This window comes from Crinia signifera, chromosome 9 (genome assembly GCF_055691185.1).
Source record: "Crinia signifera chromosome 9, ASM5569118v1, whole genome shotgun sequence".
In the NCBI taxonomy this organism is placed as follows: Eukaryota; Metazoa; Chordata; class Amphibia; order Anura; family Myobatrachidae; genus Crinia; species Crinia signifera.
In genome coordinates this window covers 25,976,811-26,120,989 of record NC_139225.1, presented here as the reverse complement: position 1 = coordinate 26,120,989, position 144,179 = coordinate 25,976,811, and the positions used below count along the sequence as shown (strand labels likewise).

Genomic DNA, 144,179 nt, shown 5'->3' with positions numbered 1-144,179 from the left:
AAATGCAAATTGCAAGCAATATACACATTAAATGACGTTCCCAACACTTATGGGTACGTTGCTGTGGACCATACAGGATAGAGAAAAAAGGGAATAGAGGACAGAAAGTGGTCCTTCCTGTGGTGCCTGGTGTTTCGGAATCATCTCAATTTATACGGCACCAGATATTCCCCATCAGTCTCCCAGTGGGTACTGATCTGGCCAATTACTGTTTAGCTGCTGAGATCGGACGAGATCAGGCGGCCCAGTAATGTATGGTCGTATACTTTATTGGGTGGGGAAGACACAAAGGGCTGACATTTGGGACCAAGTGTCACTTCTGCTTTCCAGAGCCAAAAGGAGGCCACGACCTGTTACGCTAGGTATTGCAGGAAGGGTCCGATCTGACTGCGGATGAGAGAGCAACAATGAGTAGAGTGTAGAGCAGTGAGTTTATTGCAGACGCCAGATCCTTCTACTACCCTCCATCATATTGGTGTATTGGATGGAGGTTGAGAGTAATAACCCGGCGGTGCTCACCCCAATAAGTAGAAAGCCACGGAGGCTGTGGATGGATTCAAAAGATCTTGCTGGAGCAGAGAATGTGCCCCCTATCGGCTTGATCTCACTGGTGATGATGAGGAAGTTGCATAAACACCAGGGTAGATCCGGGGGTTGTGTACAATAATGTGAAGTGTCTTTCACAAAGGGACGGTACTAAATGTTTAGTCCCTGAGTAACAGAAGCAGAGGTCGGAAAAATATATATATGGTAGCTAAGAGACACAGGTTTAAGCAAAGTATGTAACGGTGTCTAGAAAAGGCAAAAAAAGGCAATTCAAGGTATAACCTCCGTACAGTATTAACTAGACATTTGAACAAAGTCAGTTTGACCAAAACGGTATTAACACAACTGTTAATGAAGGTAAAATAGTCCTATCATGCGACATTCAGGATATACTGGATGTGTGCACAGTGACCACAGCGGTCTGCGTGTACTGTTAGGACAAATAACAATTGGAAAGAGTAACAGGTTCAATAAGCAAACGTAATATATTGCATAAGGGTATAACCTATGTTATACATATGCAGCATTGAAATGAAATTTGGAAATAATAGCAACAATGCCCTGGGTTTGTTTGATAACAACCAGGCTGGTCCTATCTGCGGGGAAACGGGGGAATGTGGGGAGGGAGAGAGAATAAAGAATAGGGGGAGAATGAGGGTACAATAGGATGCACGTAGTGAGAGATCCTACACTGTGTGTATAGCGGTACCTGGCGGGTGAGGACCCGCTGGAGAAGGAGGCTCAGCCCCGGGTTTCCGTACGGGGAAGGGTGATCCCTGGGGGAGTCCAGGCAACCGGGTAGCTGCTGCAGCGTGGTGAGCTGTGCAGAGGTTGCCTGGTGAGCCGCTCGTGGTACACAGCGTGTAGGTGAGTTCCGGGTGTAGAATGACGTCAGGGGGGTGGTCACAGGGTGTGCCTTTGACACGTGTTTCGCCTGGAGGCTTGATCACAGTGACACTTGGTCCCAAATGTCAGCCCTTTGTGTCTTCCCCACCCAATAAAGTATACGACCATACATTACTGGGCCGCCTGATCTCGTCCGATCTCAGCAGCTAAACAGTAATTGGCCAGATCAGTACCCACTGGGAGACTGATGGGGAATATCTGGTGCCGTATAAATTGAGGTGATTCCGAAACACCAGGCACCACAGGAAGGACCACTTTCTGTCCTCTATTCCCTTTTTTCTCTATCCTGTATGGTCCACAGCAACGTACCCATAGGTGTTGGGAACGTCATTTAATGTGTATATTGCTTGCAATTTGCATTTGATTGAATTTACGGGGGTGGTCCCCAGGGTGAAAACATTTTCGCCCATTTCACTGTGATTTAACGATAATATTTGTGATTCACTGTGTAATCTTCCTAATATATATTTTGTGTTAATTACTTGTAATTACTTACGCCTTACCCTGACGCACATATATTTTAAGTGTATATTATTAAAAGTTATGTATTAATCAAATCATTACTCACCCTGTTTACTACTTTAAGAGTGCCCCAAAAACCTTTTTGTCCTCTCTTTGGACAACCCCTTCTCAATCATCAGCTATCTTTTGCAGAATCTTGGGGCAGATGTATCAGAGAGAGAAAGATAAAGTACCAACTCACCAGCTTCTAACTGTAATGTTACAGGCCGTGTATGAAAAAAATGGCAGCTGATTTATCAAAGCCAATCTCTCCTTCTATCTGATTACTGCACAGATACTGTCACCATGCTCTGTGTTGGGGTAACGGGCCTTGTGCATCATCCATACACCTATCACCGCTTACTACATAAACCCTACATACCTGATCTTTTTCTCTTGTTAAAACATCACATCAGACCCTGAGCCAGCAGACTTAATAGCATAGCACACAAACAACTGGGATGATTCATTTCACTTATTAAGCCTGCCAGTATGTCTATAGACTGAGAGAGGAAACCAGAGCACCAACCGCAAATACGGGGAGAACATACAAACTCTACACAAAGAACAATGCTAACCACTGTTGGGTTGACTGTGTTGTGCTCATAAATAAGCTAGAACCTGACACAAGACCTAACCCCAATTTACGCCATGTGTAAATCCCCATGGCGTATGCTATACATGTGGACCATGCTATACACGTGGACCCTGTATATGTGCCTCATGTGTATCTGTAGCTCCCAGAGCCAGCCCTAACTTATTCACTTTACAACACACCGTATTGCTACTTATCCACATTACACCACACCGTACTGCTCCTTATCCACATTACACTACACCGTACTGCTCCTTATTCACATTACACTACACCGTACTGCTTCTTATTTACTATTCATATTACACCACAAAGTATTGTCCCTTATTTACATTACACCAGTGTACTAATCCATTTTCACTATTTCCATTACATCACACCGTATTGCTCACTATTCACATTACACCACACTGTATTGCTTGTTATTTACATTACACCACATTGTACTTCCTTATTCATTATTCATATTACACTGCACTGTGTATTTCTTCTTATTCACATTACACCACACTGTACTGCTCCTTTTTAAATAACATCACACCACACTATATGGCTCCTTTATTATTATTCATATTACACTACACTGTACTGCTTCTTCTTCACATTACACCACACTGTATTTCCTCTTATTCACATTACACCACTGTTCTGCTCCTTATTCACATTACACTTCACTGTATTTCTCATTTTTACACATCATAACATACTGCTCCTTATTCTCATTACACGAGGCTGTTCCTATTACACTACACTGCATTTTTTCTTATTCACATTACGCCATACTGTACTGATCCTTATTCACATTACACCACACTGTATTGCTCCTTATTCATATAACACCACACTATACTGATCCTTATTTACTGTTCATATTACACTACAGTGTATTGTTTCTTATTCACATTACACCACACTGTATTGGTCCTTATATAAATTACACCACATCGTATTGCTCCTTATTCACATTACACCACAATGTGCTGCTCATTATTCACATTAGACGACACTGCTCCATATAATACACTACACCGTACTGCTCCTTATTCATAATACACCACACTGTACTGCTCCTTATTCACTAATCATTGTACCACACTGTATTGCACTTTATTTAAATTACACCACACCGTGCTGCTCCTTAATCAAATTATGCCACACTGTACTGCTCCTTATTCACATTACACCACACTGTATTGCTCCTTATTCACATCATAACGTACTGCTCCTTAGTCACATTAAACCACACCATATTGTTTTTTATTTACATCATACCACACTGTACTAATCCTTTTCACTATTGCCATTACAACACTGTATTGCTGCTTATTCACATTACACCACACTGTATTTCCTCTTATTCACATTACACCACACTTCTGCTATTTATTCACTATTCACATTAAAATTCACTGTTTTTCTTCCTATTCACTTTACACCACACTGTACCTGCTCCTTATTCGCTATTTACATGAAACCACACTGATTTTTTTTTTACATCACAAGATACTGCTCCTTATTTACATTCCACCACACCATACTGCTCCTTATTTCAAAGACACCACATCATATTGCACCACACCATATTGCTCCTTATTCACATTACACCACACTGTATTGCTCCTTAGTCACTATTCACATTACACTGTATTTCTGCTTATCCACATTATACCAGACCATACTGCTCCCTATTCACAATACTACACATAGTATTGCTCTTTATTGACATTACACCACACTGTACTAATCATTTTGCACCACACTGTATTGCTCCTTATTAACATTTACCACACTGTATTGCGCCTTATTTACATTACACCACACCATACTACTACTTATTCACATTACACCACTCTGTACTGCTCCTTAGTCACATTATACCAGACTGTACTAATCCTTTAACATTGTACTACTGCATTGATCCTCATTCACATTACACCACACTGTTCTGCTCCTTATTCTTATTAAACCACACTGAACTGATCCTTATTTACTATTCATATTACACTACACTGTATTGTTTCATATTTAAATTACACCACACTGTATTGCTCCTTATTCACATTACACCACACTGTACTGCTCCTTATTCATAATACACCACACCGCACTATGCCTATTGCTGGTTCTATCAGCTCCATTCCTTACTGTATATATAATGCCAGTATAGGGAAGACTATGCTCAGTGTATATGTGCCCCTTGTAAATCTGCGGCTCTCCTCCTCACTGTATATGTAACGCCAGTATAGGAATGACTATGCTCAGTGTATATGTGCCCCTTGTATATCTGCGGCTCTCCTCCTTACTGTATATATAACACCAGTATAGGAATGACTATGCTCAGTGTATATGTGCCCCTTGTATGTCTGCAGCTCTCCTCCTCCCTGTATATATAACACCAGTATAGGAATGACTATGCTCAGTGTATATGTGCCCCTGTATATCTGCACCTCTACTACTCACTGTATATGTAACGCCAGTATAGGGATGACTATGCTCAGTGTATATGTGCCCCTTGTATATCTGCAGCTCTCCTCCTCCCTGTATATATAACACCAGTATAGGAATGACTATGCTCAGTGTATATGTGCCCCTGTATATCTGCACCTCTACTACTCACTGTATATGTAACGCCAGTATAGGGATGACTATGCTCAGTGTATATGTGCCCCCTGTATGTCTGCAGCTCTCCTCCTCACTGTATATATAACACCAGTATAGGAATGACTATGCTCAGTGTATATGTGCCCCTGTATATCTGCACCTCTACTACTCACTGTATATGTAACGCCAGTATAGGGATGACTATGCTCAGTGTATATGTGCCCCCTGTATGTCTGCAGCTCTCCTCCTCACTGTATATATAACACCAATATAGGAATGACTATGCTCAGTGTATATGTGCCCCTTGTATGTCTGCAGCTCTCCTCCTCACTGTATATATAACACCAGTATAGGAATGACTGCTCAGTGTATATGTGCCCCTTGTATATCTGCGGCTCTCCTCCTCACTGTATATATAACACCAGTATAGGAATGACTATGCTCAGTGTATATGTGCCCCTTGTATGTCTGCAGCTCTCCTCCTCCCTGTATATATAACACCAGTATAGGAATGACTATGCTCAGTGTATATGTGCCCCTGTATATCTGCACCTCTACTACTCTCTGTATATGTAACGCCAGTATAGGGATGACTATGCTCAGTGTATATGTGCCCCCTGTATGTCTGCAGCTCTCCTCCTCACTGTATATATAACACCAATATAGGAATGACTATGCTCAGTGTATATGTGCCCCTTGTATGTCTGCAGCTCTCCTCCTCACTGTATATATAACACCAATATAGGAATGACTATGCTCAGTGTATATGTGCCCCCTGTATGTCTGCAGCTCTCCTCCTCACTGTATATATAACACCAGTATAGGAATGACTATGCTCAGTGTATATGTGCCCCTGTATATCTGCACCTCTACTACTCACTGTATATGTAACGCCAGTATAGGGATGACTATGCTCAGTGTATATGTGCCCCTTGTATATCTGCAGCTCTCCTCCTCCCTGTATATATAACACCAGTATAGGAATGACTATGCTCAGTGTATATGTGCCCCTTGTATATCTGCGGCTCTCCTCCTCACTGTATATATAACACCAGTATAGGAATGACTATGCTCAGTGTATATGTGCCCCTTGTATGTCTGCAGCTCTCCTCCTCCCTGTATATATAACACCAGTATAGGAATGACTATGCTCAGTGTATATGTGCCCCCTGTATGTCTGCAGCTCTCCTCCTCACTGTATATATAACACCAATATAGGAATGACTATGCTCAGTGTATATGTGCCCCTGTATATCTGCACCTCTACTACTCTCTGTATATGTAACGCCAGTATAGGGATGACTATGCTCAGTGTATATGTGCCCCCTGTATGTCTGCAGCTCTCCTCCTCACTGTATATATAACACCAATATAGGAATGACTATGCTCAGTGTATATGTGCCCCTTGTATGTCTGCAGCTCTCCTCCTCACTGTATATATAACACCAATATAGGAATGACTATGCTCAGTGTATATGTGCCCCCTGTATGTCTGCAGCTCTCCTCCTCACTGTATATATAACACCAGTATAGGAATGACTATGCTCAGTGTATATGTGCCCCTGTATATCTGCACCTCTACTACTCACTGTATATGTAACGCCAGTATAGGGATGACTATGCTCAGTGTATATGTGCCCCCTGTATGTCTGCAGCTCTCCTCCTCACTGTATATATAACACCAATATAGGAATGACTATGCTCAGTGTATATGTGCCCCTTGTATGTCTGCAGCTCTCCTCCTCACTGTATATATAACACCAATATAGGAATGACTATGCTCAGTGTATATGTGCCCCTTGTATGTCTGCAGCTCTCCTCCTCACTGTATATATAATGCCAGTATAGGGATGACTATGCTCAGTGTATATGTGCCCCTTGTATGTCTGCAGCTCTCCTCCTCACTGTATATATAACGCCAGTATAGGAATGACTATGCTCAGTGTATATGTGCCCTTTGTATGTCTGCAGCTCTCCTCCTCACTGTATATATAACGCCAGTATAGGGATGACTATGCTCAGTGTATATGTGCCCCTTGTATGTCTGCAGCTCTCCTCCTCCCTGTATATATAATGCCAGTATAGGAATGACTATGCTCAGTGTATATGTGCCCCTTGTATGTCTGCAGCTCTCCTCCTCACTGTATATATAATGCCAGTATAGGGATGACTATGCTCAGTGTATATGTGCCCCTTGTATGTCTGCAGCTCTCCTCCTCACTGTATATATAATGCCAGTATAGGAATGACTATGCTCAGTGTATATGTGCCCTTTGTATATCTGCAGCTCTCCTCTTGGACACGATATTGGGTGACACTTGCGGGGTCAACACTTCTATACTTTGGGGCCAAATCCCTCAGAGGCAACGAAAGGAAAAATGTGAGTATGATACAGGTCATGTAGCCTCACAGTAGGATTATCTCTCTGTGGCCCTTATTCTGGTTGGTGCGGTAATATCCGCGTGCGTTCGTGCCGCCGATGTTTTGTGTCTGCGCATGTGCAGAGGCGTCTCTGCGCATGTGCGAGCCGGACGCACGGCAACATTCCGCATGAAATGTGTACACTACGAACTGGGGGTGGAGAGGGGTGTGAAGGGCTGTTTGGGCACATTACCATATGTTTACACCCCGCGTTTCATGGGCGTTCCGCACGTGTAGGGGGCGGACATATGACATTGCCGGATGTCAGCTGCCCGCCCAGATCCCTGCTTTTGCACGGAGAAATGCCCGTGTGGTCTGAGGTTGCGGGAGCTGGCGGACCACTCGGCCCTGCATTCGATGTTCTGCGACCATCGAATGATGGGGGAGGTTCCCTGAGATGGAGGAGGTGTATTCATGAGAAATACACGTGCGGTCCGTTCGGACAGCTTCTTACCACGTACGGACGGAGTTGGCGATCCGTATGGAAGGCGGGGTTTAGGACGCACGGTGCTGGCCGCATATTCAGGTCCGGCCGCACCGATCAGAATAAGGGCCTGTGTGAGGAGATACTCGCGTATGGCATAGTTTAAAAAGCAAGATCAACAGAGTTCTCCCCAAACATCACTTTATAAAGTACTATGCTTACCCCTGGGCTCAGAGTAGGAGATTGATGACCAGTATCAGCCGTTATAGGACCCAGATCAGCAGAGGGCAGCCCGGCATGTCTGCCAAACCCGCCCCGTCTCTTGCACTCCCATTCCTGCAGACTTGCCCCAACCATCACATAGTCAGGTCCATAAATATTGGGACATCAACAAAATTCTCGTATTTTGGGTGCTATACACCACCACAATGGATTTGAAATGAACCAAACAAGATGCGCTTTAACTGCAGACTTTCAGCTTTAATTTGAGGGTATTTACATTCGAATCAGGTGAACGGTTTAGGAAATACAACAATTGCTATATGCACCTCCCACTTTTTAAGGGACCAAAAGTAATGGGACAGTCGACTTGAAAGCTATTTCATGGACAGGTGTGGGCTAGTCCCTCGTTATTTCATCATCAATTAAGTAGGTGACAGGTGTGACATTTGCATTTAGAATCTGTTGCTGTCAACTCTCAATATGAGATCCAAAGAGCTGTCCCTATCAGTGAAGCAAGCCATCATTAGGCTGACAAATCAAAGCAAACCCATCAGAGGGACAGCAAAAACATTAGGGGTGGCCAAATCAACTGTTTGGAACATTCTTACAAAGAACGCACCGGAGAGCTCAGCAACACCAAAAGACCCAGAAGACCACGGAAAACTAATTCCCTGGTGAAGAAAACCCCCTTGACAACAGTTGGCCAGATCAAGAACACTCTCCAGGAGGTAGGTGTATATGTGTCAAAGTCAACAATTAAGAAAAGACTTTACAAGAGTGAATATAGAGGGTTCATCACAAGATGTAAACCATTGGTGAGCCTCAAAAACAGGAAGACCAGATTAGAGTTTGCCAAACATCTAAAAAAGCCTTTACAGTTCTGGAATAATATCCTATGGACAGATGAGACAAAGATCAACTTGTACCAGAGTGATGCGAAGAGAAGAGTATAGAGAAGGAAAGGAACTGCTCATGATCCAAAACATACCACCTCATCAGTGAAGCATGGTGGTGGTAGTGTCATGGTGTGGGCATGTGTGGCTGACAATGGAACTGGTTCCCTTGAATTTATTGATAATGTGACGGCTGACAAAAGCAGTAGGATGAATTCTGAAGTGTTTTGGGTAATATCTGCTCACATTCAGTCAGATGCTTCAGAAATCATTGGGCGGCGCTTCACAGGGCAGATGGACAATTGTGGTGGTGTATAGAGCCTTAAATATGAGAATTGTGTCAATGGCCCTTATTCTAGTTCACTCTTTCTGACAAAATCCTTCTTAGATGGACAAAACCATGTGCACTGCAGGGGGGCAGATGCAACTTGTGCAGAGAGAGTTACATTTGGGTGGGGGTTTTACTTCAAAGTGAGATCTATATTACAGTGTAAAAATAAAGCAGCCAGTATTTACCCTGCACAGAAACAAAATAACTCACCCAAATCTAATTCTCTCTGCACATGTTACATCTGCCCCCCTGCAGTGCACATGGTTTTGTCCATCTAAGAAGGAATTTGTCAGAAAGAGTGAACGAGAATAACCCCCAATGTACCAATATTTATGGACCTGACTGTAGCTTCTCCATGTCCGGTCATGTGGGCATATGTACTGTTCTTCTGACACCCCGCCATCTGTCTAAAGAGCTAGATACACTCTACATAAATGTATCTAGCAAACCGCATTGACAAGAAAAGGATTAGATTTGCAATACAGACCATTTCTGTTAGACATGTAATAATCTCCATATTCCCAGTAATAATATAACTGTCTTTTATCATTTATCTCAGTACAAGTCTACACCCAGTAAGAAAATCTCCATACTGGGCTGGATGGTGGTTTTACCGGATGACCCAGAACAGCCAAATATTTTCCAGCTGAACAACCCTGATAAAGGTAAATAAACAATATAACCTTTCTGTTTTCGACCTCTAACCCCAGCGGCTGCCTGGTGGTATCCGACCTCTAACTCCAGCCCCTTCCGTGTGGTATCTGACCTCTAACCCCAGCAGCTGCCTGGTGGTGTACGACCTTTAACCCCAGCCCCCTCGCTGTGTGAAGTCCAACTTCTAACCCCAGCTGCTGCCTGGTGGTATTTGACCTCTAACCCCAGCCTCTGTGTTTGGTAGATTAGTTATACCAAAATTACATTACTATATACTGCCAGGGTAGGAACCTGACTTGGGGGCATATTCCTTGGTGTCTGAGGCAGTGTCCACCCCATACCCATCACATTGAATCCTCTCCTCCTAGGACTGCAAGTGTGACTGTGGCATCCTAGCTCTCTACCATCCTAACCATCCTAACCATCACATGGAAGTGCAGTGGCTGCCAGCTTCACATGGTGGGCCCATGTGTGGGCATCAGTATAGCTGGATGGCTGGCAATGCCCTATATGGGCCATATCACTAGTGACGGAAGTGACACTTCTTATTCTTCTTCAGGAAATGTTTACAAGTTCCAGACGGGGTCCCGGTTCCACGCTATCCTATGGCACAAACACCTGGACGACGCGTGTAAGAGCAGCAGGCCGCTGGTGAGTGAGACGGAGCAGCGGGTAAGGCGGATTGTTCTACGTCCATTCCTCATATACATGTATGAAAGGGCTGCCACATATATACACATTAGTGTAGAGCAGTCGCCAATAGCCGGCCTATATGTATTAGGAGATTTCAGCTGTGGGGGGGATTTTTCTTCTATGTCTGCCGGCGTCCTTGTTCTAGATAATGACGGACACTGCAGCCTTCCCCTCTCACTGGGGAACAGACCAGACCAGCAATTACAGCATATACCTAGATGTGATAGGTGTGTAACGAAAGCGATCTGCCAATCAGAGCAGAGGTGAGCAACCTGTGGGACACGCCCCATTTTCTGTTATTGCCGGTTCGCTGAAGCGATCTGAACGGACCGAAATGCTGTGTCGCACCGGGACTGAACCATTTCAAAGTCCCGGTGCGACCCGGCATTTGCGATCTGAAAGCGGTATCAGTATTCATTGTATTACTGGTTATGGCGATCTGCAGCAGAGGGCGGTAGTCCCCTACAAGGTGCTGCAGTAGCGGCTGAGAACAGATGTGTGTAAATCCCATGCCGTCACCAGCCTGCCACCACGGCACATTGCCAGCCCTGACAGAGCCGGTGTAATGGGAATCCTATAGTAACTATTACAGGAGCTGGCACAAGTGATCTTCTAGAAGGGGCAGACATTTATTGCCACCAGTATAGCGCTGGTACCGGAAGGAGCGCACATATAGACGGGAGGGGGATTAGGGCATAGTATGGAGGAAACACGCTAAGAAGCCCATCCAGTGGTGGGTAATGGCATTGTGCCATTGTAATGATGTGGATGCATAAGTCACAATCTTAGGGCTACAGTAACAATCCATATAGAGCAATCACTGGTGGGAACCATATAGCAGAGGGGTTAGTATTGCCACGCAGTGCTGTGTGGAGTTTGTGTGTACTCTCCATGCCTGTCTGCATTTCTCCTGGATGCTGCAGTTTCCTCTCACAGACCAAACACATGCTGGTAGAGAAGTGGGTGAATAACCAGGACAATTGCTGACACAGACGCTGGGCTGGACAGGTGCCAGCGATGTCTCAGAGCACAGGAATGCCATAAGGACACTTGACAACGTCTTGGTGCCATGGCTGCGGGTACTTGTCCCTCAGGGATTGGGAAACAGCAAATAGTGCCAGACAGCAGGAGGGGCTGAACATGTGCTGGCTGCGTTCTGTACAGGAGAGGCACCAGAATACATTGCTAGTACACTACAGCCATGCTCTGATTGGCTACAGGCCAGCTTAGCCCCTCCTCCCGCACATGCCATACACTGTACCCCACATACTGTACGTGGAATTTAAAGCTTGTTACAGAATATCTTATGCAGTGAATTATCTCCCGTGGGGCCGTCGTCATCCCTTATGGGCCCGTTACACACCCGGAACACTCGTTTCTGATTGGTGTAAGCGGTGGGATCATCCATTATTAGGAGCTGTATAGTGCTGACCAATAGTCAGATCACTGGGAACACATTACATTTACTGGGGAGTGCCGGACCTTGGACTCTATACACCAGTCAAAGATGAAGTCTGGTTCGTTATGCTCAGCAGGTAGGCAGCATACCAGGATAACAGATTGGCAGTTCTCCAGTTACAGCAGTGGCAGTTCTCACAATAAGGATATTTCCAGAGATTCCCTAACTTGACCTTCAGAAGCCTATTGCCCAGGCACTAACTTTCATTACAAACCCCAACCTTCTGCCCTGAACACACATTTAACAGGAAGCACCAGGTGCTGCTAATCAGCCAGTGATTCCCAATACACCCTAGGTACCCGGGAGTGGTATGGGATTCCGACAGTCGGGATCCTGACTGCCCGTACTCAGACAGCATGGCGAGTGCAAAAAAGCCCCTTGCGGGCTCGCTGCGGGCACGGTGGCTCGCTACGTGAGCCACCTATTCTATTCTCCCTCTATGGGGGTCGTGGCCATCGGGCACCCGGCTTTCGGCGTTTTGACAGTCGGGATCCCGACGTCGGGAACGTGTCCGGCACCCGGTAAACCTGGGTTGGATCTCGCTAGCGCTGCTGCTATTTCAAATCTTCCACATTACCTTCACGTGGAAGTATGCTGTCCCTGCCACACAATGTAAATCTATCTATGGATATCTATATTATAATTTTGGCTAACTGTTTCTCAGTGAATAAAAACATAAAAGGGGCAGGACAAGAGGCCACAGTAATACAAATATATAATCCATGATAATGTTAAGTAACTAAGGGGTAGATTTATTTAAAAAAAAGTGTCTGGTTTTTATCACCGGCCAATCAGCTCCTACCTGTCATGTTTCAAACCAAGCCTGTAACTTCACAGGTAGGAGCTGATTGGCCGTTGATAAAAAAAAAAAAAAAAAAACAGTTTATCACCTCCCTGAGCTTAATAAATCTGCCCCTCATTGTGCTCAGAGTTCAGCAATATGTATATAATGTTTTACGGGATTTATTCAGCGGGAGCCCTTTAAGGAATGGTCACATGGGAAGTGTCCCCTCTACATACACAGATGCCCTGTATTCTCAAAGTGCTCTGACAATAGACCATGATTGCATGCAGTCTGTGGGTGGCAGCACCTCTGTGCTGCTGTGATATATGCACATAGACTTGTAGTATAGCCTTAGCTATGTAGTTAGATGCCATGTGTATGGTCCCTGGCCACAGCATACTATGTGGCGCATAGTCGCTGGCCGAATGCCAGAGTTTGTCTGAGCGGTTCTCGCTGCTCCAAGGGAAACCATGACACATAGGAGCAAACCATGCTGCGCTACAGGGGGGCAGATGTAAGGTGCAGAGAGGGATTTCGGAAAGGGTGTATCCTAGGTCTAAGCTGCTGTGAAGGCCGGCAACAGAAATCTCGGGGCCCGGTACACTGATATTTCTGGGGGCCCCCCTAACCCCGCCCCCTTGAGCAGAATATTTTTAGTATACTGAATATTAAATACTGGAGGAGGGTCTGAGTAATTACCTTTACAGGAATCCTGGCGGATGCCATTCTAGCCATTGCTAGGCACTGCCACAGCTATGCTTACAGCCCCTGAGCCCCTCAGAACATTGGGGAACACTTCAGAGACTTCTGCTGTGCACTTGATCTCTTAAGAGCACAGCAGGAGTAGTGAGTGCCAACGTTTGACGCTGTGCCCCAACATGGTGCTCAGCTATGACCAGCTCCACTCCTGCTTGCACTGGTATTTCTCAGGTCAGAGCAGAACATAGTCATACAAGTAACAACAGTACAGCCTCCACAATCTGTGCTACATATAGCCTGAACTGTACAAGCAATCAACTAGTCTACACCAAGGGCCTGTTAGCAAGGCTGCCATTTTTGCAGGTGGGGCAGATGTAACATGTGCAGAGAGAGTTAGATTTGGCTGGGGTGTGTTCAAAATGAAATCTAAATTGCATTGTAAGAATAAGGCAGCCAGTATTTACCCTGCACAGAAACAATATAACCCTCCCAAATCTAACTCTCTGCACCTGTTACATCTGCCCCACCTGCAGCATGGACACCAATAATTACATCTGTAGAACGTGAGACCTCTGACATGAAACATAACCTCTTGTCTCTTATTGCAGGCACCTACTAATCTCATGTCCTTCGAATGAGCCCGCCAGACAGTTTTGCGGCTTAAAGTGCCAAATCCACGCTCACCAATAAGGATGCGACCGTCGGACGGGACTCGACACAAAGCACTTTTATACAATATCCGGAACAAACTTTGAAGGGAAACTTTAACCAACTCCTAACCCGGCAGGACTGCTGCACACGTTGGGATGGAAGACTCACAATTAGCCTGGTTTACTGAACACCGGAGTCGCCGACTTACACACTGTGGCCCCTGGGAGCCACGGGCAGGCGGCACGGAACAATCCACCTAACATACTTTTTTTTCCCCGCCTACCGGTTTTATAACACTGATTTTTAAACTGTCGAGCTGCTTTGTGTGCCAGGAAATATCTATATTAACCCATGTTGGGTTGTTAACGCTTTCGGAAGGGACTAAAAGTATTCAGTGTTACTTATGGAACTTTGCAAATGACTTTTATAAACTGATTTACTGAAGCATCGTGACGTCTCCTACTTTTGTAAAGAAGTAAAAAAAACAATCATTTTGTAGACATTGTCCGATGATGTTCGATCTGTTCCCTGAACGTGTATTTTGGCACAAAGAAAAATACAACAAAAAAAACCCCACCCCAAAACATTTGTCGATGGTGCAAACTTTTCTATTATTTTTTTTTTTTTTTTCAGATTTGGAATTGGAAAATCTTTTTGAAAAAATCATTTTTCCGCAGCCCGGCGATTATTTAACTTTTTATTTTATTTACTATATTAGTATAACGAAGAGTAGGGACGGATTGTACCCACTGGAAGTAACTATGATTACGTGATTATTATTACCGTATGTGTTTTAAATTATAATGAAACGTTTGGCTCTTTGTGAACCCCCATTAAATTCTTCCCGCCAATATAGCGGATATCACTTAAAAAAAAAAAAAAAAAAGAAAAAAAAAGGGGGAGGTAGAGAGACCATTTTTCTTTATTGATATGCATTCGGGTCTATTTACTAAGTCTTGGCGAGAGATAAAGTGTCAGCCAATCAACTCTTAGCTGCCGTGTTTACCGGTTGGGTTTGAAAAGTGACAGAAGCTGATTGGCTGGCACTTTTTCTCCATCCAAAGCTTAGTACAAAGACCCTAAAATGACAGCAACACTGAACAATACACATGGAGGCATGTACCGGTTATATAAGGAAGGCCACTGTATGATGTGTTTTAGTTTAGCGCTATAATTTATATCTGTGTTTATGGTAGTTTACGGTGAATTTTATGGTGGCGATATGCGGCTTTTATTTGGTGAGTTGTGTTACCAGTCTGTATTATATCAGTGTTCTATCTGCTTCCATATCTGTAACCTGCCGTCTGCAATATAAGCGGGGATGAGGTCACAGTGACATCACGGTATAGAGTATATGGTCAGAAACACTGTACTCCTGTCTCCCATATGACATCACGGTATAGAGTATATGGTCAGAAACACACTACTCCTGGCTCCCATATAATTACCAGACTTCCTCCGACGTGATCTGTTCCTGGATATGAAACAGTAAAACTAATAACGCTAAACTAGGGATGTGAATGAGGACGGTATTTATTAATGTAGATTATTCACAAGGCATTGTATCCCTGGACATCCATACCTGCACATTGCAGAACCACAACCCTCCCAATTGGAACAATTTAAGCTGCCCCCTAATAGTCTCAAACCACATCCCAATGCTACCAAGCCTCGCCGGGTTCAGTTAGTGGGGTACATTCACTAAGCTGACATAGTTTGGCCTCTGGATTTAATGGGTCAATAATATAAAATGCAAGACCAGCCATGCGTAGGATTTAAAAGGATTGACCCTTTAAATTCAGCGCAGACGAAACCGCTGAAGATGCCACGGCTTTCAAAAGTGCCCCCCAAGAAATCCCCCACAAATTCTCCCCCAGGGGGCGAAATCATTTGATGGTCATGACCATTGAATGATTTCTCTACAGCGCTGGTAGATCCAAGACATCTCTCTGGTGTCTTACATCTGCTGCGTCCCTGTGCGGGAATCGGACGGCAGCTGACTGCAGCTGCCCGCCCCCGGCACCCGTCTCACGGGTGCATTTCCATGGGAACACCCATGAAACACTGGGCATTCCCATCGCCCCCCACCTGCACTGCTAGCTGCAAACGGGCTGACGGATAAGCAATTTGCTGCGCCCGCTCGCACACCAAGCAGCTCATGTAAGGCAGCGATGCAATCAGAAATCCCCCTCAGTGTCTGACTCCTACGTCAGTGATGGCTAACCTTCACACTACTGCTGTTGCAGAACTACACATTCCAGCATGCACTGCTACATTTTTGCTATTTGGCCATGCTAAAACTGTTGCAGGGCATGCTGGGATGTGTAGTTCAACCACAGCTGAGTGTCAAGGTTAGCCATCACTGTCCTACACCAATATCACAGCATGCATGAAAACAACTCTCCTACCCAATCAGTCTCCACACAATGTCCCCTCCCTTCCCCTCCCCCTCCCCCTGGAGATGCAGTGGACAGAAAAGCAATGTAACACAAGCTCACATTTCTGATGGTGCCCATCATTCACCCCTATGCCCCTGCTCTCCATGCTCACTGACTGATCGATGTATGATACCAAAATTTCACCACACGTGATTTCGGCAAAGTGTGACACTAGCGTACACTGCACACCCCTGCCAACCCGCACGGTGTCTGATGTATTATTATAACTGGAACCATTTGGCCTGTCCCATTCTGTCCCTCTTCCTACAAAGCCAAATCATTTTCACCTGGTTAAATATCTGTTCAAAATTAATTTCCTAAAACAAAATAACAAAATAACAAAATGTAAGAAAAAAGTGTTCTGACATGCTGGTGTGTGCCACAATCCAGCTTAACCCATTAGTGCCCAGGAGCCAGCAGGATGGTGACGGTCATATGTGGCAGACATTCATTGCTTATCATTGTCATGACTAACCTGGGCAGTTGGCACGGCCTGAATGCTGCGTTTCATTTGTGGTATTGTGTGCTAGCAGTGACGTATCCTGACCCTGGTCACACGCAACATGCTAATCAGTCTTATGACCCCTGGTTCCGCTGTACATCCTTATTGGTCATGCTACACGTTACTTTAATGTTGCAGTCTCACCATCCTTGGCATTTATGTGGTATACACAGGGCTCCGTGGGTACAGAAATTAAGCCAATCTCCATTTCCTGTCAATATTCCCTCACTTTCTAAGACTCAAGTTAATAAAAATTTTACCGAACAACACTGTGGTCTGACGAGTTTTAATTCGATATTAAATTAAATAATACACACACAAACACACTCTTTTGCTGGGGAAAAATTGCTATTGCGGTCTATGGGTTCTTCCAGGACCAGGCAGCACACAACTTTCATGGTTAAAATACTGTTGCAGATGCATGGTGTCCACTCAAGTGGACACGTCCAGCATTTCCAGAAGACTAATAAAACAAAAATGTAAAAAAAAAAAAAAAAAACATTAGATATTCATTATTCATGCATTAAAGGATAAAGAATGTTTCAAGCATGTAGATGGCTGATGAGCCACAGGGCCCTAGCAGGACTGCTGAGGCGCCAGTGGTCCACACCCATGATAGGACCCTCAATTTAAGGTTCACAAACCTGTAGATCCGAGCCATGGTATATAAAATAGATGTTAAATAGACACTTTGCTTGTACAGCATAGAAATGAAAAAGAAAAACATCTGGAGGAGTCTATTGGTCGATGTGGGGGTCCAATCGCATATGGTGGCGACCACATGGTATACACAGGGCATGTGATGGGAACCCAGTGGCATATTAGGGGCAAGTGGTGGGGGCATGATGGCATATTGTGAGTAGTGATGATGATAGAGATATATCTATTTTATATATTTATTTTTCTTTTAAAACTATAAGTTTATTTTACCTTATGATGCACAATCTATATTTTCTCATAGTACAGATATACACAGCAGTGACTACACTATTGCCACTAAAGCCGTCCTGTGGCCCGAGGGCTGGGCAACCCTGGGGGCCAGATACCCATTGTGATGCTGTGGCGGAGCGGGAAATAATCAGCACACAGTGGAGATGATTCAGGTTGGTTTAATGGACAAAACCATGTGCACTGCAGGTGGGGCTGATGTAACAGGTGCAGAGAAAATTAGATTTGGGGGAGTTATTTTGTTTCTGTGCAGGGTAAATACTGACTGCTTAATTTTTACACTGCAATTTAGATTTCAGTTTGAACACACCCCACCCAAATCTAACTCTCTCTGCACATGTTACATCTGCCCCACCTGCAGTGTAGCATGGTTTTGTCAATTAAAGATTTTGCAAACCAACCTGAATCACCCCCGTGTGTATAACCAGTTACTTATATAGCACCAGCACATAACTACTGGGAAAAATCCAGTAACAGACTGAGGGGTAGATTTATTAAGCTCGGTGAAGTGATAAAGTGTCTGGTTTTTATCACCGGCCAATCAGCTCCTAACTGTGAAGTTACAGGCTTGGTCTGAAAAATGACAGGTAGGAGCTGATTGGCCAGTGATAAAAACCAGACACTTTATCACTTTACAGAGCTTAATAAATCTGCCCCCGAGGGAGGTATTCAGTTAATTAATTACCACTGTTATAGTCACTCTGTGTCACAGGGCGGGTTCTGCTTTTTAGCTGTCCTATTGCAACAACATAAAAACGGTTTCTTTCAGCAAGGTCAATAGGTCATCATGAAAAAAGTAGACACCAGCAAAAGTCGATACAAGCAAAAAAGCATTTCAGGGAGATTGTGGAAAAAGTCGACACGAGTTTTCTTATGACATTTTGTAAATTTATCCAAACGTACGCCAAATAAGTGGAAACTTAAACCCTCGCGGGGTCGCTCATTCAGGTACAGCTGTGCTCAGAACAGGATACAATTCCCAATCAGCACTTTTGACCTGACAGTGTCAACACGAGAAACCATATTTAAAGTGCTTGTAGCCATCAGGATCACTGTGCCTAATATACAATACTGGGGAATGCCGCTGATCATCCCATCTGACTGTATAAAGCTCAGGTTTCTTTTTTGCCCAAGAATATCTAACAGCTAGATAATGAGGGAGATCGCTAAACTCATCAGGGGATCAGGGAGATTTCTACTACTACAGGGAGTCTCCCTCACATTAAGGGAGAGTTGGCAGGAATGATTTATGGGGGTATCTATAATGTTTGTAGGCCCTGGGTTAGGGTGTCCCTTATTTGGGGTACATTTTTACATTTGAAGGTATGACATGACACCCTCTACTTTTTCCTTTTGCTATTATGAGAGCCTATGGGAAAAATGAATTTAATCGGACAACTCGAACCCGTGTCACAAGACGCCTAAATACTCAAGAATTGTATTACTTTTGAAAAATACAAATTGTCTGAAGTTTGACGCATTTGGGGTATTAGCCATCCCAAAATGTGTCATCACATAAAGGACAAGCGTTGAAATACATAGACTAGAATGATTAAATATTACATTTGAAAGCGAATATGTTTAAGCCACGATATGGTGAAAAATCGGTAAAATCACTTAAACAAGTCTACTGATGGCGCGTCTTCGTATTTGGTCTTGGAAGTCTATTTCCTTGTTTACATGACCGGTACTTGTGAGTCAGGGCAACACCTCACTCTGCCGAGCTTGGTTGAAGGCCGCAGTCTCATCCCATTTGCTTGGATCGCTGTCCAGAAAGTCCAGTGGCAAATTGTAGCTTTCTCCTGAACTACAATCAGAGCACAGACCTCACCCTGAAGCAGTCACTCACATGTCACAGACTCACGGAGCTCAGGAGGATTTAGAGGAGGAGACAGAGTGAGGTCAGTGAACTTTATACCAGATCAGGCAAGCAGCAATAATAAGTACACAATACAACTAGCAACAGCACACATTAACAAACTGCATTAGTATTACCACCCCACCCAGTCCTAGCTTGAGTATTTATTTATTTTTGCCTGTGGGAAGAACCAAGAGGAAACCCAAAGACATGGAAAGAAAGTACAAACTCCACACCACAATCATCACAATTGGTCACATGTGAGACAGCTTAGCAAACCGTGCACTGAGCCAGTGATAATTGTGAATGGGTACCGAGTCTGAACCTTGGCCCTTATTCATATCTGATCGCAGTACAAATTTGTTCTCAAAAGGGGCAAAACCACGTGCACTGCAGGTGGGGCAGATGTAACATGTGCAGAGAGAGTTACATTTGTGTGGGGTGTGTTAAAACTGAAATCTTTATTGCAGTGTAAAAATAATGCAGCCAGTATTTACCCTGCACAGAAAAAAAATAACTCACACAAATCTAACTCTCTCTATACATGTTACATCTGCCCCACCTGCAGTGCACATGGATTTGCCCATTTTGAGAACAAATTTGTACTGCGATCAGATCTGAATAAGGGCCCTTATGTACCAAGTTCCAAAAAGGGAAGCGTTTTGGAGCTTGGTCCCAAAGCTTAATGGCATCTGCCGCTGATGGTGTTAGTCGCATTGGGCCTTATTCTAGTTCACTGACAAAATCCTTCTTAGATGGACAAAACCATGTGCACTGCAGATGGGGTAGATGTTACCTGTGCAGAGAGAATTAGATTTGGGTGAGGGTTTTACTTCAGTGAGATCTATATTGCAGTGTAAAAATAAAGCAGCCAGTATTTACCCTGCACAGAAACAAAATAACTCACCCAAATCTGCCCCCCCCCCCTGCAGTGCACATGGTTTTGACCATCTAAGAAGGATTTTGTCAGAAAGAGTGAACCAGAATAAGGCCCTTTATGCCTATGGAGGCATTGTCAGAGGTGGAGGCTGTTATGATTTCTCTCCTCCTTGTCCAGCATTGAGGAGATGCACATTGCGCAGTGTCAGTCACTGTGCAGGAGTCTCGCTAAAACATGACAACACCACCAATGTGTCCAGAAGTATTTCACAGGGACAGTCAGGGGCGGATTGGCCCACCGGGAAACCGGGCCGTTTCCCGGTGGGCCGGCACATTTAGATCAGAAGAGGCTGCCCACCCTCCCTATCTGGGCTGGGCCACGGCCGCAGCACTATGCCCTAATTCAAGGTGGCCGCGGCCAGCCTCAGCTGCTCCCAAAGTTAAAATGGCCGGGGCTGGTGCGCATGCGCGAGCGCACACAGCTGCTCCCGCGGCCTGGAGCAAGTATGGCAGCGCTGCCTGCCCACGTGATGCTCCCCAGCCGCAGCAGCGCGCAGGAATGTTTCATGCGCTGGGCTGGGGAGTGGGGACTCAGAGCCGGATCTAACGGGCAGCAGCAGGTAGCAACAGAAAAAGTCTGACTCTGAGGGGTGAGTAGTGTCCGCCCCCCCCTCAAATGACAGTTGGAATGTGCAAGCTATTACAAAGCCCATTCCAAACTGAGCTCTAGAGATGACTGCATACAGGCCAGCCTGAGAAGCTAACTAGCTAACCAATCACATGTACGTGTTAGCTAATGCATCCCCTCCCCTTACTGGCCTGCATGTGATTGCCACTTTCTCTGCTATTTCTTTGCATGGTCAGATAAATTAGTATAATATTACATTGTAGTTCTCTTTGCAAAACAGAATTCATTTGCCATGTAATTGGAACAGGTCTGGATAAGTTAAGACTTTATGATGGTGGCTCAAATCACTAGTTGTCAACACGCTGTCAACATATGCGAATCTAGGGGGTGGTCCGGGGGTGCACAGGACCACCCATTAGCCCATGTTTGTAGCTGAGGGTCAGGGCTTTCCAACGAGCCCAGCCCCGTGTCTCTATAGGATAACCCGCTAATTCCGACCCCCCCCAGTTCAACGGTTGCCAGTTCCCCCTTCGGCATCACTGAAGCTCGGGGTTGATCTAGTCGAACCCAAATCGCTGGGCCTTCAATCTGATACCAGGCTGGATCCATATGGGTTAATTGGTTCCAGGGATATTGAGGTTAAACCGTTTTTTTAATTTCTTAAATGTAATTTCATGAGTGTTTATGTTCTTTAAGGGCATATTTCTCTGGAACCAAACAGCCCAGTTTCACAGGACCAAAATCATTCGAAGCCAACTCAAAAGTTATTCAATATGATACTGGTCTCATGTAAATGGGTCAGTTGGTTCCGAAGATATAGCTGGTTGGTTAAAGGGGGGTAGGGAGAGGGGAGTGGTTGTCTCTCCCCCTCACACCAGAAAATGCATGATCCTGGGACCATATTCCTGGGTAAATCCCTGCATTTTCTGTTGTGAAAGGGGTATTCTTTCAAACAGCCGTGACCTGCAGTGCTCTGAATACAGCCGGGCAGCCCCCTGCTCTCTGCCCAGCTGTCAATGACTATGACCCCTGCAGCTTCTGCTCCAATTCTTCTCCCCGCTTTCACCTCAGCCCGCCCCCCCATTAATCATATGGTGCCGGCGCCCGGCGTGCTCCCCCGACGTCACGCACAACAACAGCGCGCACAATATTTCAAATGTCCCCTCGGCTAGAGGGGACACCAGGAGGGGAGTGGGAGCGTGCTCTGCGCTGCGCTCTGCTCCTCTTCCCATAGAAGCAGCTGCACCGCTCTCCATCTCTCCCTGCAGCAGCAGCGAAGGCTCATATAAAAATTTACTGTAAGTGGCACTTTTGGGGGCATTGCTTAAGGGACGCTACAAGTGGCAGTATGTGGGGGCATTACGCATAATGTGTGGCTTAATGTGTAAGGGGCATTACGGTGTGCAGCATCATGTGTAAGGGGCATTATGTGTACAGCATCATGTGTAAGGGGCATTATGTGTGCAGCATCATGTGTAAGGGACATTATGTGTGCAGCCTCATGTGTAAGGGACATTATGTGTGCAGCCTCATGTGTAAGGGACATTATGTGTGCAGCATCATGTGTAATGGGTACTATGGTGCGCGGCATCATGTGTAATGGGTACTATGGTGCGCGGCATCATGTGAAATGGGTACTATGGTGCGTGGCATCATGTGTAATGGGTACTATGGTGTGCGGCATCATGTGTAATGGGTAGTATGGTGTGCGGCATCCTGTGTAATGGGTACTATGGTGTGCCATCCCCCTAGCAATGAGCACGTAGGTAAGCAGCACTTATGTGGCAAATATGTAATGGGCATTACGGTTTGTTATATAGTATGTAATGGGCATCATGATGTGTGGCACAATGTGTAATGGGCATTATGGTGTGTGGCCTTATGTGTAATTGGCATTACGGCGTGTGGCTTTATGTGTAATGGGTATTATGGAGTTTGCTAATATGTGTAATCGACATTACTGTGTATGGTCTAAAGTGTAATACCACACCCCTTTTGTGATGCCACGCCTCCTTCCCATGAGACCACGCCCCCTTTTTGACGCGCTGCTACGCCACGCAAAGGTACCCCTGCTGTTGTGTCTAGATCTGGGACCACCCATTATCATAATTCTAGATTCGCCTATGGCTGTCAACAAATTGTAGCTCTAATCCCATATATTGGTTCTTTGCCAAGCACCCGTACTGCTAGATGGTTTACGCCCATCTGTGAAGTAAAAAAAAAGTCTGCAGGCTGGACCTTGCTAATTATTGACTGCTAAATATACTGCAGTGTTGACAAGGTAAGCTGTCCATTACGCAAGGATGGGTGTGGTATGCGCCCTTGACAGTCGGTATTCCGACTGTCCTTTCTCCGACATCGGAATCCCGACTGTTGGAGGCAAGTACATCAAACCCGTTTGCAGGATCGCTGCACTCACCATGCTGCGGGCTCGCTGGGTTTGCCACAGGTTCCATTCTATATTAGAGTTGTGGATCCCAACGAAGGAAATTATCCCGGGATCCCGACGGTCAGGCATTTAGCAGTCGGAATTTTGATATCGGAGAAACAATTGTCTGAAATCCCGACTGTCAGAGCATCATTCAGCACCCACAAAGATTACTCCGTGAATTTTTGCCTTAGACTTCCTGGGAGCATCTGGCCGCACACAGGCATCAATAAACTGGATTATAAGTGTCTATTTATACTCCATTCATACCACAAATGTCGGGGTCGCTCCAGGGATTAGGACACAGGTCTATTCCAGGCGCGACCCGGCATTTGCGGCATACAAGTGGGGAATGCTACGGCGCAATGTCGAAGGGTGGGGGAGGAGGCAGCGCTGTCCGCTCCATACTTTGAAAATACCTCCCAACATGACCCTCTCCAGGAGGGACACAATGCTCTGCTCCTGCACTTCCCTCTTAATTTAGGATTCCCATCACCTGTGTTGAAGCACCTTTCTTATCAATTCACCTGTTCAAAACAGGTGATGGCAATCATAAATTAAGAGATAAGTCCAGAAACAGAGCATTGCGTCCCTCCTGGAGAGGGTCATGTTGGGAGGTGTGAAGCTGCATGGGTTCTGCAGTAATATTAATTTAATCTCAGCGATTTTCTAGAAAGCTCAATTATTTTGCCTGCTTCTCGTGTCACTGTAGTATGGGGCTAACATAACTAATCCATCTTTAATTCTTCACCAACCAGCTAGTGCTTTAAATGAAAATAGTGCCATCTATCACGAAGAGGAAAAACTGTAGAGCATGATTAAAAGTTTAGTTGTCTTTTTTAGTTGTGTTGGTTTAAATGTCATTGTTTGCTAGGTACATTTTTGAAATACAGTAGTGTCCATTTGACTGATGTAGGGTATGATGTCACGTAGATTTAGAAATAGATGTCAGTGTGCATTTTGGCTGTCTCACATGAGTTCCTTTTCAAAAAATTCAGAAAGTAAATGCACGCAAAAAGTGCTTCCTTTAAGCTCACCCCGAGGCGTGTTTGTCCCGACGACTTTGTGAGGAATGAAGAATAATGACATGCCCTTCAAAAATGAATGTATGGACAGTAGCAGGTCATTGCAATGACTTAATCCTCTGATAGTTTTGTCAATATTATGGTGTTTTTCATATCACTTAAGAAGCCCATACATGCTCCGTTTTGCGGCTCCGTTATGTACTTTTAAAGTACACTTCGTATCGGATCGCATGCAGTGTGCATGCACTGCGATGCGATACGATGTGTAGCTAGTACAAAAAGTATGTGCAGCACATACTTTTTGTACCGCACTATGTGATGCGCGGGAGCGCGCATCACATAGTACAGAACGGACTCGGTTCTCAAACTGTGGGTCCCGACCTTCTCAGCATGGGGACGCGACTCCATGTTGTGACCGTCAAGCTGATGACTTTTCTAATCTCAGTCAGTGATTCAAGGAGTCTGAAAAATCTGGTCTGTTATTTTAGACTCCTCCCATTCTTTGGTGCCTCCACAATGCTGCAATGTATGTGCTGTCTGCTGACTACACCTGTGATGTGATGGGTTATGGTATATTAGACTCCTCCCATCACTCTGTGCCCCCACAATGCTGCCATGTATGTGCTGTCTGCTGACTACACATGTGATGTGATGGGTTATGGTATATTAGACTCCTCCCATCACTTTGTGCCTCCACAATGCTGCCATGCATGTGCTGTCTGCTGACTACACGTGTGATGTGATGACCTTCTGCAATAACTTGCTGGGGTCCCGTAATTATTTTTATTGTCTGATGGGGTCCCAGAACAAAATAGTTTGAGGACCCCTGTAATAGAGGGTGTCACATCGATTTTTCGAATTTCCGATTTTGAGGGACATCCTACCCTGGGTCCCTGTGGGCCTATCCCATACACACTGTACCTATACTTCCCCCTCTGCCAATGCCACTGAAGACCAGTGCGGTTGTAGTACAGAAATCACCAGTAACATGTTGCCATACCTCCCAACTTTGTAGCTGCAGAAATCCAAAAAGGAGGGGGGGCTTATGCAAATGAGGGGCGCGGCTTATGCAAATGAGCCACGTCCCCGTTTTCGCCCGGGAATAGACGCATCTATTCTGTCAAATTGGGGGGGCTCCCAACTGCCTCCCCCCCCCCCCCCCGCAGCGGGACACCTCCGGCCGCGGGTGGGACAGCGGGACAGGTCCCGGTAATCGGGACTGTCCCGCTGAAATCGTGAGTGTTGGGAGGTATGTGTTGCTATTGCCATTTTCCTGGTTATTACCCAATGGAAATCTAAATCTAAAATTCATATTAATCTACCCCTGCACCAGTTATCCCATTCCGGACTGAATTGCAATTTTCTATTACCACGTTCTCATCACAGAATTATTTCCTTAACGAACGACGCCTGATGGAAAAGTACAAAATACACAGCAATATGATTATCAGCATGATAAGATGCTAGAATGCAGGCGAGCCGGCCACATGTCAGATACACATCAGAGAAACAAAATAAACCCCGTCCTTCTTATACAAAACATTCTCTGCCAAGGAGGGACCCAGAGGGAGGCTGTTGTAAGCCCTATATTGGCACACATCCCCCTGCCAGGGCCTGCTCTACCAGTCTGTCCACATAGCGGGCCTTTATCCTGAGTCTATTTATAATTGCTTTAGACAGAATGTGTTACCCTCTCTTTACCCTCTCCAGTCCCAGAGCTTGCGCAACGTTGAAATAAACTATGATGGAACATATCCTGGCGTTCGGGAAAGCCGCTGTCTGTATTACTCTCTCTCTCTAAGGGGCCCATTTATCAACTAATATTTGTTTTCGGGGGTTAACCGCAATATTAAGTTTCACCTAAATGTATCCTAAATGCGCCGGCCGAATCCCCCATAGGTTTCTATGGGGGATGCGAAGCTGGCCGATGTATCAACATCGGCCAGCCCGGCATCGCAGCTCTGGGCTATCGCCAATCTGGGATGGTGATAGCCTATTGTAGCCTATGGCTACACTTCGCACTGCCCGAGCAGGGCAGTGCGGTAAGAGGGGTCGGCGGGGGTCAGCACATAACCGCGCATGCGCTGACCTCACGGCTTCCGGCTCCAGGCATCGCAGGGACGGGCTCCTTTCTGAGCCCTGTCCCTGCACCTGCCAGATGATACATCCCGGCGGTATTGCAGGGTACCGCAATGCGATGTCGGGCGATGTCACCGCCCTGGCATCGCATTCCAATGATAAATGCGGCCCTCAGGCTGGCCATACACCGGAACAAAGTGCGGTCCCACGTGTTGAGTGGTCAGCCCTCATAGGATTGTATACAGGTCATTCTGACGTATGGCCGGCTTACGCTTCTTTGTCACACGTCCAGGATAATTACCGCCACTGTTCAATGTAAACTCTGCCATCCGTTTCCTTTTTATCGCGGACAAGTAAAGACAATGGGCGGGATTCACTAATAATCCCCGGTGCACATCGCCGGCATTTGCATAGTTAATAATCGCATATGCACTAACATATGCGATTATTAACGCAAAAGCGATGCCCGGCGATGTGCACCGGGCCCCCCCCCCCCCTCCCTGCCGGAACCCTTAGGCCGGTTTCACACACTCCGGCTCCTGCCGGACGGTGAAATCCCGCACGGCCAGGGAACCGTGCCGCACACAATGCTGGGGACCAACTTAGGAGACCCCAAGGATGGAACGGTTGTGCTTACTTTCTCCCACAGGCTGCTGCAAGATTCCTTGGTGAGCTGGGAATAGCATCAGCCTTCTGACTCAATGTCATAGCTGTCTCCCCTCCTGCATTCTGCAGGAGACTCCCTGAAAGAACAGCAATCTCCCTCTCTCCCTGATTAGTCTAGCAATCTCCCTCATTTCACCTTGCCCACATTATGTAGCTGTCACATTTTTGGAGAAAAAAAAGGAATGAGAGATCGATCAATTTACATGGAATTATCAGCATAATTTCCCAGCATTGGTGATAAAACACAATAATCCCTATGGCTACATGCATGTCTTGTGCCCATTTATATGGAACCTCATGTAGAACACAATAGATGAACAATTCCTGACATATATCAGTGACTTTTCTGTACCAAGTATAGTAGCTCTTACTAACTGCTTTGGGGCTCATCTACATTTGGATATAAGTCAGTTTTAAAGATTCCTCTCAGATGTAGCAGTACACACCCACGCTGCTAGGTGCCACGTTCACAATCTCTTTTCACAATCTCTCCATATATGGAACTAGACACGCCCTTCGGGTGGAGCATGACACGCCCCCTCAATGGGGCACTTTGCAGAATTCTATTACCAACTATAATCTCCCTGAAACTAGTTTTCAAAAGTAGGCAAGTATCATCACTGCATGCTTCCCAGATCTTCACACAGGTGAGTTCTATGGAACGTAATTAACATCTCTTACCTGCTCCTTTTGGACTGGCAAGGCTGAAGAAGATACTGTCCAAGCTCCACTGCGGCACACGAGCAAATGCAGGATTTCTAAAGAAGGCAAGGTTCCAAATATTAGACTTGGGAACAAAGTAAAAAAAATTACAAAAGAAGACACTTTTTGTGATGGTATATTGTACCACCTGTATACAAGTGGCATAACTATAAATTTTGCTCCCCCCTGCCAAAAAGTTTGTGGTGCCCCCCCCCCCCCCCCCCCCAACGCATCACAGGCCGCCCTAGCACGCCCATCCTGTACACAGTCGCCAATAGCCAGCTCTGTGTACAGTCAATTGAATCAGTGGCGGAATTTGTCATCGCTGCCATGGCTGCACCCGCGCTGCGGCTGACTCACCAACGGTGCTCAGTCAGTGGGCAGCGGCAGGCAGCAGCATGTCAGTGCATTGAGCAGGTGCCAGCGCCCACACAGACACCACCAAAGCACAGTTACATTGGCAGCCATTAACACAATAATGATTAATATTTACCCTTGTTGGGCTGCAGAAATGAAATCATTCATCAAGGATGTTTGAAAAACAAACATTATTTACTGATGGTACAAGCAATCTAGAACACACGGCCTTATTCGAATTTGGAATGTATCTGCAACAAACCATGTTAAAATGTATATATTTTCGGTACTTGTTTCCTAGCACGGCCACAATCTTATGGATCGTGTACCTTTAAGTTAAGGTACACGATCCACACGATGGACCCGATTTCCTTTGAAATCAGGTCCATTTGGCCGGCTAAGACACAATATCGGGGGCATCGCGTCGGTCGGGACCATTAACATTGGTCCCGACGCGACCGACGCGATGCCCCCGATTTTTCCATAGGCTTCAATGTTAAAAAATATTTTAACATTGAAATCGTGTCGGGAAAGGTAAAATATCGGGGGCATCGCGTCGGTCGGGACCATTAACATTGGTCCCGACGCGATGCCCCCGATTTTTCCATAGGCTTCAATGTTAAAATATTTTTTAACATTGAAATCGTGAGAAAATGTGATAAATGTGAAATGGGCCAATATGACCCATTTCACATTATAGATGTCCCCGTCGTCACCCCACGATAGACGCCAACCCGAAGCGTGGCGAGCGCAGCGAGCCGGCGAGGGGCGGCGGTGCGCGTCCTCCGACCTTTTGATTCCCCTACTATCCACGTCGGCGTGGAGTTGAGAATAGAATAGTGTGGCGAGCGCAGCGAGCCACCGAGCCCGAAGCGTGGCGAGCGCAGCGAGCCCTGCGAGGGGCCGCATATAACTTCACAGGTATACGCGTCCGCTCGCCACACTATGCTATTCTAAACTCCACGCCGACGTGGATAGTAGGGGAATGAAAAGGTCGGAGGACGCGCACCGCCGCCCCTCGCGGGCTCGCTGCGCTCGCCACGCTTCGGGTTGGCGTCTATCGTGGGGTGGGGTTTACGACGTTAAATTTGGGGGGGTTGGGAATATTTTACCTTGAATCCAATGTAAAATCGGGTCCCAGGGACCCGATTTACATTTCATTCAATCAAAAAATCGGGTCGGTTGCGTCGATCGCATCGCATGCGACCAAATCGCATGCGATGCGATCGACCCGATTTTTCCGACACGACCACCCCGATGTAAATCGGTGTGGCCGTGCTAGGAAACAAGTACCATATTTTCTGTGTAGGGTAAATACTGGCTGCTATTGCATGTAGCCCACAAATATTTTTACACTGCAGCAATGTCGATTTGATTTTGGACACATCCGACCCAAATCAAATCTCTGCACCTGTTACATCGGCCCCACCTGCCGGGCAGCACAGTTTTTACTTTACATTTTACTTTACTCTCAACAGTTTGGGCCCACGGGTCCTGTGATGATTTAATAAGATTTTAAAATTGCCAAGGCACACCATGAGATCCCCACAGGCCAATACACACTGGCCCCCACAGGAAAAAAAACAAACCTATTGCCCCCCATTTAAAAAACAATCACACTGGTCCCCACAGGTAACACAAATAAAATACATTGGCCCTTTAAATGAAAAGAAGAGGCCAGTAAATAACATTTGAACTGGTGGTGGCTGTAAACTGGTTTGGGCATCTCTAGATCTGGGGGCACACTTGAGAACAGCTCAAGGCTCACTAGTGTGCCACGTCACAGTGGTTGAAAAACACTGATCTAGAGAGAGTTACAGCATGGATGAAACTAAGGAGGTGATTCTGGTTGGTTCGTTAAGCTGCGAAGATCGCAGCTTACCCAGCACCAGAGACGCCGCCCTCCCAAATGTTCCGCCACCGCTGAATCCCCTCTTTTACATGTGTAACATAGACACATCCACTTGCATGTCTCCGCTGCAGGAGAAATCATTCGATGGCCAGAAACCATCAAACGATTTCTCCTGGCTTCGCGAATAATAAGTCAGTTGGAACCATTGTGCACCCATGGGAACGCCCAGCATTTTCCTGGTGACGCCCATAAAATGCTGGTGTTCCCATTGGCGGCCCCATTCTAGCCGCCATCTGCCCACGTCCTGTCCCGCTCCTTGCAAACGGCTCGGCGACTATACATGTTGCCAAAGGCGTTCGCAGAGGGGAGCTGCATGTGCACATAATATACCATGTGTAGGTTTTTGGAGAGGGATATTTAGTGTTGTATACTGCCATTGGGGACATCTGTGATTCACCGCAAGCCATAAGACTCATCTCCAGCTGTAACCCCTTGCCAGATGTAAGATTGGGCACCACCAGTTATCCCATACACTACAAGGTCTGCTGCCATTCCTTATTACGTTCTCACCATCTCACGATGGCGATTACAACAGATCACTTAAAAAAAAAAAAAATGCTTTATTCTAAAAATAGAACAAGGTTTAAAAGTTTGTTCCCAACTGTTAATTATTTGATGAATTGGTACTTGTTTCCTAGGACGACCACAATCGCAGGCATCGTGTACCTTTAAGTTAAGGTACATGATGCCCGCGATGGACCCGATTTCCTTTGAAATCAGGTCCATTTTGCCGGCAAAGGGAAAATCGCGGGCATCGCGTCGGTCGCGACCAATAAAATTGGCCCCGACGCGATGCCCGCGATTTTGCCATAGGCTTCAATGTTAAAATATTTTTTAACATTGAAATCGGGAGCATCGCGTCGGTCTTGTGCCATTATAACCTGTGAAGTTATACGCGGTGGCTCGCTGCGCTCGCCACACTTTATATACTCAACTCCATGCCGATGTGGATAGTAGGGGAATGAAAAGGTCGGAGGACGCGCACCGCCGCCCCTCGCGGGCTCGCTGCGCTCGCCACGCTTCGGGTTGGCGTCAATCGTGAGGTGGCATGCGATGCGACCGATGCGATTTTTCCGACACGACCACCCCGATGGAAATCGGTGTGGCCGTGCTAGGAAACAAGTACCGATTAATTTATTTTATTCATTATTTTTACATTTAAATTGACTTTTAGTTTAGACAGGTAGAACAAAAAGTAAACGGCCTGAGGACACCTCAGAAGTCTGGTGACCGGTGCATGCGCAGGTTATGTACTGTAAATGCAGGGTCGTTCCCAGTGTCCCCTAAGGTGTTGAGAGCGGAGATGCGGCAGTGCTGTTGGTATTCCAACACAGATATACTGCTTACTCAGATGGCCGATGTTAAGGCAAGGGGTCTGATGTGCTGTCTTTGGATGCAGCAGCGGATCAAAGAAACCAGCAGAAAATGTCTATTTAAATGACACGTCTCCTACGGCAGTAGCATAGATTACTGCTCCTATCTGAATCAGGAAGTGGTTGGCATATGCGGGTTCTTTATTACTAGGTCAGGGTTGCCTACCCTCCCAGAATGGAAGGGAGGGTCCCGGAAATCGGGTCCCCCTTCCGGCCCCAATTGCAAGAAGGGGGCGTGTCTAAAATGATGCGGTCGCTCTGGCCGTGCCCTCAAGCAAGTCGCTCCTCCTGTGGCTCCGTGTAGCAAGCATGTACTAGGTAGAGCTATCTAATGCACAGAACAACCGCATTCTCTAAATAAGTGCGGGATGTACTAAAGGGAAAATGCGGTAAAACCCCCGTTTTACCGCATTTTCCTATGTATCATCACCGGTTCGCCCCGTTTCGCCCCGTTTTCGCCCCCCCCCCTCCCGTCCTCCTTTAACCTCCTCCTCCCCTGGTGTGACAGCCGGGAGGACATCCGGCTTCAGGGGGGAGGAGGAGACGCAGGGGGACGCTGGCAGCCGCCGGGAGGTGACGTAGACCCCCGCAGCCCACATCACAGGTATCGCGGGGGTCTCCGTTACCGCAGCCCGATGCTGGCCGCATATGTTAGTATGTATCTATAGCTAATGGCGCAGACAGGGCAGGGGTGGAGCCACAATGACACAATTGTGCAGCCACGACTCCCTTCAGGCACGGCTGTGACCGGGCTGTGACCGGGCTGTGACCGGGCTGCCCCCCCACCCCCACCCCCACCCCACAGTTCAGGCACGGATTCTGACTTGATATTGAATTGGCCATGCAGACTTTTTTTTTTTTTTACTGCCCTCACACCCGCTTTTGGATTACTATGGGCCTGGAGCTAAAAATTGTTAAGGGCCATGTAGAACCCATAAACTGTTACGCCCAGTGTCACCCTAAATATATAAAAATACAAAATTTGCATTGTGTTGAAAATAGGAATGTAATTTTAATACTTATGATCTATGGCCAACCGTGTGGCCAACTGGTGTCTGTCTGGTGATCATCCTGCTGGCATGGTGATGGTCCTGCCTTTGGAAATAACAGTCAGTCTAAACCAGGCCTGTCCAAACTGTGGCCCTCCAGCTGTTGTGAAACTACACATCCCAGCATGCTTTGCCATTCCCTTATAGCAAAAGTATCTGAAGGCATGATGGGAAGTGTAGTTTCACAACAGCTGGAGGGCCACAGTTTGGACATGCTTTGTCTAAACTGACTTATTTCCTCTGCAGATCGCCAAAGACGGGGTGGGCGCTGAGCAGGCAGGCACATGCCTTGAGCAGGCATCAGCCCGTCTGCATTGACAAGGAAACGCCCAGCTTTTCATGGGGATGACCTAAATCGCTGGCCGTTCCCCTTCACCAGCCCCCTGTCCACCCCTTCCCCTCTGGAGCGAACGGCTCGGGGAGTGGGAATCTCACTAAAGCCATTTGCTCCCAGGGTCTGCACATACGTGAAATCACCACCCGGGATCATTACTAGCAAAATGGCGCCCATTTGGAACGCACTTCCAGCCAGCCATGGAATTCAAGCCGGAAGTAATAATAATAATTTTATTTATATAGCGCTCTTTCTCCAATAGGACTCAACAGATAGAATGAATGTAATACAGTACAGAAAAGCTTTTCATAAACAATACTTAAGGGACTGAAGGAAACGCTTGAGTAAATAGGAAGGTCTTGAGTCTGTTTTTGAAGCATTCTAGAGTGGGGGTCTCTCGAACTGTGCGGGGAAGTGAGTTCCATAAAGTCGGAGCTGCAACGCACCTTGCAGATCTAACTACGGCGATCGCCTATACTAAAACCTCCACACGTTAGGACCCGTTCTAGAGCCACAATAAGGTTGTGATTCCTAAATATGTTCTTATTGGTCCACCGGAGTAGGTCACATGACGCACAAATATATCGCTTGCATTAGATTACGTTAAATAATATACCTAATAGATACCAATTGGAGGATTTTACATACAAGTATAAATATACTATCTGTCCCATACACAGTATATAGGACTTTTTGAGCAATTAAAATAACCCTAATTGCATTAAATAACTACATCCTTACAGGAAGTGATGTCACTCCTTACCCCTATAAATAGTGGTCAGATTTCCCAGGTCTTCATTCTGACCTCTGGCATTATAGGAGAGAGTACAGATAAGGAAGGTAAGACCATCACTGTGCAAATGAGCTACAGGCTAAGTGCCATATTGTCATAAAATCTGTTACCCCTGATGAAGTCTTTCAGACAAAACGCGTTGTTTTTTTTTCTGTATTGTTTGAAGAATATTCCACAGCATACCATGTATTGGCTTACCAAAGATTTATGCAAAATTAAAAAAAGATTGGACTTTCTCCAGACGTGTGCTGGAGAAAGACACGTGTGGATTAATAGTACGACCAAATTAACCCCTTCCCGACATTTGACGTACATTTACGTCATGGTCGGGATGTACTTCCCGACACATGGCATAAATGTACGTCATGCCATTAAACTGTCACCGCGTCTATAGACGTGGTGACAGAGGGCCGATGTCTGCTGTCCCTGACAGCAGACATCTTCCCTCATTGCCCAGGGGGGGCAGCGATGCCCCCACCCATCGGCGATCGCTGTGATTGGCTGTTCAATGTGAACAGCCAATTACAGCGTTTTCTGTGTACCGGCGAATAACGTTCGCCGGTGACACAGGGATCGGTGGTGATTGGTGCTGTTAAGTACAGCACCAATCACCACCGGGTGTAAGGGTGTCACCCCACCTCACCCCACCTGCCCCCAAAGGCTGTGATTGGTCCGTCGGACCGACGGACCAATCACAGCCATTACACCTCAAATGTAATAACGGAGACAGCCCTGCAGCAGCCATTCCGGTCAGGAACAGCGTGCAGAGCGGTCTCCGTGCCCATCTGTGCCTATACTGACCTGATCAGCGTTGGTAGCATCCGTGCTGCCAGCTCCTGCTGTGACTTCCTGGTGCTTGTGCTGCTGGTACTGCTGCTGCAGCAGCGTCATTGTGTCAGAGATTTAAATTGTGTGATATAATTTTGTATCTGCTGCCCCCTGCTGCCCCCCTTTTGTGCTGATCAGTGTAAACTAACTGTTCAGCATTTTTTTGGGGGGTGCAGGGTTTTTTTTTTTATATATACCCTGTCAGGTTGCACCCACAGTTGTGTGCCTGCTGCCCCTCACTGCTAATCAGTGTTGCATCACTGATCAGCAGTTTTTTTTTTTTGAGGGTGCTGTGGGGTTTTTTTTTTAAAAAATTTTTTACACCCACGGTGATTTTTGTGGGTGTCCTGTGGCCGCTGAGCGCTGATCAGTGAAGTACATCACTGATCAGCATTTTTGATCTAATTTTTTTTTTGGGATCAAATTCCTGTCGTCTTTGACTCATCAGAAGTTTTTTTAAATTTTTTTTTTTGGAGGGTGCTGTGGAGTCTTTTTTTAAAAATTTTTTTACACCCACGGTGCTTTTGTGGGTGTCCTGTGCCCGCTGAGCGCTGATCAGTGACGTACATCACTGATCAGCATTTTTTATCTAATTTTTTTTTTGGGATCAAATTCCTGTTGTCTTTGACTCATCAGAAGTTTTTTTTAATTTTTTTTTTTTTGGAGGGTGCTGTGGAGTCTTTTTTTAAAAAAATTTTTACACCCACGGTGCTTTTGTGGGTGTCCTGTGCCCGCTGAGTGCTGATCAGTGACGGACGTTACTGACCAACATCTGTGCTCAATTTTTGGCGCAGGAGCTTTTTTTTTTCTTTTAACTTACACGTGTTAAAGCAATACATACACACTACATACCCCCCGTGTTGAAATAAAGTTTGTACCCCCCCCTACACTATACACGCCTATACAAAAATAATAAAAATGTCCCAATCATCGCAAAGACTGTTTTCAGCGGAGGAGGCATATGCCCTTATTGCCTCTGACACTGACACAGCCAGTGAAAAAAGCGATGAATTTGCATTCGTCTTAAGCTCCTCTTCCTCCTCTAGTGATGAGGAACCCCCTCAAAGACGCCCCCGTAGAGCAGCTGAGACCCCCCCCAATGATTGATCTCGTATGGACCCCACCACCAGACAATTTTGAGCCCCAGGTTCCTGAGTTTTTGGCCAACCCAGGAATCCAATTTGATACTACAGGCCTCAAAGAAATTGACTTTTTCAAAGTCTTTTTCTCTGATGATTTTATAAATTTAATGGTGGACCAAAGTAATTTATATGCCCAGCAGTTTATTGCCCAAAACCCCACGTCATCATTTGCTAGGTGGACCCCTGTAGATGCAGTAGAGATGATGACGTTTTGGGGTCTGGTGTTACATATGGGCATAGTTAAAAAGCCAGAAATTAGGCAATATTGGAGTACAGATGTTCTGTACAGCACCCCACTTCATCGTATGGCCATGACCCGGACTCGTTTTGAGACGATCCTTAAATTTTTGCATTACAACGATAATGCACAGTGCCCACCCAGAGATGATCCCACCTTTGACCGGCTATTCAAAGTCAGGCCGGTCATTGATCATTTCAGCGCCAAATTTGCTGAGATGTACATCCCCCAAAAATTCATTTGTGTAGACGAGTCACTTATACATTTTAAAGGAAGGGTTAAATTCCGCCAGTACCTTCCCAATAAGAGGGCAAGGTATGGCATAAAAATGTATAAGCTGTGCGAAAGTACCTCAGGGTACACCCACAGGTTTAGGGTATATGAAGGGAAGGACACAAGAATTGAACCGCCAGAATGCCCCCCCTCCCTCGTAGGTGTTAGTGGAAAGATTGTCTGGGATTTAGTGCACCCCTTCCTGGATAAGGGTTATCACCTCTATGTGGATAACTTTTACACCAGCATCCCCCTGTTTAAGGCCCTTGGTTCAAGAGGTACAGCAGCTTGCGGTACTGTGCGCAAGAACCAAAGAGGCCTCCCAAAAACGCACGTTGCCCAATTACTGAGAAAGGGTGAAAGCAGGGGAATATGCACAGAAAATATGTTGTTGGTCAAATATAAGGACAAGAGGGATGTCCTTATACTGACAACAATTCACGGAGACAGTACCACCTCCGTCCCTGTACGAGGTACCAGTACCCACACCTCAAAACCTATTTGTATCCTTGATTACAATAAGTACATGGGCGGAGTGGATCTTTCAGATCAGGTACTGAAGCCATACAGTGCCCTGCGGAAAACAAAAATATGGTATAAGAAGCTGGCCGTGTATATCATCCAGATGGCACTGTATAACGCTTACGTACTATTCCGTTCTACCAGCCAGACGGGGACATTTATGCACTTTCAAGAGGAAGTCATAAAGGGCCTAATATTTGGGAACCAGCAGGCAGAGGGCCCCAGTACTTCTAGTACTGGCCCCAGTACTTCTAGTACTGGCCCCAGTACTTCTAGTACTGGCCCCCGTATTGTATCAGGGCAGCATTTTCCTAACAAAATCCCCTCCACTGGAAAAAAGGGCAGGACACAAAAAAGGTGCAAAGTTTGCTATAAAAAGGGAATAAGAAAGCAAACTATTTTCCACTGTGAAACTTGCCCCGACAAACCCGGCCTATGTATGAAGGAGTGTTTTAAAATATACCACACATCTATGGATTATTAGGTTCATCATTTCACCGTGCTTCGGGGGTCTTGCTAATGCGACATAGCACCCACCATTTATTCCACCAGAATGTGTGCTGCAAAATCCAAATATCACTCCTTTCCTTCTGAGTCCTGCCATGCACCCAAATGGTATTTTTTGGTCACATATGAGGCATTGCCGTACTCGGGAGAAATTGGGGCACAGATTTTGGGGTGCTTTGTCTCCTTCATTCCTTGTGAAAATGAAAAATTTTGAGCCAGAACTGCATTTTTGTGTAAAAAATGTAATTTTTCATTTTCACAGCCCAGTTGTACCAAAATTGGTGAAACCCCTGGGGGTTTGAAATGTACACTATACCCCTAGATGAATTCCCTGAGGGGTGTAGTTTGCAAAATGGGGTCACTTGTGGGGGGGTTCCACTGTATTGGTGCTTCGGGGGTCTTGCTAATGCGACATAGCACCCACCATTCATTCCACCAGAATCTGTGCTGCAAAATCAAAATATCACTCCTTCCCTTCTGAGTCCTGCCATTTTTTGGTCACATTTGAGGCATTGCCGTACTCGGGAGAAATTGGGGCACAGATTTTGGGGTGCTTTGTCTCCTTCATTCCTTGTGAAAATTAAAAATTTTGAGCCAGAACTGCATTTTTGTGTAAAAAAATGTAATTTTTCATTTTCACAGCCCAGTTGTACCACAATTGGTGAAACCCCTGGGGGTTTGAAATGTACACTATACCCCTAGATGAATTCCCTGAGGGGTGTAGTTTGCAAAATGGGGTCACTTGTGGGGGGGTTCTACTGTATTGGTGCTTCGGGGGTCTTGCTAATGCGACATAGCACCCACCATTCATTCCACCAGAATCTGTGCTGCAAAATCCAAATATCACTCCTTCCCTTCTGAGTCCTGCCATGCACCCAAATGGTATTTTTTGGTCACATATGAGGCATTGCCGTACTCGGGAGAAATTGGGGCACAGATTTTGGGGTGCTTTGTCTCCTTCATTCCTTGTGAAAATGAAAAATTTTGAGCCAGAACTGCATTTTTGTGTAAAAAAAAAAAATGTAATTTTTCATTTTCACAGCCCAGTTGTACCAAAATTGGTGAAACCCCTGGGGGTTTGAAATGTACACTATACCCCTAGATGAATTCCCTGAGGGGTGTAGTTTGCAAAATGGGGTCACTTGTGGGGGGGGTTCCTAACTTTTAGCATCTTATGGTGCCTAGAAACCTACATGGTGCCTAAAAAATAATCTCATAAAAAGGAGGCTCCAAAATCAAGTAGGTGCTCCTTCTATTATGAAGCCTGTGGTTTGGTCAACGTGCACACTAGGGCCACATATAGGATATTTATGAAAACAAAAGAATTGGGGGAATCAATTTTTAGTCACATTTCTCTAGTAAAATCTACTGTGTTCCTTAGAAAAATGTATTAAAATTGAAAATCTGCTAAAAAAAAATGACATTTTGAAATTTCACCTACACTTTGTTTTAATTCCTGTGAAACACCTAAAGGGTTAACAAACTTCCAAAATGCTGTTTTGAATACTGTGAGGGGTGCAGTTTTTGAAATGGCATCATTTATGGGGGTGTCTCACATACAAGTCCCTCAAAGTCACATCAGAACTGAACTGGTCCCTAAAAAAATCAGTGTTTGAAATTTTCTTGAAAATTTGAGAATTTGCTATTCATATTTTAAGCCTCCTAGTGTCCAAAAAAATTAAAAGGAGGTTGAAATAATGATGGAAACATAAAGTATACATATGGTCTATGTTAGTTATTAACTATTTTGAGTGGTATGATTATTTGTCTCACAAGCAGAAAATTTAACATTTTGCAAATTTTTCAATTTTTTTACGACATTTTGGTATTTTTCACAAAAAAAACACAGACTGTATCGACCAAAATTTACCACTAACTTGAAGTACAATGTGTCACGAGAAAACAATCTCAAAATCACTGGGATAAGTAAAAGCAAAAAAAAGTTATCCCCACTTAAGCGATACATGTCAGATTTGAAAAAAAGGGCTCTGTCAGGAAGGCAAAAACAGGCTGCGTCGGTAAGGGGTTAAGGTCAACATGGCTAAAGGTCCATACACACTAGGAGATTATGCCCAGTATGGATAACGATGATGGGGGAAATCACTGGGCTGAAAAACGTTCAGTACATGCACACTGAGCGGTTTTTGCCCCTTGCCCGCAATTTCCCCAGGGTGGACCACATGGAAAGCCGTCCACTCCCTGGCTCATCTGCTGGTAATACCAGCAGATGAGCGGCGGCCAGTAGTGATGATGCAGGAGCGCGCAGCATCGCTCATCGCTGCCCTGTACACACTGAAAGCCACTCAGAAGAGAAAGGTGATAGGCTTTCACTTGAAAGTCGCCCCGTGTGTACAGGACTTTATGTCAACATGGATTTTTCACGTGGTTTGTCCTGAATGTGGACACAGTCGCCATGAACACCGTCAAAGTGCACCCATGCTACGCTCAGAACGCTACTATATTCTCCTCCACGCCCTAGTCAATGGCATTAAACACTGCCTGTCAGCTCAAACAAAACGTGAAAAACCCACGTTGACATTTTGACTGTCGACCTAATGTTTCTTTCAACCTTTTGACCCTGTCGACGTTAGCCATCTCTACCCTTGTCATGTGTTGACCTAAGGCCTGTTGACATTCAGTGGTCGACCCAATGCATGTCGACCTAACAACCCTACACCTTCGTTCTCAGACCCCTAACTGAACAGCGGCTGCGGGGAGAACCTCATGGCTGTGGGTCCTTTAAATTTCCCAATATTTTTTCCAAATCTGTTTAATCTATGGAGAAATCAGGGGCAGATTTATTAAGCTGGATGAAGTGATAAAGTGTCTGGTTTTTATCACCGGCCAATCAGCTCTTACCTGTCATTCTTCAACCCAAGCCTGTAACTTTACAGGTAGGAGCTGATTGACCAGTGGTAAAAGCCCAGAAACTTTATCACTTCACCGAGCTTAATAAATCTAGCCCTCATTTACTTATTGCAACAGTAAGGTCTGTCCTAGTCCCAGACGGCGTTCGTGGAGGGTTCCCATGTGCATTATTACATACAGCCTGGGGAAGTGTCTGCCCTCCCTCCTCCCAGAGCAACTGTGCTTCCCACTCTCTATGTGCTGGGTGTGGAACCTGCTACTACTGTGCATCACCTAAGTCCCGTCCCACTACTCACTCTCACTCTGATGAGCACCCTCGCCGTGTCTACATGCTGCCAATCAGTGTCTACATGCTGCTGGGAAGACGCTGCAGCCCAATACAACATTATGTACTGTACCTCTACATATAGTATATAGAGGACACAACCACACAGAGAGCTGGAAAGGGGAACTTTAAGCAACAGCTGAGAACTCATGATCTATCCAAGAGAGGAACAGGCAAGGACAGGAGGGAAAAGGTGAGAACATTATATTATTATTATACACACAGTAATACAGTATATAAGCAGTACGGACGGTGTAGTGGTTAGCATTACTGCCTCGCAGCGCTGAGGTCATGGGATCGATTCCCACCGTGACCCTAACGGTGCAGAGTTTGTATATTCTCCCTGTGCTTGCGTGGGTTTCTTCCGGGTACTCCGGTTTCCTCCCAAAATCCAAAAATATACTGATAGGTCAATTGGCTCCCAACAAATTAACCCTAGAATTGTCTGTGTCTGTGTGTGCGTGTACATGTGGTAGGGAATATAGATTGTAAGCTCCCCTGGGGCAGGGACTGATGTGAGTGTTCAAATATTCTCTATGTAAAGCGCTAACGGCTAATAAGTAAATAAATAAATACACAGACGTACACCTGTATATACCTGCGCTCTAGGTGCGAGATCCAGAAACACAGCATTGCAGTATATAGTAAACTTTGATACGGCATGGTGGCAGCTGACAATGATTGCACGGGATTACTAACAGGCAAGACTTTGTGCCTCTACTACTGGGAGATAGCGGGTAGTACCACCTTAGCCATGCTGCCACCACAGCTCTTACCAGGCAACAAGAGGGCAACCAGCAGTGAGTGGGTGCAGAGACTCTGCCAGCCAGACCACAGGGTTCCCAGCTGCTGCTGTCATTGCCTTAAATAACTGCAGCCTGTGAGCATCACTGTAATAGCCTTTCCTGGTGTACATGGGGGGTAGTGTCTGCAGGTGGGGGCTGCCGCAGAGCTGGAGGACTGCAGGTGGGGGCTGCCGCAGAGCTGCGTAACCAGATGTAAGCATCTGCGGGTGAGCCAGAGTCAAACGCAACTCCACTGTTGTTGGAAAGAGTAACGTTTGCACAAATGGCAAAGTATTTCTCAAAGTTTATATAGCGATAAAGTGATCGTATCAAGGAAGTGGGGAGGGGAAATGTTACCTCTGCACAAGTCTCACTGTAATTTTAGAAAATTAGATTTCTTAACGTATTACGTTCCACAGTAACAGAAATAATTGATACTGACGTATCAGTGTTATTTGGTAGTGGAGATGCCTAGAGAGTGATATGATGCAAGTAGAGAAGAAAGATAAGAACTCTCTCTTTTTGGGGGGCACAACTTATAAAATTTATAGTTTTAAAATGTAACTTTTATTTAGATCTTTAATTAAAATATGGAGGAACCAACTGTTAGGACATAAACATTTCTACAAACATCACATTGAACATTCAACAGTTGTCAAAGAAAAAAGGGGTTTCTTTGACAGGACAACAAAATTGGTAAGCTAAAAATGCTTCAAATATGTCTGGGGCAGAGGGGCTCAATCAAAGTGATAGCGTACTAGCGAAAATATCACGTATCGTGTCCTTGGTGCTATAGTATATAGTGTCCTTCATGCTATTTATATAGTGACAAAGTGGTCAGAGATAAGCTATCTCTTCTAACTGCTGCGTAACAGTCCACTCCTAACTGCCATGTAACAAGCCAGGTTACGAATGAAACGGTGTGATAGATGCTCAATCAGATTTTAAAATAAAACAAAACATTATAGTAGGCAATTCAGTTAGGGATATGGTCACTAGAGTCGACTCAAAAGTCGACATACATTGGGTCGAGCATTGAAGATCGACAGGGCTTAGGTCTATACCTTAAATAGGTCAACATTGCTGTGGTTCACAGGGTTGGAAGGTCGACACAAGCTTTAGGTCAACTGTCAAAAAGGCGACATGAGTTTTTCATGTTTTTTTTAGTAGACAGAGAGCCATGCAAGGGGGCGTGGTATACTTAGACAGTATACATTTGGGACCAAAAAATGAAAATGAAAATTTAATGTCGGTCCCATTGTTAACTTAATGCTTGTGTCTACATCCCAAAAAAGAGAAATGTGCCGGCGCTGGCTGAATGACGACAAGACGGTTTTCTTTTAAAAATGACTGTTTAATAATAAAGGTAATAATGTTTTCATATATACCACAGTAACAAGTTATTGGTGTTAATTCAAACATAATAAAATATATATGAATATAAAACCAGAGCTGCATTTGTTAATCACATGTGGTCACACCGTTCAAACTGGGTGAGTGTTAAATGGATAAATATACCATGCATCGGCTGTTGGAGTCTACTGAGGATGGGAAGATGTTAGTGTCCCACACAGTGGTGGTTTTTACCTATGGGCTGCAGTCCCCCCCCAGGTAAATTCCACCACTGTAGTGAAGCCAGATGCAGTCTATTCCCTGTTTCAGAAGGACAATCATTTTTCTTTTTAATATTGTTAATATTGTTGGAGGGCATTTCTGCCTGTGCCAAATAGGCAAGGTATCTACCTGGTCTATGTGAATACCGGTAGTTCTGTTTTGTACGATACGAGATTAATTTTGCATTCTCCTCCTTCAATAAATCCACCCACTCCCCCTGGGCTGCCAACCATTCTTGCCTATGGGAGTCACTTCCACTAGTTAGGTATTTTATTTCCAATGCCTCATTTCTTCTTTCCATTTCCTGAATTTTGTGTCTACCCTCTTTTTTAATCTCCCCAATTCGCTTCTTTAAGGTGCCACTAATAAATGCCTTGAAGGCATCCCAAACTATAGCTGATGTGGTAGATCCCAGGTTTAGTTCCCAAAATTCCTCCCACTGGGTGCTCAATGATCCTTCCTGTCCTATGGTTTGGAGCCAGCCCACATTGAATTTCCAGTACCCCTGGCCTTTATCATTTTATTTCTGAAAATTCCATTACCACCGGGGAATGGTCAGAGATACCCCTTGGTTTATACTCTACTCTCGCAACCTGGGCCGAGAGGTTTCTGGATACGAATATAAGATCTATTCTTGAGAAGGCCTGGTAAGATGATAAATAGCAGGAGAACTGTACAGTCTTAGCGTTGTGGGCCCTCCATATATCAACCCACCCCATGTCCTGTATGAAGTTAGAAAATCCTTGTTGCTCATTTTTAATAGTTTGCAAAAGGGGGGATGTAGTTGGCCTTGTACAATTGGTCTAATGATCCGGGAATTTGAATACCTAAATATTTAATGGATTGTGGCCTCCATAGATAGTCAAAGTTAAGCTCCAAGAGCCTACGCACATCAGGGGAGAGGTGCAATGCCAGGGCCTCCGATTTCATACCGTTGACCTTATGTCCAGAACATCTGCCATAGGCCTGACAAGGTCAGTAGTATGTCATCCGCAAAGAGTGACAACTTACACTGCGTGCCTTGTACCGGAATTCCCTTGATGCCAGGATTATTACTTATTTTGACCGCCAGTGGTTCAATGCTCAGGACATAAAGTAAAGCCGAGAGGGGGCATCCATGCTGGTTACAATTACCCAGGTGAAGCATTGGTGAAAGAAGACCGTAAGTCAATACTGAGGTTGTCAGATCACTATACAAGGCTTGAATTGCCGACAAAAAATCTCCATCCATTCCGTAGGTACGCAGTGTCTGAAACATAAATGGCCATGAAAGGCCTTTAGAGGCTGACTGATGTGAACTGATATCACAGGCAGGCGCTCTACACCGAGCGAGCAGGACTCATTTTTGAGTGTTAAGTTTTCGCTGTCTCAATTGTGTTGTGTTTCCTGCTCTTACCACTGGCAGTGTTTTTTACCCACTCCCATACAAGGAAATGCTTCGAGATACAACACGGAGTTACCTGTACGACCCAATTCAAAGTGTATTTGATCAAATGCCCTTGTCGGCTAGGGTACGTGGGTAAATCCGATTATACCTTAAGGGAACGCATCGCTCTGAATAAATCCGCGATACTTCCAGCCCTGGCTTCAGGTCACAGTGATCAGCTAGTTGCATTTGGTCACAATTTAGCATCCCTTAGTTACATAATAATTGATCACTAACCCTTTAATTCTTCACAGAGGCGATCGATCGGTTTGTCTTCTGCAACGTGAGTCTGGTTGGATTCACAGACTCTGGACCCTCTCTCCAAGGGGGTTAAACGAGTCTGCGGGTCTTTGTTGTTTTTCATAACTACTATAGTTGGTCAGCGCATCTTTGTTGTTACTGCTATTTTTTACTTCCCATCAGCCATATCCTCAATATTTTTGGGGAATTTTTTCGTTATGCTTACAGCAGGTGTTATTGATGATAGTTTGTCTATTAGTACGATCAGCACTAAGGCCCTTATTCTAGTTGAATCGGACAGATGCGTATTTCGGACAGGAACCGAGTGTTCTTAGCCCCGCCTACTGTACGGATCGCTCACACCGCCCAAGTGCGGTAAGACGCCGACCGAACGGACTGCGAGTGGATGTTTCATGTGAACACCTCCTCCATCTTTGGGAACCTCCCCCATCCTCCAATGGTCGCCGACCATCGAATGATGGACTGAGCGGTCAGGCAGCACCGAGTGCTCCAGGCCACTCGGACATTTCTCCGTATGAAAGCAGGGATATGAGCGGGCAGCGGACATCCGGCTAGGTCAGCTGTCCAGATATGCCTCTGCACATGCAAAACACCAAACATCGGCCGTCTGAACGCACATGGAGCCTTCCAACTCAATCAGAATAAGGGCCTATGTAATGTGCATCAGTATATTTCACAGGTTGTCAAACTCAGGACCTCATACAGTGCATGTTTTGCAGGTCTCCTCACAGAATCACAGGTGACATAACTAGCTCCACCTGTGGATCTTTTAAAAAATGTGTCAGGGTGGGATGCACTAAAGCACATTTTGGTATGCGGGAAAACCCACACGCCGGGGTTCCGATGCGAAGTAAACTTTTGATCAGGGTCATTTGGGTAGTTTCTGTTGTCATTAGGATTTAAAAAGAGTAAACACAGTTGTTTGGCTTCACCCAACCACTAACCATGAGTGAAAGAAACGTATGTGAGTTATCATTCATATTCTCTGACAAATGGGCAGAAAATCACAGGTAGGGCATGTAGTTATGATCACAACTGTATTTAATATGAATGCTGAATATTGTGGTTTTAAATTTCTATGTTTTGTTGCAGGGTTTTGTTGTTGTTTTGATTCACCATGGCAACTGGCGGGGGCATGGGCACCGGCTCGGGCATCTGATGGCCGGATCCGAAAGTCACTTTGGTCTCTGCTTGGTCACCTTGACAGCCGACTGGTGCTGATGGGCGGGCGCGCACAGGCCAGGACGAAAGCCGTATCCTGGAGCACGTGGTGTAATACAGCCTTTATAAGGTACAGTATGTGTTTTCATGTTATACTGATGACAAATGAAATTATATATATTCTAGCACCCTACATCTGTTCCAATCTCTACAGTAGGGTGGCCAATCCCGGGATCGGCGGGATCCCGGGATTTGGCCCCTAAAACGCCGGGATTTCAATCCCGGGATTGGAGTTTCCAATCCCGGGATTTTCGGGATTAGACTGCGCATGCGCAGTCTAATGCCGGGCAGCGTCTGAGCGTGTGCTCAGACGCTGCCCGGCTTCTACCTTACCCGGCAGTATGGCTCTGCGCAGCGTGACGAGGCCAGAGGTCACGCTGCGCAGGCCAAGTAGCAGCTGCACACAGACGCGTCCAACATGACACGCCCGCCCGCCCGCCTGACCGGCTCCTGTATCCTGCCTGGCCGGCTCCTGCTGCTCACTCGCCCGCCTCCCGGCTGCTCACCCACCCGCCTCCCGGCATCAATCAGCCGCCCACCCTCCCAGCTTCACCGACCACCCTCCCGGCCGCACCGCACATGTAAGTAAATATGCGGGGCGGCCGGGGCAGGTTTTTTAATCAGGGAAGCCGATCCCGGGAATCCCGGGATTGGGAATTTTTAAATCCCGAATTCCGGGATTGAAAAAATGCTCCGGGATTGGCAACCCTACTCTACAGTTCCTCTGTCCTGCCTGCCAGTTTGAGAAGGTGTGGCAAGGCCTCCTTAATAGTGACAGGCTTCCGCTGCCTCTCTAGCCCGCCCAGCGCACAGCACTGAGCAGCATGGGCTGGTATTGGGAGAGACTTTCTCGCTTCCTCCATTCTGGGAGTGGGGGCAGGACTCGGCCAGCTCCAAAGAATACCTGCCCCCCCACCCCCTCTTGTCGCACACACACACACACACACACACACACACACAAACAAAGAACTGTAAAATATCTACTCACACTTGCTCCATCATTATAGAAGATTTGCTGGAACGCTGTATCTGTAATTAGTTACGCAACATTGCTCGCATCAGGCCCTTTCTCTCACAGAGTGCAACTAAGCTGATCATCCACTCATTGGTCATCTCACGGCTTGACTACTGTAATGCTCTCCTCACCGGCCTCGCTCGATCCCAACTGGCTCCTCTCCAATCTGTCCTCAACTCGGCAGCCAGGCTTATCTTCCTCTCCCGCCGCTCTAATTCTGCCACTCCCCTTCAACAAAATCTGCACTAGCTCCCATTCCCCTACAGAATCCTCTTCAAAAACTCACACTCACATACAGGGCCATCCCTAATTCCATTGCTCCATATATCTCTAACCTCATCTCCATTCATACACCCTCCCGCCCTCTACGGTCGGCTGATGACTGTCATCTCTCCTCCACCCTGATCACTGCTTCCCATGCTAGAGTACAGGACTTTGCCCGTGCTGCACCCCTTCAGTGGAACGCAATTCCTCGCTCCATTAGACTCTCCCCGACCTTGCAAAGCTTCAAACATTCACTGAAAACTCACCTATTCATCAAAGCGTACCCTTCCACTGCATAAACTAGCCGGTTCTCCGACCCCTTGCCTGTTTACATCCTACTATCTAGCCAACACCCACTTGCTTGCACCTCTTGTAATCAGTCTCCCCTTCCTACTAGATTGTAAGCTCCTCCGAGTAGGGCCCTCTTCCCTCCTGTTGTCAAAGCCCTCTTCTCTTCACATTTTACTCACAGCTCTTCTATACTCCAACACGCAGTGACCATCTTCGTCTGCATACTCATCTCCATCATTGGCCTCAAGCCTCTAGTTGTATGTTGATTGAGTCAGGGCCGGTGCTAGGGTGTCTGGCGCCCTCCTGCAAACTGAAATTTTGCGCCCTCCCTTCCATAGTCCATAAAGGGACAACTCGTGCTACAAAATTTTGGTACTTGTTTCCTAGCACGGCCACACCGATTTACATCGGGGTGGTCGTGTCGGAAAAATCGGGTCGATCGCATCGCATGCAATTTGGTCGCATGCGATGCGATCGTCGCGACCGACCGATTTTGGACCCGATTTTTTTTTTTTTATTAAATGTAAATCGGGTCCCTGGGACCCGATTTTACATTGGATTCAATGTAAAATATTCCCAACCCCCCCCCAAATGTCACGGCGTACACCCCACCCCACGATAGACGCCAACCCGAAGCGTGGCGAGCGCAGCGAGCCCGCGAGGGGCGGCGGTGCGCGTCCTCCGACCTTTTCATTCCCCTACTATCCACGTCGGCGTGGAGTTGAGAATAGAATAGTGTGGCGAGCGCAGCGAGCCACCGAGCCCGAAGCGTGGCGAGCGCAGCGAGCCCCGCGAGGGGACGCGGATACCTTCACAGGTAAACGCGTCCCTTCGCGGACTTCACAGGTGTCCGCGTCGCCACGGACACCTGTGAAGCCCGCGAGGGGACGCGTATAACTGTGAAGGTATCCGCGTCCGCTCGCCACGCTTCGGGCTCGGTGGCTCGCTGCGCTCGCCACACTATTCTATTCTCAACTCCACGCCGACGTGGATAGTAGGGGAATGAAAAGGTCGGAGGACGCGCACCGCCGCCGCTCGCCACGCTTCGGGTTGGCGTCTATCGTGGGGTGACGACGGGGACATCTAAAATGTGAAATGGGTCATATTGGCCCATTTCACATTTTTTCAGGATTTCAATGTTAAAAAATCTTTTAACATTGAAGCCTATGTAAAAATCGGGGGCATCGCGTCGGGACCTATGTTAATGGTCCCGACCGACGCGATGCCCCCGATATTTTACCTTTCCCGACACGATTTCAATGTTAAAATGTTTTTTAACATTGAAGCCTATGGGGAAATCGCGGGCATCGCGTCGGTCGCGTCGGGACCATTGTTAACGGTCCCGACCAACGCGATGCCCCCGATATTTTATCCTAGCCGGCCAAATGGACCTGATTTCAAAGGAAATCGGGTCCATCTTATGGATCGTGTACCTTAACTAAAGGTACACGATCCATAAGATATGTGGCCGTGCTAGGAAACAAGTACCAAAATTTTTTTAGGATATATTATAGTTAAGAGAGAGATATATCTTTTGAATTTTTTTTATCTATATATGGCGGATATAAATTGATACATTAGATTGCTTTTAATGGCATTAAAAATATTTTCTTATACATTTATTCATAGTAATTTATTATATTATTATATTATTACTTTATTCTTTTATGTGGGTGTGGTTGTGCAGAGTATTCTTTCCTGTATTTTGGGATATGTGTAGCATACCCCTCGAACTCAGCTGCAACCCATAATCCCATGTGGTTCTAAGCGCAACTTCTTATACCTATATCAGAGACAGATATAGACAGATAGATAGAGAGAGAGAGAGAGAGAGAGAGAGAGAGAGAGAGAGAGAGAGAGAGAGAGAGAGAGAGAGAGAGGAGATAGAAATAGATAGATAGACAGAGATAGATATAGATATAGATAGACAGAGCTAGAGATAGATAGATAGATAGATAGATAGAGGTAAATAGATATATAGACAGAGAGAGATATAGACAGAGTGAGATATAGATATAGACAGAGATACAGATATAGACAGACAGAGATATAGATAAACAGAGCTAGAGATATAGACAGAGAGAGAGAGAGATAGCAGACAGATACACAAAAACAAACTCACGTCAGTCAGTTTCTCTCCAGCGGGGTCCCGGGCTGTCTCTCTCAACTGATAAGGGCAGAGCTCCACAGTGGGATCAGCAGGGAGCATCTAGTGGCTGCTGGAAGTACTGCAGTCAACAGTAACTCCGGAGCCATCCTATGCAGATCTCATCACACATGCAGGACTTCAGCGACGCGGGTAGGTGCCTCATGTTGCCGGCGCCGCTGTCTGTCATGCAGGGTGACAGGCAGCGGCAGCCAGCAGGAGCAGGGTGCAGAGCATGGGAGAGCGCCTCTACTGGCCGGCGCCTCCCTGCTTTGCATCCCTCGCTGAGCGGGTTCCGCCGGCCCTGGATTGAGTCCTCACTACTTACTTTTATGTGTATTGATCTGTGGCGCTCTTTATTTGTACTGTATTTTTGTTATTTATTCAATGTTATGCCAAGTTTTGTCTCCCTGTATTGTTCCTTTGTACGGTGCTGCAAAACACTTGTGGTGCCTTATAAATAAATAAAATAATAATAATAATAAATAATAATTAGGGTTCATTCTAGCACCTGCCTTATTTGAAAGCCCATGCAGTTCCTCTTCCCTGCCTGGAGCGTCGCTGTCTGCTGTAGTGCTTCTAGCACAGTGAGATCTGTATATCAGCACAGATATGCAAGCCAGAGCTTTTCTAGAAACACCACAGCAGACAGAGACACTCCAGGCAGGGAAGAGGAACTGCATGGGTTTTCATAAATGGCAACTGCTAGAATGAACACTATGTAATAGCAATGTCTCTGCCTACTGGACTTACCAAGGCATCATTTTCTGTTTGCAGATATCCGAGGAGATGGTTTCACTCAAATCAAAGTTTCTTTCTTGTCTGCATCCTGGGGATCACATTCACGCTGCTGTGTGCAAATGTGTACATGCAAAGCAAGCCAATATATTCCAAGCGCACTTTGAGAAAATGCCACCACGGAGAGGCCAGCCGCAGCATCATAACACCCCTACCAGGCAACAAGTCCTTCATAATCGCTCCTTACTACGACAACAGGAAAGAAAGAGTGATTCGCATACTAGGAATCGTTCACCACACAGAGGTAAAGAAGCTGCACTGTTATCTCTGCTGTACCGTGGAACCGGGCATGTACGTTTTAGAGGCGAAAATCAACATCCACGAAGATCGCTTCGGCTTTCCGTTTGGCCTGGCCGACATCATTTGCGACGAGCCGCCAAACTGTCGACCGGCGTACGTGTATCTTAACGAGGCTCCCGCTGAAAACATAACAAAGTTGACCAGGTTTGAAATTCAAAACCGCGAGCGCGGGGAGTTTACGGCCAACTTTACGGTGTGCATTTCCACCTTGTACGGCAACTACAGTAACGCCTTACAATTCATTCAAACCATTGAAATGTACAAACTTCTGGGGGCGCAGAGAGTTACCATCTATCTCCATAACTGCAGCCGCCAGGTCAAAGAAATCTTGGAGCACTACAGCAATGAAGGGACCATTGAAGTAATATTGTGGCCTATTCACAGACATATGAAGGCTTCCCAAAAATGGCAGTATGATGGCGACGACAAAGAGCTTGGCTACTATGGACAAACGTCAACGTTGAATGACTGCCTCTACAAGAACATGTACAGGAGTCGGTTCGTGGTACTCAATGATATCGATGAAATCATTCTACCGTTTGAACACCAGACTTGGGACGGTCTAATGGAAAGTCTTCAGCGTCAAAACCCAGGTGTTGGAATATTTTTGTTTGAAGCGTACGCTTTCCCTCAAACTTTAGTCACCAACGGCAACTTTTCCGATATTTCGTCATGGAGGAAAGTGCCGGGATTCGATATATTGCAGCACGTACAAAGGGAGCCAGTGCAACCAAATGTTTTCAATGGACGGAAAATGATTGTGGACCCAAGGAAGGTGGTCCAAACATCCGTACACTCCGTTTTAAATAGTTTCGGGGATTCTATCAATGTCCCGCTGGAGACTGCCATAGTGCACCACTGCAGGTCACCCCAACATCTAATCCCAGACAGATCATTGTATATTGACGATAGGACAATTTGGAGGTATAACGCTTCATTAATTAGGAATGTTAATCAGGTGCTAGATCAATTATCCTTACAATGAATAATATATATTTATTAAAGGGTTTATTTGCTGTATCAAATATATATTTTAAAAAAATGTGACTACACTACAGTGTAAAGAATAATTCATACACATTACAGTTCATCCCTTTTAGTAAAAGGTCTTAAAAGGAACAAGCAGATATTATCGGCCTCAAAGTGCCTTGGAACTGGCTGTTGCAGCTTCTAATTGTATTATGAATATTAGGGGCTCATCCGTATGAATGGAGACCTGTGTTTTATATAGGAAGGATTTCTTACATTTGTAGGGCCCTATTTTTGAATGAGTGTTCAATTGCAGCATCAAATATGATTTTTTTTTTACGCTAATTAAACCAAAAGAAAATGGAAATTAGAGATTGATGGGAACAACGAGTGCAGTAGGGAAGGATGTCGGTACTTGTTTAGTTTCACGGCGGCACTTCCCAGCAGATCGTATGGAAATCGCATGCAATATTTGCAAACAATTCAATCTGCGATGCGATTTAACACACCCCCACTATCCACGTCAGCCCTAAGCGTGGCGAGCGCATGCGGTACGCATGCTCCCGACCTGTTCATACCCCCACTATCCACATTGGTGTGGAGTTGATTTTTTTAGGTGTGGCAAGCGTAGCGAGCCACCGAGCCCGAAGCGTGGTGAGCGTCCACCTAAAACGAGCCCGAAGCATGGCGAGGGTTCAAGTAATCCATGTACGCTCGCCGCAGGCTCGTTTTCCGCTGCGCTTGCCACACACTACAAACTCAACTCAGCGCCGACATGGATAGTGGGGGTATGAACAGGTCGGGAGGACACTTACCCCATCCGCTCGCCACGCTTCGGGCTGACGTGGATAGTGGGGGTGTGCTAAATCGGATCGAATTGTATGCAAATCGCGTGCGATATTTGCATACGATGTGATCTGCTGGGAAGTGAAGCCATGAAACTAAACAAGTACCGATGTCTATACCCGTGCATCAGGATCGTATATTAGGTCTCTTATTATAAAACAGAGTTTGAGTGCGTCTGAGAGAGTAATAAACAATTCTTTTTCCAAGGAGGTATAGGAGATTCTTGGTTAGTTCATAATAGTTGGCAAAGGGTAGATACTGTGTGAGCCATGGAGGAGAGAGAAACTCAAAGGTTCTCAAATAGGGTAAGGTCTCTTTTAGCTAAAGCCATCCTATTTTCTTTGGAGAGAAAAAGTGACGTAATTGTGGAAATTGGGATTGGTGAATGTTCCATTTTTTTTGCGTAGTTCTGAAAATTGTTTTAAAATCCAGATGTGCACAACAGCTGACCAACTCTAAACAGTCATTCAGAAGTAACAAAAAGGAAAGAGAAATATTGGATCTCTGTTGGTGCACTCGTGAAGAAATAGAGTTCATAAAATATACCTTTTTTATTATTGTTCTTAAAATAATTTTTATTATGTGAAATATTCAAACTTCTATTAAATTATATATTTCAAGCTGTGTGCTTCTTGTTTGCTCTTTTGGATTGTTAGGATGGTTTATTCATTCGGTACAAGCATACGCGGGATGCAGTCAAAATCCCGACAAGGACAAAATACACACATTTCAAATACTGACAAGGACAAAATCCCATCATTTAAAATCCCGACAAGGTCAAAATACCGACATATAGAATGTACAGGTGAAACTGTCAACATGACTTTGGGTCGACAGGTTGCGAGGTTGACATGGGATTTTTCACTGTTTTTTGACCCGACATGTGCCGACAGGTGGTATTTCATGCCCTACCATCCACTAGGGCGTGGTGGGAGAATAAAATAGTGTGCTGAGCGCAGCCAGGCACTGGGCTGCGGTTCACCTCCAAATGTGTCCATGTCGACTATGTCGACTGTGTCGACATTCGGGTAAAAAAAACTGTGAAAAAAACCCATGTTGACCTGTCGACCCAAAGTCTTGACAGTTTCACCTGCACATTCTATATGTCAGTATTTTGACCTTGTCGGGATTTTAAATGTCGGGATTTTGTCCATGTCGGGATTTTAAATGTCAGGATTTTGTCCTGGTCGGTATTATGACCCATTCGGGATTTTGACCGTCGGGATTTCATACCGAATCCGCATACGCATATATGAAAAAGATCAAAATATAGGATCATCACCTAAATCCACATTGTGTGTTTTTATATAGAATTCAGCAGAAGCTTTTTTTATTGTCACACACTTGTGGTCTGGGATACTGTTTCTATATTATGTGTTAGAATAAGAGGTTACAGTTATTTTGTAACTGATGCAAAAGAAGATGGATTTTTAGAGCTTCAGGAGTTCGAAAGCTTCTTAACAATACGTATAACTGTATTTGTCGCAGTTTTGTATGGCCCGGTGATAAGAGGTGAGTGCTGCTGCGCGCTCCCGCATCATCGCTGGGAAAACCACTCATCTGCTGCGCTATACAAAGCCATCCGCCCTCCACTGACGGCGCCAGGCAGGGGGAAAGCCACTCATTGTTTATGCACTGAGCAGCATTCCCCCCAGCGATGATAGCGATCATCGCTGTCCATACACACTGGGCATAATCACCCAGTGTGTATGGACCTTTTACAGTTGAAGACAATACAGGACAAGTACAGGGTAAGTACAGGGTAAATGATTGTAAAGCGCAACAGAATATGCTGCGCTATATAAGAAACTGTAAATAATAATAATTGTAAGAATATCAGCCGATTACTGCAACATAAGTATCCAGAAGACAGCGTGCTTTGGTGCAGTCGAAGACTGGTGAAGTAAGAAAGGATAAGCACATGAGGTAAGAGGTCCCTGCTCGTGAATGCTTACATTCTAAAGATACCCGTGTAATCATAAAGCAGCCTTCAGGGGCCGCCCATATTTTAGATTCCCTATTCAGGGGCCGCCCATATTTTAGATTCCCTATTCAGGGGCCGCCCATATTTTAGATTCCCTATTCAGGGGCCGCCCATATTTTAGATTCCCTATTCCTAGTCCACTCAAGAACCCTATTTAGATGGAAAGACCTCCCATATGTATGGGGTGTGAGAGTAAGGCACGTCTAATCCAAAAAGTTTTTTTCCAACCCAAATTATGTGAAAAATCAATGAGTTAATAGAGAGAAACTGGTTTTCAGGTGTTAATATAGGTAGTGCTTGGAAAAAGAATTTTATGGAGTGTATTCATTTTTACCATATTTATTTTCCTCAGCCAGATTGCTGCTTCAAAGACCATCGGTTATATTCTAATTTAATAGAAAAGAGAAAAAAGTTTGTTGGAAATAGAGGAGACCAATTTCTAGTAAGCTTAACCCCCATATAGGTAATACAGAAATGGTGCAAGAGAAAGGGTAAAGACATTTTAAGTCCCATTATAGTAGAAGTAGGAGCAGAGATATTCAAAACTACTGTGGCATGACATGTATAAGGGACCCCACTGTGGTATAATGTGAATATGGGGCTCTACTGTGGTGTTATATGAATAAGAGGCTTTACTATGGCGAAAAGTGTATAAGGGGTTCTACCATTAGCATAAGGGGGTGATTCTGATTTACTCATTTGGCTCCGTTCTGATGTTTGGGGCTCGGCGTATGCACATGGTCTATTATGCGCATGTGCAGATCTCCTTTACAGTACCGTATTGGTGAAGTCTACTGTTCAATGGGTCTGTTCCTATAGTGTCTCCTGATTGACAACTGGTTAATTGTATCCAATAGATCCAGAAAGGCCCACGGTAGGTGTTTTGTGGAGTAGCACTCTCCTGTTTGTAATGTGTAACCTCTGTCCGGTTTAGGGCATGGATAGGTCCTCGATAGAGAGTACCAGCTGATAACCGGTGGTCACAAATAAATTGAGATGTGGAGACTGGTCCGGATCCAATAGTGGAAAGTGGTAAAGTCCAGAACTGGATGGGAGTAACCCTCTTGTACCCAGAAGGAGGCTGACTACCCCCTATACTTTTTAGTGTACCCAGAAGGAGGCTGACTACGCCCTATACACACTGCAGTTACCCACTAACCTTCTAGCCTCTCACCTCCGTGTCTGTTTTTTAATATCCAATCTGGTTTTAGTTTGGTTTTGATTTTTTATTGTAAAACTCTATAGAGCATTCTGGCAGCGTAGAAAAAAACAGTAAAACAACAAAATTCTAAAATGTTTAAAAATAATTTACCAATAAATATATATTTTTAAAAAAATAAACATTTAAATCCTGTTGTCCCAGTTTTCTACTACTTGCCAAAAGTACACAGAACACCCGCCCAGTCGACCAATAGTATCTAGAATCCAATGACTTACATTCATCCTTTCCCAGTATATAGACAAATTTCTACAAACCTACGTAAACAAACACATATCAGAGATACCACAGACATAATCAAAACCCTACAAACAGACTGGCAACACTCTTTTTGGCTATACACAAGTGACATCACTTCACTGTACTCAGTGATCAAGCATAACCAAGGATTCAAGGCAGTAGGACATTATCTGAAACAAGACACATCTTTACCTATTGGCACATAGTTTTATCATTTTCATCATTACCATTTATTGCTTAGCGCAGTGTACCCCCTTGTTTTTTCAGGGAGGTGAGAGGCCCCTGACCACGTGCTTACAATGTATTAATTCTCGACTGCATCAAACACATCTTAGAACACAATTACCTGTGGTTTGGCGATCGGTATTACTGACAGACAACCGGGACCGCTATGGGCACCAGATTCGCCACTAGCTACGCCAATCTCTTTATGAGTTTGTGGGAGGACCATAACATCTAGTCAGATGGCGAGCTAGAGGTGAGTCTGGTGCTGTGGCGCAGGTATATAGATGATATAATTTTCAACTGGAAAGGAACAGAAAATAGCCTCAAAACATTCATCAACTTAAACCATAATAACTTAATTTTCACCACAGAGTACAGTAAAAACTAAAGTTAATTTCCTGGACATAACCATCTTCATCAACAATAATCAAATACGCACAAAGATATACCAAAAACTATGTAGATGTCAATAGCTATATACTCTCAACCAGCAGACACCATCCGAATTTGCTTTAGCATCCCAATCAGCCAATTTCAAAGAGTCAGACATAACTGCACCAACCTCACAGATTAGCACACACAAGCCACTCAATTAAGTGTACAATTCATGTAGAGAAACTCTACTCACATACAACACCAAACCAGCTGGGAATAATGACAAAATTACCAAATATAATACAGACAACAGACTGTTCTACAAAATACTTATTTATTATAAATACTATATTTAGATTTTTTTTTATAATAATAATAATAATAATAATAATAATAATAATAATAATAATAATAATAATAATAATAATCCTTTAGGCAAAGCAGGACCCCAGGCAGTGATGGTCTCCCAGCCGAGCTTTGTGTTGCGCGGTGGGATCTCATTGGCCCAGACCTGCTGGAGCTGTATGAGGAGATGGTGGTGGAGGGCAAAATGCCTCCTTCGCTGAGGGAAGAAATGATCACGATCTTGTATAAGCGGAAGGGGGAGAGATGTGAGCTGAAAAACTGGAGGCCCATCTCTCTCCTGAACGTGGACTACAAGATCCTCGCCAAGGTACTGGCCAACCGGCTGAAGGCTGTCATTGGGCAGACAGTTCATCCAGACCAAACCTGCGGCATTCCTGGCTGCCGAATCCAAGACAGCCTTGCCCTCCTCAGAGACATGGTCCATTACATGAAAGATCGTAATGTGCGCACGGTCCTGATCAGTCTTTATCAGGAAAAGGCCTTTGACCGGGTCTCCCATGAGCTGCTGGGCAAAGTACTGCGTAAATTTGGTCTTGGTGAGCTATTCTGTTCTTATGTTAACCTGATGTACCTTGATGTCCACAGCTCGTGTTGGTGAATGGCTGGAAGACTGACCTCTTTCCGGTATTATCCCGGGTCAGACAAGGCTGCCCTCTTTCACCTCTTCTTTTTGTTTGTTATAGAGCTCTTTGCTGTATCCATCAGACAAAATCCAGAGATCAGAGGGATCACCGCACCGATTCTTTGTGAGAAATCCCTTAGTGGCCCAACGTTTCAGTCATTAAAACTGGACCTTTCAGGATCACTGAAAAAGTCTCTCACAGACATTGGCTCCTCACCGATAAGTACTTCAAAAACTTTATGAAAACACTTTACTTTACTCTTTAGTGAATGCTTCTAGAGAAAGTATTAAGGACTGAAACATTGGGGCACTAAGGGATTTCTCCCAAAGAATACTTGTGGCCATACCATATTTGATGCAGAAGATATATTTTCTCTTTTTGAAAAAGTATTCGTTTTTAAGATACTAGAGAGTACTAGAGAGTGCTCTTTTTCCCCTCACGAGGGACGGATGGACTATTTCTGGCACAGTAAAATGTTTTTTTTTTTTTTATTATTCCCCCCCCCCCCCCAGTTACCCATTGACCAAGTTTATACTGCATTTCCTCTGTGTTTTGACAGTGTAATATTCTCCCGTTGCAGTTTGCGGCCAGTAATGACAAGTGCAAGGGGACCCCTCTGTCTAAAGTGCCCCGGGCCCCCCGAAGGCTTAATCTGGCCCTGCCCACAGGTTGAAACAGGGATACAGGGTACTAATGGGAATGGTGGTATCCATAAATCAAAACTCTCCTCAGAGATAAGTTTAGCATGCTTAACCAATAGTAATGTCCTGGAGTACAATAATACCCCCTTTATCCGCAGGGTGGATGATCAGGGAGTCATTGGCCTGTAGATTCCTCCGAGCATTATGCTCTTGCATGGTCAAATTCAGTGGAGGATTGACCGTCTGGCTAGTGGTGTGTCTCACATTGTTGTCAATAAGTCTTATAAAAGTTTTAATGCTCGCATTGTTAGAAAGAGGGTCACATTTCGATGGAGATTTAAACTGCCGTAGCTTGGGATGTTGGCACAATTTTCAGAGGGTTTGTTGGGGGAAAATTATTTTAATTTTAATTAAGTTGAAGTTGTTGTCTTTCAACATTACGGCACAGTTCATCTACTACTACTACTGAGTCGGAACAAAGGACAAGCCTTTGGAGAGCTAACGTTGGTCACTCTGGCTTAAACCATAGCTAGATAAATGGAAGATTACTTCTGGTGGTTTCTTTCCTTTGCCGCTGGCATTGCCCACCATGCCTATTTGGTTCCCTGTGTGCGGGTAACTACCCCTAAAGGGATATTCAGTTCCTGGCGGCGTGTACTCCTAGTCTTGTTATCATTTGCTGTGCCGATACATTCAGTTGATGTGTCTGTATCAAATATCCCTTTTGAATTTAGTTTCTGTTAATAAATGGTAATAAATGGTAAGTTGGTTCTGTAGTTTATCCAACCAGTCAATTTTTTTGTCTGCTGTGAGTAAGGTTAAATGTTTCTGTTCAAACTGAACAATTTTATCCTTGATGGTTGACATTTCCTTATTGGATTGGTCTATGATCAGGAGCATCAAATCGAGGAGAACATTTATTTAATATGGATACCCACTTGTGGCAGAACACTGGGTCAAACCTACCAATTGTCGGACAATTGCGGACCCGAAAGCCCTTGGGTATATTCTTTGATCTAAAGTAATCACTTAATGGGATTGCAGGGTGATTGAAATCTATTTATTTTTCTTGCATAACAAATCAAATAGATTGCCTCAGTGGAGCGAGCTTCTGCCAAATTAAACAGCTGGTCTTTCTGCAGTATTGATTCAGTGTAAGATTCAAAGTAACTGAACAACTCCTGTAAAGGGATGAGCAAGGGTTAAATTGCTCATCCCTTTGATTTCACCATTGTGTAGTAATTCAAAAAACAATAAAGGACTCAATACTTAATAAATGTAATATAACCTCAGTTGTCAATTAAAGGAGGTCAAACGTTTCCTGTAGTTCCTGACCAGGTTTGCAGACACTGTAGCAGGTATGTTGGCTCACTCTTCCATGCAGATCTTCTCTAGATTTGTTGTGTTTTGGTGCTGTCACCGGGCAACACAGACTTTCAACTGCCTCTGCATATTTTCGATTGGGTTGAGGTCTGAAGACTGGCTAAGCCACTCTAAAACCTTCTTACAGAGCCACTCCTTAGTTGCCGGGGGATACGGTCATTAGGTCTACACCAACTAGGTCGACAAGCATTGGGTTGACACCACTAGGTTGACATGCAGCAAGGTCAACATGGGTCTAAGTCGACATGGGGTTTTTCACTGTTTTTTGAGCCGACATGTGCCATCAGGCGGTATTTCATGCCCTACCATCCACTAGGGCGTGGTGGTAGAATAAAATAGTGTGTCGAGCATAGCGAGGCACCATCCCCGAAGCATCGTGAGCGAAGCGAGGGTATGCGGTGCACTTCAAACTGTGTCCATATCGACATTCGGGTCAAAAACAGTGAAAAACCCCATGCCGACTTTTTGACTGTTGACCTAGCCCATGTCGACCTAATGCCTGTGTCGACCTAGACCAATGTTGACTTAGTGGTGTGGACCCATGCTTGTCGACCTAGTTGTTGTAGACCAAACGATCCACACCCGTTGCTGGGGTGGTGTGTTTGGGGTAATTGTAATGCTGGAAGACCCAGCCACGTTCCATCGTCAATGCTCTTACCGAGGGAAGGAGGTTTTTGAACAAAATCTCACGATATATGGCCTCATTCATCCTCTCGTTAATACGGATCAGTCGTCCTGTCCCCTTTGCAAAAAAGCAGTCCCAAAGCATGATTTTTCCACCCACATGCTTCACAGGGGGTATGGTGTTTTTGGGATGCCACTCATCCAAACACGGTGAGTGGAGTTTATACCAAAAAGTTCTATTTTGCTCTATTTGACCACAAGACATTCGCCCAATCATCCAGATGGTCACTGGCCAACTTTAGATGGGCCTGGACATGTGCTGCTTAAGCAGGGAGACGTAGTCACTAATAGTAGTTACTAATGTTAACCTTTGTGACTGTAGTCGCAGCTCTCTTGAGGTCATTGACCAGGTTTTCCAGTGTAGTTCTGGGCTGATTCATCACCGTTCTCCAGATCATTGATACCCCACAAGGTGAGATCTTGCATAGAGCCTCAGGTCAAGGGAGATTGTCAGTGATCTTGTATTTCTTCCATTTTTGAATAATTGCACCAACAGTTGGTCTCTTCTCACCAAGCTGCTAGAATATTGTTGAGTAGCTCATCCCAGCCTTGTGCAGCTCTACAATTTTGTCCCTGGTGTCTTTAGACAGCTCTCTGGTCTTGGCCATGGTGGAGAGGTTGCAGTCTGTTTGGGGGTGTGGACAGGTGTCTGTTATACAGATAACCAGGTCAAACAGGTGCCATTAATACAGGTAATGAGTGGAGGATAGAAGAGCATCTTAAAGAAGAAGTAACAGGTCTGTGAGAGCCAGAAATCTTGCTGGTTGGTAGGTGTCCAAATATTTATTTTCCGCAAGAATATACAAATAAATTGTTTAAAAACCATACAAATGTGATTTCCTGTTTTTTTTTTTCTACCACAGTCTGTCTCTCACAGTTGAAGAGTACCTATGATGGAAATTACAGACCTCTCATCTTTTTAAGTGGGTCAACTTGCACAATCGGTGGTGTTGTGTGAGAAATTATATATATATATATATATATATATATATATATATATATATATATATATATATATATATATATATATATATATATATATATATATATATATATACATACACACATACACATATACCATACCTCCCAACTGTCACGATTACAGCGGGACAGTCCTGATTTTCGGGTCCTGTCCCGCTGTCCCACCCGCAGCAGGCATTGTCCCGCTGCGGGGGTGGCAGTTGAGAGACCCCCCAATCTAATAGAATAGACGCTGTGCGCACACGCACAGCTTCTATTCTCATATGAAAATGAGGTTGCGGCTAATTAACATAAGCCGTGCCCTCATTTGCATACGCCCCGCCCCCTTTTCGGCGAAGCCGCGCGAGTGTCCCTATTTCTTCATCAGAGAAGTTGGGAGGTATGATATACACACAGAAGTACCAACACACTCACCATTCCTAAGAATAAGGTGCAAACAGCACCCACTTCCCAGGATGGGGTGTATTGGCCTGTGACTACACACTCTAGTAAATACAAACACTGCAGCACTCACTACAACAAACTAACTCACCTTATCATTCAAATAATCAATTAAATAAATAATGGGGTTTTACTGTAGTTCATGAATTGATCAATGCAGTTAAGCTTGCAGCCCATCGCCAAGGGACCCCATTTCACCAGACACCCCTTTGTCAATTGTCACCATCACCTTGAAAAAGGGGCGCTTGTGCCCCGAAACGTCGGGTTTTATGCATTTACAATAAATGCCATTTGTTTTCAACCACTGAAGAGTCCTCTGAGTGCCGCAGTCTGTTTGGGAGCATTGCACATATTTACATCTTCCGGAGGGCACCTCACAAACACTATAGCTCAGCTACTGCAGGGAAACGAAAAAGTTCCCCATCATGTGCCCACATCCCCACAGCCCACACACATTATGCAGTGATGGGGAGGCTCCGTCACAGCAACTACAACTCCCGGCATGCTGTGCGGTAAGGGCGACCTCGGATTGGCCGGATCTCAGCTTGCCTATGGACTATGAATGTGAGAGAGGAAGCTCAGCAGCAGCACTGCCCCCTGGTATGCAGCAGCAGCAGCTAGGAAGAGGGCTGAGCATTATCCCAAGTGATGCTCAATACTGAGCAGTGCAGCCTCCCTCTGCTCTGTGCCTCCTCTTCTGCTGTCTGTAATGTACCCTAGCACTACTGATAGTCCCCCCCCCCCATGATCCCCCAGCTGTATCCCCACTTTCCACCGCCCTCCCCCCAGCAGCATCCTCCGCCATTTCTCGGTTTATCCACAGCTATCCGCCCATGAGAGGGCCTAGAGCCGGCACCTATCATGGGCGGCATGCTGCCTGTGACCATGTCTGAGTGGCCAGAAGCAAGTGACAGTCGACGCTGCTCGCCGCTCGGCCAGAAGTGCATGGAGGGGAAGCAGAGCACAGTGGCGTACAATACATAATAGTGCTTCATACCCCACCTACACCACCCACGGTATCCCCACCATGTCTGATTTCAATTGGAAAGAATACAAAGTTGGATTTTAACTGTTTAAAGTCTGGTGAGTGCGCACGATGGATATCCTTCTATCATACATGTGTATATAGTATAATGGTTACTGCCTCACAGTACTCTGAGCCTCGTGAGTTCAATTCCCACCATGGCCCTAACTGTGCAGAGTTTGTATATTCTCCCCGTACTTGCGTGGGTTTCCTCTGGATTCCTCCCACAATCCAAAAATATACTGGTAGGTTAATTGGCTCCCAACAAATAAACCTTAAATTGAATGTGCGTGCGTATACATGTGGTAAGGAATATGTATTGTAAGCTCCACCTGGAATATGTGTGCGCTATATAAATAACTACTAATAATAATTAATGATATACTTTGCACTGATACCATAAGCCCGGTGTTCATTTTAGCACCATGACTCGTCCAAAAGCTGTGCAGTTCCCCTTCCCTGCTTGGGGTGTCACTCTGTGCCTCTAACACAGTCTGTAGCCTCCAAACTTTCAAGCGTTCCCTGAAAACTCACCTCTTCAGGCAAGCCTATCATATTTAAGTTCGACACACATAACCCTCTGAGGCACTTATGTATTATATAGCTTCCCTTCAGGACCTACAAGCTACGCTATTACTGGTGCCTGTCCTTGTGTTTCCCTCCTATATCCCTATAGATTGTAAGCTTGCAGCAGGGCCCTCCTACCTCCATGTCTGTCTGTTGTTACCCAGTTTGTTTTATCACTGTCTACTATTGTAAAGTGCAACGGAATCTGCTGCGCTATATAAGAAACTGTAAATAAATAAATAAATAAAATTTCAGCACTGATATACACGCCACACTGTGCTAGAGGCATCACAGCAGAGAGCAACACCCCAGGCAGGGAAGAGGAACTGCTTGGGTTTTGGAAGATGCAGGGTGCTAGTATGATTACTATTTGCTTCCCTACCTGAGAGCTGACCAGCTTCCGCGACACCCCCACCCCCCCCCCCCCCCCCCCAGCGAGGGGATCCATGCATCAAATGACACAAATCGTGTAATTTTAGCCTGCCCACCACAGTGCAATCCCTTAAATAAAGGCATTGCACGATGGGGTGTGTGGCTTAAATGATGCAAGCACCACGCCCCCAAGCAACTTGCCCATAGTGTGGCTCCGCCCCAACCCTTTTTCCTCCGCCCCGCCCCCCTAACTCACTGAGCTGGCTGACCTCTCCCAGAGAAAGCATTCAGAAAGTAGGCAAGTATCCTTTGATAAAGCTGCCTGGAGCAGCGAAACCGGTCAGGATTTCTGCCTCACCTAACCCCACCACCTTCATAGGTGAACCACTTTGAGGAAATTATCCTATTCATTGCCCGGAAGGACCACTACCAGCGTCACTGGCCCCCCGTTTACCCCATCCATTGGATTACAAATATCTCTGCAACAATAGTAGAGGTTGAGGACACTACGCCTATAACATCCGGCGACAGGAGTTGGTGATTCGTGCCATCTTGGGCCACTCCTGGCATCCACATCTTTGTGCCCTCCCTCCACACTGCAGCTTGGGGATTGTACCAGTAACATCATTTGGACATTCCGGATTACCCCCACCACCAAGTGGGTGATACCAGTGCACATCCTCTGGACACTTGGGACTCTCCGGGTCTCACCCCCATGTGGTTCGGTCTGGTGAGATGATGATTTTATCATTCCAATTCATTATTGTCTATTGTTTTTAGCCTGTATTTTCTGGCTCTGCATTTTAGAAATTGTATTAAACTGTGATAGATCTAACCAATCTTCCATTTTTATTTTTCTGCTAAGTATTGCACATCAACAGCACTTTAACAGCGCTGCCCAACCCCCCTCTTTTGTCTTTTTTTCTATCAATTTGAACAGGACTAACTACCCTGTCCCAGGGCAGCTGCTTAGGAAAACAACTCAGGTCAGGCGCACCTGACCCCGAATCACCTAGTGTGATCCGGGTTCATTCTCTTTTCCCATGTGCAGAGAGAGTTAGATTTAGGTGGGGCTTTTCACTTCAAACTGCGGTGTAAAAATAATGCAGTCAGTCTTTACCTTGCACAAAAACACAACAACCACCAAATTTAACTCTCACCAAATCAAATCTTCACGTGTTACATGTGCCCCCCCCCCTGCAGTGCACATGGTTTTGTTCATTAGAGAGAAAATTTGCTTTTGCGAGTGAATCAGAATCAGGCCCACAGCGAGGGAGAGCCGATATCCTGTGAGATTATTAATGATCAATGACCAAACGGGGGATATATAAGATAGATAGATAGATAGATAGATAGATAGATAGATCTCTATACAGTATATATATAATTTTCACGAGATGTATATTTCTTTTGTACCAAAATTCTACTATGCGCTCTCCCAAATTATAAATAAATGCGGCAGTCCAATCACTAAATTCCCTGAGGGTTAGGGAGTTAACACACAACTATACAACCCAATAGTGATCTGGCGCCTATGACAATTGGTTTACACCAGGGGTCCTTAAACTAATTTGCTCTGGGCACCCATCAGACAATAAAAATAATGACAGGACCCCAGCAAGTTACTGCAGAAGGTCATAACATCACATCACATGTGTGGTCAGCAGGCAGCACATACATGGCAGCATTGTGGAGGCACAAAATGATGGGAGGAGTCTAAAATAACAGACAACTCAACCGATTTTTCAGACTCCTTGAATCACTGACTGAGATTAGAAAAGTCATCAGCCTGATAGTCAGCAACATGGAGTCGCGACCCCATGCTGAGAAGGTCGGGACCCACTGTGGGCTCAGGACCCACAGTTTGAGAACTACTAGTTTACACCATAAACTTCAAATCGATTGTCCGTAATCTCTAACATGGTAAGAAGAAGCGTTGTTCATCCACAAGTTGTATTTATTAAAAATTCTCAGATGTCAACAATATAAAGAAATACCAACGCGTTTTGTCAACAATGACTTCATCAGGGGAATGTTAACAAATCTATGGACATAAATATTGCAATCAGTATAATATCATGATACATTTGAAAACACTCACGTAGATTAAAAATTGCATTGTAGGAATACCGCCCCAATTATCGGATACCCTGCAAACATAGGAATTAAATCCATCTGTCGACCTTTTCACTGTTGAAATTCTAGATGTTATGTCGACATTCCAATGCCGACATGGTTGTCATTTTATTTAAAGCATTTTTGTGTATCTCATTTGCCCCTTTTAACCCCACTTACAGTACACTCTGAGCCTTGCATTTATTTATTCTGTATTGCATGTTGTGTTTACATTGGTACCTTGCCTACAAGGAAGCCTTGCTAATCGCATCATCAGCGGTTAAGAAATACACCTGGGGGCGTAATTGAAGCAGGATAATGTTGTGACAACATGTCAGGATCTGTTATGCACCACAGTATTATTGCATACTTTCCAACATGACCCTCTCCAGGAGGGACACATTGCTCTGCTCCTTGACTTCCCTCTTAATGTATTATTGGCATCGCCTGTGTTTAAAACACATTTCTTTTCAATGAACCTGTTGTGATGGCAAGCATACATTAAGAGGGAAGTGCAGGAGCAGAGCATTCTGTCCCTCCTGGAGAGGGTCATGTTGGGAGCCATGTTATTGTCATCATTATAAACACACAGGGCAGTATTCAACTGCACGGCAAGCGCGGGGCAGCGTATGCCGTTTTGGTTGCGCCGTGCTTCCGCCATCCTCCCTGCCCAACCGCCAGCCCTCACTCTATTCAACGCATCAGGGGCTCGCTACCCCTGACAGCAAAAATAAATCTGGCGTGCGCCCACTACCCACCCTCCAGCAGCCAGAGGGGATGGCGGCAGGCAGGATGGCGGCCTCACAGCAGTGCATAGGTGCTGGTAGGGAGCGGGAGCACCCAGCGAAGAGGATGGGCCCAGCAGCAGCAGACCTCCGGCTGCTGGTCTCGGCAGCCCCAGCGCTTACATCTACTAGTAATCAACGCCCTCCTGTTTTCCTGTGTCGTGACCTCCGCCAGTGGGGAGCCGCTGACTCAAAAACACCCTACTATACTATTGCACACACACACACCCCAACAACACACACGCACACACACACCCCCCACACACCCACAAATGTCACTGTACCCTCCACACTATCAATGTACATCTTACTCTGTAACCGCTTTTTAATTAAACAAAACAATACACACCCCTTCCAAATCATATACTCTCTATTTAACACATTTTACCTATAACTCAAATTGCAATACAGGCATCTTACATACAATTCTAACCATACAGTATGTCTTACAATACAAACGGTCACAAATTAAGGGGGCGCAGCCTCTTACGCCGGTGTGAAGAGCGCCCGTAGGGCGTGACGAATCACCTAGTGTTGACATATTAGGACAGCTTACAGGGGTAGTATGTGCACATCCCACACATCTACACTCCATCCAAGTGACATATGGGCCCTGTTCACGCCTGCTCACTAGGCTGCCTGTTTCCGCAGAAAATAAAACATACATCATTTGTTTCGGGGAGGAATCAATAATATACTCAAGGGATGAACGTTTACATGCCACACATTTATTAAAACACATACTGTATAATAACATTTAATTTTGATGGTATCATGATCATAGATAATTGATGGCACTGAAATAGAAAAGCATGAAATGCATGGGTGGGGATGAGGACTTGCATTATAGGAATGCACTTAATAATCAGTGGGGAAGTCCCGTACCTATCTTTGGCCTTTCGTTCTTTCTTTTTAACTGTACAGCCATCAATTATCTATGATAATGATACCGTTGAAATGATGTGCGAATGTGCGCGGCCAGGGAAGAATTAAAGTAGCAGGATTTATTCGTTAGCAGGTATCGCTCACCCCCATTGTGGCGGCCCATACGCAGTGTACCAATAATTGGCCGCTATGCGACAGCACAGCAGCAATCAGCTCTGAATCAGGCCCTATGGCCATCACCTAAAAATTTGTTTATGTATTGTATTTAAAAAAAAAAAAAAAGGGTTCCTTACAATTCTAGGTAAAGCAACAGCATCCGCCGCCACTGCGCCTGCTGCAGCACCAGCACCGTTCGCCCAACCCGCTGCGGCACCAGGTCATGATCTTATGTGCAGCCTGTCTGACCTCCTGATACGGGACCATGTCACACACATGCAATTTCGATCCGATTTCACCTGATTTATCGGCCCAAAGTGCCGATGTCGGGTGAAATTGGCGCAAAATCGCATAGTGTATGGGCACCTAATCCGCTAAGGGAAGAAGCACTGTGGTATGGTCATAGTTGCCTATCCTTCCATAGGCAAATGCAGGGGGGTAGTTTTTGGTTGCCCGGAAACCCCCTCCTCTTGGCAAGTGCCTTAAATTATGACAATACCACTGGTATGTAATATGATCAATGGAGTGTAAGGGAGTGTAAGGGACAGAGCAGAGCTGTTCTATCACATTTACTGTATGTGTGGATCTGAGCCCTCAAACATCGCAGTGGACCAAAGAGTAGCTGCCAGGAGGAAGAGACAGGAGCCTTACCATGAAGTGGGAGATTGGAAGTTTAGAAAGTGCAATACTGGTTTTATTTTGCTTGTGTATTTATTATGTTTAAACTTTTCCTGATCACTTATCTTTATTAAATGTTTGAAACAGCCTATACTATAGACCAGTGGTCTCCAACCTTTTTTGGGGTGTGAGCTACTCGAGACCTGAAGAGTCTGAAGAAACCACCTGAAGAGCTACTAAAATAAAAAATAAAAATAAAAAAGAAATCTGCGTAATAATCGAAAAATATGCTGGTACTTGTTTACTAGCAGGGCGCCCAGTACGCTGAAGTGTACAAGGCTATTCTCCATAGCAAAATCGCATTGCATTGCATCTCATGGGCCATTCTATAGCCATGCTATGCGATTTATTTATGTAATTTATTCACTGCTCTGTTGGCCCTAGGGGATTGCATTGCACCTCCCCATAAAATTGCATGAGATTTTATAGGGTGCGATACCATGCCATTAGCTATACACTTGTATGACATACAATGAGGTTTCACTGACCCCCCACTATCCACGCCACCCCCGAAGTGTGGCGAACGGCGGCGGAACGCGTCCTCCCGACCTTTTCATACCCCCACTATCCACGTCGGCGTGGAGTTGATTTCATATAGTGTGGCGAGCACAGCGAGCCACCGTGCCCGAAGCGTGGCGAGCGCTTTCCGCTACGCTTCGGGCTCGCTGCGCTCGCCACACTATATAAAGTCAACTCCACGCCGAAGTGGATAGTGGGGGTATGAAAAGGTCGTAGGACGCGTTCCGCTGTGCTCACCACGCTTCGGGGTGGCGGGGAAATCAGTGAAACCTCTTTGTATATCATAATATCATACAAGTGTAGAGCTAATGGCATGGCATCGCACCCTATAAAATCTCATGCAATTTTTTCGGAAGGTGCAATGCAATGCAATCCCCTAGGGCCAACAGAGCAGTGAATAAATGACATTAAAAAAATCGCATCGCATGGCTCTATAATGGCCCATGAGATGCAATGCGATTTTGCTACGGTAGCGTACGTAAGAAAACTGGGCGCCCTGCTAGAAAACAAGTACCAATATCCTTTACACATTATGCCACACATTGTAATGCCCCAGATACAATATGCCACACAATGCAATGTCCTATATGCCGCATACAGGATGTACCTCGCAACACTGGAGGAAGAGGAGAAAGGACATCTACTACTATCATGGTTCTCCTGTGAGGCCACATCCCCCATTTTTTCCACCATGGGGGCATGGCCAGTGCTCAGAGCTGCTGGCCATGCCCCCAGCCTCTCCGAATAGATGCTGTGCCATACAGTATATACACATGCCACCAGCAGTGGCAGTTACACACTGCCACCAATACCCGCAATAATGCCATAAACACAATGCCCCCCCCAACAATGCCGCCTGATTGTGGTGCCATTGTAAATAAATAGGTGTAGCCACATGCCGTGCGGGGAAAGTGGGGGGGTGATACACATATGCCCCCAATAGTGCAGTGCCAGATATACATATTCTGCCCCCAATTGTGCCAGGTATGCCCCCAATAGTGCCAGGTACACATATGCCTCCAAAATAGTGCCAGGTATGCCCCCAATAGTGCCAGATACACATATGCCCCCAATATAGTGCCAGGTATGACCCCAATAGTGGCAAATATACATATGCCCCCATTACCAGGGAAGTCCAGGAACAGAACATTTTCTCCCTGAAGGAGAGGGTCAGGTAGGCAACCATGGTGTAGTCTACACACGCACGTATATATTACACACACAGCAGTTTTCACAAGGAACATACAATACCCAATCAGCGCTGCAGAGAGAGAAACTGAAAACACGTAACGCTCCCTGCTTTGATAAATGTCCCTCATTGTGAGTTGGAACCAGAATCTCTTCAGCCACAAACACTACTGTGCTCAAACAATATTATCCAGTCTTACTGGGGGGTATTTATCAAGGCATGGATATAGAGTTAACTATCTGAGCTTTGACAAAAATAACCCCCATACACCATAATAAGACGTACATTTATATTTAATAGCATATTATCCGAAATCACAAATCTCTGTCAGGCACGACCGTGAGATCAGCGTATCACAGAGATGACCAACATGCAGAGTATTCAACATATTTAAGAATGTACTTACCAGAACACAGAGCGGGCAGCAGAGCTTACAATCCAATGTGCAGGAGGAGACTTCAGTGTTTTGTTTGCAGGCAGGGTGCCTGAGGGTGTCAGTGGCTACAGGAATAGAATGGGATTGCTACAGGTTACCCCCACTGCAATATTCTGATAGAGCCTGCACACAAGCATCACCCAGGTGCTGGGCCAAGGCTGCCTAATTAGCCAGCCATTAACCCCAGCACTCCTGGGAGAGATAGTCAGAAGGTAGGAAGCTTTCAGTAATCAACTTGCCTGCAATAATATACTGAAGGTGCGCACACACTGGCCGATATATCAACCGTTCGATTAAAAGGCTGATATTTATTGACGGACCATCGGCCAGTGTGTACCATCGATATATCTGCATCGTTCACAGATATATATATATATATATATATTGTGTTGGCTGTGCAACACAGCCGATGCTCGGTATATTTAAAGGTAGTTTGGAGTCCCGTTCTGCGTGTACGGGCGATCCGCCGACCGCCAGTACAGCCGCCGCAGGAGCCGCCGGTGATTGACAGCTCAATGGTTGGTTGCATGTTGCTGATTACAACCAGGTGAAATGCAGGCTAGAATTTAGCCAGCCACAGAACCTGTGTAAATCATGGGTGTTTCGGATGTAACGGATATTGGAGATAATTCAGACATGATCGCACAAGCGATTATCGATAGACTGCACATACGTACAGCCCGTAGTACACATGCACGAGGCTGTCCTCCGATGCAATCCTGCTATTTTTTTAAATTGCTGGCCATACGCAAGTTGATTGACAGGAAGCCGGCGGTTGTGGGTGGTAACCGGGCCTTTTCTGGGAGTTTCAGGGGAACTGCAGGCATGCCTGGGTGTGTGAGGAAGTCATGTGATGTCAGCTCCGGCCCCGATCAGTGTTTCTATCGCAGTCACTGAGGAAGTCCTGGTCTAGAGATGGCCAAAACGGATCATTAAGCTGAGCCGGGATCCAACGGATCTCTCAGTGGAAAGATACGGATCTTTTAGACTACACCTCGGCTCGCTTTGAAGAAAAAGGAGGAATATACATAACCAAGTAAAAACACTGATCGATGGCTCGGTGCAGAATCACCATCGATGGCAACCATCGATGACGTCTGCACCGATGGCCATCCCTGGCAGCAGCAGCAGCTAATCTTTCTATCACTTGTAGTCACAGCACTGTACTCAGTCTACAGAGGTAGTACATTTTAGCTGCCACAGGTGGCAGCACCGAGATCAGGAAAATGCACCGTAAACTGAAACGGATCACCTTTTTGGGATCAGTGGTTCATTCACTCATGAGTGGGATCCGTTCAAAAGATCCGGTTCATACGCGAACGGATCATCTCTATCCTTGTCTAAGTACAGACTGCACAAACTGGGGAATGGTTCCATGCTGAATGGATTTGCGGATCATTTCACAAGCCGTGATAAGCAATTTGCAGGCTTGCATGGTGCAGGATTTTACCTGAGGGTTTCCCTGCTAGGGTTTCAAGGGGAATGATTTGGAACAAACCGTTATAGTTATGGATTTTATATGAAGGCGATCAGTCGCTCGATCTCCTGCGCTATAATCTGCCCATTCCAGAGTTACGGTTGCAGCTGTTCAACACCTTTGTCGCCACGAGGTGTGCAGATCACAGCCCGCGATACGCTTCATGCTCCGTTTGATGGATCTACTGTCTAAGTCGACACCAAAAGGTCGATTTGCAAACTCGCAGCCGTGAGATCGGATCTGAATAACCCCTAAATTCATTGTAATGAAAAACGCCGGTGGCTCCCGGCCGTTGGGAGGGAGGGACACTGTCATCAGCGGTCCCAATCTCCCCCAGCCATCACAGCACCGAGTAAGTCTCAGCTTACATGGCGCTGCACACGCGGGTGCGGTGGGTGGCAATTCATCCGATGGTCAAATTAATTTCTCATTCTTCATATGGCTGCAATCCCATTTGCAGCTGTACACAGGGGGCGGGATTTAACTGGTGCAGGGAGGCGGCTACCTGATCACCAATCGCCAACAATTCACAGCCCAGCGGTCAGATTTGGATTGGGCCCTTTGTAAAAATAAATGTTTGTGTCATTCTCAAAACCTTTTGCCATGTCTGTACACAGGGGAAGGGGGTGGTGTGGGTATTGTGTGTTATATGGGCATAACGTCGGTCAGGGATCATTATCCAATCAATGTAGTGGGAGTTCACATGTTAAATAAAGGGTTAAAAAGTCAATTGTCTTCCCCCACCAACATACAAAGTGGCGAATGGAAGTGGCAGCGGTTGTAAGTGAGCGTAATACTGACATATCCATGTAAGTAGAATAAAACCAATAAAATAGGGTGTACCAGTGTGAGTAGTACAGGTGGGAGTAGGGGTGATGTGAGGGTGTATCAGTGTGAGTAGTACAGGTAGAATTAGGGTAGGTGTGAGGATGTACCATTGTGAGTGGTACAGGTGGGAGTAGGGGAGGTGTGAGGATGTACCAGTGTGAGTGGTACAGGTGGGAGTAGGGGAGGTGTGAGGGTGTACCAGTGTGAGTAGTACAGGTAGGATTAGGGTAGGTGTGAGGATGTACCATTGTGAGTGGTACAGGTGGGAGTAGGGGAGGTGTGAGGATGTACCAGTGTGAGTGGTACAGGTGGGAGTAGGGGAGGTGTGAGGGTGTACCAGTGTGAGTAGTACAGGTAGGAGTAGGGGAGGTGTGAGGGTGTACCAGTGTGAGTAGTACAGGTGGGAGTAGGGGGAGGTGTGAGGGCAGGGCCGGACTGGCCATCTGGCACTTCTGGCAAATGCCAGAAGGGCCGATGACCAGCTGGGCCGATTCTGTCCATACTAATAGCACTCAGCAGCAGTAAACACCGCTTCCTGGGCTTCACTGTCCTGATCGTACGGTGCCTTAATTTGCATATGGCTGCGTCATGACGCTCCCGTACTGAGCCGCCCTCCCTTCCAGTATACTATTAGTAGCTTCAGGCCAACTTGAGTGGGGAGGGGCAGAGGCAGAGCTCAGGGGCGTAACTACAGGCGGTGCCTGCACGGCATCCTGACGGGGTTTTTTTTTTTGTGGCGTCACTGGCATGGGTGCAGGCTGGGGTCTGTGAGGGGAGAATGTTGGGGTCTTGGGGAACATTTTGCGCTACGGGCGACAGCTGCCGGAGACAGCTGCCGGCGCTGTAGATTCAGCGCAGCTCTGACGGCTCTTTGAATGTGCAGCCTATGCTGGGAGCTGGCTGCACGAAGGAGATCAAAGCTTGCTGCCTCCAAACTAGCTAACCTTATCCCGCCTGGACCGGCTCCCCTGATGTGCTGCCAGGAGACCATGCAGCTGCAAGATAAAGGTTACCACCCGAGTGTGAGATGCGGGTTGTGTTGGAGGGTAGTTATGGCATGTCATGTGAATGCTGGGGAAAGTCAATGGGAGTGTAATGGGAGTAGAGGAACATGGAGCAGTATGTGGGACAAAGAGGGGGAATTATGTGTATATGGGAGAATAGGATTTTAGGGAGTGTGTGGTGGGGATAGAGGGTTATGGGGTGTATAATGGGGATGTGTTGGGTGTAGCAGTATATGGGGTATTTGTAGGAAATAGGGGGAGTAGGGTATGTTGGGGTAGTGGGGTATGGTCTGAATGTGGGAGGACATGGGCAATAGGTTATGTAAGGTTAGAGGCATATGGGGTGTATGTGGGTGGACAGGGGGAGTAGTGTGTGCGGTGGGTATAGGGGTATGGAGATAGCTGTTAGGGGTGTATGTTGACTGGCAGTGGTGACAAGGGGATGGAGAAGCGCTGGGCTAACAGCGGGCATAGAAGTGCAGATGTACGGAGAGGTTCATCGCTGATAGAGAGATGCTGGGGCAATGGGGACGGGGACAGAGAAGTACAGTGGGGTGGAGAGGTGCATGGAAGGAGGGAGTGAGATCTGCAGGGGTAACAGATGGAAGAAGAGGTGCAGAGAAGGAGGGACTAACTAAATCGATATCACATTACCTTAGGGCCCCCTGTCTTAAGTACCCCGGGCCCGCCAGAGCCTTAATCCTGCTCTGCAGTGAGCAGAGAGGAGTTGGGAGCAACATGTGCCAGCCAAAGGTATAGGTTAATATAAGGGGGGGAGGGTGTGCAGAAATCAGGACAGGGGGCTGTTAATATAAATAATACTACAGGGAGGGGGCTGTTAATTATAACAAATTGTGTAGCGTTATATGTAATGGACATTACGGTATGTGTCATAATGTGTAATGGGCATAACTGATTTTCATATTCTGTAACGGGCATTACGGTGTGTGGCTTTTGTGTAATAGGTATTACGGAGTTTGCTAAAATGTGTAATGGGCATTATGGTGTGGTATAATGTGTAATATCACGTCCCCTAAAAAATTCTCCCTGCTTGCAAATCTAAGTCAGTCTGGGGAGACTTCAACTTGCAGCGTCCGGTCAAAGAACAGGGCAGGCGGCTGATGTCTTGTGACATCAGCTGCCTACCCCCAGCAGGCCGCTGCCCACCGGCGTCCGCATGGGATGCCCAGCGTTTTCCTGGGTGCACTCAGCGTTTTCCTGGGTACGGCATTCCCATGTGCATGCCTCCCACTCCTGTGCGAACGCCATGCCGAATGCACCCGCACAGGAGGCCATGCCCCCTTTTTTGACGCGCGGCTTCGCCGCGCAAGGGTCCCTCCATCTACAGTGGTTGGATCTGGAACCCCTCATTACCATTTTTCTAGATTCACCAGTGACCCACACTGCCCCATCAGCGTGCCATAATATCATATGTAGGCGGGTTGCTCCTTGTCGGAGCTGGGGGTATGCCTGCACACTAAGAATAATCTTTTTTATATGATCCGAAGATCCATTCCCCACATTTATCAGATCGGTTAGTGGGGGTGCAGATCCCAAACAGTAACGGGTTTACGTATAATATCATGAATGGAGGTTACAATTAGGTGGGCCTGTGTGGCCATAGCAGGTGGGCCTGTGTGCTCAAAATGCCAGGGCCGATTTTTGGTCCCAGTCCGGCCCTGTGTGAGGGTGTACCAGTGTGAGTAGTACAGGTAGGAGTAGGGGAGGTGTGAGGATGTACCAGTGTGAGTAGTACAGGTGGGAGAAGGGGAGGTGTGGGGGTGTACCAGTGTGAGAAGGGGAGATGTAAGGATGCACCAGTGTGAGCAGTAAAGTTGGTGAGTAAGGGAGGTGTGAGGGGAGTAGAGTAGTGTGAAGGTGCACCTGTAGGGGGGAGTACAGTCTGTGTGAGTGTATACCAGTGTGAGCAGTACAGGAGGGGCTAGGGGAGATGTGAGGGTGTACGTGTGTGTGTGTGTGTGTGTGTGCGTGTGTGTGTGTGTGTGTGTGTGTGGGGGGTCTTGCGGTAAAGTAGGTGTGGGGGTGTACCTGTAGGGGGGAGTACAGTAGGTGTGGAGGTGTACCAGTGTGAGCAATACAGTTGGGGCTAGGGGAGATGTGAGGGTATACCAGTTTGGGGGGGGGGGGGGGGTAGAGTAGGTGTGGGGGTGCAGAGCCGGCCTTAGGCATAGGCAAACTAGGCAATTGCCTAGGGCATTTGGAATTCCTAGGGGCATCAGCAGCTTCTGCTGATTAAAATGATATGCAGCATGCCTATATTCTGTGTGTGAGTGAGGCTGTATCTGCATATGAAATAGTATATTCATGGAAATCACTGTAACATAGCATTCCGTATGCAGGTACAGCCACAGTCGCACACAGAATATAGGCATGCCACATATCATTTTAATCATCGGAAGCTCCTTGTGTGTGCTTGTCATAACAATGCAAATAAGATGAATTTTCAGCAAAAAAGGCACCCAACGTTAGCAGAACAGGCCAGGAGCTGCATGGCCTATTGAAACAAGATGTATGAGGAAACATCTGTATCCAAGCAGAGGCAGAGGTCACAGTGTTAGCGGCTGTGCCAGTGCTGTCTGCGGGTGGGTTAGTTGTGCAATAGTGTTTGGCATATGTGTAAGGGGCATTATGTGTGTCATCTATAAATGCATTAATAATGTGCGACATATGTGTAACAGGCATTATGTGTGTCATGTGTATAAGGGCATTAATAATGTGCAACATATGTGTAATGGGCATTATGTGTGTCATGTGTATAAGGGCATTAATAATGTGCAACATATGTGTAATGGTCATTATGTGTCATGTGTATGAAGGGCATTAATAATGTGCAACATATGTGTAATGGGCATTATGTGTGTCATTATGTGTATGAAGGGCATTAATAAAGGTTGGCATAATGTGTAAGCGGCATTATGTTTATAAGGACATTAATAATGTGACCAAAAACCCAACTAATAAGAGAATCAATAAGATCCACATCACCTACTTTTTTAGAGAGAGGCTTGTATCCGATCTGGAAAACCCAGAATCGATACGATGCGTTATCTCAACCATCACCAAAAAGAAAGGAAAGAGAGGATGTAGAGGAGGAGTTAAGGAAAGATCCAAAAAGCATAAGAAAAGAATGAGAAATAATGGTTTATACAACCTTTCTGACCGAATATTGACGGAGAGTGAGAAGTCAGTCATTTCTAAGGGGTTAAATTTTGCCCCCACAAAGGGTCCAGATCTTTTCGATCTCTTTGTGGAACTTAATCGCTACACAAGAGACCTATGTAGACAAAGATATTTTCAAAGTAAAAATTTAAAACAAAAAGATATCAATGGTGCCCCAATTGTACTGGATCAACATGATTTAATAGCGATTCAGACTTTACAGGATTTACAAAGAGAGGGTGATTCTACATTAGATCCCCTACTTCCAATCTATGAACTAGAAAAGAAAAATAAATCTACACTAAAGAAAAAATCGGAGTTTTATCCGATCCAGTACAAGAGTGGTTGCATTGAGGCATTCTATTCCCTTACCCTTGATGATTTCTCATCCATGTGTAAAAAAACAAATGATACAAGACAGGCAAAAAACAAAAATAAAAAATCAGATAATTTACATACCAATGAGAGACGTGCATTAAGAGACTTGCAGAGGGATCGGTCCATTATAATTAAGGGGGCTGACAAGGGTGGAGGTACGGTCATACAAAACATAACCGACTATGTCAAGGAGGCCTATCGCCAACTTGACAACCCTAAATTCTACAAAGGATTGTCAAAAGATCCCACCAATGACTACAATTGTCAATTCAAAGAATTCCTTTTAAAAGGTATCGATGATGGAGCAATATCTAAGAAGGAATATTCTTTTTTGTTTAATGCACACCCCATTATCCCCACATATTATCATTTGCCCAAAATTCACAAATCACTTTCTTCACCTCCTGGGCGCCCCATTATTTCTGGTATTGGGTCACTTACCACATCACTTTCAGCCTTTGTTGACACGTTTTTACAGATTCACGTACAGTCACTCAGATCTTACATAAAAGATACCACACATTTTTTGTTGGACATACAAAATTGTTGTTGGCAGGAAGATTTTCTGTTTCTGACTTGTGACGTTGAGTCACTTTATACAAACATTCCACATATCCAAGGTATAAAAGCCCTTGAGAAATTCTTAATTGGAGATGTAGATCTGAGTGACAGTAGAAGGAATTTTATTTTAGACTCGGTTGCATTTATTTTATCTCACAATTATTTCACATTTGATGGTGCCTTTTTTTTACAGATTTTGGGTACTGCCATGGGCACCAGGTTCGCCCCGAGCTTTGCAAATCTTTATATGGGACAATTCGAGGAGCAGTACATCTGGGGCGGCCCATTCGGGGCGAGCCTGGTGTCATATGGCAGATACATTGACGATATGTTTTTTATTTGGCAAGGGGGTCCTTTAGAAGCACTGAAATTTGTTGAATTTTTAAACAATAACACATATGGTTTAAAATTCACCCACACCCTTAGTCACAATTATATTACTTTTCTTGATATTGCTCTATGTATCGAAAACAACAAGATCGTTACCTCCACCTTTGTTAAAGAAGTTGATTGTAGCAACTTTCTGAATTACAAGAGCTGCCATCATCGCCCCTGGGTTAACAACATACCAAAAAGCCAATTAATGAGAATAAAAAGAAATTGTTCTGATCCCTCAAGTTTCGAAAAACAAGCTGACAATTTAATTTTGTCCTTCTTTGATCAAGGTTACCCCATTGATATCCTTATGTCTGCATTTGAAGAGGTCAAATTAATGGAAAGAGAAACCCTTTTGATGAGATCCCCTAAGAAGAATAAACAAATTAAAAGTAAAAACAAAAGTGCTTCTAACATAGAGACAGCTAGTGTTATAGATATGAGCGAGGCAGATGATGAATTTGTTTGTAAACCCCTATTTATTTCAAAATATAACTCCCATTCTAAAGAGATTAAGAAAATCCTGAACAAAAACTTCAAAATTTTGAAGACAGACAAACAATTAGCTTCGGTTTTGGAAGATAAACCAAAAGTAATTTTCAAGAAAAATCTAAACCTAAAAAACACACTTGCCCCAAGCCATTTTAGACAACCCATGGAAGTTTCAAGAAATAATGTCCAAAAGATAGTAGGGTGTCATAAGTGTGGAAGGAAAAGATGCATTACCTGCAACTTTTTACTAGACAAAAGTGTACAATTTACCTCCTCCTCAAATCGATCAACACACAAAATAACTAGCTTCCTAAACTGCAATTCAACATATATAATTTATCTTATCACCTGTGTATGTGGGCTGCAATATGTTGGCCGTACGACTCGTTCTCTAAATATAAGATTTTTGGAACATAGGAGGAATGTCCTGAATCAAATCAGGACACATAGTATTTCGAGACACGTGAAGGAGCAACATCAGGGTAATGTCGAAGTATTGAAAATTCAAGCTATTGAGGGGATCCCTTTTTCAAAAAGGGGAGGAGACCGTTTTTCTACATTGTGTAAAAGAGAGGCCTTCTGGATTTTCGCTTTGGGTTCCCTAACACCATTGGGTTTAAATGAATCTATTGAGCTCAATGGTATAGGGAACTGAATCCATATATGCTTGATTTTCTATTGAGATAACATTAAAAAAAAAAAAAAAAATAATAAAAAAAAAAATAAAAAATTAATAAAAAATAAAAAATAAATAAAAATGGAAAATAAATGTATATGGAGTTTTTTGGCTGGGATTTGAACTTGTTGGGCTGAGTCTTGGTGTCTTTGACCTTATGGGTTGAGCTATAAGAATGTTATAATGAAACCACTGTGATATTCGTGGTTGAATAATAATAATAGAATTGTATTACTAAACACAGTTATGGTTATGTCAAACAACATCTATTGTTTCAGTTAGATTGTTTTTTAGTATAATAAACTGTCTGTATAATTAAATATGGCTAGATGACCAAACGATTGGTCAGTAGCAACACAAATAGAAAGCTCTTTCATATATATATGTTCCATGGATCGGAAGAGTAGCAAGAATGTGTGTTCTATATGAGCTTCTCTCTCTTTTTATTTATTCAATGTCTATAAATTGTTTGTATGATATTATAAGAGTAGACTGACAGGTGGATGCGGACATGATTAAAAGACCGATATATTATGTTCATTTTTCTGTATTTTTAAGGAAATATATATCATGATAGGAATGTATTTACATTTAAACAATAAATATTATAAGGATATATATTTTATATATAAAAAACGACAACTGTATTTACAGGTTTATATGGGTATTGAACCTGGGTTCTCAGCGCTATAGTTCCTTCACTTCTTGTGCTGAGCTATCTCAGACATAGAAGATGAAGAGCCGCTATTTAATCATTTAATTATATGATCTCCCCTAGTGGGAGAGGATAATCCAAATAGATAAGATATAAAATATATAAACTAAATGTAAAAAGGTATATATCTGTCTTTGGGTGGTTATGTCCGCATTTATCCTGATGTTTTCTTAAATCTGTCAAAGGTAGAATATTTTAAGCTAAATCTTGCCATTGCCGCATCATCTAACAGGTTCTTTATATAAATTGATTGACCACCTAACTAAACATGAGCGCACATGTGAAACTTAAGTGTCTTTAATGAATACTGATTTCTGATTGGACATTCGTCTTATAAAAAATGACTCCTAGAGAGAGGGAGGGTATCTTCTGAGGAAACCGGCAGGTTCTAAAGCCGGAGAAACGCGTCAAGAGACCTCCTTGATACTTTCCTAATTGACATATCTTATGGTGATGAGTAAGGAGCCCCACAGCGACAGATCACCGGTATTTCCAAACCTTTAAACTGCCAAGTCCACCGACAGTTTTCCGATATACAGCACTGCGGCTATCTATCTATTCCATCTGCTGTGAGGAGGTGAGCACAGACAGCGGCATCAAGACTGCCTGAACGGGTGTCCGCCCCCAGTCGAGAGTGAGCGGACCACCTACAGACGCAGTGAAAGTGAGCGGGTCTCACACTGCGGTCTGTCTATCTAATCAGCAGCCGCTGTCTTCTCCACACGCTGCTCCCTCGCTACACGCAGCAAGACTGTGCCGACATTTGCACCGTGAGGCTTGATACGGACCTTATACCGCAAGATAAAAGGTATTATACAAATACTCAAGCAAAGCAATTATTCAATTGAATTTATCCTGTATATTGTGACTTTAATATCCGGATTAACTGTCGCTGAATAACAAAAAGAGCTGTTGCACTAATCCCCAAACGGAGTTTTGCACAGAGGAAGTTTTTCCTAATCAGCTGAATTAAAAATTGAAGGGTGGCCACCCCTTCCCACCACCTTAATGTCTTTTAGATGATATTATTATTAATTATTTTACTGTGTTATTATATGCATAATTTTTATGAGAATTTATGAATAAATCATTATTGGTTTGTACCAATTAAATGCTTCACATGTGCGCTTATTGTAAGTTGTGTTTAGCTCAACAAATTGCTACACAAAAGGTATTAGTGTCACACATGCGCTCTCTAAATATTCTCTGATATTTATCTAAAACATTAATAATGTGTGTCATCTGTAAGGGGCATTACTGTGTGGTATTATCAGGGGTGCTGAGAGAAAGGGGTAGGGGGTACAAATTACCCAGGCCAAAGTCTGATGGAAGGGCCCAGTGGGGGCCCTGGGCCCCCTCCCCTTAAGTGACAGAAGCAGCTGCAGCTCTTCTCCTCTGCCCAGCACACACTGCTTTGTGCTGGGTTGCAGTGTGGCCATGAAGGTGCTTGAAATGCAATATTTTCTTAGGATTTTTTTCTAAGGGTATAATGTGAATAATGTGAGGAGTAATGTACATAAGGTAAAGTGGTACTACTGTGTGATGTAACGTGAATAAGGGACACCATTGCATGATATAATGTGAATAAAGTTGCACTACTGTGTGGCATAATTTGAATTGGGGGTACTATTGTATGGCCATGCCCCTTCCCAGCAAGAACAAACCCCTGTTTGGGCTGCGCACCAAATGTGTGCCCAGTTTCTATTTAAAATATTGCGGGTAGGAGCACCAAAATGATGACTGCTATGATTAGGGTTGATAGTGCTGGGAAAGGGGAGCAGGGTCAGAGGCAGAACTAGTGGCAGTGCTAGGGGGGCACCAGCCAAAATCTTGCCTAGGGCGTCATTTAGGCTAGGGCCGGCTCTGTGGGGGTGTACAGTAGGTGTACCTGTGGGGGGAAGTAGAGTAGGTGCGAGGGTGTACTTGTGTGGGGAGTAGAGTAGGTGTAAGTGTACCAGTGGGGGTGGGGGGTACAGTAGGTGTAAGGGTGTACCTTGCTCAGCTCCTCATAAGTATTCACAAGCCTCATCAGCTTCCTCAGCCTTTCAGCACCTTCTACCACATCCCCCATAAGCATGTTCAGCCCCTTCCTCACTCACCTCGGAGAGCACAAAAGTTGGATTGCTGGTTTTGGCTCGGATTTATCGTCTGGTTTTGGATTTCAATATATAAAACAAATGCTATGACCAGTTTTTAATTTGGGTTTGGATGTTTAAAAAAATAAAATAAAAAAATAACACACCATGGGAAAAGTGGCCTTTCTATCAAAGTACAGCAATTGTGTCAGTCTTGTCTTAACTTCGTGTAGGAACGGAGGTGGTCCAGTTGCGTAATATAACTTTTTTTCGCAACTGTCACTATTATGGTGAGGAATGGGAGTAATTTGGTTTTTCTGCCGTGAAAATTCCATTCGGAGAAATTTGCGCATAACATAACCAGTGGATCCTTAGTAAGGCGCAAGCCACATACGTTATTAATATACATCATCACCTTGTCCCAGAACTTTCTAATTTTCCCACACTCCCACATGTGGTGAAAGAACGTGGCATTGGAACTCTTACATTTAAGGCATATCCCCAGTTCTCCTGGGACAAAGTACTTTCTCTGGGCTTGTGAAATATACGCCTTATGCAGCTTCTTTATTTGTACCTCCTGCAGCATGGCTGACTGCAACACCTTCAATGTTTTGTCCATATGTTTATTTAGCATGTCCCCCGAATTCATCCCCGGAACGTCCCCCTGCCACTTAGGCACCATTGCCTTCCATACTGCCCCAGGTGAAACCGGCAATATATCACCATATAGGTAAACCAGCTCGAGTACTCCACCAAGGATGCTGGGGATCAGGACGTCATCTAGAATTCCAGCTGCATATCCACACCATCGGGAGGACACTGCCTGCTCTATTTGAGCTTACATTCCCCTAAAGCTGCTATCGTTTATCAGGTCCGGACTCAAAAGTGGTGTCATACTGTATACCATCTAAAGGGGAGTAAACATTCGGCAACCCCTCATACAGTATATTGTGATAGCATGATAGCATTGACTCACACCCCCTTAAAAGCCCCTGATTTACTGTGATAACCTCTCTTGCATACAAACTTCATGCTAGCAGGGCCTTTCTTACCTCACCCTACTATGACAATGTACCACTGTCCACATGTGTACCCTACCTGTGGTATGGTCCCCATTATGTTCCTCCACACGTAAAAGAACCTGTGCACTTGCAGCATAGTTATTGTCTGAACTACTGTATTATAAATGGGCCTGTAGGTTATGTTCAGAAAGGTTTCAAAATGCATTTAACAATGCCGCAATATGACTTCAACCACTAGCAGAACTTGTACACGCTACATCTACTGCCTTGCAGCTGCGACGGTGAGACCATGGCTCCCTCTGGTGGCTGTTCCCAGATCTGCAGCACACGAAGCTGCTGCTGCTGCAGCAGTGAGCAATATACCAAAGGTGAACTTGCAAAGACAAGGTAATGGTGGTAAACAGTGACATTTCTGGCTTGTAATGTGGACCAGCTGCCAATGTTCAGCCTTAACACCTTTTATTTGTGGCCAACACTAGTGGAGAAGTCCCTTCAACATAAGTGTAACTTTCGATAGCACCAAATCCTGCAGTATTTTGCCACGCTGATAACTAGGTCAGTCGACCGCTGACATAGCTATGGTAATATACCCATGTCCTCAACTTTAGGTCAACATTTCCTGTTTTGCTTTCTCGTTTATGTACCCTGGACTCAAGCACGGCAGATCCCTTGCGGCACCATATATATTATATAAAGGATAATAAAAGTCTTTCTGTAACTAACAAGTCCAATTACAGAGGTTTATGATTTAGAAAACCAATCAATGACTGGACCAGGAAGCTCGCGCTTATGGACGCAAAATATTTTATTCAAAATTTACAGCTACAGAATAAAACATTCTTTAGCAAAATAGCAGCTTCACAAGTAGGTTTTTTTTTTCCTTTTAATAAACGAGATCAGAAAAACTACAAGAGACAGACATGAAGCCAGAAACGCTACAGGTGCGATGTTCCAGCTGGCTCTGGGTTTTAGGACTAGTTACCGGCTACTTGAGACATAAGACTAAAAGATGGTTTTACAGCTGCGGTGTTTAAAACCCAACACGAAAATCTGATGCTGCTTTTAATGGTCAGCCACATGTATCTGGTATATCGTAGTGCTACGGAGCAGCCTGCAGTTCCCTCGAGCTGCTGTAGGAGAATAGTGCGGCATTATTTTCACTGTGCAAAAGGTGGAAACTGCACGATGGGACATGTAGTTCTGCAACGGCTTGCAATGCACTGGCTGGTCATTAATTTGTATGCAGGGAAGGACTGATGAGATTATAAAAAAAAAAAAATCCTTGATGACTGGCACTGCTGCATTATTCCACCTGCATATATTTGTTGAAATTGGTAAATTGACTGCAAAACTATAAACCCCTCTCCAGCTATAAAAGAACAATGACTTAAATAAGACTGTCAGGAAGGCTCACGTAAAAGACTGAGTCTATACAAAAAAGTTACCTAGTTTATAGAATACATAAATTTCCTATTATATTGAAAGAGGTGACATCATCCATTCAGCCTTAACCAAGGCAACTTCCTGGCGTAAGTGAGCGGTCAGGTCCAATGTAGGTCTGCTAAGGCAAAGCATCTTTGCATCTTTTTTTTTTGTCCACCAATGAAAATGCTTCTTAGTCGCAACCTACTACGACTAAGATGCACAAGAAAACTGCTGATTAATGTGATCTATAATACTTGCATTGTGTGTGCAGCGCAGTCGGTATCTGGAGCAGAAACTAAGTCGTATTGGAAAAAAGTTGCAGCTGCTTCGTTGTAGTACTTCATATAGACTCAGTCGCACACAGATATACAAGTACCACAAATCACATTAATCGGGACAGTTTCCAAGTGCATCCTTGTCACATTGCAAGGTGACTAAGATGCATTTTCTGCAAAATACACCCAACGCTATAAGATTTTCATGCGGTTTGGTGTGCCAAGAGGGGCTGTTCAGCTTGACTGGAGCAAAGATGGAGGAAGGGCACAGGGTTAAAGTTCTTCTAGGTCATGGTCAGTATATAATCTGCCAATGTATCACTGCCTTATATTCCGCAAGGCTAAGCTCATATTTGTGAGCGGTAAAGAGTAGCAGCATGTGAAAGTACCACGTCAACCTTTTAAGGGCACGAGGGGCTCCAGAGAACAATTCTGCTTTTCTCTTATACATAAACCCAGTGAGGTGCACTAAGTTTTGTGCCGCTATGATTACGGTGAAACAGGCTGTTCAGGAGAAACGGGCCAACCTGTTCTTAGCCATTTAAAAAATATATATATTTATAATAAATGACAGAATATAACACAGAAACAAACAAATCAAAACTAAGCATTTGATTTTAATAGATCCTAAAATAAAAAAGTTAAAAGCAAAAAAGGACCTTGTATCGTTTAACAATGTGCCAACAAATTGCGCGATCATGCCCCAACGTTTTACGGCATAACCTGTAAGTGGGCGAGCGTTTTTTTTTTCCAATGACCCGACCGATACATAAAATCTCGTTGCTTTCAATTATCTTTAGTTCCTGAATCACGCAGTAGTGACACATCTAGTGTTGGGTACACTATGCAAATATAGGCAGAGGAAGACCATAAACCTGAATCCACTTTTCCACGAAACAAAGAGCAATACGGGCGTAGGTAGCCGGCGATTCCGTACCGTTAAACCTTGCTGAAAGACACGGCTTCAAGACCAAAACTTAATAAAAATAAAATACTCACATGAAGCCTTCATGTCATGTGGGCCTTAAATCCAGTCAGCCAAATGGCACACCCACTGCAGCCTGTAAGATAACACTTTTCCAACAATACCCAGAAAGAACATAAACTTGAGGTACCACTGGCAGCAGCCACAGTAATTCCCACAACATTCACCCCGTACGCCTGCAAAGGCTGCATTTACTCTCGCTCCCAATTTGTCTGGGTTTTTTCCCACAATTTTATTTAAATAATGTTTAAAACATTTAAAAGCCTTTTCAAGTTTGTCCAGCCGCCGAGAGTCGTCCTGTAAGGTAAGTCTGATGGAATCAGTGATTCCTCATCTCCATAGACAGAGACTCGTAGAACAAAAATGAGGATACGTATTCTAATGGTGGATTCTTTCCTTTATCTATTTTACCAGCCATCTCTTTTTTTTTTTATTATAATTAGCCAACAGCATGAGAGAAAAGCAGATAATTATATTGCACTTAAAAATAATCACAATCATTAGAAAAAAAAAAAAGAAAGAAAATTATAGTCTATTTTTGTGGTAAGGATCCGCTGCGCAGAATGGTCCACGCAGCCGACCTTTAAGACCCAACAGATTAAACTATTTTACAAAAGATTAAAGAGACTATACAGGTTTCAAGTTTACAAGACGCGTCGAACTACATACATACTACAGGATAAAAATCTTCTGGGTTAATTCGTCACAGTTTGAACTTAATATATTATTTCTTAAAGGGGGTTGTCGGAGAAAATAGAGAAAATTGCAGTCCGTCTCACTCTTGTAGCAATATATCCATATACAATTTTTGTTTCTTTCCTTTAATTCGAGATTTAATGCCTATGGAGACTACCGAGCGGCAGATATGCTCTGTGTGTGTTTGGAAAGGCCGTCCGCCCACTTTTGGGATTGTGTCATTTAATACAAAAATTAGGGGGAAAGGCCACAAAATGGAAAAGTTCGATCTCGCCATTGTCCCATTTTTTCCAGAACTTACCAAATGCGCAAACCCTCCCCACAAACAACCTGCAATGCTGCGCCAGAGCGCGTCGGACACGGGAGGACTCGAAATGTCCCAACCACATCCCTGCAGGAACAATGCAGGGAAAGTTGTCACTACTTCAGCATCGGACAAAGAAAAAAGCCACAAGTAGCAGGTTCTCAGTTCTAATTCCCAGTCACAGGCCGGACGTTCTGAAATGATTTGGAGGCCGAATCTTTACTTCAAAGAGGGGTATTTCCGTTGCCCGAGTCGCCCAGTCCGTGCTGCTGAAGATGGCTGTTGTAGGAGAGAGAGACTTTAGCCACAGAGGCATCGAAACTTCCGAACGGAATTGTTGGTAACCAGGGATTTACACAGTTTGACGTTTAAATGTTACCATTTCATCCAAACATGAGCATTAGGCAAAGTCAAAGCTATTTATAAACATGATTACCTGTCGCCTACACACAGTACATAATATGGAGTCAACCGGGCCTACCCAATAAACTCACCGAGAGCTAGGAACGTAACAGAAGTGCAAAGTGAACTTATTGTCCCCATTGTTAAAACATCTGCTGACCTTTTACAAAGCTGGATTGAAAAGTAATGCCTCCATGGCTAGAAGTTTTTTTTATTTGTGAACACATTTGAACACTTTTTTTTTTTGTACATGATACTCCGTTTATCCTCTATGTAATGCACTATTCACTTTTCAACATAGTCCCCATTCCTTTCCACGCATGTGCGCCAACGCAAGAGGAGTTTGGCAAACCCACCGGAGAAGAAAGCTGGCGGTTTTTCACATCAGGACTGAACGGCAGCTTTCATCTCACCATCAGAGTTAAAGTGTTGACCCTTAAGGTGCTCATGGAGGGCACTACTTTCCAATCCAGCCTTGTACATTGTGCAACCATTTTTGGCTTTCCCATATTTAGTGAAATTCCCCACCGAGGTTTTACTTACTTGTGCAAAATTGGAAGGGTTGTAAAATGTAACGGCCCCAGTGGGAGGTCCGGGAACAGGTGTCTGCAAAACACGAAGATGGCGTCAGCTCTCCGCCTCCTACACCGCTGCTGAAGAAGGGATTTGTGCACAGAGCTAGAACTAGCCTTGGCTCCTCGGAGCAGAACCAGATAGGGGTAGACAAGGCAAGTCCATGTATTGGACACTGGCAGAGAGACTGCAGAAGGTGGGTTGGTTTCATGAGGTTCTGCAAATTGACCGCTCTATAGGCAAATCCCTTCCACAGAGCAGTGACAGCAAAGGGACCAGGTGGTGGTGGGCAAGTCTGTGAGGGAAAGACTTACAGATCACCACCTGGGATTACACAGTCTCCATGCACAGGGTGAGGAGCAAACACGCAGGTTACAGGCATGCAAACCGTGCTGTGTTAATAGATTAGTCGGGTTTCTGGAAACAAAGGCTGAAGACGTGTGCGAGAACACCAATCTATACGTCCCACACCCAGCGCAGCAGCGACGTAGCACAATCTACAGAAAGAGATTGGCTGCACTTGAGCTATAAAGTAATTGGTTACCTAGGAGACAGAGTGAGGTAATACTCCAGAATATCTCACCACCACTAAACCAAGAAGGGAAACCACATGACACCACACCAGTCATGTGCACCACAGCTCAGCCAATAGGCAGTGAGGCAGAGCTGGCTATCGGCCTTCTGTTTATAGCTTCACATCTTGCCAGAAGCCCCGCCTTGGATTGTACATATTGCATCTCCAAATAAGTGAGTCAGTCAGATCTCAGACATTTCGTCCAGTCCATTAGACTGGAGTTTTTGGCGTGGGCGCCATTTTTGAATGAACTTTCACCTAGTGTTCGGTACTAGCGATGGCAGGGGACTGACCAAATCAAATCTAAAGAGTTTACAGGGAACAACTTGTCCTCCAGCTGCTGTGAAACTCCACATCCCAGCATGCCCTGCAGTTTTAACATGCCTTAGTAGCACAACGGTCACCGGGCATGCTGGGATGTGTAGTTCCACCAAAACTGGAGGGCAGTGGTGGAACAGTTGCCTACCCCTGGCATATTACATTGCCTTGAGTAAGTGGTTCTCTGGGCGGACTTTATTGCACAAGGAATGCGAGTGCAGCTGCAATGACGGTAAACTGGCCCCTCACATATATAGGGTTTATTACATATTATTGGTGTATTCAAGTTGTCTTTGTACTGTGTGAGCCCCTGCCAACAAGAGTTACATACGCCCAGGGGATGCGAAAGACAATGAACCACACAGTGACAAAATGGCTGAGTAGAGGCAAAATGGCCACCACGTCCTGCCAGCAAAACAGCTTTTGCCACCCCATCAATATACTGAAAATGTGTACAAAACCTGCATACTCTTGTGTACTTCATATATGGAGTACTATACGCTGTCTTGGTGGCTTATCTTGCTGTGTCCTGCCCAAATTACCACAGAAACATTAAGTTCTATACAACGCTGTGTGTTCTTAAAGCAAGAAACCTGAGGTAAAGCTATATACCCTACTGGCCAGGGTAATGTGTACAGCCGGGTGCACAACACGTGTTTTCGTACACCATCACAGGGTTAGGCAAGGGAGGTGGAAAGTAGGCAAGCACAATTAGTAGCACAAAAACAAAGTGCAAAATTAGTTATAGAAAGTACTTAAAAAATAAAATGAAGGTGGCCAGCTCCATGTACCTGATCAAAATGCTGGCTTACTTCACGCGATAAGGAACTCAGAGAGCTAGACCGAGAAAGCTACAAAAACAACACACAAAAACCACACACACAAAAAAACAAAATGATAAATGATCATGCATGTCGTTGCATTAGGCTTCACATTCCCCAAGACTAATAAAGTTCAAAAAGAAAAAAAAAAATCCGTAGGAGCTCAGAAGGCAAAAGGGTGGTTCCAAGTGATGCAAAAATAAAATAAAAATCTAGTGTCCAATGAGGTGCGGCTAACTGACCGATGGGTGAGATTACATCGGTTATGCCCTCTTTATAAACTCAAAGAGGAACAATTTTATTTAGAGAGGGGCACTGGGAGTAACAGAATGTAACTCCCTGGGTGCCACAGCGATTCAGTGACCTGTGGCTGGCTTACAGGTCATGCCTAGCAGACAGATGTATCTGCTAACCTTAGGGCAGCATATGCAATGTCCAGGAGAGAACAGCTGAGAACCATAAGCCTAAACCAGGTGTTTCACAGCTATTTATATATTACAGGGTGCCGCTTTTATAGATTACTCGTGTCAATATAGGTCTGTGACCGGACATACGTAGCCTATTGTAGGGATCAGTGATCCATCTGGTTGTTCCCTTTGCCATGTACTTAGTGGAAGCAGTTGTGTATTAAGATGTGGTCAGTGCACATAGAGATGTGTCCTCATCCACCTGGCCCTCAATTCGCCATGCAGCGTGAGATGCCTGGCGACAGAGAGCTGCCAAGTCCCGCGCAAATTATGCTAACGCCTGACATCTCATTGCCAAAATGTATCTTCATCACATTGTGGACTAGGACGCACCAGGAGACTCTCCTGGGTAATATGATATAGGACACCTGTATACTGTGCGACTGAGTCTGTATATGGAGCAGAACTGACCTTGTATTGGAAAAATAGCTGTGACTGCACACTGTGTACAGATACAGAGACTTAAGGGGACCGTACACCAGCAGTGATTTGGGGAACAATCACCTGATCGTGGATATTAAACACGTGTATAAACTCCGATATCCCATTCCCGTTAGGGATCGCATAATCAAGACTACATGCTTTATTTCCCCAATCTGCCGATAGGTCGCTGACCGATGGCCGTCAATAAGCTCATCCAGTCGGTGGATCATAGCTTTCAGTGGGTCAGAGGATCACCCACTGCTGTTGGGGATACTATCATTGGGTCACCACCAAGTAGGTCGACAAGGATAAGGTCAACATGCAGATAGGTCTACATGGGTCATTTAACTGTTTGTTTTTTTTTTGAGCCGACATGAGCCAACAGGCGGTATTTCATGCCCCGTCATCCACTAGGGCGTGGTGGGAGAATAAAATAGTGTGCCGCGCATAGCAAAGCATCGTGCCCAAAGCATGGTGAGCGCAGCAAGCCATGCGAGGGTACGTTTCAGTGTTTATGTCGACACAACATGTGCCGACAGCTGGTATTTCATGCCCTACCATCCACTAGTACAGAAGGGCAAAAAAAACACCTGTCGACATTATGACCCCATCGACCTAACTACCTAAACCTAATGTTGATCTAGAGACTCATGTCAACATAGACATATGTCGACCTAAATACGTCAACCCAAGAGTGTCGACCTAATGACTGTCTACCAACTTGCTGGTGGCAAACTGATCCACACCCTGCTGTTGAACAGCCAATCAGAATGTATGTTGCTTCATATAAAAGTGCTTGAAGAGACTAAAGAGGTTGGGGAAGAACTATGGAACGCTGGCAAGTGGAGGGGGAACTTTATTGCTAGTAAATCTGAGGCTAAACTTCCCAGAAGGAGCCGGATCATGGCTCAGGAAAAGGACAATTGTGCTTGGACCACATAGGAAGCGTAGGCGCAACACTTGCAGTCCGTGCATTGCACAATGAAACACTTCGTTAATGACGGAGATGAGTCACTGAGTTACATGATGCGGTTAGAGAGAGCAAGCAGAAAGACTTTAATGGGCAGACCGCCCTGGGGATCTCACCTCTCCTGATGGATAATCCTCCTGATTGGACGCTGGGAAATCAGAGCCAGGTGCAGCATTTAGGTTCTAGAATACAGAAAACACACATAGGAGACCGTTAGATTATGCAAACATGTAACCCAGCCATCGGAACCCTGACTGATATCACTGGTCCCTGGAGAAGTAGCCCATGAAAATAAAAATCAGCAGGGTCTGCGCCCAGCCTCCTGATAAAGGCGGAATTCTCGTAAAAATAACCCAAGATCCTTCGTGACCTGGCGGCAGAATAAAATGACCCTTTAAAGAACAGCTCTGAAGCTTTTACTGTTGGGATGACTTGCACCCAGCGATTCGCTGCAATCAGAACGCAGACACCACAAACTAACCTGGATCTGTGCGCCGTTATCAAGGCCGGGCTGGTCCGCCGGCTGCATCATCTCTGCATCAGCACCTACAGGCGGCTGCTCCTCCTCAGGGACTGTACAAAACAAAATAATTTGATGAGAGGGATACAAACCACAGAGACAGATCTGTCCTTATGTTAGATTATTCAGCACAGTGGTGACCTGCAGGACACTAGGTGCATTCGGATAGAGACAGTCATTATTATACAATCAGCGGTGACCTGCAGGACACTAGGTGCGCTCAGAGATAGAGACTTAAGCTTTTGTTTTTATTAAGCTTGCTGAAGTGATAAAGTGTCTGGTCTTTATCGCCGGCCAATCAGCTCCTACCTGTCCTTTTTCAAACCAAGCTTGTAACTTCACAGGTAGGAGCTGATTGGCCGGTGATAAAAATCACTATAACTTCACCGAGCTTAATACATCTGCCCCATAGTCATTATTAGAACGTCAGTGGTGACCTGCAGGAGACTAGGTGCGCTCAGATAGAGACATAGTAATTATACCGTCAGTGGTGACTTGTAGGACACTAGGTGCGCTCAGATAGTAACATAGTAATTATTATACCGTCAGTGGTGACTTGTAGGACACTAGGTGCACTCAGATAGTCATTATTATTAGTTTTTTGGGGTCAATTTGTAGATTTCAGCACATTGATCTCAAATGAGTGTACCGCTTCCCGCAATGTGCAGCAGAGCCTGGACCACTTTACCGCTTCCCACAATGTGCAGCAGAGCCTGGACCACTTTACCGCTTCCCGCAATGTGCAGCAGAGCCTGGACCACTTTACCGCTTCCCGCAATGTGCAGCAGAGCCTGGACCACTTTACCGCTTCCCACAATGTGCCGCTCAGAGTCAGGAACACTTTACCACTTCCCACAATGTGCCGCACAGACCCCGGACCACTTTACCGCTTCCCACAATGTGCCGCACAGAGTCTGGAACACTTTACCACTTCCCACAATGTGCCGCACAGAGCCCGAACCACTTTACCACTTCCCACAATGTGCCGCTCAGAGTCAGGAACACTTTACCGCTTCCCGCAATGTGCAGCAGAGCCTGGACCACTTTACCGCTTCCCACAATGTGCAGCAGAGCCTGGACCACTTTACCGCTTCCCACAATGTGCAGCAGAGCCTGGACCACTTTACCACTTCCCACAATGTGCCGCACAGAGCCCGGACCACTTTACCGCTTCCCACAATGTGCCGCTCAGAGTCAGGAACACTTTACCGCTTCCCACAATGTGCCGCACAGAGCCCGGACCACTTTACCACTTCCCACAATGTGCCGCTCAGAGTCAGGAACACTTTACCGCTTCCCGCAATGTGCAGCAGAGCCTGGACCACTTTACCGCTTCCCACAATATGCAGCAGAGCCTGGATCACTTTACCACTTCCCACAATGTGCCGCACAGAGCCCGGACCACTTTACCACTTCCCACAATGTGCCGCTCAGAGTCAGGAACACTTTACCGCTTCCTGCAATGTGCAGCAGAGCCTGGACCACTTTACCGCTTCCCGCAATGTGCAGCAGAGCCTGGACCACTTTACCGCTTCCCACAATGTGCCGCTCAGAGTCAGGAACACTTTACCACTTCCCACAATGTGCCGCTCAGAGTCAGGAACACTTTACCACTTCCCACAAAGTGCCGCACAGAGCCCGGACCACTTTACCGCTTCCCACAATGTGCGCACAGAGTCTGGAACACTTTACCGCTTCCCACAATGTGCCGCATAGAGTCCGGACCACTTTACCGCTTCCCACAATGTGCCGCTCAGAGTCAGGAACACTTTACCACTTCCAACAATGTGCCGCACAGAGCCCGGACCACTTTACCGCTTCCCACAATGTGCCGCTCAGAGTCAGGAACACTTTACCGCTTCCCGCAATGTGCAGCAGAGCCTGGACCACTTTACCGCTTCCCACAATGTGCCGCTCAGAGTCAGGAACACTTTACCACTTCCCACAATGTGCCGCACAGAGCCCGGACCACTTTACCGCTTCCCACAATGTGCCGCACAGAGTCTGGAACACTTTACCGCTTCCCACAATGTGCCGCACAGAGTCGGGAACACTTTACTGCTTCCCACAATGTGCCGCAGAGAGCCCGGACCACTTTACCGCTTCCCACTATGTGCCGCACAGAGCCCGGACCACTTTACCGCTTCCCACAATGTGCCGCACAGAGTCGGGAACACTTTACCGCTTCCCACAATGTGCCGCACAGAGCCGGGACCACTTTACCGCTTCCCACAATGTGCTGCACAGAGCCCGGACCACTTTACCGCTTCCCACAATGTGCCGCACAGAGTACGGAACACTTTACAGTTTCCAATCATGGCCGACGTGGAAGGTGAATTATGGAGAAGTAAAAAAAAAAAAAACCTAATGTCGACCTTTTAACCACATGGTGTCGACCAATCATCCAGACCCCAATAAAAACATAACCCCATAATGCACATTACACCTTATGCTGGGCAATAGATGGGGCCACACCAAATGCATATTGTAAATAGACCTAAAATAGTATTTATTTATACTATTTTTCTTCCTTTGTATGTAAGCATTTAAACATCATCACTGTGCTATCAGATTATTAATTATAATGGGCCTGACACACCTAGCGACCCTGCTAAGCGTTCTGAGCGATGCTAGATCACTCAGGGGCAGACTTGTCAAGTTTCAAAAAGTGAAGAATGATAAACAATCAGCTGCTATCTGTCTTTTTTCAAACCCAGCCTGTAACATGGCAGGTAGGAGCTGATTGGCTGGTTGTTTATCACTCACCACTAATCACTTTTTGAAGCTTGATACATCTGGCTATAACGCTATGCCCCCACACACCGTGCGACGTAGGGGCATTTTCTGTGCAATGTAGTGAGCTCGCTCAGATGGCCTGACATCGCTACGTGTGTAGTTCCTATAACGGTGTGTGATCCCTTGTTTACTCAGACCGAGATAACGGTTTTCCCATCCCCTGACCACGGGGGTTATTCAGACCGGATTGCTTCTTTGTTAAAATGCAGGGCCCTGCGATCAGGTATACAGCGCTCAACAAGAGTGAAATCCCGCCTCATTGCTCAGCTCGGCTTTCATAAAATTAGGTGGATTGGTGATTACCAGAAAATCCTTTCACAAGCTGCTCCCCATGGAATGATTCCCCAGTGTGTGCAGTCTGTGCATAGCCCAGGGCTTACTCAGCGGCTGCGATAGAAACAGTCTGATCAGGGGAGGAGCTGATATGTCACATGACTTCCCCTCACACACCTGGCCACGCCCCTCACCATGGAATGGATAACCAGTGTGTGCAGTCTGTGCATAGCCCAGGGCTTACTCGGCGGCTGCGATAGTCACAGGCTGATCAGGGCCGACATCACATGACTTCCCCTCAAACAACTGGGCATGGCCTGCCGTTTCCCTGACACTCACACTTACTGGTCGATTGGCACCCACAAAACACCGGCTTCCTATCGACTTGCGTACCACTAGCAATAAAAAAGGAGCAGGATTTCATCACAGGAAGTCTATGCGCAGTCTATCGATTATCACCCAGCCGGTGAAATCACCGCCGTTCAACCTGGTCTGGATAACCCTCAGAATCTAGACATCAGAAATGAATTCATATATATTAAAACTACTTCGAAATAGAATGAAATGGTTAGGCAGGTCTTTGTTCTACTGTACTGTAACTATAGCAACTAAATATGTGCACAGTGCCTAACCCTCACATTTATATAGAGTACTACTGCCATCTACTGGCCAAATGTATTCATTTATGAGGCTTCAGGTGCAGTCATTTCAACTGAAGCAGTTAAGCTGGGAATACAAAGGGGTACATTTAATAATGGCAGTTCTACTGAAGATGGGATGTTGTCCACAGCAACCAGATTCTTCTTTATTTTGCACCTTCTAGAAGATAATAGAATCTCATTGGTTGCTATCGGCAACATACCATCTTTAATAGAACTCAAATTTTAGTAAATTTACTCCAAAATGAGAAGTTGATGTGAATGTCGCTGATGGGTGCAGTAAACCATGTCCTCTGTGAAGCTCCCCTTACAGCGAGTGTGAACTAATTGGGCAGCTATTGCTTACCAGGACGAGCAGCTCAGCACGGCATTACAGCGGTACGCACCTGAGTTAGGAACAAAGAGGTTAGCAGGGATCGGCATTGGGGCCAATGGAGCAAACAGATCGGCCGGCGGTGGCACAGAGTTGGTGGGCTTGGTGCCACCAGGATTTAACACATCCACATAACGACCTCTCGGGGCTCCTGCGAAAAGGGTAGAAAAAAGTTGGTGTGTTTAGCAATACGTATGGGCAGGGACGCACCTTATACCGTCTTTCATTGGACGCAGGAAGTTGGAATGAGAAGAATTGGATTACCTGCTCTTATGGAGAACATGTTGACGTTGGGGTTCGGGGGAGCGTTCATTCCGCCTGGGCCAGGTGGTAAGGTCTGCGGTCTTTTGGGCATTCCTGATGGAGGCGGAGGTAGGACCTTGTTCTGGGGAAACGGGAAAAGAAGCAGCAGTCAGGGCTTAGAGGACCTTAAGAACATTGATGCGTTCTCTTCTCTTCCCCCCCCCCCAATGTCAGCAATGACAAGGAGGAACTGCATATTTCAGCATAGCTGCAGAGATCTACGGTCTACTCACTTCCTCTCCCTCGGGCTCGTCCAGGTTAATCCAGCGCTGTTTTTGCTCATCCCACACAATCTGCAAAACAGACACGCACCGGACGTTACCATGTGACCTGGAAACCGCCAAGTGCAAAGCTCTGCCTGTAGAAAGCATGGCAAGCTAAGCATTAATTATATAGCCTGACTCCTAGTGGTGAACCATGGGTAAAGCAATGTCTAAATGAATGCAAATTCCTGTGAATGTCACTTGGTGTCAGGTATAATATGACGAGTATGTTTTGCAAAGCAGTGAGCGCAGGGAAACGCCAGCAGGCAGTATGAAGCAGCCAAGCACTAGAACAGCAGCCCTGTCCAATTCTGGGACCCTCGCAGTGCTTCAGAAATCATATAATACCCACACACACACACACCTATGAAGTGCCTGCTGCTTCCGACATAAAGGGAGCAGCACAATTAAAAAGTCACATTCAACGGTCCTAGGAACTTACATGGAAAGAGCGAGTGAAGTCAGCATGTAAGCATAGGGCAATGACCTTCTAGTCGCAAAAGCGAGGATGCACAAGCACCTCCTGCTGATTAAAATGATATGAGGCATGCCTATATCTAGTGAGAGACTGCCGCTTTCTCTGCATAAGTTACACTGCAATTACAGCCACACTGAATAGACATGCCACACGATTTTAATCAGTAGCAGCTGCTTGTGCATAATATTTGCTCTGTTTTGCAAATAAGATTCTATTTAAATGGAAAAGCTGCAAAAAAAAAAAAAAAAAAAAAGATGCTCAGCTCTACAGAGTCGCACAGAGCTCACGGGTTATGTAGGAGGCTAATTGTATCGCATGGAGGATCAATGTATGTGGACACCTCTGGATCGCCTGCATACACCATAGCGCTTTAACGGAATTAGCTAAGAGCAGAAGCACATGCAATGAAGGGGAACGTATGTATAACATACAATAACACAGCCTGTTGTATAGAAAGCAGCATCAGAAAAAGTAGCTAGCCTAAGGTTGGCGCTCTAAAAAAAATAAAAATAAAGACAGGGACAGGAGGGTACAGGGAGGACCTGTAGCCAGACAGCCTTGGCTCTAGGAGAGACAGACACAAGTTGCTGACAGCCATTGTGCTTACAGATTTATTCCTGTCATCTGGTAAGTGAGCTTCGTTCTTTCCTTTTCCCATCAGCCACCCAATTTTCAGGGGAAACCAACTTCTCCCGCTCTACAAAACAGCGTGAAGAGAGACAAGTGTCAGCAGCGCACAGCTACAACCAGAATGTCACACAATGGCCGCTTTCATTCACAGGGAAGCTCCAGAGACTCATTCTGCGCTCCGATCCGTTGCAAGGCTCTGCTGTGCAGACATGGGGGAGGAAGCCATTTTGTGGGTGGGGCCAATTTACCTCACATCATTAGATAGGTCACTGGTGACTGCATTCTAATGGAGGCTGCCTTCTTATGTGCACAGAAGTACCAAAGAAACGGCAATTCTAGTGGGTCTAGTGCAGGGCCTGGTTCATGGTCGCCTCGTCCAATGCAATAGGTGGGCCTACTAGTAGTGCAGGGCCTGGTCCACTCTTCCAATGCAGTTGGTCGCCCTATTCATAGCGTAAAGGCCATAACTGCAATTACGCTGTATAAAGTGGATGAGGTCATAGTCCTTGGTGTCATATTCGGCTTCTGCTAGTTTGGAGAAGTCACCCCCATGGCCCTCCAAATACCATATTAATCAATGTGAACAGGTGATCACACAACCAATGATTGTAGAACCACACGGTAGGAACCAGACGCAGTTCCAATGGGTGTTTCTACTGATGGAGGCACGCAAGTGCTATGACCTCAGCCGCAGGAACCTCTCCCAGGATGAATAAGACTATAGGCCTGCCAAGAAAACTGCGCCTCCTGATGTAGTCTTTGGTCTGTCCACTCCCTGAAAACTGGGGACACACCGTCACGTTTTCGGTAATGATGGCCGCCCCTGCCCTCCCTACAAGTGCCTGTCATTATGGTAGAGGCGATCGCAGTTTAACAATGTGATCAGGAACTGCGCTGCAGATCGCTTCTGCGATCCAACCGGAATTAAGCCCAATGTTAAAAAGAATTGGAAGAATGTTACAAAAAAGGACATTTCCATAGACTCCGTAAATGACAGATGTTTAAATCAGTCAAATATAAAAAGAATGTCTTTGTAATGGCTGCCTGGGCAGTAACTTCTGACGGTGCGCCCTGAGAAGCAGCGACCATGTGGCAGGAAGAAGACCTTATCCCATCGGAAGCCAAGAAAGGTTGCCGTCCTAGAGCCGGACCTTCCAGCCAGCAGTGTCTGTTAGGGAAGATAGAATTCCTGGCTGTGAGAGAAAATGGGGTCATATACTGAACAGAGGATGGTATAACTCAGATCTGTCCAAGCGGCATCAGCTCTGCTATAAAGTTTTACCACCACATGTGAAGTAGCTCCTCTTCCGCTAGGTCACCAACACCCTGTGTCAGGCGCTAGAAAGCTTGTACCCAAGTCCAGCTGTCCCAGTAATAGCACAGCATTGTGCCACATGAGTAAATGGTGCAGTAACAGCATATCATGGGAATCAGGACACCACTTACCCCTTGGGATGAACTGTTGGCCTTTGGCTCTTTCTTGTCCATTTCTGGGATGGCAGGGGGAGGCGGCGAGGGCTGCATCCCTATCGAGCTCCTCCTGGTCGACCCTACGGAGTGGGTGGAGGACTCTGAAGTGGTCCGAGTCCGTCTCTGCCGACAGAAAGATAACAATGGTTAGCAGACTAGAGGACACACAGACTAAACCACGCAGCAGCACCGATACAATGGTCTATCAACATACATGTTGACAGAAATCCGCATTTCAGGCCCTGCAAATAGTCCACACAGTCCCTAGATCATCTGTCTAAAGGCCACCTGACCTCCAGGGGTCCTGAGTCAAAGGTGGCCGCACTGCCGACATTGGAGGAATTAAGGGGGTAAGTACAACATACAAGAACCCAAATTGGCCGCACACCAAACAACTCACCATGTGGGAAGAGGACTGGGAGACCGTCCGAGATCTCTGCCCAGGAGCCTATGGGAAGGGAAGGCAGAGTAAGAGGTTACTGGGCAGCTCACTGATCAGAACAACCTGGCACAGCTTATACCAAGTGATGGGCAATATACAGCAAGAGTATTAGACTGTCCGGCTGACCCACAGCCATGGAGATCTCCAGCATTGATAAGTCTTAGGGCCATGACAGAATAGTGATAAGGATCTCCATCCCTGATCACAGATGACAATGAAAATAACTGATGTAGCAATAAGGTCACCTGCATCCAAGTATGGAGATCCCTAAGAGCTGGACTGTTAGTGTGCACTGAGGACAGAGCTTGAGAAGCAATAACCTAGAGAGAAGAAGGAGTATACAACATGCGGCTCACTAGTGTCTGTGGAACTACACATCTCAGCAGTTTCGCTATTGGAGCATGCTAATCTGTGGCAGGACACACTGGGAAGTGTAGTTCCACAGCATCTGGAGGGCAGCGTGGTGACTTCCCTTAGTCTAGAGGATTGTCCGATTACACTGGAACCCAGAACCCGAGGCACTAACAGCGTGTAGCCCACAAAGCCGCAGAAACGGAACCTGGGACAAAGATGTATCAAGTTTCAAAAAGTGATAAAATGGAAAAAGTGATAACCAATCAGCGCCTACCTGTCATTTTTCAAACCCAGCCTGTAACATGACAGGTAGGAGCTGATTGGCTGGCTGTTTATCACTCACTTTACTTTTTGAAGTTTGATACATCTGACCCCTGGTTTAATATGAGGCTCTGTGCAGATAACTGTCAGCATCTGCCAGGTGCAATAATGGTCTGATTTTTTCCATCAAAGCCTTATCGGACTTCGGGGTAAATTTACTGAGATGGGATTTATTTTGAAGAGTGGCTGTTGCCCATAGCAACGAATCTGATTCTATTATCCTCTCTTCTAGAAGGCGCTAAATAGTAACACAAGTAGAATTTGTGGGCAATGCGCCATCTTCATTAGAACTCGATCTCCGGACGTTTTCTAAGCGATCTTACAAGACCAGTATGTAGGGCGCATTAGTACATTTACTCCATACTATCTTAACTCCGTTTCGCAGACCATTAGAAGCCGCAGAAGCAGATACATCCTTATTCCATTTAGAACAATGAAAAACAAAAGTAACAACCACCCACCATTTTCGCCATTTCTCCATAGAAGTCGAACCCGCTGTCACAAGGGATGGTTCTGGTGGGGGAATTCTGCGGTGGTCTTTGTAAGGCTTAAGGAGGAGACAAACACACAATGACACAAATACCAATGTGTGACAAGCTGACAGAGCTGTGACATCGGATATTCTGTAGGGTTGTAGCACCGCGCATGCTGATCCGGCCAATACAGCGATCACATAAGCTTGTACACGTACCATAGTCCAATAGTGAAACGTTAAGCTCACCTGACTCCTGGTTCCACTGCTCCTGGGGTGCAAAGTCCGTGGGCTGTGGCAGGGTGGGCAGAGGCTCCATGGGAGCTGGGGTGTACATGGGCATCGGTTCACTGCTATAGGGAACGAATGCAGGCCCAGACACTGGCGGCGAGGGTACAACGTTCTGGGCAGTGCCGGGGTATGATGGCTCGCTAACTGCAGGATGCTGATAAAGAGAGGGCGTGCTATCAGGACCTACAAAAAGCAGATGGTGACAAGAAAGCCATGATTAATTAATCTCAGAGCCGCTCTTCATGGATAGAACACAGGTGGCACCAGGAGTGAAACTGCTTATAAAAAAGGCATTGGTTTCTAAACGCAAACCAACAGTGCGGCCACTGGGGGGAGCTGTGCCACCAGAGTGCAGGGTTAATCTGCGGAGGTTCACCGACATGACAGCACCCACTAACAATGCAGATAATGAGCTCAGCGCACCAATGCGAATACCCAAGGTTTACTGTAAGCGGTAACTTATATGCAGGGTAAATCTTATTATAAGAGAATCTACATAATATGCAAGACCAGCTGTAGGGAAACGCTCAGCTGCCAGGAACACTGACACCAGCCAAAATGTTCATTAATTTAGGAGGAATCGGTCGCCAAAACAGACGGAAAGCACATTAGTAATTAAGTTCTTGTCACTCAAGGGACTACGGAACAAGGGGGAGGAGTCAATATTAAAGTCCTGTTCAAGTTAAACAGGATGCAAGTCGGAGAGCCAATTTATATAATTTCTATGGGCCAAAATAATACTACGGTCACTAGGTCGACATGCATTGGGTCAACCACCGAAGGTTGACAGGGCTGGAAGGTCGACATGAATTTTTCACTTTTTTGAGCTGACAACTATCCATTACGGCGTGGTGGGAGTATAAAATAGTGTGCCGAGTACAGCAAGGCTGAAGCATGGTGGACGTAGATAGCCATGTGAGGGGACGCTGTACACTTAGGCATATATTCAATGCCGTGGGCGAGCGGTGACTGCGAGCAGGACTTTTTGCTCGCAGTCACCGCTCACCCTGTCAGTATTCAACTGACCCCCCCTCATTCGCAAATTCCCCCTCGCTCCGTTTTTTGAGCGAGGGGGAATTTGAGAATGTGCCTCCAAAAGCTGCGAGAGCCGAGGCTAATTACAGCGAGTTTGCTGCACTAGCCTCGGCTCTCGCAGTTTAGGGGAATCCTCGCAGTTCTGTGACTGCGAGGATTCCCCCGGAACGGTGCATAGTGTGAGCGGCCGGCGCGGGGGTTAAACTGCGAGGATCACTGGTTTTCTGTGATCCTCGCAGTTTAACCCCCTCGCCGGCCGCTCGCACCGGCATTGAATACTGGCCATAGACTATGTTGACCGTTTGACTGTTAACAATGCCATTGTTGAACAAATGCTTGTGTCAACCTACCAACCCTGTCGACCTATTTCAGGTGTAGACCCTGAATGACCCATACCCAATGGGAGCTGCAGAGGGGGAAAGGGATCTAGGAGTCACTATTTCAGGCAATTTAAAAGCCAGGTAGACAATGTAACAAAGCAATGAAGAAGGCAAGTCAGATGCTTGGTTGCATAGGGAGAGGTATCAGCAGTAGAAAGAAGTAATAATGCCACTGTATAGGTCATTGGTACGACCTCATCTAGAGTACTGTGTTCAGTTCTGGAGGCCATATCTCCAGAAGGATATAAATACATTACAGACTATACAAAGAAGGGCAACTAAAATAGTGCATGGCCTACAATACAAAACGGTACTTCTGTACTTTCACGGCGCCACTAGAAATCGCGGGCATCGCGGCCATTGAATGCACTAAAAATCGGGTGCGACGCGATGCCCGCGATTTCCCATAGGGACCAATGGTAAATTTCTCAATTGACCCGATTTTACTGTTCAATGCCTCAATTGACACGATTTTTCCATAGGAAACAATGTTAAATGGCCCACAGAGGCCAAATAGCCACCCTGAAGTGTGAAATGGCCCCCACAATTGTTAACGCCACCCCACGATCAACGTGAATCCGAAGCGTGGCGTGCCCGCGAGGGGCGGCGGTACGCGTCCTCCGACCTTTTCATACCCCCACTATCCACGTCGGCGTGGAGTTGAGAATAGAATAGTGTGGCGAGTGCAGCGAGCCACCGAGCCCGAAGCGTGGCGAGCGCAGCGAGCCCCGCGAGGGGACGCGGATACCTTCACAGGTAAACGCGTCCCTTCGCGGGCTTCACAGGTATCCTCGTCCCCTCGCGGGGCTCACTGCGCTCGCCACGCTTCGGGCTCGGTGGCTCGCTGCGCTCGCCACACTATTCTATTCTCAACTCCACGCCGACGTGGATAGTGGGGGTATGAAAAGGTCGGAGGACGCGTACCGCCGCCCCTCGCGGGCTCGCTGCGCTCGCCACGCTTCGGGTTCACGTTGATCGTGGGGTGGCGTTAACAATTGTGGGGGCCATTTCACACTTCAGGGTGGCTATTTGGCCTCTGTGGGCCATTTAACATTGATTCCTATGGAAAAATCGTGTCAATTGAGGCATTGAACATAAAAATCGTGTCAATTGAGAAATTTAACATTGGTCCCTATGGGTAATCGCGGGCATCGCGTCGCACCCGATTTTTTAGTGCATTCAATGCCCGCGATGACCGCGATATCTAATCTAGTGGCGCCGTGAAAGTAAAGAAGTACCTACAAAACTTACCAGGAAAGACTATGAAATCTCAATATGTATATTCAGGAGCAGAGAAGGGAAAGGGGGGACATGATAGAGACTGATACAAATAAAGTGAAGCATTAGAACATAAAGAACACAGACACTGGAGGGAGGGGGGGTAGTGGATACGTGGAATAGCCTCCTGTCAGAGGTGGTAGAGGCTAAGACAGTAGAGCAATTTAAACATGCATTAAATAGGCATAAGACATATTTACATAGAACCAAGTATCAAGCGTTTGAGGTTAGAATGAGGTTTAAAAAAAAAAGGGGGGGGGGGGGCAGAGAAGATGGGCCAAGTGGTTCTTATCTGGGGGATGGGTTATTAGGTCAACAGTGACTTGCATTAGGTCGACAAGGTTTAAAGAACGACATGCATTAAGCAAACATGGAAAAAGGTGTCTGCCGACATGGAAAACCCCATAAGTGTACCGCATCCGCTAAACCATGTTTCCGGCACCCAATTATATTCTCCCTCTATGCCCATTGGGATGGAAAAGTATGAACAAGTCGCTTTAAAAAAAAATATCATTAAAAAAAAAAAAAACCTCATGTCTACCTTTTTTTCATGTGTCAATCTTTTGACTGTCGATCAATAGTGGACGACCTAATGGTCGCATACCCTTATCTGTCTTCACATTCTAGGTTATGTTCACCACACACATAGGAGACAATGCCACCCGCCAGCTGTCATTGTGATAATATGGATGGGTCCCTTACCTGGCAGTGCCAGCTGCACCCCCTGGATAGCTGGCGGCATATTCGCTAGCAGTGGGTTGTCTGTATTAGCTGGCATGTCGTGAGGAGCAGCCATAGCATCGGACTGCATGACGTGGTCATGTTCTGAGCTGGGCGTGCTGCAGGCGTACTGCTGTGGGGTGGTCCTGCCGGTGCTGTACACCACAGTTCCTTGCTGAAAGGGAGAATTGTGCAAATATATAAGCATCAACATATCCACATCCAAGCGCTTATGCACCGCGCATGCTGGGGAGGGGGGCTTCATACCTTGACCTGCATGTCCAAGTGGCGGAGTCTGAGCAGCCACGGTGGTTCTATGAATAATTCCTGCTCTGGTTTCTCTTTCAACTGAGGGTCGAAGAATCTCAAGTGCGAGGCCACCTGCGGGAGAGGATGAGTATTACTCCAGGATCATTGGCAGAGAAAACTCATCTCCATGCAGCGGCAAGGGACTTTCATTTATTGGTTGCACCGTGCTGTCATTTATGAATATTACCCCTGCATTAGATTAAGGTTAGACATATCTCCTCCTGACCGGACTCTAGTTACATAAAGGCCCATGTCTTCTATGAGAGGCAAGATCTTAGTTTCAGTAACACTGGTGGCAGTGTATAACAGGGTCTGCGTTTGGGCTCTGGCCACCCGGTACGCTTCCTCTAGCCTTCAGGACAGCCAGTAGGAGCCACCACTTTCCTCATACAAGGGGCAAGGACCAGCAAAAAGGCAGGAATCTGGTTTTTAATACAGGACAGCGAAACAGCAATAGGATTCAGAGCGTTCACAACCCCTTATCCGTGTATTCCAAAAACCGCGGTTTTTCCGAATATTTTTTTTTTGTTTGTTTCTTCCCCCCGTCCCTTTTTTTCCATACTTACCCTGTCCCCCAATGTCCATAGCAGCCTTCAGGATCTTCTTCAGCGACATCTCTGGTCCCAGGGGTGCAGTGCGCCGCTGACTTCACCGGCGCACCCACACAATACACCCCTGGGACCAGTTAAGTATGGGGGGGGGAATCCGTAAAAATCCCTTATCCAAAATGTTTGTGGTCCCAAGAATTTAGGTTAACAGATACTCAACCTGTATAACAATATATTCACAAGACAATGACATCACTATGCTGCAGTGAAAGGACAAGCTGCACAATGCAGTCACCCCACCAATGGTCAGGACTACCTTTAAATGACCAGAGCTGGAATCCGAATACATTATGATCCAGACGTCAGAATACCAACAGCCAGGATCCTGTACGGTAAGTATTCAGGCCTAACAAATGGGTGGCCAGGGAAAGGAGGGGGTTTAGACACTAGTGGGTGTACTTAGGGTTAGGAGGATGCCGTTAGAGCCCGTCTTGCTAGCTGTATGCCATTTGTTTCCCGTTTGAGCATTAGTTTATGGCACTGAACAGCAGCCCTTTGGGTTGCGTATAATCACCTCCAGCAGTTGGCCGATCAGTACGGGGGAGTAGTAAGACGGATGCCTCAGGATGGTCTTGGAGATGACCTCACAGTAGTGGAACGCCTGGGCGGACAGGCCGTGCTCAGCCAACCGACAGGCATAAATAAACTTGAAAACCTGCAGAAGAGACAGGAAGACGGGTTATTCTACAGAATGACATCCAGCCGGGAGCCGAATAGGAGCGTTACCTACCTGAATATTGGGGAGGGAGATGGTCTGGGCACCGAGGGACTGGGCATACTCGTAGGCCTCCGTTCTCCAGATGGCCTCATTCGTGGCAAACTTTGCAAAGGGAAGACTGCGGGAGACAAAACCAGGTAAGGAACAATATGGATTCCGCTACATCAGAGGGGACACACAAAGCAGAGGACAGAGTTTTTGGCCCAGGAACATGAGAATGAGTCCCTCACCTGTGGTTGGAGCCAATCAGGACGAGCTTGGTGATTTTCTTGGTGTACACTCCAAAACCAACCTGAGCCATTATATAGCAGAAGTGCGCAGCATCCAAGAGTCCCCTGGAAGCTGAGGGAGGTACACAGAGAACATTAATCACCATGGAGACTATCCGGTACAGGCTAGCAGGGGGCAGAAGGTATCGCTTATATAAAAGGATCATTATTAAAGGCTCATGACCACGCTCTTTACTGTTGCAGAAAACAATCATTCCCTTCTCTGAAGACCCAGTACACTTTTTCCGACCTGCTACCCAACATTACCAAGTAATTTCAGGAGACCATGGCCCCTCCAGTCTTGGCCATACTTACCCAACGTGTCTCCCATTGTAGTAATGGTCCTGGCTGGTACGTCAACATTGTTGGTTATATTAGACAGCACCATGGCAAGATGAGGTCTCCAGTCGCCCCATTTCTCATCTCCGCAACACTGTCAGAAAAAAAAGGACATTTAACTTAATCAAGTTTCTGACAACCTGCTGCAACGTCTCAAAGCCAAAACACGGTCAACTGAACCTACAGCAGGAGGGGAGCCCTGGCTTATAGGATACATACATTCTCCTCTGCGGGCAGAACCAGAGTACAGGAACACTGTGAGGAGTAGGAGACACAGCTGAGCCTAAGCACACAAGATACAGACACTCACCGTGGCTGCCGCCGGCATCCTTCCAGACAGAAGCTGATAAACAGTCTGTAGGGGATCGTTAATTGGGAGACTGTTGGCAAACCTACATTACCAGACACAAAACACAGAAATAACATTTAGTGGCATTGTGACTGAAAGCTTCACTGAAGGATGCAAAGTTTTGTAAAGAGCCAATTCCTGCTGAGATACTGTCATTGGGTCACCAGCCGCAAGGTCGACATGGTTTTTTTCAGGTTTTTGAGCCAATATGTGCCGACAGGCGGTATTTCATGCCCTACCATCCACTAGGGAGTGGTGGGAGAATAAAATAGTGTGCCAAGCGTAGCAAAGCACAGTTCCCGAAGCATGGCAAGCCATCTGACGCAGCGCTATGTTTCAGTGTCCATGTCGACATTCGGGAAATAAAACTCCCATGTCGACCTAATGACCCCGTCGAACTACTTGCTGGTGACCCAATGATCCATACCCTTCCTGACCTAGACTAAAGCCACTTTGAGGACATACAATTTGTTTTCCTAAATGGGATAATTTGTATCATAACGAGCCAATGGAGCTGCACACTAGATCAGGTGATGGCGACCAGCACAACAATAACTAGAAAAACACCTGTACCTGCCCCGACCTTGGCTACATCTCTGGAGAAGTACTGTACTGTGTGCCACACCTGCTGCCTTCCCCGACCACGTCTCTGGAGAAGTACTGTACTGTGTGCCACACCTGCTGCCTTCCCCGACCTCGGCTACGTCTCTGGAGAAGTACTGTGCGCCACCTGCTGCCTTCCCCGACCTCGGCTACGTCTCTGGAGAAGTACTGTACTGTGTGCTGCCTGTACCTGCCCTGACCTCGGCTACGTCTCTGGAGAAGTACTGTGTGCCACCTGTACCTGCCCCGACCTCGGCTACGTCTCTGGAGAAGTACTGTGTGCCACCTGTACCTGCCCCGACCTCGGCTACGTCTCTGGAGAAGTACTGTGTGCCACCTGTACCTGCCCCGACCTCAGCTACGTCTCTGGAGAAGTACTGTGTGCCACCTGTACCTGCCCTGACCACATCTCTGGAGAAGTACTGTACTGTGTGCCACACCTGCTGCCTTCCCCGACCTCGGCTACGTCTCTGGAGAAGTACTGTACTGTGTGCCACACCTGCTGCCTTCCCCGACCTCGGCTACGTCTCTGGAGAAGTACTGTACTGTGTGCCACACCAGCTGCCTTCCCCGACCTCGGCTACGTCTCTGGAGAAGTACTGTGTGCCACCTGTACCTGCCCCGACCTCAGCTACGTCTCTGGAGAAGTACTGTGTGCCACCTGTACCTGCCCCGACCACGTCTCTGGAGAAGTACTGTGTGCTGCCTGTACCTGCCCCGACCTCAGCTACGTCTCTGGAGAAGTACTGTGTGCCACATGTACCTGCCCCGACCTCGGCTACGTCTCTGGAGAAGTACTGTGTGCCACCTGTACCTGCCCCGACCTCGGCTACGTCTCTGGAGAAGTACTGTGTGCCACCTGTACCTGCCCCGACCTCAGCTACGTCTCTTGAGAAGTACTGTGTGCCACCTGTACCTGCCCCGACCTCGGCTACGTCTCTGGAGAAGTACTGTACTGTGTGCCACCTGTACCTGCCCCGACCACGTCTCTGGAGAAGTACTGTGTGCCACCTGTACCTGCCCCGACCTCAGCTACGTCTCTGGAGAAGTACTGTGTGCCACCTGTACCTGCCCCGACCTCAGCTACGTCTCTGGAGAAGTACTGTACTGTGTGCCACACCAGCTGCCTTCCCCGACCTCGGCTACGTCTCTGGAGAAGTACTGTACTGTGTGCCACACCAGCTGCCTTCCCCGACCTCGGCTACGTCTCTGGAGAAGTACTGTGTGCCACCTGTACCTGCCCCGACCTCAGCTACGTCTCTGGAGAAGTACTGTGTGCCACCTGTACCTGCCCCGACCTCAGCTACGTCTCTGGAGAAGTACTGTGTGCCACCTGTACCTGCCCCGACCTCAGCTACGTCTCTGGAGAAGTACTGTACTGTGTGCCACACCAGCTGCCTTCCCCGACCTCAGCTACGTCTCTGGAGAAGTACTGTACTGTGTGCCACACCAGCTGCCTTCCCCGACCTCGGCTACGTCTCTGGAGAAGTACTGTGTGCCACCTGTACCTGCCCCGACCTCAGCTACGTCTCTGAAGTACTGTGTGCCACCTGTACCTGCCCCGACCATGTCTCTGGAGAAGTACTGTGTGCTGCCTGTACCTGCCCCGACCTCAGCTACGTCTCTGGAGAAGTACTGTGTGCCACATGTACCTGCCCCGACCTCGGCTACGTCTCTGGAGAAGTACTGTGTGCCACCTGTACCTGCCCCGACCTCGGCTACGTCTCTGGAGAAGTACTGTGTGCCACGTGTACCTGCCCCGACCTCAGCTACGTCTCTGGAGAAGTACTGTGTGCCACCTGTACCTGCCCGACCTCAGCTACGTCTCTGGAGAAGTACTGTGTGCCACCTGTACCTGCCCCGACCTCGGCTACGTCTCTGGAGAAGTACTGTGTGCCACCTGTACCTGCCCCGACCTCAGCTACGTCTCTGGAGAAGTACTGTGTGCCACCTGTACCTGCCCCGACCTCAGCTACGTCTCTGGAGAAGTACTGTGTGCCACCTGTACCTGCCCCGACCTCAGCTACGTCTCTGGAGAAGTACTGTGTGCCACCTGTACCTGCCCTGACCACTTCTCTGGAGAAGTACTGTACTGTGTGCCACCTGAACCTGCTGCCTGCCCCAACCTCGGCTACGTCTCTGGGGAAGTACTGTGTGCCACCTGTACCTTGCCTGACCACGTCTCTGGAGAAGTACTGTGTGCCACCTGTACCTGCCCCGACCACGTCTCTGGAGAAGTACTGTGTGCCACCTGTACCTGCCCCGACCTCGGCTACGTCTCTGGAGAAGTACTGTGTGCCTCCTGTACCTGCCCTGACCACGTCTCTGGAGAAGTACTGTGTGCCACCTGTACAGTTCTGCTAACTGACTCTAAGCAGTCACTAGATTCCTTCTCTGTAGTTTGTTCTGAACTACCCTGTAAACTGGGGGTTAGGGCAACTGGCGACACCCCATTAAAAAAAAAATATGGGCGGCCACCTCATGGGTATGTTGGAAGAGCTAACAAGATTTTTAAAATGGTGACAGTAACGTCCCAACTCACTGATCACTTAATAGATTTCTACCCAGACAACACCGGGTACTTCAGCTAATGCTTAAAAAAAAAAAAAAAAAGCTGTACATAGTAAGCTGGGTACACACTGAGCGCTATGCCATCCAATCAGGAGGGTCGGACTGGGCTCTCATACAAGCGAGCACGCTGTGCCTGATGGGAAATCCACCACTGCTGGAAACTCAGATCTACGCTGGGGCAGCTAGCATATCAGTAAGAACAGCCAGACGTTAGCCCAAGAGGCAGGATTACCTGGTCATCACACGTGCGTGCGTCCGGCTGTCCATTTTGCTGGCGAGCAGCAGCGCGTGGCCCCACAGCCCGTGCTTCATGGCAGACTCCAGGGCATCCTGTAAGAGGTGTAAGATGACAATTACACAGACAGACATTCGCTCCGCAGAGCTGCTCACATACAAACTCATTAAATATTCACAGCTGGGAGAGGGATCAGATGTCGCAGCATCACGCCAAGCAAGGAAAGGACATGAAATATAAGAGACGCGTGGCATATGCCGATCCAACATCGTAGGGCAGTGGCGTTAATATTTACCTTCTTACGGCCAAAAAGCAGCAGCTCTCTAAAGCGCTCAGTCTCCTTCTCCAGAGTAATCCCAGAGTTGGGTAACATGTCCGCGAGGAAAGAGAGCTGAGCAGCCCCTGACTCCTCCTCCTGCTGACCCTGTGGTTCGTTGCTGAAATCGATCAGATTGGCTTCGTTAGGAGATTTCCCGGGGAGCCAGACCGTTCTATGATCCTGCAGAAGCAGCTCCGCTATGTCCGTGCCTACAACAGTCTACAAAATACAGAAACAACGTAAGAGCCACAGATCGGTTCAGGGGACAAATGATCAACTATTATCTCAGCACACGAGGGAGCTAGAAAACAGATACTTCATGTTAAGACTATAACGGAAATCTGCTTGGACAATAAATATAGAAAACTAATTAAAAGCCCGTCAAAATGACGGCTTCTGCACTGTACTTTCACTTTGAGCTGTGACAGTTTTTAGTCCACAAACTCTCCACCCAGTCCCTAACAGTGTCTCTGCAAAAATTGCTTTTACTTTGTTAAGAGCAATTTGGTGAGTCGAGTGGCCTCTAGTGGTCACCGGTGGTACTTCATCTCAGAGGTGAGCAATTAGACTTTTATATACATATAGATTAGAAATTTAACGGTATTTAATATGTATGGATTTGGCCAGTGGCGTAACTAGAAGTGTGTGTGTGGAAACTGGGTCCCCATGAGGACACGTCCCTTTCAGTTAGGCCAAGCCCCTTTGTACGGGCGCACTGCCAGCACGGCAGTGGGGGTGTTAATGCAGAGTGTGTACCCAGCATAACTATCACACCAAAACTTACGCAGAGTCAGACTCAGTCGCACACAGATGTACAAATGTTGCAAAGTGATCAGTGTAATCTAAAGTAGCAAAGTAGTTTTGTTGTCCACAGTTAATTTACGCAAATAAGATGCACATGTTTGATATAAATAAGACACAGTGGGGCAGATGTATTAAGCCTGGCGAAGAGATAAAGTGGAGATAAAGGGGAAGGAGATAATGCACCAGCCAATCAGCAGTGTTTGAAATATGACAGTTGGAAGTTGATTGGCTGGTGCGTTATCTCCTTCCACTTTATCTCCAGTTTATCTCTTCGCCAGGCTTAATACATCTGCCCCAATGTGAGGGACAATTTGGCAGTACCACATCAGTATGTCCGGTAAAGACCACTTACATTTTGAATCCAAATAAAACTGGAGAAAAAGGAGAGTAAACAGATCAGACAAGAATCTGTCATGTGACCGCAGATACCGGTGATCAGTGGGTCTAGAACGAAGTACTAAGAACCTCTCGCACTGTTTCAGAAGTAACCATGCCAACAGTGTATAAAGCTGGAAACCACCTGATCTGGTTACTTCTAAAACAGGCATGTCCAACGTTGGCCCTCCAGATGTTGTGAAACTACACATCCCAGCATGCTTTGCCACAGTTTTGCTATTAGAGAAGGCTAAAACTATTGCAAAGCATGCTGGGATGTGTAGTTTCAAAACACATCCCAGCATGCTTTGCCACAGTTTTGCTATTAGAGAAGGCTAAAACGATTGCAAAGCATGCTGGGATGTGTAGTTTCAAAACATCTGGAGGGCCAACGTTGGACATGCCTGTTCTAAAAGGTGCGTACACATGGGGGCGATTTTTGCCAATATCGCAGGCAATATGGTCGTTGAGCGACCATATTGCCCGCGATGGGAGTGTGCACCGGCGATATATCGCTGGGTGCGTGCTCCCGGTTTTTTCCCCTGTAGTGATCGCTGGGCGCAAGAACATGCTCCTGCAACCAGCTGATTACCACTGTCGGGCTCCCCCGGCAGTTTCCTTTTCATCAGCGACCATCTCTGGTCACTGATGCACACGGGATACTGAGCGATATATCGCTGCCGTGTGTACGCACCTTAAGCAGACACTTACCAAAACAGCCGAAGATGTGGATATGATGATGGAAAACGCATCTTCTGATTGGGACCCCAACCCGCAAACAAGGTGGGAGTGTAGCACGCACACATGTAGGGGCTTTGCTATGGCACAGGGCAATCACAGGTATACTTACCCCGTTCTGTCTGCACAGTAGAACAATGAAATCCCACAGAAGACGGGCAGATTCCTGGTCGATTAGGCTCTCGTTCTGAGAACACTCTTTGGCTTTATTTTGTGCAAAATTTATGACGTCAACCTTGTGCGTCTCATCCCTGTGGACACAATGAAAAGTCACCCGTCAGTACGGTTCCTTCCGAGACCTCTCACTCTAACCTGTTCCCTTCGTCTAATGGAATTATTTGGGGATGAATGGAAGTGTCTTTGCAGAGGCCTCGGACAGTCTTATAGAAATACAACCATATCCAGTAGTAGAATAGCTTCAGGATCGGCCTAACGACCTAATAGGCAGGGAATAGGGGCCGTCAAATTATATATATATATATATATATATATATATATATATATATATATATATATATATAGAGAGAGAGAGAGAGACAGAGAGAGAGACAGAGAGAGAGAGAGAGACAGAGAGAGAGAGACAGAGAGAGAGAGAGACAGAGAGAGAGAGAGACAGAGAGACAGAGAGAGACAGAGAGAGACCTCTTGGCAACACTGGGAGGAGGGCAGGCCATTATTACACATTGGGGGGGGGGGGGGGGGGAATTTGCAGCCTCTTCTGTTACTGTTGATCTAGATGCGTTCGACCATTAGTGGTTGACCACGTGATTGTCTATCTAGACATCGGTCCGCTACACCATAACCCTCATAACTTACTTGACCAGGGGACCAGGGAAGGACCTCAGCTCTTCCTGTTCTGGGCTGTTCTGCATAATGATCTATGAAATAATCAGAGGGAAACACTGAGGATTCGACTAATCCCATTAAAACGTTTCTAATTGTTTAATTGACCAAAAATAAAACAAATATATTTATTCAGACCAATAAATAAAAGGTTACATTTGGTAATTTACCTCCATATTGTGGATTTCCACCAGCGTGGGCTGCCCATCAGAAGGCAGGTAAGGCAGTACTTTAATCAGATAGCCGCCAGGGCCAAAGCGGGCGCAAACGTGTGGGCTCCCGAACTTCTCTGGGGTCATCGACCTGGAGGGAACTACATAAAAAGGCATAAAGGTCAATCAAAGAGGAACAGGAGAAAAAGGAGGCTGTTGGACTGCTGGAATTTGTAGTCCAACCACGTCAGTCATTTAGAACATAAAATCAAATGTTAACAGATAGGGAAGCAAAGGCCATACCTTGTTCCACTGGCTGCCACTCGTTGCTTCCCTGGTAGTCATACTGGTAACTGTCCTGTTGGGCGTTGTAGTCATTTGGGTACAAGCCGTAAGGATATTCCCCGAGTGGAGGGTTCTGCATTTGCCCACCGTAGGTATCCTCCGCCGTAAGGTCCTGCTCACTCTTGTAGACTTGGCTCTGGTGGGAGGAACACATGGTAACCATGACATGCTCTAACGTGCCCCTGCTTTTTTTTTGGGGTGGGTGTAAATATCTCCAGGTACTCACCTGCTGAGAGCGAGAACTGAAACTGCTGCGGCGGCTGTGAGAGCTCCGCTCGCTGTGTATGCTGCGGGCAGAATGCTCGCTGTGCACGCTACGGCGGTCAAAGTCATCCTTCGCGAGGTCTCTCTGGGCTTCGTTCTCATCGTCGAAACCCCGTACGTAACGGGGGTCATACTGCCAGCGGTCATCGTACCCTTCGAATCTATACAACGGCACACATTAATGCACGCAACACAAATACGGCCTGGTAGCTTGTGCAGAGAGCGCTACAAGGACGCATGGACTGAGGGCAAACTGCATGCTGGGAGTCATGGATCAATAACAGATGCAAAGACCCTAAGCTGTCCAAGGGGCCGAACACAGATTTATACGCAGTGACGATGCTCGCACAACTTAGCGATTATCGGCCTCCAGATTATGGCCGGCTGTTTTACTAGCGATAGTTAGCAGGCCCGTAGCAGCTGCGTAGAAATGGGAATCAACCCCCAAGTCTGCTGTATAGCATTGCTATACTCACCTGCTGTTGTACGCATACGGAACCTTTCGCTGGTAGGGGTCCTCCTGGCTGCCATACATGTAATTCCAATAATTATTTCGAGGGTCCCGATACCCAGGATCAAACGCTCCCGGATAACGGTCCCATCTTGCCGGATCTGCAGGAAATGCATATATTGGCGTTTATACAATATTTAATCTGCGTCACGCTGGTTTCCTCCCATAAATCCTTTCACTACTCACCTCCATAATCATACTGACTTTGGTAATAATCCGCATAGTAATTGGCTGGAGCGCTGTACCCCTGCCTAGTTAATGAAGGAGGGGAGAATGTTATATTGTTGTAATCATTTAAAAACCGGTTCTAACTGCTGTAATTACACCACACCCTCAACACCCCCCCCCCCCCCCCCCCCCCAGACATTAATCTCATCTGGTCCGCACATTACACCTGTGGCAGCTCTGGTAGAACACAGTATGTGAATTAGTGGAAGACACACTCAGCAGTAATTCTAGTTGGGTAAAAAGAATCAAGGTGCCTGTCATTTCATCTGTGCTTCCCGGCAGGCATTAAATTAAGCGCATAAGTGACATTACGGAGGTACGAGGCACAAAGATGCCTCGTTTCTTCCCTTTTCTTCCAACATGCCAAGCGTACTTAATGGTTGTTCATAGGTTCCTAGAAGACCTATAATTAAGAACAGCATTGCAGCTACTAATGGAGTTGTGTGTAAGTCTCAGGTATTGTAAGAAAACCATGAGATCACTCTAAAGTACATATACATTATTCTCTGTATAACCATGGACACGTACCTTGATGAAGGGCGATCGGAGCAGTGACTGGACCTGGAGCTAGGTCTTTCTGGTTCCTGGTACGGGTACTTCACAAAGCCAGAATTGCCGTATTGCCTGTAAGAGGGGTCATATGCTCCATAGGCATCCTGCAAGAGGCCATTACATTTCTGGTCACTAGCACATATAGCATTTCCCCCAAACACCTAATTACGGTTTATGCATTTTTTATTAACCGTCTCTTATATAGCGCAGCAATTATCTTTTCAGAGAATAAGGCATCGCTGCTTCCTTTAAGAACTGGACAGAACATTAAATGTAATTTTATCCTGAACAGACGCTGCAGGAGGAAAGAAAAACCATTAACCAACCAGATAATGGCTCGGAATACAACTCGCACTAGGCTGGTCGGCTGATATACTAACGGTTTATAGGGACATGAAGCAACTTATTACCATGGTAGAGACATAAGTTCCAACCGGATTTTATACATTATGGGGCAGAGTGAAACTGCCTACCGGCGTGTTACGCTGAAACATAGGTCACAAGACGTGAAGTGGAATGGTATACATTCATTAGCTCGACATGCATCGAGTCGACCGCTGAAGGGCGACATGGCTGAGGCAGACACAAGCATTAGTTGGACAATGGGAAGGTCGACAAACGGTCGACGTGAGTTTTTCACGTTATTTCTGAGCGGACGTGTGCCGTCAGGCGGTATTTCATGCCCTACCATCCACTACGCCGTGGTGGGTGAATAAAATAGTGTGCTGAGCGCAGCGAGGGGACGCAGTACACTTTGACGGTGTCCATGTCGACATTCGAGACAAGACGTTAAAAACTCATGTCGATCTTTTGACTGTCCACCTACTGCTTGTGTCGGCCTTTGCCATGTCAACTTATTTCATGTAACCACCTAAGCCATGTCCATCTTCAGTGGTCGACCCAATGACCCATAACCACCCATCACTTCATGAACCACACATAGAAAATGTACCTGATAGTAGAGTTGAGAAGCCCGGGGATCCGCCTGCGGATACGGCTGCTGGTAGCCAGCGGGGTACGTTCCGAAACCTCTATAGTAATAGTATGGATCTGCCTGCTGCGGGGTTTGGGAAGCAGGAGGTCTGGATGGATCTGGGTATCCAGGATAGTGGGTCGGGTTTACCGGTGCAGATGTAGCCGTCGCAGGTTGAGCAGGATAAGCAGGCTGTTCGGGTGGTCCAGGTTTAAGACCAGACTCCGACGTTCCGATGTAAGGAGCCCCAGTGGGATGCTGGGTAGTCGGCAACTGAGCTTCTGCTTGCTGAGAAACTGGTTTAGCTGGGGCAGAGGCTTGTGTCCACATGGCCTGAGAGACGGGGGTCATGTACTCATGAGAATCCAAAGATACAGGCGTTAAAGTTTCTACCGAAGGCTGCGCTCTGACATCATTGGTAACCTGCTGGTAGAAACCCTGTTTATAAATATCAGGCACTGGCTGGAAATTTGGGACATTTGCTGACTGATTGGGATGGACAGGCCCTCCTCCCTGAGGCCTGTTCTGAATGGGTGCAGAACTATTCGCATTGTGATTCGCCGGTGCGCGAGGTACAGTGAAATCTAGCGCTCCGGAATTCTCCAATCGGCTGCTTGCATGGCTGCTGCTAGTGACTGCCGGAACAGACGTTGCGGCTCCATTACTCACTGGTATGTTTGGGCCAGAACCGGGCACTGCTGCCCTAATTGCAGACTCACCGTCAAACTGTGTTTTTTGACCTTCATTGGCTAAATTAAGCGGAATTTGATTTAATGAAGCAGAAGTGACAATATTTTGGGGATGAATGGAGGTAAAGTCAGAGAAATGATCACCGCCTGGTGGCAATTTATTAGTTTGATTAGAGGAAATAGAGGCTTTAAGAGGTGCTCCCGGCTGATTGGCAGAGAACGAGGCAATTTGATCAGAAGCAAAACTACCGGCTGGGGCAGGCTTATCCCCGCCAGAAAGATCTTTAGCTGAATTAATGTTCTTCATTTGATTGGGTAAAGACAAAGAGAAATTAATTGGTTGAGCCAAATTATAACCTTTATTCGGCTGAGCAATTAAAACCGGTTGATTAGGCAAAGAGTCAGTGGGCGGCGAAGACAACAAGCTGGCATAACCGGAACTTGCCTGAGAATGCGGGTTCTCTTCCTCCCCTATCTTGGGTGGGTTTTCTAGATTTTCTGAAGAGATGTACTCCTCCGGGCTGGCGGAAAACTGCGCCTGGTCAGGCCGGCTGTTCTGCTTGTCCAAGGAGCCATCTTCTGGGGGTTGGATTACTTCGGTTTGAGCTTTTGGGGGGACATAAAGAACAGGTGCTGGTGGCGCCAACAGAACATTGCCCCCAAAATTGGGCAACTCTCCTTGGGCCCATAAGGTAGTTGCAGGGCTCTCACACTTCTTATTTGATCCATGCGCTCTTGACGATGGACGTTTGTCTAGTAGTAATGACAGATCAAAGGGAGGACCACCGACTCCTGGGAAGGGCTGGCCACTGTTTACAGCACAAACCTCGGCATCTGATTTACCTGAAAATATAGTTTCGAGATTGTCCGGAGGTTGCTCCAAATTCCCTGGTGAAGCTGCCGGGATCGTATTGTGAGAAGCGTTTGATGGCAACTTACAGTTCTCTGGGATTTCCCCAACTACTTTTGAATGGTCGATCTCAACTGACTTAACACCTACATGTGAACGGACCGGCTCAAAGGAACTATTTGCACTTGCCTGGAATATCCCGGTAGGTTTTGGCGGACTTGGGGTCAGCGGCTGAGACAAATTCCCGTGGTAGGCATTTTGCGCCACATTTTGGGCAGTGTTATCAACACCCAAGGGAGAGGAGTCTATCTGCTTAAAGAAACTGTTGGACGTTTCGTTTTCAAGTCTTCCGCTCTCCTTCTGAATGAAGGTCCCCACCAGATCCAGAGGCCTAGTGGAGGGGGGCAGACTTTTGTGACTTAAATTACTGTAGTTTGAAGACACGCTATCAGATCTGACCTGACGAGGGGACCCATCCGGGGCCTCCAAATTGTGACCACCTTCAGTGTGGCTAACAACGTTCTTGGGGAGAGTAGGACCAGGTACGGGTCCATATCTAAACGCCTCTGGATTTACGCCGGTGGAAAAGTTGTTTTTATGAGGTTCACTTGGAAGGACTTCTAGATTCTGGACACATTCCACATTTTCAACGTCATACGGCGGCCCTGATGAGACTTTTGGTTCTGCAGGCTGGTTGTTCATGTCGTCCGTTGGCCACGCCGCATGAGGATCATGAGATAAAAACGAATGAGTATTAGGTGCAGTGGGATTTAATGGCATGGGTGGGTGTGACTGCACATGTGACACAGGAGGCTGGGTCTGTGAGGGAGCTGCGTTCACCTGGCGCCCAATGTTTGGCTGATATGATGCATCGGTGGCTGGTCTGCTGGGACCATGCTGCTGGTCTGTGGAGAGGATTTCCACATTCTCTGCTTCATCTCCTTTAAAAAACATTGAAATTGTCCCAGAATCTGCATCACCGGAGACGTGGCTGGGAGCTGTTGCATACTCGCTTTGTGGCCGGTTTCCTGGTAGAGTAAGTGGCGCTCCGGCCTGTATCGGGTTAGGGTTGGGTAACGGCGGCTGTGGTTCTCTGTAAGGCTGGCTGTACCAGCTGTTCTGTTCGAGGCTTTGGTGTTGCATATAATCAGTTTGGATGGGGTTGTTGAACTGTGCATGGCCGTGCTGCTGCTGTGCATGACCTGTACCACCTCCATGGGGGAATGCAGCAGGTGCAGGCCTTTGAGGGGCTGAGAAATAGGCTGGGGCAGTAGTTTGGGGGGGAAGGTGAGAAACTTCTAAATACGGAATGGAGTAATACGATGTATTGTACGCTGGGTGCTGGGCGGGTGGAGGGATACTCTGAGCGGAGGTAGGTGGTGCGGCCTGTGTGGGTGCCCAAGTGGTTTGCTGAGAAGATGTGGGAGTATAGGACTGTGGCTGAGTTGCCAGCATGCTGTTATGACCCATTTCAGTATTAATGCTCTGCCTGCTCTGAGACCTGTCCTGAACCGGCATAAAGGTGTTCTCTAGTCCACTTGCCGTGCTACGAAGAGATGATGCTGCTGCAGGATGACTAGCCCCCGGCTGCATGGTAGGAGTAGGAGCCATGCTGTTTGTATAATGCAAACTTGGTGCTGGCGGAGAGGGGACACTGCTGTAAGTGGCACCTGCGCCCAAAGACTGGGATGGAAACCCTGGCATCGGTGCCTGGGCCCCGCTGGAGTTCTCTGCAGAAGATGATGTTGGGGGAATTGGCTGGGGGTACAATGAAGGGGACGGACTCTGCATCGGCATCATATTAGCCCTTGGCGCGCTGCCCGGTGCCAGATTTTGTGGAGTCATTCTGCCAAATGCAAACGGGTCGGTGACTGGTTGCACCTGAGGGGGCGCCATAGCAGTTGGAGCAGGTGCCCTCTTACGCCAGTACGCATTAGTGGTCATTCCCATGCGGGGAGGCCCCCCCGTCGCTGGAGGACCGGCCGGAGGAGGCGGCTGCATGTTTCTGTCCATCTGCTGCGAACCGGACACAGATTCTCTTTATGATCTATGGAAGCTTCAGATTATCCTATCAGAGGAGAGAACAACACAGAGTAAACTAATTGTGTACACAGCTGCATCAAATGCAAAATGAGTGACGACATTATACCCCGTGTAATCACATTGCTTAGCTATAGGATTATATTAGGACATTTATTTAACATGCTAGTTAAAAGCCTGTCATATAAAGAGGCCAGCCACCAACATGCATTGGAACTGGAGTTAAGTCACTAGGTTGACATACATTAGGGCTTAATGAGACATATTAAATTGGTCGACATGAGTTTTTTACCTTTTTTAGCCAAATTGTGCCGACAGGCGGTATTTCATACCCCACCATCCACTCGGGCGTGGAGGGAGAATATAATAGTGTGCCAAGTGCATCAAGGCGCCGTGCCCGAAGCATGGAGAGCACAGCGGTGTCCATGTCGCATTCCGGGACCAAAAAAACGTGAAAAACTCATGCCGACTTTGTGACAGTCGATCTTCCCACTGTCAACTTAATACTTTTGTCGACCTTCCAACCCTATCCATGTTGACCTATTTCACGTGCCTACCTACGCCCTGATGACCTTTAGTTTTCGACCCTATGACCCATACAGGACACTTCCCCACAAACTGCTGCATGCACCTCTTTACCTGACAGCACGTTGTAAAGATGCAGTGTGGGCCTGTACCTCTCCAATTAGGGAGAGCCCCAAACTGGAACGGATGCACGTCAGATATTGCTGCGAAGCATCTTCACCGTTACAGTCATACCCAAGTGAATTCTAACAGGTAGAAAATAGCAAAAAGGTGTGTTCCCTTTCCCCCACCCAGGACAAAAAATATGCAATTATCCCACAGGGTGCAGCCAACAGTAGATAATGGCCCTACTTTCACTAAATAAACAGTTATTTCTGGCGAGTCCTTAATAACCAGGATGTAGCGTGGAAGCAATGACTGTCCAGCGCAGGTAACTGCCAACAACGCTGCAATGGGAGGCAGAGCGAAATCTAGACACAGACAACAGGCATCCCGCAAAGAAGACACAATATCATTGCTGCTGCCCTCTGAAAGCCCCTCTGATAAACCAGCGCCAAGTGTTTACGCCCGCTGCGTAACAGGCACATGTGTGTGACCTCTGCAGATGAAGCCTATTGTTTAAAGTAAATCTATATTACTCATATCTCCTGTGTAGATGGCGTGGAACAGTACACGTCAAAGGCAAACACATGGAGATCGCTTTGTGTGCAAACAGCACCTCTGTCAGCACATGGGTGAAAGTTTCAGAGAAACCTGCTAGAATGATTCTACTAGGGAGCCAACAGGCATTGCCCCTGTTTCACCGCCATGCGTCAAACACACAATGGAGAAATAACAAGTGGTGTGTAATCCATTTCATCATGTGTTCATTACTTATGTAGGCCGCGCAGGGGGCTGCAAAAACTAATGCGGCCTACACACAAGGCGAAAGACTGCTGAGCGACCTGGGCAATGTAGATTGCTCAGCACACAGCACTGTGTGCTGAGCAATCTGCTGAGATCACTGGCCCTGACTGGTGATCTTACTACATTAATTGGGCCTGCTGGATAAAATCTAGTTACATTGCTGGGGTGACCGGGCAGAACTCTGGCCCTGACAGTTCACTCAGCACACATTGCTGATCATTCAGCAAAATCTCCCGTGTGTGGGCCCCTTTATCCAGCATGCTGGATAGGAATTGCTGGGCGATGTATGGGCATTTTCTAAGCAATCTCTCTAGACTAGACTAAAATGCCCTGAAATTGCCCCGTGTGTAGGCCCCTTAAGATTACCACTATAGAAGTCCTACTGTGCAGAGTAGCACATAGGACAGACTACTCGCCTGAGGTCATTGCTTCATTTTCTGCCAGTAGCCAGATCCAGTTGCATTGGGTAAATAGAATAGTAGACGTTTAAACCGTATGCCCCACTAAGCGCAGAGGTGCAATCGCTCCTTTGCGGACACTGATCGAAGCATAGATGGAAAGACATGCCCAAATGTGCATTTCCGGCAAATAAGCCTCAGTAGTATAATTAGTGTACATTCTAGCACTCTGCAGCTTTCAAAACCCATGCAGTTCCTCTTCCATGCCTGAGGTGCTGCTCTCGGCTGTGGTTCTTCTAGCACAGTCTGGTCTGTATTTCATCATAGAGCTACAGACCAAACTGTGCTAGAGGCACTACAGCAGAGAGTGACGCCCCAGGATGGAAAGAAGAACTGTACAGATATTAAAAAGGTGCTAGAATGATCACTAGATAATTACTTATTAGCTGTGTTTATACTAAGCTAAGGGGATACATTCATTAGGACAACATGCATTGGCTCGACCACTGAAGGTCGACCGGACTTGGGTCGACACCTGCAATAGGTCAAAGCAAGCATTAGTTCGACAATGGCAAGGTCCACAGTCAATAGGTCAACATGAGTTTTTCACAGCTTTATTTTTAGCCGACATGTGTTGACAGGTGGTATTTCGTGCCCTGCCATCCACTTAAGTGAGGAGGGAGAATAGAATAGTGTGCCGGAAGCATGGCGAGCTGACGCGGTACACTTTGACAGTGTCCATGTCAACTAAAAAAAAAAAAAAGTGAAAAACTCGTCGAGCTTGCAACGGTCAGCATAATGTTTTTGTCTACCCTAAGGCCTGCAGGTCTTCAGTGGTCAACACAATGACCCATACTCAAGCTAAGATGTTACAATGCTCACAGTCAGTGATACCACAAAACCCACTACACAAAAAAGCTAATTACCTAATGGAAATCTATTGGACATGAACAAAAAGATACATTTAACCTGCATTAACTCTCGCCCTATTACTAAATGACTGGACAGGTACAGACCGGTCACCTCACAGAACAAGGATACAGACCTCCAGTGATTGGACATTGACAGCGTGGCCCCTGCAGTGCTCACAGAAGGCCTATAAGAAATAAGGCACAACTGCTGAGTAAGATGCTTGCAATCCCACGGAACATCTATAATTCTAACATCACACTTCAAAACCACGGTCACATATTTGACCACACATTAGTGGTAAGACGTACGCAGGAGCAGACAACCCTCCTGAGTCTAATGAGTCAACAGGACGAAGATTAGCTGTAAATTCCTAATTTCTCTGCAGTGTCCCAGCACAGTTAATCCTCAGTCACAGAAGCGTAATAGCCATTTCTTTTCAATTCTCTAAGTCAACATAACCCATGATAGAGCATCTGTATGCAGGATGAAGGGAGCGTGGTGAGCGAGTCAAGCCTGTTTACAGTTCACTGCAAGCCAACCTGGGAGATCTCCTACATCACAAGCCACAATAACAGACAAACACTCCTCTTGTCCAGGGGATACTTGCTCTCCAAATCCTAAAAATATGGGAGACATACAATTATGTCATGCTGAAAGTCATTGACACCTCAGATAACACTAAGCAGTGGGTGCCTGGACCATCTGACAGGTGCCATAGGCTTACATCATCTGGTGGTCTAGAGATATCATGTAATCTGGGAAGAGAGGTTCGGGGGTCTATTGCAATGCTGAAGATTACAAGGACATGTATAAATCTGTGAGGTATCTCCACAGCTTGCAGGAGCCAGAGAACATGTTTGTGTTACTGTATGTAGCAGGGGAAAGAGTACCCACCTCCCTTGGTAAATCTGTCTCCTGATCACTCGCACACAACTGGGGCAGGGGTACAATAGAAGCAGCCACTGTCTAAATCACGTCGCTGGCTGCAATTGGCCACCAGGTATCATACACAGGAGGTGGGATGTGAGAAAATTGTCACAGAGAGACTACACTAAGTGGGGTACTAGGGTGCAAGAGTGTATGCCCATTCCAGTATTTCAATGGTTTATGAGGGTTTGTATATCCATAGCCTGATGGATGGGAAGGGGGTGGTGGGGGGGGGGGGTCTCGACACAACAAGGATGATAAAAGGGGGTGTCCACAACCATTAACCAGGCTAAAGAGGAGAGGGGGGGGGGGGGGCTCAACACACGGGAGGGGGAGCCTTCCACCCAAAACAAACCTAACTGAAGGTGTCCCCAAAAGCAGATGTTCCTCTCCCCCTCCTCATTAGTGTGGGCAATAACCCTCTCATGACACATAATATCCAGGGTGGACCTGAGGCAGTCCAAAAACAGTCACCTACCCCCACCCCCTCCTACCCAAGCAGCTTACCACAACTCAGGCAGCACTGACCCCACCAGGCCCAGCACCACTGAGCCCCTAACGTGAGCTGAGGGTGCCCTGAGTCGGCTGAGGCTGCCCCCAGTCACCTCACCACACCGCAGTCCTCCGCCCTGACAGCCGACCAGCACACTAGCTCTGCTACATAACATGTCCCCAGGCCCGGCCCCTCACCTCACCTCCAGCACCGGCGTCACTGCGCAGGTCACCGGCTCTCCTGTCTCCGCCGCTGCTGGGAACTAGCCCGAACTCGGCAGCGCCGCCATCTTGGATATCCGGCTCGCCGACGTGTACATTCCTACGTCCGCCAGTCCCCTGACGCGCTGACGTACCACGGACCAGCTCACTGACAGCCGGCCAATGAGTGCGAGGGGCGGGCTCTGCGTCCGAAAAGTGTCGCCGCACTTTTGCCGCTGGCGTCCATTTTGTTGGTGTCCACATTGTGGTGACTGAATAGTATGCCTGGGTCATGCCCGAGGCTTGGTTGGAAAGCCACGGTCTAGGGATTTACTCATTAGAGGATTCTGGGAACCATAATATGGAAATTGATAGGATTCCCTGAGGGCGCAACCAGAATGCAGGTAAGTGTATTACAAAGTCTTTATTAATTATGCAGGATGGTAACAGTGGTGAAAAGACTTGCAATCGGTAACTTGGATAAATGCAGTAACATAATATCACACAGTCATTGCCATAGCATGAGATGCATATACAATTCTGACCCTAACTCTCTCTAACTGTCATCCTATCTCTCAGCTCCCATGCCTCTCCAACTACTAGAGAGACTTGTCTACTATCGCCTCACAAACTTTCTTAACTCTCACACCCTTTTAGACCCGCTTCAGTCAGGCTTTCGTTTCGCTCTCAACTATCCACTGAGACAGCACTAACGTGGTGAATGATCTGGTAACTGCTAAGTCTAAAGGCCATTACTCACTACTTATTCTTCTAGATATTTCTGCTGCGTTTGACAGGGATGCAGTTACAATCCCGGCGGTCGGGATCCCGGCGTTCAGAATCCCGACGCCGGAATCCCGACCGCCGAAATGCCGACACATTCTCCCTCCGTGGGTGTCCACGACACCCCTGGAGGGAGAATAAATTAGTGTGCTGAGCGTAGCGAGGCACCGGGCCCGCTGCGTGGCGAGCGCAGCGAGCCCGCAAGGGGGGGCGATCTACGTCCCCCCCCTTGTCGGCATTTCGGCTGTCGGGATTCCGGCGTCGGGATTCTGAACGCCGGGATCCCGACCGCCGGGATTCAATACTGAATCCGTTTGACACTGTGAATTACACTCTTCTCTTACAAACACTACACTCCCTAGGTCTTAATGATACAGCCCTTTGCTTGCTGGTTCACATCTTACCTATCTGATCGCTCTTTCAGTGTTCGCTTCTCTGACTTTACTTCCTCTTCACTACCTCTGTCAGTTGGAGTTCCGCAAGGCTCAGTCTTAGGTCCTCTGCTTTTCTCAATCTATACTTCCTCTCTTGGCAAACTAATCAGCTCTTTCGGGTTTCAGTATCACTTATATGCGGATGATACTCAAATCTTTCAACCCCAGAGTTGTCACCAGTGGTTTGGGGCCGAATGTCTCTCTGTCATCTCATCTTGGATGTCTTCTCGCCAACTCAAACTCAATATTTCCAAAACTGAATTACTTATATTCCCACCAACTAAGAACAGTTACCATCCTGACATCTCCATCGCTGTTGACAACTCGACAATCTACCCTACCCCACAAGCTCGTTGCTTAGGGGTCATCCTCGACTCTGAACTGTCTTTTCTTCCCCACATTCATTCTGTCTCCAAATCATGTTACATGCATCTAAAAACATCCAAAATATGACCCTATCTCACACAAGACACTACCAAATCTCTTATCCTTGCACTCATTATATCCCGCATTGATTATTGCAATAGTCTCCTAACTGGTCTTCCCAAGAACAGACTCCACTGCAATCCATTTTAAATGCTGCTGCTAGGCTGATCTTCCTTGCAAGACGCTCATCGTCTGCTGATCCACTCTGCTAGTCCCTTCATTGGTTGCCTGTATCTTACCGTATTCAATATAAAACACTTCTACTCGCATATATATATACTGCACCAGCATATATCTCTTTACTTATCACAAAATATCTCCAATCTCGACCACTCCGCTCTGCACAAGATCTGCGTCTCTCTTCTGCACGGATCACCAGCTCCCATTCACTATTACAGGACTTTCATCGGGCTGCTCCCATCCTATGGAATGCCCTTCCACGCACAATAAGACTCTCCACTAGCCTCCAAACGTTCAAGCGTTCCCTGAAAACTCACCTCTTCAGGCAAACCTATCATATTTATGTACCACATGTATAACCCTCTGAGGCACTTATGTATTATATAGCTTCCCTTCTGGGCTTGCAACTTTGTGGGACTGGTGCCTGTCCTTGTGTTTGCCTCCTATATCCCTATAGATTGTAAGCTTGCAGCAGGGCCCTCCTACCTCCAAGTCTGTCTGTTGTTACCCAGTTTGTTTTATCACTGTCTACTATTGTAAAGTGCAACGGAATCCGCTGCGCTATATAAGAAACTGTAAATAAATAAAATGTACATCGATGGTCAGAGGCAATGGGTACAGTGTAAACACTGATGCAGTACTTTTATTGCAGATAATAACCATAGTTGCCGACCTTTTTGGCTACCCATCGCCAGGTGGGAAAAAGGGCCAGTCCGGGGGCGGAGCCACATATGGGTTGCCATATTGAGGGTGTGTCTTGAGTTATCAAGTCATTTTAGCCCCACCATGCAATGCCAGTATGGGGACCCCCCCTTCCCGCCAAGGTGCAGTTTGTGGGAGATGGAGGGCAATGCGGGAGGGTTTCCCCCCTTTCCAGAGAGGGACCCTATTTCCGGGACCTTCCCAGCCATTCCGTGAGGGTAGGCAACCCTGGTATTAACTGTGAAGCACTGTGCAGCACTATAGTTACACCACTGCCGTTGAGAACACTGAACCTGACCGGCGATCATTGAAATGCTGCAAAGGGTTCTCCCAAATTAATAGATGCATTCAACTATTTAATTCTGTGCATATCAGCCAAAAAGTATCCTATTTAAGAAAAGCCTAACATTGCTCCTCACCTCAGCGGTGCGTCCAACAGCCACTGTGGTTTTAACTAGTCTAATATAAGAGATGAAAATCGGCATATACGTAGTGTTCTATATAATAGCTTGTCCTAAGCAGCTTATTAGCGGAAAAAAGTTAATAGCTAAGTCTTTTAACAATGGAGAAGATCCATCCACCTGTTCCTCTTGAGAGGAGACGTATTGTGTTTCAGCCTGAGGGAGAGCAGACAGGAGTCAAATGACTGTACAAGTGAAAGTTGCTGGTTAATTACAGCCTGTGAGAGGCTGTGTAGTGCCTATCACTTGTGGATAACCAAAGAAAGCGAGGTGTAGGTTACATATATATATATATATATATATATATATATAAAGGCAAAAAGTGACCCAAAGGTGCGCCCAATACGGTATGGCAGCTACTCCACAGATCCCCCCTGTTAGTGGGAGATGCAATGCAACAGAGACAAAAGAAGAGTGAGTGGGGAGCGCCAAAGGTTAACCAACCACCTAAATGGTATGTACAGTGCAAAAACACAGAATACAATATAAAAATGGATTTTTATTAAAAATTGATGATCATATCAGGATTTCATTTTTCAAATGCAGTTTCAATAACCCGACGCGTTTCGTCTTAAAAAAGACTTCATCGGGGGTTTTATACATGCACAAAAAGAACAAAGAATCAACAAGATTGATCCTAAAGCTGGACACACATGTCCCTTATGATGGATGGCCGTTTCCAAAACGGTGGTAATCTTTATTGCGGTATGGGGTCGTGTTCAATAAATGGAACTGAGGCTGAGGTTTATGATCAGTGGGAGTGTTGATCCACCTTAATGTCCATAACAATAGGTATGGAAATCATGGGAGCCCACTGATGACAGGGAATACGTCTGTATGTCGATACACAGGGTGCAGACAATGATCCCCCTCAGGTGTATAAGGAATCCAATTTTGACAGATACTCAAATTCAACAGGGTATAGTATCTGTTAACGATGTGAACGCCAGTAGCCTGATAGTGATACCACCTTTTCAGAAAAAGGTGCTGGAGGATTCACACGTACATACCCTATTCTGGTATTATATCCTTCACTCCTCCATGAGTGCCCTGCCGCTTTTATAAGGGCCTTCATTTAAAGGTTCTTCACCATCGGATCTTTCCGATATTTTTAAAAAATAAAAAGGAAATTCTGTTTCTGGTCTTAGACCTAGCATACCGCCCACTCCCGTGTACCCCTGAGGAAGTCTCTTCGGAGACGAAACGCGTCGGGTCTATCCATGCGGTCTCAAAGATCATAATGTGCCAATGTTTTTATGCATATTTTTAATAAATGTCAATAAGAACGTTTGATTGTCTATCTGCCTAAATTTTGAGCACTTGACAAGGTGGTGGAAATCATATCAGCGCCCTCCACATTTCACTGTCTGATATATATATATATATATATATATGTATATAATTTTTTTTTAATTTTTTTCTTGGAAGGATCCTTTTGTGTTATAATTTGGCGTATATTTACTAAGATGGGAGTCCTTGATGAAGGTGGGATGTTGCTATGGGCTACCAATCAGATTCAACAGTAATTAGGTCAACCCTGAAAGGTCTACAGGCAGAAGGTGGACATGTGAAATAGGTCAACACAACCAACACGAAAATGGTCAACACATGAAAAAGTTGACATGAGTTTTTCACGGTTGTTTTGAGTTTTTCACTTAACCGTTCCCAATCATAGCCCACATGGATGGTAAATATGAAAATGTTCAAAAAATTGAAACAATTGGGAAAAAACCATGTTGACCATTTCATGTGTCAATCGTTACCACGTACACTCCAATGGTCTCAATACACCAATTTCCATCCTCCTTATTACCTAGCATGCAGGTACAAAGAATACTTTAACACATTGAGAAGGCCAAGAGCCCCTCCTTGGCAGTATTGGAGTTGTCCATCCCGCTGCTGATTACTTCTGTCCATCTAGCTCACAACAGGAAGCCATCTAAGGTGGAAGGTGGCTATAGGAGGTGGTGGGGTGGATAGCAGCCATCGGAGGAGGTGGAGTGGCTGGCAGCCATCAGAGGTGGCTGGCAGCCATCGAAGGTGGCGGATGGCAGCCATTGGAGGTGGTGGAGTGGATGTCTGCAGTCAGAGGCAGTGAAGAGGGTGGTTGCTATTGGAGGTGGTGGATTGGATGGCGGCCATAGGAGGTGGTGAAGTGGATGGCAACCATCGGAGGTGGCGGATTGGATGGCAGTCTCCATTTTAGGTCAGATGGTCTGGTTCTAGGAAGTCTTGTAAGGCAGTTGTAGAACACAACAATATGGTGCTATAGTTATTATTTATTTATTACCAGTTATTTATATAGCGCACACATATACCACAGCACTTTACAGAGAATATTTTGAACATTCACATCAGTCCCTGCCCCAGTGGAGCTTACAATCTATATCCCCTACCACATGTACACGCACACACAGACATTCTAGGGTTAATTTTGTTGGGAGCCAATTAGCCTACCAGTATATTTTTGGAGTGTGGGAGGAAACTGGAGTACCTGGAGGAAACTAACACAAGTACGGGGAGAATATACAAACTCCACACAGTTAGGACCATGGTGGGAATCGAACCCATGACCTCAGCGCCGTAAGGCAGTAATGCTAACCATTACACCGTCCGTACTGCCTATATTAATGATAACAGATAAGTAGATGCCTTTCTGTGACCCGTGGAACGGGTAGTACTGTGGTGCGGACCCGAGGACACCAATATAAAACTGTAATATGTCCATATTTATGTCAAGCAAACCACTTGTGGCACCTTATCAATAAAATGTAATAATAATATCGCCCTTCGGCGAAGAGCAAAGACCTAAGACCATCGCCAAGAACGTTAGGTGCTACTTGTATAGTGTTCCTCCTGGAAGTGCCAGGAACACTGAGTTTAATTGTCAGGGGTTTAATTCTGATAATGCCAGAATCACATCCTGATTGGTTGTAGAAACCCCCGCGCAGGGCTAGAAATCTTAATTTCTGCAATTAATAAAATGTGCTCTGAACGCCTATGGACTGGATACGCACATCCCTCACCCCGGCCCCCACACTTCTGCACTGCCGATACGGGTATTGGTCACTGGATAGACAGCAACTAGGTCGACACCACTGGGTCAGCATGCATGAAGGTCGACATGACTGAAGGTTGACATGGGGTTAGGTCGACAGGGTCATTAAGTCGACATGTTGAAGGTCGACAGTCAAAGGGTTGACATGGGGTGTTCAATTTTTTTGACCCAAATGTCGACACAGTCGATATGGATATTAAAAAAGTGCACTGCGTTCCCTCGTTCGGGCACACTATTGTATTCTCCCACCACGCCCTAGTGGATGGTAGGGCATTAAATACCGCCTGTCGGCACATGTCGGCATAAAAAGTGAAAAAAAAAACCATGTCAAACTTATGCTTGTGTAGACCTAATGACCCTGTTCACCTAACCCCATGTCGACCTTCAGTCATGTCAACTTAATGCTTGTAGACCTTGTGACCGTATCCCGCTGATACAGGGTCCACACTTTCACTGCTGGAGGCAGCAGACCAGTGCCCGAGAGGTGATCTGCTCCTAGACCCTGCTAATACTGTCTTGCCTTCACTTATTGGATATATAGGACCTTATTCAGCTCTCTTTGCTCCCCCGCGCATTTGCATGGGGGAGCGAGGTTTTAAATCTGTGCGAGGGCAGACGCAGGGTGTGGGCGGCCACAGCAAACAGGGTGTTCACCGGGCTTATGCACCCAGGATTGTCCGCGGGGTGTGCGGCAACTACCTCCCGAGGGTGCACACATATCTAAGTGACCTGAGAGTAATATCTGAATGACATGTTTTTGGCAGTTTTCCAGCAATTCAAAGCAAATGGTCAACTGTCATCTGCTCTCATCCATTACCAGGTTTATATTCATCCAGGAGGCACCAACGCTAGTCATCATGATTTAAGAGAGTACCGGGCTGATACTGAACTGTGTGTATATGTGTGGGTGTGTGTGTGTAAGGGATATTAACGTGTGGCGAAATGTGTGTGGATCATTACGGTGAGTGATGTAATGTGTAAGTAGCATTAGGGTTTGTGGCTTATAGTGTAAAGTGGCATTATGGTGTGTGCCATATAGAACAAGTGGCATTATGGTGTGTGCCATATAGAACAAGTGGCATTATGGTGTGTGCCATATAGAAAGAGTGGCATTATGGTGTGTGCCATATAGTACAAGTGGCATTATGGTGTGTGCCATATAGAACAAGTGGCATTATGGTGTGTGCCATATAGAACAAGTGGCATTATGGTGTGTGCCTTATAGAACAAGTGGCATTATGGTGTGTGCCATATAGAACAAGTGGCATTATGGTGTGTGCCATATAGAACAAGTGGCATTATGGTGTGTGCCATATAGAACAAGTGGCATTATGGTGTGTGCCATATAGAACAAGTGGCATTATGGTGTGTGCCTTATAGAACAAGTGGCATTATGGTGTGTGCCATATAGAACAAGTGGCATTATGGTGTGTGCCATATAGAACAAGTGGCATGACAGGGTATTGTCTAATCGCTGTGCCCATATATCCACCCAAAAATGACACAACTCTCCTGTTGGATAAAATTGGCCACAGCGGCCATCTTTATTGAAACAATACAAGTTTAACAATAACCAAAACATTCCCCACGGAGGTGGTCCCCGAGGCCCCCAATAAATTTATCCACACGTTCAAGCACTTCCAGGAGTTCTTACCCCCAGCCGATAGCGATTGGCTCGAGGGCACCAATTGTCAACACCCAGTGCTCATTACTTAACCTCACCCAGGGGAGTCCAGCCCCCTCATGGGGCCCTCCCTGCCGCATAATTAAGCCTCAATGCCACTAACCTCGAGGACCCCCCTCTGCACAGGCCACTGTGACAAAAGACATTCTATCAATTATTTTACCTAAAACCTTCTAAAAATAGGGAGGGTGGGTGGGAGCTGTTGAAAAATTCTCCCAGTGACCCCTATTTCCCGCCTGAACCCTGCTTATAAACCCTTCCAACACCCCGTTAAGCCCCTCCCCCTATGACCCTCTCCTTAGACACCCCTTCTATGACTATCCTGCTAATCAGCTCCCTACAAACCCTGTCAGGGGAGCCTACCCCTAGGCTTTGCCTCCAGTCCAGCTCCTACATGACAGGGTATTGTCTAATCGCTGTGCCCATATATCCACCCAAAAATGACACAACTCTCCTGTTGGATAAAATTGGCCACAGCGGCCATCTTTATTGAAACAATACAAGTTTAACAATAACCAAAACATTCCCCACGGAGGTGGTCCCCGAGGCCCCCAATAAATTTATCCACACGTTCAAGCACTTCCAGGAGTTCTTACCCCCAGCCGATAGCGATTGGCTCGAGGGCACCAATTGTCAACACCCAGTGCTCATTACTTAACCTCACCCAGGGGAGTCCAGCCCCCTCATGGGGCCCTCCCCGCCGCATAATTAAGCCTCAATGCCACTAACCTCGAGGACCCCCCTCCGCCACCAAGCACGGGATTAAACCCTTAACCCCGTGCGCCCCCCCCCACATCCGGAACGCTGTTTCAACTCCCTCTTGTAGTCCCAAAGACCAAATATCTATCCCTACAGCATTCAGGTGCACACCGTCCCCTCTCCAAAATGCCCCGGCACCAGACTCCAGTTCCCTGTGCCTCACCACCACAGCCCCGTTCCTGGCCATAAAACGCCCAATCGCCCTGTTAACTTTAATCCGTGCCTTATTGAGCTTGTCAGCCGACCTTGCATCCCTCCAATATTGGCGTGGCACAATGTCCGACCAAACCGTGATCACTTCCGGAAACATTGCCCATAAACGCAGGAGATCAAACTTGATATCCCGTATCAACTCCCTAAATGGTCTGCCCCCAAGGTCGTTCCCACCCACATGCAACACTAATATATCGGGAGCCCTATCGAGTCGAACAAAACGGTGAAATTCCTGCAATACTCCACTCCATACCATACCGCACTTCCCCAGCCAGCGGACCAATGCCTCCTCTCTATCCAAACCCAGCTGGCGGCCGTTCGGTCTGACATCCGCCCGTAAAGCTCCCCAAAAGACATATGAATGTCCTAAAATCCAAATCAGGCACGGAGACTGCCCTAAAAACAGAAAAACACGCAGTCAACCTCAACAATCCCCTAAGCGAACATAAGAACGAAAACGAGACGATTCCCACCGCCCAATACGCTTAATTAACTCATCACCAAACCCCATTCTAGCAGCCTCAGTTGCGGCCCCAATACGGAAAGAGTGACCAGCGTATTCCTCCCCCTTGAGGCCCAACGTCCGCAGGACTGCTCTAAACACACTTGTGAACTGGAACCGTGACAAAAAGGACCCATTTGCATGCACCAACAAAGGATCACTTCCCCTGCCCACTCTGACTTCCTTAAACCTCCTTAGCCGTGCCACCGGGCACATATCCGACCCTGGTACTGAGAAGAGAACTACCCTCTTCCCCCTCCCTAACTGATCCGTCTTTGACCTCCTCACCAATAGCTCCACCCTATCCGAGTATAAATCTACATCCTCTTCCAACAAGCCCCCCAGCCTGGACACACTTGGACTCACGAGCTCACCTATCCGCAATGCGCCGAAGAAGGCAAGCGAGAAGGCTACCCCGAACAACCTTTCCTCGAAATTGGAACTACAAACCGCCCCTAACTTCACGCCCATATTCTGCAACAACTGAAAGGAAACCGGCCTTCTCTGATCCTTTACCACATGGCCTCTCCTCCAACCTTTCAATGCTTGCGCAATCAGGAAATTCTTAGTGACATCAGGCCTACCGCCTGCACGAAACCCAAAAGCCAAGCCCGCCATGCAGCGCGTGATTTTTGCCACTGACCAACCAATCTCCTTACAATGGCCTATATATAACAGAACGGCCAACTCATCGTCATCCTCCCTCAAACCTGCTACCTCACGCCATTCCAACCAGCTCCGCCAGTCCTGATTATACGCCGACCATGTATTCGGGGCCAAAGATTCCCTGATGAGCTGGTCAACTACCCGTCCAGCAGATCCCAGAGCCGACTCGGGAACCCGGTCCCCTCCCTGTCCGCCTCTGGCGCCAACTCCCGGAAACGCTCCCACTGTGAACGAGATAAAGAATCCGCAATACCGTTAGAGACACCGGGGACGTGCCTCGCCACCACCCACAAATTCAACGCCAGACATTCCAATACTAACTGCTGCAAAATAGTGACCACTGGCGAAGATGCCGACAATTGGTTAATGGCCATGACAACCCCTAAATTATCGCAGTGAAAACAAATCTTCCTATTGCGGAACAACTCCCCCCAAACCACTACTGCAACCAAAATAGGAAACAACTCCAACAATGCCAAGTTTTTTACCATGCCCCTCTGCACCCAAGACTCAGGCCACCGGCCTACACACCAATGTCCCTGGCAATATGCCCCAAAACCGCCACTCCCGGCCGCGTCTGTGAAGAGGTCTAGCTCCGTGGCCACGCATGCGTCCGACATCCACAAAGCTCTGCCGTTAAAAGCCTCCAAAAAATGTTGCCCATACCCGCAAGTCACCTTTCAATTCACTACCTAATCTGACAAAATGATGAGGAAGAACCACCCCTGCTGTCGCTGCTGCCAGCCTCCTGCTGAAGATGCGGCCCATAGGCATAATGCGACACGCGAAGTTTAATTTACCCAGCAAGGACTGCAATTCCCGCAATCTAATTTTCTTCACCAGCAATGCCCTCCCTACCTCAGCCTTCAAACCCAGCAGTTTCTCCTCGGGCAAGCGGCACTCCATATTCTCGGTATCGATGACAATACCCAAAAAACTGATCACTGTCGCCGGGCCCTCCGTCTTACCAGGTGCAAGCGGGACCCCAAAGTCTGCCGCCACCCTTTCAACCGTCCTCAACAACAAGTCGCATACCCCAGTCCCCCCAGGACCAATACATAAGAAGTCATCTAGGTAATGAATAACTGAACTGCACCCAGAGACATCCTTAACCACCCACTCCAAAAAGGAACTAAAGGCCTCAAAATAAGCACACGACAAGGAGCAACCCATCGGTAAACATCGATCAACAAAAAACTCCCCGTCCCAACAACATCCTAACAAACGCAAACTAGTTGGGTGAACCGGCAGCAAACGAAATGCCGATTCAATATCAGTTTTTGCCAACCGGGCCCCTTTCCCAAACCGCTTCACCCACTGAACAGCCGCGTCAAACGATGTATAAACCACCGATCAGATGTCGGGGTCAATGCCATCATTGACCGACGCCCCTTTTGGAAAAGATAAATGGTGTATAAGACGAAACTTGTTCGCCTCCTTTTTAGGCACCACCCCTAAAGGTGAGACTATCAAATCTGGCCATGGTGGCGACCCAAAAGGTCCCGCCATACGACCCAGCTGTACCTCCTTAAACAATTTATCCTGAACCACTTCTGGGTGTTCCCTTGCGGACTTCAAATTCCTCCTAAAAACCCCTGAAACCCGCACGTCGGAAGGTATCTTAAAACCTTCCTTAAACCCCTCCTCCAACAACGCGGCTGTCTGCTGGTCGGGATATCTACGTAGATAGCCCAGCATCCTTTTCAGCCGAACCGGCGTCTCCCCCTTTTGAATTACCGTCCCGTGACTTCCCCCTGAAGCATTTATTTGCACCATGGGTCCCTCCACACGAGGAACATTCATGCTTAAATTTGAAGGCAAAACAGAGTCCCTTCTGCATGGCCGTCCCGTTTGTGGCCTCCCTCGCCCCCCCCCCCCCCCCCGTCCCCACGAAAGGGCTGCCCGCTTTTCAAGGGAGCCGTCACCTTTAACCATAAAGCAATATCCTTATGGTCCCAACGTATGTTAGGGCGCACCGCCTTCCTCTGTCTAAACTGTTCATCGTACCGGAGCCAAGCCAGGCCCCCATACACACGGTACGCCTCCCCTATCGCATCCATGTAACAAAACAAACCTGAACAATTGTCAGGTGCCTTTTCCCCAATCACGCTAGCTAAAATAGCAAATGCTTGTAACCAGTTCGTGAACGACCGCGGTATCAGCCGATACCGCCGACGTTCCTCCTCCTCCTTCTTCTCCTCCTTACGGGGCCTATCCAGATTAAAACGCTCCAAAGGGAGCAGTGAAAATATATCCACGTATTCCCCTTTCCAAATCTTCTCCCTCACTTCTTGCTTCAGGTGGCCCCTCAAAACAGACATACACCTCCCCTTTTGCAGTGTCACTGAGCCTCCCACTCTCTTCCTGCGTCTCCCCACTGCTCCCTTGTGCCCCTGCACTGCTGCTGCTTTGCCCACCGCCGGCCGCCGGCACCCCGCTGCTAGCCGGCACCCCACTGCTAACCGGCACACTACTGCTGACTGGCACGCTACTGCTGGCTGGTGTGCCCGCATTCTGCGGCACCCACGCCGGGGACGGCCCCGCCCCCTGCCGCAAACCAGCCAACCAATCTGCAAAACCACTCAACAATTCAGTAAAACCCCTGCTCATCTCCCCTTGGAGGGCTAACCCTCCCCCCCCCCTGACTCTGCGCTAAAGCATTAACAGACATAGAGACAGACTCACCAGGCTGCCTGGGGGCTGTGAACCCAGCAGCCGCAGATCCAGCGTCCTGACGGGCCCCAGCCAATGTGGAAGGACCAGGTACTTCTCCATCATCTGCTGACGGTGGCATCTCTCTTCTCCTGTCATCGCGACCCTCAGGTACAGCGCCAGCCGGCGTGACCTCACTGGAGGCGGAGCCAGATGGGCGCCGCTCGCTCCGTGTACCAGGCCCGCGTTCCTCAGCCCGTACTTCTGCCCCCCTGGCACGACTCACCCCGCGCTGGGCAGCGGCATGCACCGCATGCCCCGCCGCTCCAGGTCCAGTACCCCGCACCGCCGGATCTTCATGCACGGGGGGGGGATCCCCCCCGCGCGGAGGGTTCCGCCTGCTAGCTGGATTCCTCCCAGACCTGGTCCTGCGGGCGGAAGGTGCCCGGCCCGCAGCCCGGCCTGGAGGGTCCCTGACGGGGCTCCGTGAACGGCGCTGAACCCTGGGGGACACTGATGGGCTGAAGCGCTCCGGAGGCCTAGACCTCCGAGGCCGTGCGCCCGCTGAAGCCGCCTCTTGCGTTGCTGCTCCCAGTCCCCCCAGCAGACCGGACATCTGCTGCTGCAGCCAATCAGCCCCTCTAGTGCCCGCTGCCTCCCTAAGGGCAGCAAGCGCAGCGGATACCTCCGCATCAGCGTCGCCTGGGGAAGCCATGGGAGATGCCAGAGCTGCTTAGCTGTTGAAAAATTCTCCCAGTGACCCCTATTTCCCGCCTGAACCCTGCTTATAAACCCTTCCAACACCCCGTTAAGCCCCTCCCCCTATGACCCTCTCCTTTGACACCCCTTCTATGACTATCCTGCTAATCAGCTCCCTACAAACCCTGTCAGGGGAGCCTACCCCTAGGCTTTGCCTCAAGTCCGGCTCCTACATTATGGTGTGCCATATAGAACAAGTGGCATTATGGTGTGTGCCATATAGAACAAGTGGCATTATGGTGTGCCATATAGAACAAGTGGCATTATGGTGTGTGCCATATAGAACAAGTGGCATTATGGTGTGTGCCATATACAACAAGTGGCATTATGGTGTGTGCCATATACAACAAGTGGCATTATGGTGTGTGCCTTATAGAACAAGTGGCATTATGGTGTGTGCCATATAGAACAAGTGGCATTATGGTGTGTGCCATATAGAACAAGTGGCATTATGGTGTGTGCCATATAGAACAAGTGGCATTATGGTGTGTGCCATATAGAACAAGTGGCATTATGGTGTGCCATATAGAACAAGTGGCATTATGGTGTGCCATATAGAACAAGTGGCATTATGGTGTGTGCCATATAGAACAAGTGGCATTATGGTGTGTGCCATATAGAACAAGTGGCATTATGGTGTGTGCCTTATAGAACAAGTGGCATTATGGTGTGCCATATAGAACAAGTGGCATTATGGTGTGTGCCATATAGAACAAGTGGCATTATGGTGTGTGCCATAATGTGCAAGGAGTATGGGAACAAAGCGCTGATGTTACAGATAAGACATACAATGACGTACAAGGATAGGGATTAGAGATAAGGGGTGAAAATTGAGAGATAGGCGTTATATAAAAAAATATATATATATAAAAAAATGAACAAGGAGAAAAAAATAATAAAAAAAAAAAATAAAAAAAAAAAAAAAAATTAATAATAGATAAAAAATGATGGAGAGTGAATGGAATGAAAAGCAGTGGAGTAAAATTAAAATGAGCAAGTAAATGAAACTAAAATAAAAATAAAAATAAATAAAAAATTGCAATGCAACAATGTTTACACTCTTTTACGTGTTTTTTTTGTGAACCAGGTCCGGAGCTGTGCTTGTGTTAGAAGTATTTGTCCGTGGTGGGTGCGAAGCACTGGGGGAGCTTGTGACCTAACTGTCCCTTACTTGTAAGTGAGGCAGACGGTCTTCTTCTGCCGCAGTATGCACTCGCGGCTCTCCTCTCTCCACGATAGCTGTAACTTCCGGTATTCGGCTTTGCGCTTCCGGTCCTGGCTCCGTACGTGTCCTTTGTGGTTTATGTTTATAGAAAGCTTTTTAGGTTAATATCTATATTTAATCCTGAGGGTGAAAGGGTTTGTAATTGGTATATCCACTTCGTTTCAGTCCGTAGAAGGTTCTCGATGTGGTTACCTCCTCTCCAATGTTTTTCTACTTTCTGGATAGCCATATATTTCAGTCCTGACGGATCTTTATTGTGGTGGATTGCAAAATGTTGTGACACACTGTGTGTCTCGAGTCCATGTCTAATATTGTACATATGTTCTCTTATACGCACTTTTAATTTTCTTTTTGTTTGCCCAACGTACTGCATAGCGCATGGGCATTCGAGGAGATAGATCACACTCTCTGTTTCGCATCCCAAGTGATTTTTGATTTGATATTGCTTTTTTGTTTGGTTGGAAGAGAATTCTGTTATTGGTTTAGTTATTGTTTTTTTAGTGTCTTTGCATGGCATGCAGTTTAGGCAAAAGAAAAAACCTTTACTGTTTTCTGTTTCCCTTTGTTCTATTGGAATGTAGCTGCTCGTGAGTTCTTGTTTGAGATTTTTTGCCTTCTTGTAGATCATTTTTGGTTTGGGGGGAATTATGCCTCTGAGGTTTTCATCCAGCTTCAAGATATGCCAATGTTTGTTTAGAATTTCTGACACTTTATTATGGTTATTGCTGTATTGTGTAATGAAGGCCAGTTGGAAATTCTCTGTGCTATTGTTTTTTGTGTTGTATTTGATTAGGTCTTCTCTTTTCATCTCTGCTGTATCTTTGATTTGTTGGTCTAGTTCGTTTTCTGAATAGCCTTTTTCTTTGAATTTGTTTTTCATTTCTTTACTTGCTTCCAAGAAGGATTCTTTCTGTGTGCAGTTCCTCCGCAGTCTCCTGAACTGCCCTTTGGGTATGTTTTTTAGCCAAGTGTTGTGGTGGTTACTTTTTTTGGACAATGCATTGTTTCCACTTACTGTTTTGGTATGATTGCGGGTCTCCAGTTCGCCATTCTCTATAAATATTTCGAGATCTAAGTAAATCACTAGTGATTTGCTGGTAGTTGACGTGAATTCTAATCCGCAGTCATTGATGTTCATATATTCAAGGAAGGTCTGAAGTTCCTGTTCCGGGCCGTCCCAAATAAAGAACAGGTCATCTATATATCTTTTCCAACAGATCAGATGTTCTTTGTGGGGGTTGTTGTTCCATATTTTTTGCTCCTCCCACCAGGCCACGAACAGATTAGCGTAACACGGTGCAAAAGATGTGCCCATTGCCGTCCCCTTTATTTGGTTATAGAATTTCTCTCCATACCAAAAATAGTTATGGGTAAGGATAAAATCTATTCCATCCATTATGAAGTTAATCTGTTCATTCTTTATGTCTGTCATTGTTGATAAAAAATGTCTCGTGGCTTCACAGCCTTTGTCGTGGCGAATGCATGTGTACAGAGACTTGATGTCACTTGTACACAGAATCATTGTTTCTTTCCATTTGACTGTTTCAATGTATTGTAAAATATTCATTGTGTCCTTCACATAGCTCTTTTGTGAGGACACTAATTCTTGCAAGAAGGTATCAATATATTTTGATAAGTTTGTAGTTATTGAGTCTATTCCGGACACTATGGGTCGTCCGGGTGGGTTTTTGTCATCTTTGTGAAGTTTCGGCAGGTGATAGAACGTTGGTATTTTGGGGTTTTCGTTTAGCAGATATATAAACTCTTTTTCTTTTAGGATTCCCATTTCTCTTCCTTCTTCGAGTATTATACGTAGTTCTTGTTGGTATTTCTCTGTTGGATCTTTTTTCAGGATGATGTATGTTTCTTTATCTTCGAGGAGTTTTTCTGCTTCTTGTTGATACTGTTCAATGTCCATTACCACTAGCCCTCCTCCTTTATCAGCTGGTTTTATTATGCGAGTTCTGTCTTCTTTTAGTTGTTTAGCTGCTTCTTTCTCTCCTTTTGTTAAATTGTAGTGAATTTTTTCTTTGTCTGGTAGGTTTCTGATGTCTTCCTCCACCAGGCATTGGAAGGTCTCTATATGCGCACATCAAGGGAGCCCATATAGAGACCTTCCAATGCCTGGTGGAGGAAGACATCAGAAACCTACCAGACAAAGAAAAAATTCACTACAATTTAACAAAAGGAGAGAAAGAAGCAGCTAAACAACTAAAAGAAGACAGAACTCGCATAATAAAACCAGCTGATAAAGGAGGAGGGCTAGTGGTAATGGACATTGAACAGTATCAACAAGAAGCAGAAAAACTCCTCGAAGATAAAGAAACATACATCATCCTGAAAAAAGATCCAACAGAGAAATACCAACAAGAACTACGTATAATACTCGAAGAAGGAAGAGAAATGGGAATCCTAAAAGAAAAAGAGTTTATATATCTGCTAAACGAAAACCCCAAAATACCAACGTTCTATCACCTGCCGAAACTTCACAAAGATGACAAAAACCCACCCGGACGACCCATAGTGTCCGGAATAGACTCAATAACTACAAACTTATCAAAATATATTGATACCTTCTTGCAAGAATTAGTGTCCTCACAAAAGAGCTATGTGAAGGACACAATGAATATTTTACAATACATTGAAACAGTCAAATGGAAAGAAACAATGATTCTGTGTACAAGTGACATCAAGTCTCTGTACACATGCATTCGCCACGACAAAGGCTGTGAAGCCACGAGACATTTTTTATCAACAATGACAGACATAAAGAATGAACAGATTAACTTCATAATGGATGGAATAGATTTTATCCTTACCCATAACTATTTTTGGTATGGAGAGAAATTCTATAACCAAATAAAGGGGACGGCAATGGGCACATCTTTTGCACCGTGTTACGCTAATCTGTTCGTGGCCTGGTGGGAGGAGCAAAAAATATGGAACAACAACCCCCACAAAGAACATCTGATCTGTTGGAAAAGATATATAGATGACCTGTTCTTTATTTGGGACGGCCCGGAACAGGAACTTCAGACCTTCCTTGAATATATGAACATCAATGACTGCGGATTAGAATTCACGTCAACTACCAGCAAATCACTAGTGATTTACTTAGATCTCGAAATATTTATAGAGAATGGCGAACTGGAGACCCGCAATCATACCAAAACAGTAAGTGGAAACAATGCATTGTCCAAAAAAAGTAACCACCACAACACTTGGCTAAAAAACATACCCAAAGGGCAGTTCAGGAGACTGCGGAGGAACTGCACACAGAAAGAATCCTTCTTGGAAGCAAGTAAAGAAATGAAAAACAAATTCAAAGAAAAAGGCTATTCAGAAAACGAACTAGACCAACAAATCAAAGATACAGCAGAGATGAAAAGAGAAGACCTAATCAAATACAACACAAAAAACAATAGCACAGAGAATTTCCAACTGGCCTTCATTACACAATACAGCAATAACCATAATAAAGTGTCAGAAATTCTAAACAAACATTGGCATATCTTGAAGCTGGATGAAAACCTCAGAGGCATAATTCCCCCCAAACCAAAAATGATCTACAAGAAGGCAAAAAATCTCAAACAAGAACTCACGAGCAGCTACATTCCAATAGAACAAAGGGAAACAGAAAACAGTAAAGGTTTTTTCTTTTGCCTAAACTGCATGCCATGCAAAGACACTAAAAAAACAATAACTAAACCAATAACAGAATTCTCTTCCAACCAAACAAAAAAGCAATATCAAATCAAAAATCACTTGGGATGCGAAACAGAGAGTGTGATCTATCTCCTCGAATGCCCATGCGCTATGCAGTACGTTGGGCAAACAAAAAGAAAATTAAAAGTGCGTATAAGAGAACATATGTACAATATTAGACATGGACTCGAGACACACAGTGTGTCACAACATTTTGCAATCCACCACAATAAAGATCCGTCAGGACTGAAATATATGGCTATCCAGAAAGTAGAAAAACATTGGAGAGGAGGTAACCACATCGAGAACCTTCTACGGACTGAAACGAAGTGGATATACCAATTACAAACCCTTTCACCCTCAGGATTAAATATAGATATTAACCTAAAAAGCTTTCTATAAACATAAACCACAAAGGACACGTACGGAGCCAGGACCGGAAGCGCAAAGCCGAATACCGGAAGTTACAGCTATCGTGGAGAGAGGAGAGCCGCGAGTTCATACTGCGGCAGAAGAAGACCGTCTGCCTCACTTACAAGTAAGGGACAGTTAGGTCACAAGCTCCCCCAGTGCTTCGCACCCACCACGGACAAATACTTCTAACACAAGCACAGCTCCGGACCTGGTTCACAAAAAAAACACGTAAAAGAGTGTAAACATTGTTGCATTGCAATTTTTTATTTATTTTTATTTTTATTTTAGTTTCATTTACTTGCTCATTTTAATTTTACTCCACTGCTTTTCATTCCATTCACTCTCCATCATTTTTTATCTATTATTAATTTTTTTTTTTTTTTATTTTTTTTTTTTTATTATTTTTTTCTCCTTGTTCATTTTTTTATATATATATATTTTTTTATATAACGCCTATCTCTCAATTTTCACCCCTTATCTCTAATCCCTATCCTTGTACGTCATTGTATGTCTTATCTGTAACATCAGCGCTTTGTTCCCATACTCCCCCAAAATTACT

At 46.1% G+C, this 144,179-nt stretch overlaps 3 protein-coding genes and 1 long non-coding RNA gene across 12 annotated transcripts in view; 2 read left to right on the top strand and 2 right to left on the bottom strand.

The window, feature by feature from the left end:
* The window catches only part of RALGPS1 (Ral GEF with PH domain and SH3 binding motif 1), a 293,688-nt gene extending 276,101 nt beyond the window's left edge, over window positions 1-17,587 (top strand). For 4 of the 5 annotated variants that reach the window (XM_083158616.1, XM_083158619.1, XM_083158618.1 and 1 more), the window contains 4 exons: window positions 7,437-7,529; window positions 10,000-10,105; window positions 10,654-10,766; window positions 14,338-17,587. In XM_083158616.1, coding sequence (XP_083014742.1) covers window positions 7,437-7,529; window positions 10,000-10,105; window positions 10,654-10,766; window positions 14,338-14,367 — 342 coding nt within the window. In that variant the 3' untranslated portion in view covers window positions 14,368-17,587. The remainder of the gene's footprint in view (window positions 1-7,436; window positions 7,530-9,999; window positions 10,106-10,653; window positions 10,767-14,337) is intronic. The other variant, XM_083158617.1, reaches the window with a different exon arrangement.
* A 3-nt stretch (window positions 17,588-17,590) lies between these two features.
* On the bottom strand, window positions 17,591-70,992 carry LOC146035268 (uncharacterized). The gene is made up of 3 exons (XR_014460612.1): window positions 70,849-70,992; window positions 28,513-28,589; window positions 17,591-17,783 (listed from the first exon to the last, which is right to left on the bottom strand). It is a non-coding gene; the product is annotated as an uncharacterized LOC146035268 (long non-coding RNA).
* On the top strand, window positions 50,946-52,443 carry LOC146036444 (uncharacterized). Its single transcript, XM_083160442.1, has one exon. The coding sequence runs from the start codon at window positions 50,946-50,948 to the stop codon at window positions 52,158-52,160; it is 1,215 nt and encodes a 404-aa protein (XP_083016568.1). The 3' UTR covers window positions 52,161-52,443.
* A 13,703-nt stretch (window positions 70,993-84,695) lies between the features above and the next one.
* SEC16A (SEC16 homolog A, endoplasmic reticulum export factor) lies at window positions 84,696-125,154 on the bottom strand. 5 transcript variants are annotated; one of them, XM_083158614.1, is made up of 33 exons: window positions 125,000-125,153; window positions 118,192-120,664; window positions 117,037-117,480; window positions 116,061-116,188; window positions 115,491-115,555; window positions 115,270-115,405; window positions 114,756-114,954; window positions 114,488-114,665; window positions 114,203-114,345; window positions 114,006-114,067; window positions 113,302-113,440; window positions 111,249-111,491; window positions 110,951-111,048; window positions 107,506-107,587; window positions 107,172-107,289; window positions 106,818-106,929; window positions 106,600-106,705; window positions 106,384-106,524; window positions 105,220-105,333; window positions 104,935-105,127; window positions 101,498-101,722; window positions 101,238-101,323; window positions 100,060-100,107; window positions 99,636-99,782; window positions 98,167-98,256; window positions 97,052-97,111; window positions 96,780-96,900; window positions 96,529-96,666; window positions 92,376-92,467; window positions 92,011-92,076; window positions 90,005-90,064; window positions 88,292-88,354; window positions 84,696-87,625 (listed from the first exon to the last, which is right to left on the bottom strand). In XM_083158614.1, exons 2-33 carry the CDS (start codon window positions 120,607-120,609, stop codon window positions 87,566-87,568), a joined length of 6,375 nt encoding a protein of 2,124 aa, XP_083014740.1. In that variant the 5' UTR covers window positions 120,610-120,664; window positions 125,000-125,153; the 3' UTR covers window positions 84,696-87,565. The 5 variants fall into 5 exon arrangements, with proteins under 5 accessions (XP_083014740.1, XP_083014737.1, XP_083014736.1 ...); XM_083158611.1 differs by having other exon boundaries at window positions 117,037-120,664; window positions 124,995-125,154; XM_083158610.1 differs by having other exon boundaries at window positions 117,037-120,664; window positions 125,000-125,154.
* Window positions 125,155-144,179: the final 19,025 nt, after the last annotated feature.

Excerpts from the sequence above, each read along its gene's own strand:
- LOC146036444 (XM_083160442.1), top strand. The coding sequence starts at position 50,946 with ATGCAAAGCAAGCCAATATATTCCAAGCGCACTTTGAGAAAATGCCAC.
- SEC16A (XM_083158611.1), bottom strand. The coding sequence starts at position 120,609 with ATGGACAGAAACATGCAGCCGCCTCCTCCGGCCGGTCCTCCAGCGACG. Across the intron at positions 88,355-90,004 it reads TAAGCCAGCATTTTGATCAG|ACACCTGTTCCCGGACCTCC; the intron begins GTACATGGAGCT and ends CGTGTTTTGCAG. Across the intron at positions 87,626-88,291 it reads ACCCTTCCAATTTTGCACAA|CCATCTTCAGCAGCACGGAC; the intron begins GTAAGTAAAACC and ends CTCCTACAACAG.